Source organism: Cyprinodon tularosa, unplaced genomic scaffold (assembly GCF_016077235.1).
Source record: "Cyprinodon tularosa strain WSP-4 unplaced genomic scaffold, ASM1607723v1 ctg197, whole genome shotgun sequence".
NCBI classification, from domain to species: domain Eukaryota; kingdom Metazoa; phylum Chordata; class Actinopteri; order Cyprinodontiformes; family Cyprinodontidae; genus Cyprinodon; species Cyprinodon tularosa.
In genome coordinates this window covers 3,181,661-3,285,407 of record NW_024038720.1, presented here as the reverse complement: position 1 = coordinate 3,285,407, position 103,747 = coordinate 3,181,661, and the positions used below count along the sequence as shown (strand labels likewise).

The following is a 103,747-nucleotide window of genomic DNA, read 5'->3' as shown; positions in this document are numbered from 1 at the left end:
TTTTTTCTTGTTTAAAAAAAACGTCTTCTTTCTCAAAAGTCCGTGCGTAAAAACCGCATGCTGTGCAATTCAGGGGAACTCTTTATTTTTCTTTGTATAACTGAAGGATGACCTAAACGCATCCCCATTTCTTCGTGATAAAACTATGTGAAGATGAATACTTTATTTAAACATTTAACCAGTAATTATGAACACACGCTCAAGGAGAAATACATGATTTTCCTTTTTCTCCGTGATTAAACGAATTCATCGACTAATACACTCCCCACCTTGAAGCAATTAGACCATTCTTAAATGTATGTCTGCCTTTTGCCTTCAGGATTTTTATCTGTGAGCTCTGTCTACTTAATGGCCACTTCAGCCTGCAGTCCATTTATCTGGAAAAGACTTGTCGAAACTGGCAGGCATCCAATTAGGATGGGTCTGAAACATGCAGTGAGGTATAATGATACAATCTGACTTTTTAAAATCCTGCACACAGACACAGGCACATCGACTGGATGAAAAAAAGGAGCTATGTCCTGGAAAATGTCGTGTTTTCGCCATGGTAAACTGGTAAACGCGCAGCGCCCTCTTTTGACAAGGCAAACAGGGCGATTCAGCACCATGGACAGAGTGCAATGCGTACTACAGGTCAAGGTTGCTATTAATGACAAAGGTGATTAAAAAAGGAAATCGTTTGAGAAGACCGGCTAGAGATATAATTGCTATGATAGCATTATTATATTATTTTCTAAACTTATTTTGATGTTTGACATTTGTTTTATACAGAGTTAATAACTAAATAATATCGACTGGGTATTCACATTTAGATGAAAGATAACCTGCATGTGCAAAATACTTTTCCATGAATAAACAACCATCAACTAAACAGAAAAAAAATGTGAAATAGAAATTTCAAAATAATTCAAATACAGTGTTATCCTAATCAATATGAAGCTTTATTTTTCAAACCTTTGCGACCATTTCCAAAACCATCTGAATTCACCACCTACGTTTAAAATTATTATTTAATAGTCACAGTAGCAAAGGGGATTATGCTTGCTTCTATGGTAGCATATTTTAATCTTTTTCTTATGTTACATGCTTACAATTTTATAGATGTTTTTTATGCTTCAGTTACTGAATCAGAATGAAGTTAGAGTATATTTGACATCCAACGAATGAATCTGTAAAACATTGTTGCAAAAAAAAAAAAAAAAACCTGAACATCCAGTGAACAGCTGTAAAGTGTGCTAACTAAATGTTGGACAGATGTTTGGTGCAGAACCTTGAGACATTTCTAAATCAGTAAGTGAATCTTAAATCTGGCATCTGGTTCATTTGATAATAATAATCCCATATGTCATACAGTATATGCCTGATGCACTTAAAAAGCACATGCAATTAATATGACAATATTGTATTACAGCTTCAGATAAAACATTTCAAAATCTGTAACTTGATTACATTCAACCAAATGCTGTTCAGAGCCAAAGGACTTGTGGTTTAATGAGCAGCTGTTGCTGGCAGCTTACAAAATTTCTTCAAGAGAGACAGAATGAGAGGAAGAGAGACTAAAAGATCACGAGGTTCCGAACAGTATATGATATATAAACATCAAACCTGAACATTAACTACAAAGAGGCAAGACTTAGTTTCACAAATTTTATTGTTCAAAAATTAAAACACAGTTGCATTAAAGATTATGTATTTAAAGATGCAGTTTGAGCATTGGATGTAAGAATTTACCTCGCTTAAAATATAAAATGCAATTACACAGGGACTCTGTTGACCTACAGATACGAAGGGCTACAGGATACTGACTTAACCTCATACAGAAAATCTAAAATATTTTAGACACAGAAATATTACAAATTCACATGGTCTTTACTATCACTGTGAGCAGGATTGGGATAGTTTTGGTTAAAGCTTTAAAAAAGGCCTGCAGATGTATGTGATGAGAAACTAAGGTGCACCAGCTCTTCAAAACAAAAAACATCATGTGACTGTCAGAAATAAAAGTTTAAAGAACTAATTTAAATTAAAATACATTGTTATTCTTGCTTAACAACTATCACAGACCTTGTAACATCTGTTTTCTAAATATCTAAACAAACCCTTAAAAGTTTTCTCTGAGTGCTAAACTGCAAAAACATATTTTTATTTTATTTTTTTTTAGGTAGCAGCAATTTCACAGGTTATTTTCAAGATTTGGAATCACACACACTAATTTAGTCAAACCAAAGCATTTCTTTCCATATCAGAATTTGCAGAACAGTTCTTCAGAGGCTTAGCATAGAACAGGGGAAAACGCTTTGAAAATGACTGCAATAGAGAACATAGTTTCTATTCTGCATTTCTGAAATAATAAAAACGTTGTGCCACAATTCACCAACCTTTTAAAGGATAAACAGAGGACTGAAATAAAGACCAGCTTTTCAAATAAATGTAACCAGGCTTAATACTGTAAAATAAATTGTAAAAAATCCTTGTTTTCTGATCATTTTCCATAAAAAAGAGACTTAAAAACAGAAAAATTAACTTTTTTTTATAAAGCTGGGTTGAGATTACATGCCTTAATTGAAACAAAACAGACTGGTTTTATAGCTAGCTTTAGGTCAGACACACAACATGAAAAGATCAAAGACTTGAAAAAAAAATCTTTGTACAGGCTGTAATTTTATGCTTTGTACTTTGCCTTTGATTCATGGGCATACTGCGACTAAACCAGAAAGTAGCATTTTGAATGATTACATCTTGCTTGTTAGGAATAAAACAAGGCAAAAATATAATTAGCTGGAATTTAGCTTTATAAACCCACATTCTGACTTTTATCAGCAATTTTTACACACTAAATTCACATTTGTTTCTTTACTAACTTAATATCTGTAAAAGACAATTTGACCAAATTAGAGCTGTTTGCTTTATTCTAATGCAAGCATACTATCCTAAAATGGATCAGTTAGCAGTTAGCCTATCCTTTTATTTCAGTCAAATATTTTATCTATTGTCTGTTTCCTTTGTCTTCTAAATAAAATTTGCTTAAAAATAATTATTAAATAAGCCGCAGTCGTAAGGTGCCATACGACATCCACCTATGGAGATTAGCAAAAGGCAGCTGTTGGAAACACATTTAGCATTTTTTCCTCAGATTTTTATTTTAATTTTTATCCAGGTGTAACTCAGATTGAGAATAAAAATCACCTTCTCAAGGGAGTACTGGCCAAGAGGTAGGAGGTGAGTGGGAATTAGAAGGAACATGATTATAAATAATAAAACAAAATGCATTGTCAGACCGCTATGAGATAAAAAAACAAAAAACAAATAAACATTTGGCAATTGGTCTGTACATACACTTCAAAAAATGGAAAGTTGAAAAAGCTTGGATGTCACACCCAGAAGGTAAATATGTGACTGAATTAACAAAATAAAGCCATAGTAGTTTGAGTCACATAGTGTACCAAATATAGAGGGGACAGAATGGCTTTCAAGCATTACCCCTAATGTCCTTAATATTAAGCAATAATTACTGGAACAATAAAAAATGTCAACCCTCAAACTGTATAAGAAAAATCAAAAACATTTGCCAAATACCTTTTTGTGAATATCTCTTACCAGTTTAACTGAGGCCTTTACCATGAAGCAGGTTTACCAGTTTAACAAAGTAATTTCATGTTAAACCCTGACTTTACAGTACGCTGGAAACGGATTCATTATTAGCAGGGCATGTTACCATGGTAACTTACCCTGAACAGTCAGGCTAGCTTCCAGGATTGATCTGAATCCTATATAGCATATATTTTAGTAGAGAAGATATTGAGGTATTTCTGTACATTTAGGGATGAATGGTGTTTGAGGGCTTTCACTTTTTAAAAGAAGAGTAGATTTTCTGCCATTTGTTTCATCTGAGTTCTCACACAGCTCAAAAATCAGAATGACTTCACTCAGACTGATCACTCCTTGTATTAACATGATGCAACCGTGGCATCAGCTTCCAGCTTTATTGTAGCCCAAGCATTATTGAATTAAAAAGTCCAACTAACCAGATGACATAAAGTTTTATACTTTATCTTTTTCTGCTCCCAAGTCCTCTTCACTCCTGAGAGGTTACATCTGAGGGATGAGCCGCAATTAAAATGCAGTACAGTGATTGGGATGTCACTGATGTGTAATTTGCACATTTAAGCAGGTAGCAACCCTTTCCCACGTTATTTGGCGGCTCTTTGATATCGCCACCATGTTTGACTTTTCACTGAGACTTGTTTTTTTTATCTCACTTCTTATTTCTATACGATAGTTTTGTTCCTAAAAGGAGAAATACAGCGCTGTCCGTTCTGCACTCATGAATGTGATTGGTCTGCTACGTTGAACCTTTATATATGCGAGTTAACAAGTTTATAACCAGCTTCATGGTACCACTGATCCTGATTGCCATTGTTGTGGATTGGTTAAACTGGATAGACTGGAAGTCATCCAGATACCTCTAGCTCGCTTCGTGGTACGGGCCTCTGGTCAAAGACTCAACTAAATACAGTACGGTATGTGATCAGAAGCGGGATAAATTCTAATTAATGCTTTATTTTTAAAAAGTCAACCAATCTTTCACAAAACATCTGTGAATCCTGCTGTCGGGTCTGGTGGTCGCTCCTCACACGCTCACGTTCTCATTGTTTTGATTTGATCTAGAAAAAGGGAAAAAGGGTCATATGAATAATTGACAGATGTTGCTATGAATTCTCTGGATTGTCAGAAGGATGTAGGGTTTACACTTTGACTGAAAACTGTTACCAAGAATACACTAAACTTGCTTTCAATACCCTTCAGACACCGGTGTCACTTCATGGGTTTCATATTAAAACTATCAAACTATCGTATACAGTACACATAGGAATTCACACACTGGAAAACACTGAAAAGGTGGCATCATGTAAACTCACCTACTCACGAAACAAAAACATGGTTAAGGCTACAACTTCTAAGTCTTAAACAACTAAAGCTCAACAAAATCATCAACAGCATTTAAAAAAACAAGATAAGTACTCACTGCATAATTTGATCTATGGGAGAATATGAATGAAGGCAAAATAAAACATAGAAGAAAAAGAAACTGACATTCTTGGATAATTTAATAAATATTATTTACATGAATATGCCTTGTATATAAAAACATAAAGAAGTCGTTAATCTTAAAATACCGTTATATTAGGATTGCAGTAACAAGGTAAAAAAGGCCAAAAAAGACACAAATTCAACTTATAATAAACTGATAAACTTGAATTGGGTAAAAAGTACTTGAATTTTAAGTTTAAAACAACTTCTCAATGTTATATCTGTTCTTAACCCACAGCCATTCCAACCCCTTAATCTGCCACTTTAAACAGAGGTCTGGCTGAGCTGCAAGACATAAAATCCAAGTATTACAGCTCACTGGAAGAAGTAAAATGTCCATGTCATTTGGTCTACTTACACTGTTATGTTATTCCAACTTTAAAATTTGTATTTGTGGTATGAAACTAATCATTTAACTTTGCCTGGAATTAAAAATGAACTGAAACAATTAGTTGCCAAATAAATATCTGTAGTGAGGAAAATAAGTATTTGAACTACTGTTTTGCAAGTTCTCCCACTTAGAAATCATGAAGGGGTCAGAAATAGTCATTGCAGGAGCATGTTCACTGTGATATAAAAAAAAAAAATCTAGAAATCACAATATATAATTTCCCAGCTATTTATTTGTATGATACAGCAGGAGACATTGTAGTCATTCAGTGAAATGTCTCAGATAATATTTGCAGTTGATTTTAAGAACTCTGACGTATTTCAGGTTCTTTAGGTTGTTTCAAAACCAACAACAGGATACAACTACAAAGTTAATTTCAAAAACTAAAAGTCCAGCTCTAAGGTATAATGTTTATAAATCCTGTGTCTGTGGTCAATAAATATAGTCGGACCAAAGAAATACAATTTTAAATGTTTGTCACTATTTTGTTCCAAAGTAAATTTATACTTTTATGTAATTTTTTTTTGTGCCTGAATTTTTTTCCCAAATTAAAATATGAATTTATAAAAAAAAACTCGTTTTTGATCTGTTACGAGTTATAGTTTTAGTTTGTATAAATGCATTCTTTCTTTGTCTGAAGGTAACAAACATATTTCTAATTAATCAAAATGTATACTTTTCAGCCATCTCATGAATTAAATTTGAGAAAAAGTAATAAATGTAAGTGTAACAAATTGCAGCGATTTTTAAAAGTTGATTCAAAGTATCTTTTTTCAGAGCAGGTATGGAACTGATCTGAACAGCTGCTGTTACACCAGATAACACGCATGAACAGCAGCACTGGGTTAATTAGGTATAAGGACAGCTGCTTAGGGGATTTTAGCAGATTGGGGTATTAAGTATCCAAATAAATAAAAGCAACTTTCTAAATCCTTGTTGTCATGTTTGAAAATCAGCTTTGAGACAGAAATGCTTTACTTGACATTTAGAGACACATGAAAAAATGTTAACTATTATCTAAAGCACTGGAGCTTCTGTGCCATCTGATCAAACTCCTTTAAAACCCTCACCAACTTATTTCTCCCAAGGATATCATACAGGTGCTGGTCATAAAATTAGAATATCATGAAAAAGTAGATTGATTTCAGTAATTCCATTTAAAAAGTGAAACTTGTATATTATATTCATACATTACATACAAACTCATATATTTCAGATGTTTATTTTGTTTAATTTTGATGATTACAAATGACAACAAATGAAAATCTCAAATTCATCATATCAGAAAATTAGAATATTACTGAAGACCAATAAAAACAAAGGATTTATAGAAATGTTGGCCAACTGAAAAGTATGAACATGAAAAGTATGAGCATGTACAGCACTCAGTATTTAGTTGGGCCTCCTTTGGCCTGTATTACTGCAGCAATGCGGCGTGGCATGGAGTCGATCAGTCTGTGGCACTGCTCAGGTGTTATGATAGCCCAGGTTGCTCTAATAGTGGCTTTTAGCTCTTCTGAATTGTTGGGTCTGGTGTATTGCATCGTCTTCTTCACAATACCCCATAGATTTTCTATGGGGTTAAGGTCAGGAGAGTTTGCTGGCCAATTAAGAACAGGGATACCATGGTCCTTCAACCAGGTACTGGTAGCTTTGGCACTGTGTGCAGGTGCCAAGTCCTGTTGGAAAATGAAATCTGCATCTCCAAAAAGTTGGTTAGCTGCAGGAAGCATGAAGTGCTCTAAAACTTCCTGGTATGTGGCTGCGTTGACCCTGGACCTCAGAAAACACAATGGACCAACACCAGCAGATGACATGGCACCCCAAACCATCACTGACTGTGGAAACTTTACACTGGACTTCAAGCAACGTGGATGAAGTGCCTCTCTTCTTTTCCTCCAGACTCTGGGACCTTGATTTCCAAAGGAAATGCAAAATTTACTTTCATCAGAGAACATGACTTTGGACCACTCACCAGCAGTCCAGTCCTGTTTCTCTTTAGCCCAGGCAAGACGCTTCTGACGCTGTCTGTGGTTCAAGAGTGGCTTGACACAAGGAATGCGACAGCAGAAACCCATGTCTTTCATACGTCTGTGTGTGGTGGTTCTTGAAGCACTCACTCCAGCTGCAGTCCACTCTTTGTGAATCTCCCCCACATTTTTGAATGGGTTTTGTTTCACAATCCTCTCCAGGGTGCGGTTATCTCTCTTGCTTGTACACTTTTTTCGACCACATCTTTTCCTTCCCTTCACCTCTCTATTAATGTGCTTGGACACTGAGCTCTGTGAACAGCCAGCCTCTTTAGCGATGACCTTTTGTGTCTTGCCCTCCTTGTGCAAGGTGTCGATGGTCGTCTTTTGGACAACTGTCAAGTCAGCAGTCTTCCCCATGATTGTGTAGCCTATAGAACTAGACTGAAAGACCATTTAAAGGCTTTTGCAGGTGGTTTGAGTTAATTAGCTGATTAGAGTGTGGCACCAGGGGCCATCAATTTTGAACCTTTTCACAATATTCTAATTTTCTGATATGATGAATTTGAGATTTTCATTTGTTGTCATTTGTAATCATCAAAATTAAACAAAATAAACATCTGAAATATATGAGTTTGTATGTAATGTATGAATATAATATACAAGTTTCACTTTTTAAATGGAATTACTGAAATCAATCTACTTTTTCATGATATTCTAATTTTATGACCAGCACCTGTACATGATCATCACCTAAACCAGCTTTACCATTTTTAATCATCAACGAATCCATAGGGAATATTAGTGGAAACTTGGCCGATTGTCTACAGAATTAATGTTATTGCTTTACTAGCATTTAAAAGCTATAAATGGAGGTCATCAGAGCACAAGCTATATTGCAGTTCTCATGTTAATCTAGAGAAAAAGGACAAACAATCTGCGCTACAGTCTGCACACTTTCATTTGTGAATATCAAGTCCCATACCTTGTAACCAGTCGACTCCTTCTTGTAAACCTTCTCCTTTGATAGCATCAGTGGCACTGGAAAACATCAACAAATTTGTTCTGAAAATTACCCAGACAACTCAGCAAAATCACTCAGAAAAGCACTTAACAAACTATCCAAAGCAACATTATCAATATCTATGACATGCTTTCTCCAATGACTGGGATTTAATGCTTGCCTTATTAACCGTTTAAGGATTATGACATTTTGGATTGTTTAAATATGTTCATACCAGATATGCCAGGGTTTGTCTTTGATGTTCTCCAAACAGAGTAGCTGTGAGACCTTGACAGAAGACAGCGCATCTCTAACGTCCATCTTGTTAGCAAAGAAGAGGATGGGGATCCTCCTGTGTTTGATATCTGCGGCAAGACGGGGGAGCAGAGTTTAAACAAAAGAAATGTATTAATCTTGTTTACACCAATTGAGATGCCATACTGCTACACTTGTGAAAGTAAAATCTGTTGGGCTCTTTTTGGCATCAAGACAATTATTCTTATTGCCACATTGCCAGACAGGACACTGTAAAAAAAAAAAAAAAAATAATAATAATAATCTTGTTTACACCAATGCAATGTCTAATACGGGTTCTGAAGAGTGGTTTACAATGCAAACCTCATATAAACATACTTGTGCATTCTAGACTGACCACTGCACAAGAACCTCGGGAGGCACAACAAGTCAGAAACCAGATTTTACCTGGATGATTTAATAAATTATCCAATTCTTCTTTGGCCACAACCATTCTTAGCTTGTCTGCACTATCAATGACGAATATGATTGCTTGCCCTTCCCTGAAAGGAGAGTAACAGGGTTAAAATATAGATCACAGAAAATGGGGAAAGAAAAAGAAATGAATCTGTATGTGAGCACTCACTTGAAGTAATGCTCCCAAAGATTCCTGTATCTGCCTTGACCGGACATATCAAATACTGTAAATGAGAGACTGAAAAACAGAATGATTTTTCTTTTAATTACTTTTCATTAAAAGGCTGTGATTTGTTAAATAGAGTACATGCCATTTTATTTAGTAGCAGAAAATATCAATTTGGAATAAGTTTATAATATAATAAGTTTGAACTTTTATCAAGTGGCATTATGCATCTACCTGGACGTCTTGAACTTCTCTATATTGAAGCCAATTGTTGGAACAATGTCTTGTACCTGGGCCTAAAATAAAACATTTTTTTTATTTAGGAGAAGCTTTAGGAGAGGAAATGTATTTCAATGTCATTAAAGAGAACAGTTTTTTTTTCAGATAATTTTGGTGGAAATAATAAACAGGACTGCAAATTCAAAACCAGTGATGAACATGGACAACATACGTCACTAAATCATGCATATCAATGGGTCAACAAAGAAACTTACATTGGATGGCTTGAGCTTGTTGATGATGGTGGTTTTTCCACTGTTGTCCAGACCGAGGCACAGCACATTTACCTCCTTCTTTAACCTCAGCCATCCAACCAACTTGTCAAATAGTCCCATTGGCTAGCCAGCAAACATCAGATGTGTGCCTGATCTTCAAAGAAAAAAAAAAAAGGTTTGTAAATAGAAATAATAAATTAATTAAAAGAGGTAAAGTAGAGAAAACAAATCTAAAATAAGCAAATGTTGATCACACTTTCTCAGATCCGATGAATGGGGTTATTGGATTTGATAAAGCTGGATTTCTCTCACTCACTTTTTTACTTTTTTTGTTATGTGCCCTCCCTCTAGTCAGTGTCTGTGATACTAAAATTCAAAAAGATGTGAGCTGGTTAAGTCTATCTAACAGGCCAAATATATTAAGTACTAGAAGACAGTGGATAAAAGGCCAATGTACGTATTATAATAGCTTTCCAACTGGAATAATCACATGCAACAGGTTTATTCTAAATTAAAGTAAATTGACTGAATAAGTATAGTGCTTTACTGCTCATAGTGACCACTCAAAGCTCTTTATAGAGCCACATTTACTCAGCCATAAAACTAAATACACACACACACCAAAACCCAGCCCTGAGTCTGTAGGCAACAGGCTTAAAGGAATAGTACACCCAAAACATGATTAGCCTTCATTTTCTACTCACCCCCATGCTGAACAACACCCTGGAGTACTTTTTTGATATCTCAAATGCATCTGGAGATCTGGGAGGCTTCTTGCTGTCTGCTGACATTCAAATAATGGAGGTCTATGGTGACCGAGACAGAAAGGTCCATAAAAGTCCACAAAAAACGTGTCAATATTCCTCCATACTGCTCGTCCAATGTATTCCAAGTGTCCTGAGTGGGTAGCATCCAGAATTTACTCGAAACGAAGTCATTTAGAATGTTTTTAGAGCATAAACAGTAGTGTATAGGATTTCCTGAAAGCGCGCACATGCGCGCTCACGACGCTACAGAAGCCGGCAGACCAAACCAGATGAAAGTGCGCATTCAGCGTCTGCTCTGCCAATAATGCAAGCGTAGAAGAAGAAATGTGCTGTTTACCTGTGCAAAGAAAGAAACAACGAAAGAAAAATGTCTGAGGACTTCAGTGTTGAGGAAGAGCATGAGTTCTTTGCCGAGCTGAATGCGCTGGTTTGGTCTGCCGGCTTCCGTAGCGTCGTGAGCGCCCATGTGCGCGCTTTCAGGAAGTCCTATACACTACTGTTTATGCTCTAAAAACATTCTAAATGACTTTGTTTCGAGTAAATTCTGGATGCTACCCACTCAGGACACTTGGAATACATTGGACGAGCAGTATGGTGGAATATTGACACGTTTTTTGTGGACTTTTATGGACCTTTCTGTCTCGGTCACCATAGACCTCCATTATTTGAATGTCAGCAGACAGCAAGAAGCCTCCCAGATCTCCAGATGCATTTGAGATATCAAAAAAGTACTCCAGAGTGTTGTTCAGCATGGGGGTGAGTAGAAAATGAAGGCTAATCATGTTTTGGGTGTACTATTCCTTTAAGCTCCTTGTCCAATTTTTGGATTCCAACAAAACTACTCCCGTAAAACTGTCTTTTACAGTACATCAATAAGCATGTTATACAATGTTAATAACATAGCAAGTGATACTATATTACTAGGTAACAAGAAACACTTTATGGAGAATTTTGGTAAGTGTTGTGCTTCAAATTGTAAGCAAACAAGGTTAAGTCAAACTTCTTGGATGTCAAACCGTTATTAACAGGTTACTCAGTCATCTTTTCTTTCTTATTACCATGTTATTACATGGTTATTGATGTACTGTAAAAGAAAGCGTTACCACTATTCCCTCTTCTCTGTTAAAATGAATATGTAGTGAGATAAAGTGAGTTAAGTGCATCAGATTGTGAATCACAGTCATTATACAATATCAAACTGGCTAAAAAGTTTAGAGGAAAGACATTATTCCGCTGACTTTTATAAAGAATGGCCCAGTGTATTCTAAATCAGAGTATGATTTAGCAGCATTTTTTTACAGTTAGGATCTCTTCTAAGAAAAACAAATAGAAATTTATCTGTAACCTATATGTCTTTATGGTTTAAAAAAAAGACAAGAAAAAAAATCACAATTCCTTACTTCAAGAATTAGATTTTGATATTTTAAATATCGAACTGCTTACTGCTTGGACACCTCTTTATAAACAGCAGTGCAAAAATAGCTATTTTATACATACATAAAAATATTTTACATAAATAAATACAATACAACTGTCCAATGAACAATGTTTTAAATGGCAATTCGTGTCTCCAGTAAACTAATCATTTGTCTTAAATAGAAACCCTGTTTAAAGTTATTCTTGCACCAAATATAAACGTATAATTTCTCTTATAATCGTATTCAAAACTAATTAAAGTTGTGATTTTATCTCAAATAGGACATACGAGCGCATTAGGCATAGGTGATTGTTTGTTCTTAACAGATTTGAAAGCATTTATTACACGCTAGTAGCTATTTAATCTCTTGCTGCTGCGCTCGTCGCTAGCAAGCCAATGCTAACCTTTAGCTATGTTACAGTTAACTGCTCTAAATTGTTTTAAAGGAAAATACTAAAACACACCGATCTTCCGTTACCCCTTTCTCATCTGTATGCAATACAATTTTAAAAATAAACCACCAAAACGTATTTGTGCCGTTCTTGTTGTTAACAACGCAGTGGTTAGCCTAGCCACGATATCGCTAACGTTAGCGCGTATTATCCTATCGTAGACTGTTAAGTAGAGCTGTAATTTACCTGTAATTCTGTCGTGCCGTGTTGCTACGATGGTGCAACAAATGCAGTCTCAGTATATATATTAGGTAACCGGTATTAGACTTATGTTTCTGTTAACTCTTTTCATGCTCGTTTATCCTCCCAGGACAAGAGCAGTAACTAGGTATTTACACTGCGTTGCTGGGAGACCACTGTACTGCCTGTATATGTGCAGTCTGCCATTGGATCACCGGGGCAACCGAAGGGACGTTCACGTTCTCTCTGGAATGTCGGAAATTTGGGACATCCCGAGAGTAATCTACCGTGATTGGTTAATCTGTTGTTAGGCAAAGAGGGGTCTGCTCTGCTGCGATGGCTTAACATACAGGTGTGTTTGTAGCAGATGGCTCTGTATTGTGGTAGTGTGTTGGAAATTTTTAAAAGCTTCCATAAAAATGATAGATAGAAATAATAAGGTTTTATTTATTCATGAATCCTAACTCATACTACATGTATTTTGTAGAAAGTCTTATTAACCTTTGAAAACTCTGGAAATGTTGTTTTATGGACAGAGAAATTCATTTCAAAATAACATTTCTTTTATTTAATTTGTAAATGGCTTGTTTGTTTAAGGTGTAAATCATCACATCCTTACAAAGTTCTTGAATCTGACACCACCCCAGCATATTGCATCATATTTCTGGTTAAAAAGAAAGCAAAGCATTAAAGAAGATTAGTAAAATTATTGCACTCTATCAAACACAAACTTACTTTGTAGGTCTTCATGCCCAGGGAACCATTAAATGAGTAGTATGAGGATCTTGTTGAAGGTTTTTGAAACCTTTTGTTTATTGTTGAGCATTATTTTCAAAAAGGCTAAGACAAAACAGTTTTCCGTAAGGTTTGGAGAAAAAAAAAGAATTAAAATATAGTTGTTTATTAAGGAAGAAACATATAGAATAAAACATACAACTTTCACAAGACTTGTTGTACAAGACATACTGCATTATCATGAGGAGAGAACATACAGTTTCTAAAAAAAAAAAATCTCTTGACATTCAGTGGTCTTCAGTTTAGAAATCTTGTTTGGACTTGCTGTTTTAAATCAGTTGAAAATCTTAGAACCACACATTTTCTCATACGCCTCCAGATGGTATATGCTCTCCTCATCTTCTGTGGTCATGAGGTAACTGACTTGACACCTTTCAAAGTCAATAGAAACCATTGGATTGTCACTTGGAAAGATAAGAGGTATTGGTGAACACTTGAATATACACTAGAGACATGAAGTCCTAAATTCAAGTGATGCTAGTACTTGCTGAGATAATAAAAATATCCCATTTGCCCAATGCTAAAAGAGGTTGGCTGTTGTGGAAGCTGTCTGAAATATGATACTTAGGATGATGGATGGATATTATCTGGACAGCCGCTATTCTTCTATCAAGACCCCTCCCTTATGAGCAGCACATGGTACTGGCAACACCTAACAGTCCGGTGTTTGTGCAATTAGTCGAATTATGATGCAGAGCAGAGGCTGAGTGTGTAAAAACACATTCTGGCTTTACGGAATGGTCTCAAACTTGAAATCCACTCTGATGAATGTGGTGAAGTTGGAGACGGAGAGACTGTATGCTGCTTATGATTCTCCTCTGGTGGCCAATCAAACAGACTCCAATACGTTTGATGTCCCTGGAGATAAAAAGGAAAATTATACAATTTTAAAATCAGAGCAAAACTTATGGTTGGCAGTTTTTATAGCCAATAAAACTCAAAGAGGCTGTTGATCAAACATTTAAGCCCATTTTCTTTTGGTCCCCTAGTGACGAGGGCAAATCATTTTTCTGTCCCTGAATGTGGCAGGATCATTAAGCTGCACAATCCAAGTCTCTGGAATTACCCCATCAATGCTGCATCTGCATCTATAACAAAAGTCATTAATTTTACCTGCACTACATGATGGAAGTGAGGTGATTTAAACAAAATATGGAATGAACTGTTTATTTGCTTTTTCTTTATTCAAGGTCCACCGAAGCAAGTCACATAATTTGGTCATCAGACTTAGCAATGTTTTTATGCCAGATGCCCTTCCTGCAGCAATGAGGATGTGAACATGGGCCCTAGTACAGAAGTAAAATACTAAAACCACTACTCCATGGGCGGCTCCACAGATGGAATAAACAGCATATCCCCCCAAACAATGTTATCACAAAGGTCTTATTTCTAATTTTGTTTAAGGCACATTATGTTACACTATCTTTGCATATCAGCACTCTATATATTTATCTCCACTCACTCTATACTCATGGTGGCAATAGAATCCAGAGTAGTGTATCCTGCTGCCAGGAAGTTGCTCTTATATTGGCTCATTTTGATGGAGTCCAGCCAATCGCCGATAGAGATGAAAAGAGGGTAGTCTGGCATCTCCTCCGGGGAGTCTGGAAAGCTGTGATCACAAACAGCTGGTTAACTGATACAGGACGTTCTGCTAGCATGAAATTAAAGTGGATAACTGATTCTATTTGGCTAGTTAATAGTGAAAAATTTTTTTTCTAAAATTAAGCTGGACTTTGCTTGAAATAAGAGGCATGGAATGTTTATAAATGCCTTTGCATAAATCTAACAAATTTTTTTTATGATGACGGGATAAGAAGGTAAGATTATAGGAAAATAACTAACTATACTTTTGGAAAAAGATTGATTTTCATGTTTCTAAAATGTTGCCTTTTTTGTGGTTTAAACAGTCATGAACACATAAGGACTTGAGAAATACCTTAGAGCGTCATTGACCAGGGTCAACATACTACTGGGATTAATAATGAGTTTGTCAAGGAAAGATAGCACATCGGTAAAGCTTGGGCGTTGGCTTGACTCCTTCTGCCAGCAGTGCAGCATCAACTGGTGTAGGGTCACTGGGCAGCCAATTGGTGCTGGTAGGCGGTAGCCTTCTTCAATAGATAAGATAACCTTGGAGAAATGTAAGCAAACATAAACAGAAATTAAAAAAATTTTTTTTGAAGATCCTGAAATATTTATGGTTTTAATCAGGAATGTTAAGTATTGGAATTTTTCTACAGTCTAATCTGCTGATATTTTAAAACTCAACCGTAGACCTACATACAGTTACTATGCAGGTTTTGCTCTCTTTATCTGTGCAGTCATTGCAAATAGCAGTTTGGCTTTTCTGAAACTTTATAATTCCTCCACACCTCCAACATTTTAATTCAGCATCTCTTCTGTAGCCGAGTCGTGCATCAGATGGTTGAATGTGACCTGCTTGAACTGCAGGCATAATCCTCACTTTTTTGCCTTTTGTATTGGGGAGTTATATTGGTGCAACAGCTGATATCAGTAACATGCCAATATTGTTCATTCCTAGTTTTTAAGTAACCAAAAACTTACATCTTGGTTTGACATTTCCCAGTAGGGCCTTTCACCATATGACATCACTTCCCACATGACAATGGCATAGCTCCATATGTCACTAGATGAAGAGAACTTTCCATAAGCAATAGCCTCTGGTGCTGTCCAGCGTATTGGTATTTTTCCCCCCTAATGCAAATAAGTAGAAAAGAATGATGTTTTAACTTGTGCACACACTGTTGTTTGACAGTTATATTCTCTTGAAGCTGCCATATCCACACTCACAGTAGCTGTATAAGCTGACTCAGAGTCATCTTCAAGGACTCTGGACATGCCAAAGTCCGAAACTTTACACACCAAGTTTCCATCAACCAAAATGTTGCGAGCAGCCAAGTCCCTGTGAACGTAACCCATGTCTGAAAGGTACGTCATGCCCACTGCGATGCCTCGCAGCATGCCAACCAGCTGGAGCACAGTGAACTGACCCTCACGGGTCTGACGTTTAGATATGCAAAGAAAAGAGAAAAAAAAAAAACAAGATTGATTATGTTTGATTATGTATAAATAGATGTGTAAATAATTACAAAAAATAAACTGATTACCCGCAGGAATGCATCAAGTGCTCCATTTTCCATGTACTCTACCACTATCATTACTGGTCTACCTGTAAAAGAAATAAAAAAAATACCTGGTTTTAAAACATTAAATATGTATACTGGCCATACTGCACAAAACAAAACTGCAATAGATGGACAACAAAAAAAGATGGTCCAACTTTTTAAAATGTGTTAAATGTTAAAAGGGTATTACCAATAATTTTATCACAAGCGCTTTTCTTGACTTTGAAGAAAAATAATTTAAACCATAACAAAAGACACATAACTTAAAAACAGAGCTCACTTTTCGTGACGACTCCCTCCAGCCTGATTATGTTAGAGTTGTTGAACTGTCCAATGATGGAAGCCTCGCGTAGAAACTCACGCCTCTGGTCTTCCATGTAGCCACCTTTAAGGGTCTTAATTGCAACAGCAACATCCTTCCTTCCAGGTATACGCAGGTTCCCACTACACACCTCTCCAAACTCACCTGCAAAGACAAGTCAAAATATTTAAAATGATGTAAATCTTATAAAACCTTAAGGAAACAAAAAAGAGGAGTTGCATTGAACATTGTGTGTTTAACAGTTGAACTTTATCATTGCTTCATGGTCCTGAAAATGGGTAGTTGTGCTTCATCTCCACTAGATGGAGACTGTGTAAAAGGAAATTATCAAATGAACTGCTAGAGGTCATACTTGCTGCTTGAAATAACACTGTATACATCTCAATTTTGTGGTAAAAAGTATTTATTGGAAGCAACTAAGATTAGTCCTTTGAAAATATGGTTAAAAAAGTTTCTGTTACAGGAAATCACTAGTACTATAAAGTGCCAAAACCTAATAGATTTCCTGGAGCGGATGCAGAAACAGAATGTCATGAAAAATTCATCTTTGTCTGGTATTCTTAATAGCAGACATATTTTCAAGTAATATCAGCTTAGCAGCAGACATCTGGAATTATTCAGAAAAATATCTTCATTTTCTTTGTTGAGTCCTGTAAGGCTTTAGATTCAGTTAAGCAAACATTCATTTTCAAATGGTTAGAAAAGGTCAGTTTACAACTTAATTATTGTACTTTATATAATATGGTTACAAATGGTTACACTCTATTTGATTTGATCTATAAAAAAAATAGGTAGGATTGTCAGTTTATCTTAACCTCTTGCTTCTTGTTATACAGCCCGTTTTCCTTCATATTAAAACAACTGTCATAAAAAGTATACAAACTCTAGAGCATGAAATATTTACTAAATACAAGAGTGGTGTCAACTAGCGGATGACAATACACTTTTTTTCAAGGAGGCCTGTAAAGTTTAGGTGCGGTGTATAATACACACTTCCAAAGCATCTGGATTTTATTTGCACATCTTTATCTGATTACCTTGAACTGAACTGTATTAATTTTAAACTTTTTACTTCTTTGCATAAACAGTGTTGTTCAGTTGGCAGTTATAGCTTTTATTATCAAATCTACAAAACAATAAATTTCCTTAAAATCAGCAGCAATTAGATGTGATAAAAATGACAAGTTTATGGCATCAAGTATTCATTTTTAATGTCTTTCTTGACATAAAATGAGATCATGTCTCTTCCTCAAGTGGCCAGTAATAACTGAGACAGCTTAGGAAGATTTGTGGATTATCATTTAAAAAAAAGAATGATGATAGTAGCACAGTTTGAATATGTTCTCTAACTTCCAGGTGCTATAAAAAATATAGATTACAGTTACAAGTTATATAGCAATTTACTAATATGAATTAGTAATTATCTTACCAGCACCAATCACTCGGTCAATACATATGTAGGAGGGGTCGATTTCTTTGGCAAATTCTTCCACAGCCTGAGTAGGGTCTTCATATGTGTCTGGATCCACATAGGTCTTTATACCAGAAAACGGGACTGATGCGTAAGAGACATACAGAAACATAAAAGCATGTTTTTAGATATTTGGCATCATACTTTCTTTTTGTTAACACATTAAGTACTTTAGACTCTGCAAAATGATAGCACACCTTGAATGCAAAGTAAATGGATTATTATAATGCCTTGCACCTGATTTCAGAACTCTACAAACTATTTTGCTGGTACTCTACCAGACCTTTGAGATATGTTTCTTCTGTTAAACGCCCGAAGATAAGAAAAATAAATAAATAAAAAAAGCATGGACATCAAAAATTTATAACACTGAGAGCCTTGAGTTAACAATATGCCATAATTTTATATACTTTTTCCTACATTCCAGAACCAGTTTAATTTTCTACTAGATATTTGCATTGGCCTGGTTTCACATTTAAATGTATGCTTTAACAAACATGTATTCCTCAAATATATTTTCAATCAATCAATTTCTTTATTGTTGACTACAATTTACATTGTAATCAAAATTTCAGTTTCAGTACAAAGCGTTCATCAGGGGGAGCGATTTACTGAGGCCATTCGTGCCGCAGAACGCTGCCTTTGGCACGTTCTTATGGCTGCCAAGGGATCCACTGCGAGGCGGTTCCCTATAGCGCTGCCTTTTACATTTTAAATCTTCTTATTTTACGTAGTAAGTAGGTAGTTACGCTAGGTTTTCTTGTAATCACATTTTACACAGCATGTTAATCTCAAATCTTTAGATCTTTTCTGGAAAGCATTAAATATCTACTTAAGAATATTTCTCAAACACTAACCCACAACAACTTATAACTGCATTTGAGTATATTTTTCTGTGAAGGTTTTTCAAATATATAATATAGCTTACACTATATAACTGCACTTAGCCGAAACCTAGCTGAACTAAACCATACTTTACCTTAGAAATACTAAGATTTTCACAAGAAAATTCTAAGTCAACATTTGATGGAACACTTGGTTCTATTAGCTTTTAACTGTGATATACAGTATTTCTTTCATGAGATAAAAATGTGATGCAATTGTAAAATCTGAAGGTGAAAAAAATCCCAAAGCTACAACCCAAATACTGGAGGCAATCAGAGTGCAGTAACGTACTGCTTTGGTGAGCCTTGGGATGTTGCTATAGAGCCGCGGTTCTCAAAGTGTGTGGCGCGACCCACTGGTGGGGAATTGAGACGTGACAGGTGGGGCGCGCCAAGTTCCGGTGTGTGTGTGTTTGACTATAAATGTAGAACGTGTGAGAGCAAACTGTCCTTATAGCTGTATGTTGCCGCTTTTTAGACCAATCAAACCCACAAAGTAATCATTACTAGTCTACATGCAGTCTAATTAAAAGAACATTAGATATGAGAAAAATTTCACCTGGAACTGAAGTGCCAAAATAATGATTGACGTGACGTCGGCATATTATTTGTAACGGAATAAACTTTCGCGCCCCAGTGTTGCCAACTCAGCGACTTTGTCGCTATATTTCAGACCCCTCCAGCGACTCTTTATCAAAAAAGCGACTAGCGACAAATCGAGGGACTTTTGGAGACTCTTACGTGAAAGCACGTATCGTTCCTTTTCTTGTCCTCCAGCGGCAGGTGCTGCCGTGGGGCGCCTCCTCTGTCCCCACCCCGTTCTCCCCCGCTATCACAGAAGTCCCTCTCAGCGCTGCAGTCAGAGACACAGCATGCAGACTGCAAATAAAGCGCACATGCGCCGGGATTGACGGCGCAGGTTGATCATAAATAACTGAATTTGAAATATTTTATCTTATCCAATTTTTATCTTATTGGAGCCACCACAGTGATCCCATGTATTAAGCAGCACCTCTCTTCCCTGAGTGGATTGTTTCAAAAATAATTCCCAAACAACAGTGCTCAGTATGCCTGGTTTATTATGGATCCATTCAATGCAGCAGGTTGGTATTTTGACATTTTATTGAATATTATACTCATATATTATACATTAATTTATTTCTGTTGTATGCTACTAGCTGGAATGGATTGTTGTCAAACTGATTTCTTTGTGTTTATTATGCATTGAAAAATAAAGTAAGTCTATTTTTTTCTATTCTGTCTGCAGCACCTGCTGATTTTAGGTCTGCTGAGGAGGACCAGTTTATTGACATGATGTCTGACTCCACCCTGAGGCTCAGGTTTAATGCTCAGACTCATAGTGAATTCTGGTTTGGAGTGGAGAGGGAGTATCCACTCATCGGGCAGAGAGCTGTGTGCATTCTTCTTCCCTTTGCCACATCATATCTCTGTGAGATGGGCTTTTCAGCTGTTGCTTCACTGAAAACAAAATACAGATCTCAGCTGAACATTGAGCATGACCTGAGAGTGGTAGTATCAAGCCTGCAACTCCGTTTTGAGAAACTGTGCAATGCGAAACAGGCTAATTGCAGCCACTAATGCAGGGATAAATAGACCTGTCTTGCCAGATGGATTTCACTTCTTTTCTTTTTTTAACAGATTGCAGAGTGGCACTTTAATTTTTTCTATCTTTGAGCTTAATACAAATTTTGACACAGCTGCATTTTTGTTTTCTTTATTTTTGAGCTTGCTGTTATTTGATGTAGATAGTTTGTATTTAGATACTACTTGTTACTTCAATAAAATTGGAACATTTTAAGATTGTTGCATATTTCATAAGCATTGTGTTGGGGCGATGGGGACAGGCGGGGCTTGAAAATCCCCCCTTGTCCAAAGTGGGGAATGACAGAAAAAGTTTGAGAACCACTGCTATAGAGTGAGGGAAAAAAGTATTCAACCATGTTATCCAGTTACATAAAGGAGATCGATGGATAATCACTCAGTCGGTACTTTATTTTATCTTAGCAAAGATGCGATCGAGTCAATCATAACAGCCCTCAAAGCTTGATGTTCTGCCCTGTTCTGATCTAGAGAAGCTTTTTCCTACTGACTTAAACTCTGCAATAGAGCTGTGAATGTCTCCACATACAGTTAATCAAAACAAGTTACAGACAGTGGAAGAAAACAGTAAAAACCTTGAGGGGAAAGAGTTTGGCATCTTATAGGAACTATTGTTTTCTGTTCCAAACAATCACTAACAGTAGAAAAAAAACAACTCCCCTCCCACAGTCACTTTTTAGCCTGGCAAGTTTGTAAGGCCTGAGTGAAAACTTTTATAAAGTAAGTAAATGCAAAATCAGCACTCATAAATCAATATATGTTATGGGACTTAATATGAAATTAACAAGAAGGAGCCCATAGCACACCTCTAGCAGGAGAGTTTGGGACTAAATGTACTTTATGGGTTTGTCAGCTCGCATTGCAGATGGTTGAACGCTTTGTTTGAGACAGATCCAAGTCTGGAGTTAGAGTTGCACCTCTGTCTCTGGGGTGTCTGCAGAAGAACAAGTTGTTTCTTCTATTTTGTTAAGCCTGCTGGCACTACCTGCCTAACTGAGACTCCTTCAGCACACAACAGGAAAGAACAAGCACGATAAAGGCAGGAAAGACAAGAATTACAGTTATCAGAATGAGAGATTTTCACCAAACAAGTGGAAGACTCAATCTAGTTTTAAGCTGAATTTAGCTAAAACTAAAACAATAAAAAAAAATTTAAAACAATTTTTCTACTCATGTCCTACTCATGTATTATGAATTCATTTTGTTATCTTATGCCATAAAATAATCAAAATATATCTCTTCACTAAAATATTTTTTGTGCTAATTATGCTTTTATTAATTAGAGTTTTCATGTGCTACTTATATGTGTACCCTTAAATGTGTACCCTTCTGTAATCTAATAAAAGAAATTACTGCAATCATTCATCAATCTCCTATACAGCACTCCGTTTTGAATGACTGTAATGTCTGAAATTGATCCATTTTTAGTATTTCTGTTTAGGTTATAAACTACTTAGCTAGGGTAAGCTTTAAGTGAAGCGCTTACACTTGTAGGAGGAAATTATATGTAATTTTTTAACCATTTCTATTTTACCCTTTGAGAAAGAACATTGCCAAATGCAGCAAAACCTAATGCAAAATGCAAAAGAAAAACATGAGAATATTTCTATTAAATTGAAACATCTGAATATTGAACCACATTTTCTTTCAAAGTTAAAACCATACATGTTCAATGTTTATTAAAAGGCCTCCAGCCATCCTATACTTTCTCAGCACCATTAGGAATAATCTTAAGGAATAAAAGAAGGTTATAGATGTTATAAATATAATAGAAATGTAAGTTTTTACTTCTCCATTATTAAAGTTTTTCTACTCATACAAAAGTGTTATAAGTTCTAATGTTTTATTTAATCTTTCTCAGATATCAAAATAGTTGAAGCAGGACATACATTGGGATCCCTTCTATAGGGATAAGGATACAAACTTAAAGGTATAGCGGAGGATTTTCGTAAATTTATGAAAAGAAAAGACTCTCCACTTAAAAAAAAATGCACATCCATGACCCTCTACCCGCTGTCGAGGGAAGGCCTATCAAACACAAGCCTATTTCTCCTCGTGCACGCTCTATTTAAAAGTTACTGTTTGCATCACTAATTCAAGCTTATTTCCAAAAGGAGATTTGCAATTTCTCCATTGTCAGACTCACCACCTGTAAGTGAAAATGAAGACGAGCACATAGAACGGCCTAATTAGGAGGCCCACTTATTTTGATGATCCACCTTGGAAAAGAACATCCTCCACTATACCTTTAATATGATCTAAGGCTAGTGAAAAGGGAAAGACCCTGGACAGCCAGTAGTGAGTTTGATAAATGGAACCAATGCATTCTCATCCCTGACTCATCAAATATTGACGCTTGGTCAACCCCTTGTTGCATCCAATACTGAGCCCTCTTGTCATTTATGATGCGCAGGGTCCATGATAGGTTGTGACAGGAACTTGCAGTAACTAGCAGTAACCCCTCCCCCTAACCACTAAGCTTAATTAAAAACTGGTATACCTGTTACCGTACACTCCTAAAGCTACCAATAAAAACTTTGTCGGCTAAAAAGACAAAAAGAAATGTTGCTGTTGAAATGTTGGTCACATATGTGCAGCATGATACCATGTCCGCAACCTGTCATTTACCTTGGGTGTCAATATATGAAGAGTGGGATACCCCGTTGAATCAGTATGTGAAGCACTGAGACCTTTGACCAAAAGCGTCAATATCTGAAGAGTTGGGAATGTGAATATGTTGGTAGAGTGAAATGTCTGTAAGCTGGCTGAATGATTAACCACAGCACCCCTAGATTCCTCACTTGATAAATACACAATCTATCAAATAATAGCCATGAATTGGTGGATGTATTTCACTGCTCCAATAATCTCAGAGGCTATATTGAGATCATATAATCAAATCCTACCAAAGGTTAGAGAGGGCTGGGCTGAAGTTTAGCACAGAAGCCCTGATCATGGAAGCACAGGACCTTGAGTACCTTTACTGAGTACCAGAGCAATAAAGGCACAGATATTCTATACCAGTCAATATCCCAGGTGCAGACAATGCAAAGAGGCCCCAGAACAATCCATAATCTCACAGCAGGGTGTAAGACACTGGTAGGAAAGGAATGGATGGAACGTCATAACTAAGTGACAGGTATAGTGTACAGAAGGATCTGTGTAGAAGAAAAAATGTAGACCCTCACATCAAAATGTGAGCCACCTCCAGAGGTGGTGGAGAATTACAAAGTTAAGATGCAGAAGGAGAACCAGATACCAACAGACAAATGGTTGTGTCCAATCATCCAGATATTGTAATCATTGATAGGCAGCAGAGGGCAGCCTCTGATAAATGTGGCCATCCCAATGATGGAACCAGTAAAAAAGAACATGAGGAATTGTAATGAAATACTAAGGCCTCAGGGCAGAACTAGAGAGAGCCTGGAAGATGAAGGCAACTGTAGTGCCTGTGGTCAAAGGAGCACTCAGGGCAGTAACCAGTAGTAACTCGGCAGTAACTAAAAATTTGGCTCCACCAGATACCTAGAGAAGCATCAGAGATCTCAGTGCAGAAATTCAGTTCTAGGAAAAGCTAGGATACTGCAAATAATGCTAAAGCTCCAAGGCCTCTGGTAGAGGACCTGAGCATTGGATGAAGGAGACCACCCACCCCGTCCAGTAGAACGAGGGGTGGGTTACAGAGGAGTTTTTGTATATATGTATTCATACAGTCAATTATGCTTGGGCCCAAATTCTTTTAAACGGCCCTGCTCCATATATAAACGTACTGTTCCTAGAGCTCTTGAATTAGTAAAACATTTAACTTCCCTTTGGGATTAATAAAGTAATTTTAAATGTTATTGAATAGTAGCTGTGTCACTGTTTTCATATTTATCTACACAGTTCTCCTTCTTTGTTTTCAGGTCAGTCTTCAATTTCAACATGCCAAAACATGATATAGCAGCTTTTTCGAGAAAAGGAATTGAGCCTCTGATGGAATCAGATTAAAAATATATGGCGCAAACAGTTGAAAGGAGGATTGTTTAGCTCCCTGGGAAGAAAATGTTTTTTCTCCAGGGAAATCAATAACCCACAGTTACCTGTAATTCTAGCCCCATAATATGGCCAGTTTTTTTAATTCTCAATGGTAAGATGTTTGTTCAAATGTTTTCCCAAAATCTAATAAGAGGCAAAGAGTTTAATACAGTATGTTTGAAAAGTTAAGACGAGACAGGTGGACTCTATAGCTGATGTGACTGCCAAACAACAGTGTTAAACTTTCATATTGAAAAAAAAGAAAGCATAATTTTTTGGAAAAATATATATCTTTAATGGATGAAGCCAAAAGCCTATATACACTCAACAAAACAAAAACGCAACAATTTTAGTTTTGCTCAAATTTTCCATTTTTATGAGATGAACTCAAAGATCTAAAACTTATTCCACATATAAACACTTCCCTCAAATATTGCTCACAAACCAGTCTAAATCTGTGATAATGAGCACCTCACAGGTGTGCCATATCAAGATGCTGATTAGATACCATGATTAGTACACAGGTGTGCCTCAGTTTGTCCACAATAAAAGGCCACATACAGCTCCGTCCACTCAAAGCTTGTCCCCCTGATTATTGTAATGATGGAGCTCTGCATGTTTAATTTCAGGAACATAATTTTTGTGATCAATAAAGCTTTTACATTGAAAGGGAAAAAAAGGAACATAGCAAGGAGAAAAAAATTGAACACAGGGTTTTTTACACTGTTGGGAAGCACATGACTGCAAATGCACAGAAGTAATTGCCTTTCATCCGATCCTATCAGCATAAATAAATTCAAGCACCCACTACATTGCCTAGGTTATGTTCTCATGATCTGGGCCAATAGACCATGATAGATTGTGATTTGCTACATCATTGTCCTCTGCTCTTTTCATCTGACTGGGTATTGTAAAATGCCCCTTCCCTGAAGATTCATCTTATATCACTCTATTAATGAAATACTATATTCAAACATGCTATATCATTATATCAATTTGAAACTACATATGGTATTCATAAAATGATACAACAGTTCTTGTTTAGGTCAATTAGTCAATTAGTGCAGAGAAAACAAAATTTTGACTAAAAAAAGCAACATGGGCATGCATCACATTCCAGAGACTCTTGAAAAGGAGGTAGACCAGGTTGATCAGACTGCAAAATATATATGAATTCATCTAATTACAATTTTTCATTCTTAAAGTTTCTACTACTACTGTATCCTGTGCCACCAGCAGACCAGTTTTCAGGTTAGGGATATGTGGCATGCATTCCGAAAAGGGTCTTAGTGCCCCCAATTTACATTATGACTTTGTTGTCATAATAAATAGGGGTAAGAGTAGATTTGATGATATTAAAGTTAGTTGGTCTTGGGTGGGGCTCCCCTTCAAAAATAGGCCAAAAGACATGCATAAACACATGCATCAAAAAGCCCCTTTTGGAGCCAAACAAAGGCAGTATATATATTAGAATGCAGGTTATGCAGATGCAGGACGACTAAGAAAAAGTGAAAACAGAGTGATTTTTAAATGCAAAGTTTACCAGTTTAAAAAAACTCTGTAACTGTCATTAAGAGCATTGAATGTTTCTTCAAAACCAAAATTTCCACATTAGCAATCAAAGAAAATTCACTATTTTCTCAGAAAAATATGTTTTTTGCTGTTTTTCTCCTTTGGCTTTCTGCCAACTTATTCCTACTTTACTCTTGACTAGTCACATTTCCAATGACAGTGCATAGTTTTGAGAAAGAGAAGAACACATCCTGAGTACCAGATAGAAAAAAACAACAACTTTATAAACAGTACCATGTCCACTGTGGAAGCGACTTCTTTTGTCCTCTGACTTCATCCTGGCTTTGATATACCCCTGGCACCTGAATAGAAAAACAAAATTACTTCAAATTGAAATGCATGCTCTAAAGAACAGACTCTCACATCACATTTTTACCATCCATATCACATCCTGACTTATTTTATTTCTGGACCAAATGAAGTACCAGCTGAGAAAAAAAAAACAAAAGAAAAAAACTATCGGTATGTGAAATCTGTACTCAGAGCACATTCTGATAGTTATTTATCATTCTCTCTTTTTTATTGCACAAATGATACCTGAGTAGATGACAGGGTATCAGACTTTTTGTTCATTTTTATAGATGTGAACAGAAGTTACTAAGGTGAACTGTCTGGGCAATCCTGTGGAGGTTAATGGAATGGAGCAAACTGTTGGTACGTGTGTTACATGCTGGGTAATTAGGCAGAAAATGGGTGCAGTCATTTGGAAAATAAGAGGTGCAAAAAAAGAGTCCATTAACAGATTTCTGAAGCATTGCTTCATTGGAAGAGTTGGAGAAGGACTAGTGTTTTTGCAGTAGTCCATATGTGTGAACAGTCAGGGTAGAAGGGAATAGGAGAAGTCTCACCGTCCTGTGATGAGGAGGAAGAGGGTAAGGATGACCAAAAGGGAAAATCCGCCAACTGATGCTGTGACAACCACTAGAACCTGACCCTGATCAGCAATATCGGGATCTACAGAAAGTCAGAAAAAAGCTGAGATGAGAAGGGGGAAATGATCAGATAATAAACAAGCACAACTTTAACAAAAATGAATGTTGTGAAGCGGTTCAATATTTAGTCAATTATTAAGAAATAAAATCTGATATACAGATAAATTAATATTGTCAAAAAAGGTAGATAGAGTAAAAAAAAAAAAATTTGTTTTTTTCATTGCAATGCATCTAAGACATGGCCAGAGTCTTCTTTTGCATAAATTACAGTATTCATGTGATGTGGCATAGAGCTGATCAGCCTGCTGCACTGCTGAGGTTTAATGGAAGTCAAGGTTTCTTTGAAGGGAGTTTTTGGGTCATTTGTATTGTTGGGGCTGCTGTCTCTCATTTTCCTCTTAACAAAACCCCACAGATTTCTATGGGGTTCTGCTCTGGCCTGTTTAATGGTCAATCAAGCACACTAACACTACAGTCATTGAACCAGCATTTAGTATATTTAGCAGTGCAGACAGGTGCCAGGTCCTACTGGAAAGTTGAAGTAGTAGCTTGTAAGCAGATGGAATTTGATTGGATTAGTATTAGAATTCAACTTTATTGTCATTACACTGTCACAAGTACAAAGCAATGAAATGAACTCTCTGCATTTTGACCCATCCCCTTGGGGAGCAGTGGGCTGCCATCGTGTGGCGCTCGTGGAGCAGTGTGATAAGGGTCTTGCTCAGAAACCCAGAGTGGAGGCTGTGGGGATTGAACCAGGTACTTGCAACCTTTTCAGAGCACAACCACACTGCTATAACCACAAGGCCACCACTCCCCCATTTGCTCTTAATTTCCGGGTACATGGCTGCACTTACTGTGGATTTTAGAAAATAAACAATAAACCAATACCAGCAGATAAGATGGCACTCCAAATCAAAATTGACTAAACATATCACACTGGACTTAAGAAATGTGAAATAATAGTCTTTTAAGTACTTCTGCAAACTCTAGGAGCTTGAGTAACAAACAAAAGGCAAATTTTACTTAAGTCTGAAAATAGAACTTGGGAGTACTTCTTTCCCTTAGCCAAAGTAATGTGATTTTAAAGTTGAATCTGTTCAGAAGTAGCAGTTGTAGCCCATGTGTTGGATATATCTGTGCACAGTGGCTCTTAATACATTGACTCCAACCTAAGTCCATTCCCTGTAAAGCCTCTAACATTCCTTAATGGCTCTCATGACTGTAGTGATCTTTGTTACTGGTGATGATTTTGCCTACAACACTTTTTTCTTCCGCATAATTTTCTAACCACTGGCTAATTTTTACACTGTATTGTAATTTTCTAACATGAAAAATTGGGTTTTCATCATCTGTGAGCCATAGTCATTCAAAGTAAAAGGAAAAAAAGGCCTCTGAAATCCTCTGAAATTCATTTATATTTTTCAACTCTTTCACAATATTTTTATTTATTTCGTCTGTATTTGCACACAGTAAAATACATTAAATGTTACTTTTAAAATGTTTAAACTAGTCCATACCTGATCCTCGCTAATCTTTAATTCAGCATTGATCATTTAAGAGAAACCCCCAAGCAGCAGTTGTCAATTAGTCTTATCTGATTAGATTATACACATACAGTATACTCTAAGATGTGCCAAATTATAATTCTAGCTCAATGAAAAGCAGACTTACCAGTGTTTCAATTTTTTGTCATTCATATCAATTGCTTAAAGTATATATTTGTGCAAAAAATTAATTGAACTGATCTGTGACAAAGATAATATATTTCTCTAGGGATTTTACTGGATATAATAATTTGATCATGTAATGGGTTGCTGAAAACATAGTGAATATAATATGCCATTTTCCAACCCCAGACCAATCCACTATGGACACACACACCAACATTCACGCTCATACCCTCAGCTGCAGTTGCAAACTCAAAGTTGGGACTATAAGCTGTGAATCCGGCTGAAGTGCGAGCCCGCACATGGAAGACATAAACAGTTGAGGGTCTTAGGCCTGTAACTACCACACTGGTGGACCGAGTCCGTGTTGAGGAGTAGCTCAGTTGCTCTTGCTCCTAGATGGGTGTGAATAGATAATAAATACATGCTATACAACATTTTTGCAAATCAGATAAACACGCTTCTGTATTAGTCTGTTGTCAGAGAGCAAAGCACAGACTTTTTTTTATGGATTTTTAAGCAGATTGCTTAAATACAAAGAAGTTAAAGTGTCTTTGATATTTCATGTTACCTTCTCATAGTATTTGACTTCATAGTCTATAATGTCTGAAGGTGTCTGTTCCACTTCTGACCAGGAGAGGGCGATGCTGTTGTGGGTAGACCAGTCTTTCTTCACTATTCCCACGAAGGCAGGACCTAAGTCAAGCCAGAAAAAGAAGGGTATTTGTTATAAAAAAATATTATAGTAGAGAGAAGATAAGCAAAGAAATGTATTTTAGCTGTAATGTGCAAAAATACTTTTAGTTTGAGACTCAATAAATGTAAAAAAAATAAATTAATTAACTAAAAGGTTTCATTAGTCATCAAAAAAAAAGTTGCATTCACTGAACCAAAATTTTTATGAGGTAAAATAGCACACTAAGTAGCTGAAACAGTAATTCAGCAATTGTCAGATGCCACATTCATTCCAACTTTATAACTTGCATGTAAATGTGTGTTGTTGTTTTTTTTGTAACCATTCAACACATATATAAAGTGCAGATTCCAAGCAGATTTTCCACTATTTTCCCACACATATAGCTGCTGTTAAGCTTGTTGCCATCACCTGTGAATGTGGGTGAATGGTTTTTAAAGTGATGCCACAAACATGATAAAATCCCCCACCAGAAGTTCAAAACTGTACCATTAATTATTCTCAAAGCTGCAACTTAAACACTATATGATATAACAAGCTAATAAATCTCTGATGCTGAGCGTACTGATGGAAGACATCCGCTAGAATACTAATTCAGAGCCAGACATGTTTCCTAAAGCATTCTCATGCTTAGGGAAGCAGATAACCTGCTCCATACAGATGGCCGCCGAGTGGACGCATCTCTTAAAGACTGTGACGTGTCGCTACATTCATTCAGCTGTGCTTGATCGCAGATTCAACTTTTTCATCTTGTCAGGAGGGCCAGGCTTTTCTCGGCTCAGACAGAACTCTTCACAGTTCAGCAGCTCAAACACTTGCATTTAAAAAAAGGAGCAGAGGAGAAGTAGAGCAAGCAGGAAGCAGGAATTAAATGCTGACACTTGCAAAAGTATGTTATTCATATACAGTAAGCTTAAAAAATTCAGATTTTTAATATTAGCCTGGTTTTATAAAATTGAAACCAGATATATATTTACAATTCATATTATCCATACAAAGACACATAAACTTGTTTTTCTCACTGTCTGACATCTAAATGGACTAGGATCACTGACATGATTTTTATGGGTAAAATCTTAGATTAAAGTTTAAAAATATCTACAAAGACACATTTAAGGAGACGGCTTGAAATCCTGAGAAAATTTCTTAACTGTGAAAATGAAATTGGCAGCATTGGGTGCTTTTCTGCTTAAACTTAAAAAAAAGAAGAAAAAACGAATGGTGTGCTGACGAATGAACATAAGGTAGACATATTGAAGCCCCAGCTTTAGGTACTGACTAGGAAGTTAAAGTCTTGCCATATTAATATGCATTCCAAAAGGATATATGTCAAATATATATAAATATATATATATCATTAAGATATATTTAAAATTTGCACCACTTAAAATCATACAAATAAGAAACGTAACGTTGTTTTACTTTTGCATATTGAAAGTCTTAACTGGGCATACAAAGATATACCTTGAAACCAAAAAGGCAGAATATCCACATGAAGATTTAAGGAATTTCTTTTTTGTGACAGTTTGCCAGCCTTCATGGCGGAGAGGGATAATGCCTGGGCTCTATGGGTTTCAAGGATTTCTTACTTGGAAAAACAGGATTAATGCTCAGGATTTTGAGGACTGTTGAAAATTACTCAAACCAAAGAGTGCTCACACACCTTTGACACCAGCATTACAAAAATAGTTTGTCAGGTTTAAGAGGCACCTCCTGTAAGCCACAAACAAATATTGGTAAACTTGCAAAAGGATAAGAACCCTTAGATTTCTTAGCTTGCTTTGAAAGCTAACAGAACAATCCTTTTTCCTGTGCATCAAGGGAAAAAAAATGGTAATATTTGAACAACCCCCGGCATTCTTATGCAATAACCTATTTTAGTTTGGCACAAATCAATCGCCTCAGATACATCCATCTATGGATGACATACTTCAGGAAAACAAGTAGGATTTATTTACAGAACCCACAACCCGATGTTAAAGAAAATCTGAAAACCTGTAAAAATAGGTTAACCCTTAGCAGATGCTCAAAAAGATGAAGAAAGGAAGCAAGGGAAGCAGGCGAATGAGTGAACAGGGAGAGCTGCAAAAAATCCCATGAGGTTGCATCTCCCTAGCATCTGAGCATAAAAATAGAAGACATTTTTTTTTATTTTTTTCAGTGCAGGGAGGTGAAAACAGATGAGAATCAACTGTGGGGAAGAGAAAAAGAGCAAAGAGTAAGAATCCACATCTGAATTAGGACACCAAAGTTATTGGAAATGTTCAGAGGACCGGTTGTTCTACACATTAATAGATGATACTATTGCAGCAAAACATCTACAAGCCACAACAGTCTGGGAAGATTAAATCAGATGCATGTCACTTCATCATTTCTAGAATTGGCTGTTTCAGCATATAATAAAACTAAATGACTTTCCTGTGTCGATATTATGTGATTAACCTTAAGTATTCAATAAATGAGAGCAAATACCACACTGTTATTGTTTATAGGTCAATAATTAAATTACATTTGAAACGGAAATTTTCTATAGGAATGTATGTACTCACACATTTCCATACAGAACCATTCTTCTTTGCAATAAACATTTAACTGTTTGGGTGGATCAATTCTTAAGGCTTGAGTTTGTTAAAAAGTGGCCTGAAACATGAGACTAGAATACTTTGTAAAACCTATGGCTGCAAACAAGCCCAAATCATCATCCCTCCACCTCCTTGTTTAATGTCTGGTTTGATGTATCTAAACTGTTCTGTTTGTTTTTGGCACAGTTTGATGTTGTCACATCTGTCTCTTTGCATAGTTGTATAGTAATTCAGAGGGTACTTTCAACATGTAACCCAGGGTGAAAACTGCCCTTAGTCCCGCCTTACTGCCCCATTGGTTAGAGTGACAGTCAGTCACACAGTGCATGCAGCCAATTGATACACCTGAGGCAATTATTTAGGCTTGCTCCAGCTTTCCCCAGTCAGATGTGAGGGGGAGAGCTGGAGACAAAGGAGCTACAGGTTGGTGTTCCCAAACAATCAGTTCATCTCTTTGTTTGTAATGCACTGTTTAACCTCACAATATAAAAATCATGTAGATCCGAGAAATCCAGTGAGTTTGGAGCATTGGAGCTGCCATACTCTCGTCTATTATTGGAATTGGTGAGTAGAGAGCACAATGTTTGTTGTTTTAGCATGTTGGTGGCAGCAAATGCTAAGTGTGATCATCAATTGTTGTAATCCAACTGTAAGATAATGAGATAAATGTTCTTTATTTGGTCTGATAGATTAGATTTTGCATTTATTTCTGTGTGAAACTGGAAAAGTCTAGTTAACTAGCCGGCTGGAAATTTACTGGTCCTGTTTATTTTAATACAGGCCAGGCGATCCCTTTTTAGGGAAAAAGATGGTGAGCTTCTGAAAACTGGCTGGAGCCAGGAGAGCCTTAAGAATCACTCCACAGTGGACTGGTCTGTATCATTTCCCCCCTCCATCTCACCACTCAGGCATACACTCCATTATTCACCTCTTCATCTGAAACAACTTGCGCTGGGACATTCTTCAACTTAAATATCTGGATAATCCAACCATGGATTTCTGAATGTGTGTCGGTCAGACTCTGGACTGATCAGCGGGGAATTTAAGACCAGTTGTGCACAAACAAAAGGATTGCCACAGTACTGTGTATATAAATTTTTTGTATTTATTTTGGGTTCTATGTATGTTGTCTTGTATTGTTTACTTTAAATTTGTCTAATACATGGTATTGAAAGCAGTTATTTTGTGTCGTTTTATTGATTACTGACAACGGCTCCAGTAGACGAATTTTAGTCTTCTTATTTTCTTCCATCTAGTCCTTTTACAATTTAAATAGTGCTACAAACACTTCAGATGAGCTGTCACATTGTTTAGGGGGAACAAACATTTCTCCCCAAACACATTTTTCATTTTCAACTGTGAACTTAAACCTTTGCTGTGTAGACTGGGGCTTCAGAATCTGTAATTACGTACAGCTTAAGTACTTAATTAAGTAGGTATGCTCACCATTCCTATTTACTGTGTGATATCCATTTACTCTACTACCAGTTGACTGGTCCTCACAAAAACCTTTACGTTGGCCTTACTCTGTCCCCACAGTGTAAGAAAATTAGAGACACACACAGCTCCCTCCAGAAAAGTAAACTATAAAATTGTACAGAATTTTTAAGTCCTTAAGACACACAAACATCTGTCATTTGCACAATTGGCATCCTCTCAGCATTTTAAATCATATGGAAACTGCAATGGTGCACTAGTTTTTTGTTGTTGATTTGTTTTCTGTTTTTATTTTTTGCATCTCTGTTTTGGTTTACTTTAGTTTAAAATAATAACTGATATTTATTGCCTTTTTTTACTCTTATGGTTCAAAATAATTTAGCTATTCCAGATAAAAAAAAAGAATTAACTGCACCTTAATGTTTAATTCAAGATTTTCTACAGAGGTGTAGAGCTGTGGAAAAATCTTCATTTGAAACCCACCTTAAAGAACACGTGAATTGTTTTGCTTTTATGCAAAGTTTTCAGCCCACACAAAATGACAGTATGAACAACAGGTGATTTATGATAGAATAAATTAAGCTGAGCAATTGGTTTACCAGAGCACATCACACAGCACCTCAAAATGAAGAGAGAAAAGGTGCTGTTATGAGAAAATAACCAAATAAATGGTTATAGATAATGACACTAAGGCAGGGGTCTCTAACCCTGGTTTCTAACCCAGCTGTGCTGCAGATTGTAGATACATTCCAGCTCCAACACAAAGCCAACCAAAATCACTTTAAATGATCCATTCAAGGTGTCAGAAAGCAACCTAAAAAAATATTTTGAACATTTTATTCTTAACTTAGCTCATTTATTATCTGTGTCACAGATGATTATCACTCAAGAAAAATGGTACATGTATGTCATTTTCTAAATCATTATTGGATGCCAACGACAAAAGTGGTAAAGTGTTGTGTATGTAAAATGGGACTTTTTAACAAGTACACTCACTACATCACCGATTACATTAACTCCTGTGTGGACAACACTGTGCCTATCAGAAAGATTTGTCACTTCTCCAATAACAAACCATAGATCAACCCTGACATTAAGGGACCTCTGAAAGAAAATAGGAGAGCTTTTAGATCAGGGAGGAGCTGAGAGCAGTGCAGAAAGAACTGAGGAAGAAAAAATCAGGTGTTGGAAGAACAGCTACAAGAAGATAGATGATCAGCTACAGCAGAACAATATTAGAGGGATCTGGAAAAGCCTGAAGACAATCTCAGGCCAAAATCAGAACAACCAGGCTGTTGGAGACTTAATGTGGGTTAACAATCTGAACCAGTTTTTCAACAGGTTTGATCAGCCACTCACTCCTCCCACACCCCAGAATCGCCTGCTGTTACCTTCACCTACTTCAACGACTGACTACTCCATGCCTCCCAGCTCCAAACCACCACCAAACCCACCTCCTTCAACAAATTTCAACACAACCATCCCCTTCCCCCACATCTTGTCGTTCTCAACAAAACAGTTGAGGAATGAGCTGCAAAAGATCGAGGTGCAGGTCCAGATGGCATCTGCTCCAGGCTTCTAAGATGTTGTGCAGATTCCGTAAAAGTTTAAAAAACAATCCACTGGACTTGGTTTCTCAATTCAAATGCCAGACATTTGAATTCTTCCTGGACAGGTAGCGAAACGTCTTCAAATCTTGGAAACCAAGTCCAGTGGTTTGTTTTTTTAAACTTTTATGGAATGACTATGACCTGGATGACTGAGAATCTTCATCAGCATGTTGTGCAGATGAACTGTATGGCATCTTGTGCTACATGTTCAACTTAAGCCTGAGGCTGGGAGAAGTAGCACAGCTGTGGAAGATCTCTTGTGAGGTACTGGTGCCACAGATAAAAAATCCAAAGGACCCCATCAACTACAGGCCAGTAGCGCTGACTTCACGCCTGATGAAGATCCTCGAATGGTTGGTCTTACACCATCTACGCCCCCTGCTGAAGTCTTCATCACAGGTGGGGACAACTCAGAATACAGACAGTGGACCCAGAACTTTGTGGCCTTGTGCGAGCAGAACCACCCCTTGATTAATGCGGGGAAAACCAAGGAGCTAGTGGTGGATTTTTGTAGAAGCAGATCCATCCCACTGACAACGGTGAACATCCAGGGAACAGACATTGAGATAGTACACTCTAAGTACTAGGTGTTCATCTGAATAACAAACTGGACTGGACTGAAAGGTCAGAGTAGAATCTTCATGCTGAGGAGACTGAGGTCTTTTGGAGTGCAGGGTCGCCCCTAAAGACTTCTATGACTTCTATGTTGCAGGGTCAGCCATCTTCTATGGAGCTGTCTGTTGGCGCAGTGGCTTATTTGTAGCTGAGAGAAAGCAGCTGGATAAGCTGATCAAGAAGGCCAGCTCTGTGACTGGAGGACCTTTTGGACTCAGTGCAGGAGGTGGGAAACAAAAAGCTCCGAACTAAATTAAAATCTCTGTTGGAGAATGTCTCCCACCCCGTGCATTAATCTGTTGCAGAACTGAAGAGGTCCTTCAGTGACACACTGCTGCATCCTAAATGCACCAGGAAGTGTTATCAAAGATCCTTCCTCCCAGCAGCTGCAAGACTTTATAACCACCACTGTTCTCAACAACCTCAATAAGTTGTTACATTTATGCTGATTTTGTAAAGTTTCTGTCTTAGTCAGTTAAATGACTTACTGCTGTCATTTTGCACATCTCTGATGTTGCTGCTATTTTCAAATGTCCTTTACTGTAAAAATGTCCATAGTTGTATATTGGTTATTTATTCTCCAGGTGCACAGTATTTATATTGTTAAAACAATATACAGTATGTCAGGACTCTGCTGCCTCTGCCTTCTCCACAGGTGTTCCTGGTTGACTGATTGGTGCTCGCACACCAGCAGGTTGTTTCTGCAGCACCGGGGTGCTCTATAAGAACTGCGTTCAGACAGCGGAGGGACGCCTGAGTGTTACCGTAGTGGTGCCCCCTCGTGTTCTGATCCCTCTCACGGTGGACTCCTCTGAGTGGTTCCTCCGGTTCCTTCCGAGTCGGTTCCCCTCACTGGTCCCCCCACCCTCACGAATCTCCTTCAGGTTTCCCCCGCTGTTCTGGTTCCCTGGATCTCCCCGGTGCTGCTCGGACCCTCTCTGGCTTCAGCTCTCAGGTCACCTGGACGATCGCCTTCTCCTCCTCCTGGCCAGTTTAGAGTCCAACCCGCCATCTCCCTGGTTAGGCTTTCCCAGCTCTGAGACGTTCCTTGGTTCTGGCTCCCTGTGCTGAGCTTCGACCTGCGGTTGCAGAATCCCCTTTCGTTCTGTTTTTTCCAATAAAACCCTCAAAGATCTGCCTGTTTCCGAGTGTATGGATTGTAAATAGATTGTACCCTTTGGTACCCCTATTAAGCATGACACGATTATTGCGGAAACATTTGTCTAAGTTCTTGCCAATGAATGAACCATGTAAACCTTTTAGGTCCTGAAACCCTAATATGTGCAGAAACTGTTGGTTCCTATAGATTTAAAGTAAAACAGTTTGGGATTACAGCAGTTTTTCAATAAAGACCCTAAAAAATAAGCCATTTCTTTTACATGTTTATTTTTTTGTTTGCACTGCTTTTATGCTTATGCGTGACTGTACTTACAAAGCTCTTTAGTTTGCCTTGTGTGTGAATGCTGCCATACAATAAAAACTTGCCTTACATTAACCAAGGCAAACCCCCAAACCACCCCTCCCCCCCAACCCACAAAAAAACACATTCTTACTTGCTTGAAAGGCATCCAATTTGGCTTATAAAAAAATTCTGCACGGATGTGAGGGAAAAAACCCTCAGAGATATAAAAGACTTCTTACACATAATTCCTTCCACCAACTTCAGTCATCAAGGCAACCTTTGCTGCCAAAGGAGATACAACCAGTTATTAGGTTAAGGGCAATCTCACATAAGGCCAGGCTGGTTTGCACATTTCTTTTTTCTCAATGAATGACATAATAATTTTACAGTTTTTTGTATTACGCCTGGAAATGTTTCTCATATATTAAAATCTGAATGATGATCTGAAACATTTAAATGTTACAAAAACAAAGAAACAAAATAAAACTGTAAGGAAGCAAATATTTTTTCACAATCCTGTAAATTGTATATTTGATTATATGCGGGATGCAGAATAGGGACAAACACCATAATCACCACCTTTACTCCTGACAAGATATTTTGTTTGTTTTTCAATTAAATCACAACTATCAAGTTTTGTATGTCCACTCCAGAGGCTCTGTGACCTTTGCATCTCTGAGAGGCTTTTTTTGCATTATTACAGCTAAACAAAATTTGTTTAGAGTAACAAAAGCATAGGGCCTACTATAAGAATTGTGCTTATGTTTTTAAATTAAAGAAAACATAAATATGTTTTGATTTTAGGTTTAATAATTACCTTCGGTGGGAAAGTATTATAGACAAATTTACCACAGAATATATATATATATTTTTTTAGAAAAGGTGTATCATATAAGCTGCATGAAAACTCCAACAAAGAAACAAAGGTTTTTAATACATTTTATATTTTCTTACATAACCCATCAGCATCTTTGGGCAAAGTTATAAAAAGGCTACAAATCAGTGTCTAAAAAGCAACTTTTGACTCTGAAACCACAGGTTAGAGACTCAGTCCAGTCAAAGACTTGTATGGCTGTAGGTAAGAGTTGATCCTCCTCTTTTATTACGTTTATAGGCCAAGCTAACTGTTCCTCTGTCCAAACTAAGTCCTAATCTGCACAGCAAATGAATGTCAAAATGCATTTCTGCTAAACTTATTGTTTAAAATGTTATTTTGTAACATGTGGGTTGCCTTTTCATACAGTGTAAAGATTTGTCTTAAATGTATAATGGCTCAAATAAATCACTCAAAGCCAGTTCATGTCCACTGAAAATGTATGACATTAATAATTCATTCTAGTGACACAGTGCTTGGAGGTATGTTTTTTATACACTCCAAAGACTGTCACACCAACTTTACAACAGGAGAGTACATTTGGTGTAAGATTAAAGAATTCTACATTATAAATGCATGCAGTAACTTTAAGAGGTATTCATTGTCCAATGCTTCTATATTTCATTTTTTTTTTGTGATAAACCAACACATTGTAATGTAATGTTAAAATAACTATAAATAAAATATATGGTTTTGACACATTTTATAGCTATGGGTATTTACAGTAGTGTCCCTGGTGAATACTGTGTAGAGCATCTGTTTGCTGCAGTTTTGGCTGCCAGTAATTTGAACATTCAGGGTAAACTTTTAACCTCTTTTTCTTTGCAAAATACTTAAACTCAGTCACTGAATAGACTATGTCTGTAAACATCAACGTTCTAGTATTGCCACTACTTCTCAATGTAATCTAGGTCTGGAATATGACTGGGTTCTTTTAACACATGAACAAACTTTGACCTAAAATCTTCCACTGTGTCTCTGGCTCTAGGTTTAGCATTATTTTTTCAGCGTTATCATAGCCATTTTGATGTTTCATTCGTTAATCTTGTTAGAAGCTTTGGGCATATTTTTTTTTTTACTTTTGCGTGCTCTAGAGTTCTCCATATTATCCCTGTTATCCCTGATGATTCACCTGGTCTTAAAGGTGCTGTTTGATCTCAGATATCCTCTAACAAACCACTGAGAACTTCTTAGAACAGCTTTACTGCTTAATGTGCTGTATATAAATTATAAAAGTAAGTTACATTGTTTTTTTCCTTCTTCTTAAAGCCAGTAAGTAAAAAACACAAATTAACAAGCATACTTTTTCTGATTTTTTTGCTTTACACAGACTGAGTCTTTCTTGGAAGATTCCTGTTGGTCCTGCATATTTCTGATCTACATTGCAAAATCCTTGCACCTATTTTATCTCACTTCTCTGTGCTTCTTCAAAGAATGCTGCAGTGAAATAGAGGGTGGAATCTTCAGTGACAAATGCTCTGCTAAGCAACAACTAGCCCCCAGCATGTTCTGGGCAGAGTGAAGCTCAGTCTTCATAAATTGAGAGATCATCCAGCTCTCTCGGCTCTGCATCACTGCTTTGAGAGATGTTATGATGGCAGCTGACGATCATCAGCTAACCAGCATCTTGACATACTATTAAATAAGTAATGCAGCCAAGTATGCACCAGCAGCTTTTAACGTCCACTGAGAATTGATAGCTGAACACATATTACTTTGGACTTTCAAAACTACAAAATCCCAAAAAATACTGAATGTGTATTTGTTGGATAAAATACAGAAATGTTTTTAGATATAAGGGATGGCACTGCAAAAAGGATTAGTTGATATCTGTAGGTGGTAAGAGCAAGCAAATGTCCTATTTTTTTATAAATATGTTTGCCTGTTTGTTTATATGTGTGCCTTTTTGTGAATGCCTACAGTATCTCTACTGAGGAAAAGCAGTTTGACAACTTAATCCAGCCTAAACATCCTAATAGGAACATCCCCACAGGCTGAATCTTCTCCTCTGTGGAGATTACTTTGCATTCTGACATCCTCCCATCAGTCTAGCAGCTTGTGACAGAGGAACTGGAATGCAGTGACACACATACTGTACAGTGCAGCCAACATTTGGCTCCTACAAAAGGAAGACAGTTTTTCAGCATACCAATCAATTCCAAAAGTAAGACCCTTGCAAAATATTGTTTATTATATAATAGAGGGCAATTGAGGAAGTGACCTGGGGAACCTGTAAAGCCTTTAATGCCTCCCTAAACTCTTCCTCAAAAGAGATTTTGGATTCTGCATGCAAATCGATGATTAATCATAGACGTATGTCCCTTTATTTATTACAAACAAAAATGTTCATCACAATTTCCCCTTCTTTTTAAGCAATTAAACATAACCAATGCAACATTTGACATTTATTAGACTACTAATTTATTAGCAGTTTATTTGCATCTGTAGCAGTTACTGCTATCATTTCTGAAGTAATTTCTGAAGTAATGGATGATACACTGATGGCAGGTTTTTCACATGCTTCTCTCCTTTGGGTCTCAATCTCTACCCATAATTTTTTTCCTGAATCGATAAAGCGAAAAAAGGTTACAGATAATGAAACAGCAATGTCTCAATGTTTTAATAGAAAAAAAACAAGGAAAAAAACAAAAACAAACACAGCCCCTGCCAAAAATGATTGAATCATCAGTCATGGAAAATGTTCAGGTGTTTAATTTTGTCAAAAAAAAAAAAAAAAAAAAGCTGATTGAAAACAATACATAAAACTACAGATGTTCTGAGTGGCAGCTTTCTGTTTTTAAGAACAGATGTGATAAGTAACAAAGTACAAAAAACGTGTTACCTTACTTAAGTAGACATTTAAACTATCTATATTTTACTGAAGTAATTATAAACAACTTTTCATTTCTACTCCTTACATTTTTTTGCAATTATCACTATTTCTGCTCCTTAAATTTTAAAAATAGACTCATTAGTTTTGTTTTATTTAAGCTCATTTTCGTTATGGCCTGTTGGTATTTAGAAAAAAATAAAAACCATTTAAATAATTGGTTTCACCCAGACAACTCATTTATTTGTGGTCAGACTTACTTGCTAAACCAAGTCGTTTTTCAAGATGATCAAAAGTTAAATTTGACACTGTTGACATTAGTGATAAAACTAAGAAAAATAATCATTAGGATGTTATCATCCAGAATTGTAGAAAAATATTCCTTTAACCAGCAGCTGTCCTTAGCATTCTTCCTGCATTACCTTTAATTCTATACTTAAAGTAGTATTAAAAGTGGTAGCTTTACACTTTTACTTGAGTAAAAAGGTTAATTTGATACTCTTAGCTTCTACAAAAGTGTTTTTAAAGAACAGGATTTCTACTTCTAGTTAAGTAATAAACATTAATACTTTTGACACATCTGTTTAAGAAACACGAAAAAGAAATTACAGCACAAAAACAAAATAATATTGGTAGTAAGTAACAATCGCTTTTTTTAAACTCAAGTAGAAAAAACCCCAAAACAATTCAAAACTCAAAGCTGAGAAAGAAAAATGAAAATGTTCATTACTACAACTTGTTATGATCTGGAGATCTGCCACCTGTCGCCAGCAGAGAGCGCTGTGGGATTCCTGAGCTTGAGCTCTCTGCACACCTGGGAGTCATCAGCTCATCAGAAGACCACACTACTTAAGCAGCAGTCAGACCTTCCTTCAACGCCACAGTGTTGACCAAGTTTGGTTAGCGAACCTGAGCCTCTGATTATCTTTGTGATCACTAGTTGACTCTTGAGAGAGACTAGTCATCTAACCTGTTTTTGTCGTCTTTGCTTATAGAAAGAGCCGACTGAAGTCTGAAGCTCTGGAGGAGCTTAACCTGGAAGATTGCCTGCCTGCCCAAGTAAGCCAAACCTGAAGATCTCAGCCTGGACTCTAATCAGCTCTCTGGGAAGAGCTAGGAAACAACTCTGATCCGTCAATCCCTAGCTAGAAGCTAGACGCTGCTGCTGCTGAACTCTCATTTGGCCCCTCCGTCTCAGACTGGACCCAACCGGTTCCCCCTCTCAAGGATCTATCAGAACCTCTTCAAGGTATCAACATAATTCAACTCAACAGTTCAGCCATTTTAGTCCCTGGCTAACCAAACTCTCATCTCATTCAGAAACTGTGAGACCTGTCCCGGACCGGCACCTGAACCAGTATTATTTACTCTGTGTACACTTCTTCAAATAAACATTGTTAAACTTTTCCTACGTCTCCGTTAGTGTTCTGCATGTGGGTTTAACATAGTGAACCGATCATGACACAACTAACATCTGCATGTTAGTTTAAAAAAAGAGTCACCATACCTTGGATAATTGCTGCATTAATTAGACTGACCTGAATTATGGCACCAAAATGAGAAATGTCCAAAGGTAAGCCTTTAATAACACCTAGTAAATGAGCAAATTGTCAGTTATAATAATTTCACTAACAATTTATTACTTGTTTTTACCCTAGATTTGAATAACATATTAATTAACTATAACTTCAAGTTCTAGTTATTAATAGATTCATAATCTGCTGGTAAAATTAAACAGCAATATTTATTGAAAACAAAAATGCACAACAAAACAAATAACATTTGTAAAACAACCATTGGAAACCGCCGATTACAAGCTTCAGGAAATTGAATTTACATAAAGAAAAGCTAATAGTAAGCCATCATTAACACCTTAATAAAAAATAACAAAGTTACATTGGGGCACGTGAAAGCAGTTGTGGACTGTAGATAACTGGATGAATTGGATGATGTCATGTTTATTGATGAGTAGGGCATATGTATAGGGTAAGGTACTGGAACTTTTTTCAGTAGAATCCCAAAGAGATTTATAAAGGGAAATGCCTGAAGAAAATTTCCACAATCATGTCCATGCAGCCTTAGATAAAGACACATGTCAATGTCAGGCCTGCAAATAATCCAGATAGCAATCCAATTAGAAAATTATGGTTGAAGTTGAATAGCATGGTTCATGATAAGGCTCTAACCTGCAAGTTGGAGGCAAACATCCAGAGAAAGCTGGAGCCAGATTGATGAAGACTACTTCTTGTCACTTATTAAGACCATGCCTCAGAGACTGAAAGCTGTTATAAAAGCTACAGTGGGTGCAACAAAGTGCTAGTGGTTTGTTGAAGTGTTCACTTGTTTTTGTTTTCTTCATGATTCAGTAATATTTTCCTCAGAATAGATTGATTCCAAACTTTTTCCTCTGCTTGAGCTAAAAAGTTGTTTTCTTGATTGTCTTTCTTAAAGCCAGATAGTTGCCTCTTGACTGTAGTTTTGTGTCATGTGAAAAAAGAGTTTTGTTCCCAAGAAAATAAACAAACAGATGAACATCCTGTGAGACTGGTGATTCTATCAGTTTTGCCAGGGGTTGTAAAAGCCTGTCTCCAGATGATCATAAATCTAGCTAAGAAGTGTGGTTTGTTAAGTCACTTATTTAAGCCCTACTATCAACGTTTACTCTCTGCATGCACAGTAAAGCTGGGGGGTAGTCTGTAGCTTTCTTAAGCTACACCACTGTTTCATAACTGGTGTTTTATAACTACTGATTTATTGAAACTGTCAGTTTTGAACTAAATTGGATTATGGTTGTTTTGAAACATAGTACTGTATTATATAAGTATAGATTGGAATGAACAGGATTAAATTAAACTGATATAAACTCTTAGCATATATATTTTGTTTTGAAACCTGTCAAACCTGCAATTTATAGTTGAACTTTCTGAACAAGATGACTTGTTGCAGAATAATGTGAGAATTTTCTCTTAAGGCTTTTAGTTGTTGAAAAAAAAGCTGTCAAAGTTGTCAGAATCTAAAGTAACGTATCAGGACAGGAAAACTAATCATTTTGCTCTGTATAATGTAAATGTCTATGTGGAACTTGATTATATGTCTCCAGAAGGAAATTTTTTGAAAAGAAAGTTTGATGTGAAGCAGTAAAAACCTGACCAACACTAATCTCATACTGTCAAGTTACCAGAGAGTGTCTACAGAGAGAGGGCTGACTAGAAGAGCTAGCCTGTTGAGTAATACCAAGTTAATGTCGCAAGTTACTGTAGCATGATAGAAAACTTTGAATCAGTCTGACTGTATGATCTGGTTGAATTGCTTCTCAAGTGTCTTGAGATGACATTTATTGTGAATTGGCGCTATATAAATAAACTGAATTTAACTGAATGGTAGATATCAGAGGAATAAAAAAACAGCCTGTTATAAAAGGGTAACTAAAACAGAAACATTGAGCTAGTGCTTGGTTTTGTGTGCTGTAATGCTGTAATGATTGATATGAGAATTTATTAAACATGCATGAAAAAAAATTAAATTAGTATTTGTGGTAATTATATTTTAACGAAGAGTTATTTTTTATTGTAGGAACATAAAGAGGCCAGCTTGATATAAACTAATTACAATACTGTGCAGCAAGAACCATTAGGCATACATAAAGAGACACCCAATTGTGGTTTAAAGCATAAATGGATTAAATGTTGTGGACAAAAAAGATAGAAAAAAATATATATATATGTATATACACATCTATATATATATATATATATATAAATAAAAAGATCGACTTCAAGCAGGACCTGGAAGGACCTAAGAGACCAGCTGCATGATAAAAGCCTAGCTAATGGATCAATGTAAAAAAGGTAGATGTTCTTCAGGCATTTATTATTCATAGCAAGCTTCTCAGAGCATATGAGAGAGAATTACAGGGCATGGGTCTAAAAAATTATTTTGTCACACCAGAGGCTTGAAGTAATGTCTTCTTCACTGGAAAATAACCTATCTGGTAGTTGGTTTTCAATGCCTATCTTAGTTAATAAACACTTGCATCATTAACACTTATGAAGTTAGGAATATCAAATTAAGTCACAGATTAACACTTCAAACTAAATAAAAAATGTCTCTAGCAGCAATTGCAGTGCACAAGTTTATGCTATCAAACATGCATTTATTCCTTTTCATTTTAAAGTTTTTGATTATATCTGCTGTATTTTAAACAATGTCCAAAATACTGGACGTTTAAAATTTAATTCGATAACTTTAACAGTGTTGGGTTGGATTGCTACATAATAACACATACATTTTTCGAAAAAATGAATAAACTTTCATAATTGATCCTGTATTAAAAATATATGCATAAATACTCTGGAATAATGTATTAACTTACCTTTCTCTTGACCTTCTTAATCAGCTAAGCCTTCAATATTCCTACCCTTGAAATTCAAGTTAGAGATTGGACCTCAGGTGTTTTATTTTTACTCATTCAAGTCCAAGACAATGATCCCTTGTGAACCCCTGGAGCTGCAAACCTCAGGTCACCTGGGTTCTGCTAATTAGAATTAAGTTCATCGCAGAGATGCTCCCTCGGCTCGTCAAGGGTCACAAGAGTGTTTCACACATTGACTCATTAAGGTGGACTACAAGGCTGGTCAAAAGGGAAGCACGGGAGGCAGAAATGTGAATTAAGTAATGCAGCAGTTTAAGTTGGAAACAGCATTGTGCAAGAATGAATCAGCCAATGAAGCAGCTACATTATAATATTAACATTTATGAAGGTGATTTAAGGGCAATTTAATTCTACCTGAAAAAAGAGAAAGAAAAAAAGCAAACTTTAAGTAAAAAAGAGCAAGGAATTTAACTTTTACTAAAAACATTACATTACATTAAATTTTGAGAGCAAATCAGTGTAAATTGCTTAAAAACTGCCAAGTTTTTAATATCACTAACTCTCCTACAACCGATGTCCTAAATAAACCTTTTACATGTTCATTTGAAGGAACAAAAAGTTACATCTGTTGCGGTTGTGTTGGTGATAAGTGAACGAGCATGACATTCTACACCTAAAAACGAGGATTTTTGCCTATGTATTGATTCCACATCCATAACATGTAACTAAGTTCCTCTTGTTTCCTGTGATAAAAGTATTTTGATAAAACACATTCTGTATATGATGCTGGTGAAGATTCTCAGTCATCCAGGACTTGCTTAGGTAAAGAAAGGATTGATTAAAAAAAATATTCCGTTTTTTGGTTGAAAGCATTTAGTCCATCATCCAAAGGGTTTTCTAAATTTACAACAGCCTCAAACTGAATACAGTGCAACTTATATGTGAATGCCGCAATGAAACCAAATGATTGAAATAAATGGGGACACCACCAGCACCCACTGTGCAGTGCGGGTCTGATGACTAATTTCTGCCAGACATCGCAGCAGTCCTTTGTCTCTTTGGCTATGAAATACACAAGCCCAACAGGAAAAATCAGGCACCAGTTAATAAAGAGTTCAGGTAAATTTCAGAAAACAATCACCAACTTATGCTAACATGGCTTACTGTATGTAAACAAAACGCCAAAAACACAAGGAAACAGATGAGCCATTGGATGAGTAAAAAGAAATTAATACGCACCAAGTTTTGCCCGAAAGAGAGTGAACCCACGCAAAAATACTTTCTTACCATGTGGCTGTTTTTGCAGCCAGGGCTGTAGCCAGGCCCAGCTGGCCACAGCATTCAGTATGAGTTACTGCACTGCAGCCTCACTGTACCCACTCTGTAGTCAGTATGAGCCTGCATCAAAGCAAGTGAGGGATTATGGAGACTGACCTCTTCAACCAACAGGGCACTGGATCTTATCCCTTTTTAAAATAATAATTTGATTAATATAACAGATTCATGTCTCTGCCATACTCAGAACATAGATATAGTAAAACTGTCCGAATTTGTTGATTAAAATCTATCATAAAGGCTTTAATGAGAGCCTTATTTTCAGAATAAGGGAAATACAACAAAATATCTGAACTCACCAGCTTGATGCGTATTGACAGAGACATTTGCCAGTGATCGTGGAGCCACACCCAGTCCAGAAACGCCATTCACAGCCTCCACATGGAAGGTATAATTGGCATGAATTGCATAATCCAGTATGGCCACAGAGGTACCAGATATACCGAGCGGCCGTGGAATGAATCTTAGATCTGGTTCACATGGCTCACATGGGGTCACACTACCATCACCTCCATCACATCGTTGACACAGAACATTGTAGGTGATGTCGCTTCTTCCCCCTGTGTTGATGGGAGGCATCCATTGCAAGAAGAGAGCAGTGTCATTGATTAATGAAACAAGATTTCTCGGAGCAGAGGGAGGCCCTGAAGAGAAAGGAAAATAAGAAACAAAGACATTTAATAGAAGAGAAAGTATTTATTTATATTTTTTATACTAAATACTTTTCATTTGACAGGTTTGGGGGCCACTTGCAGAATCCTTTAACAAATAATGTGCAATTAAAATAAGTGAGTAGGTTGTTGAGAAAAAAATATCTTGCTGTATTTCAGTCCAGGTTTGTTTCTGGATAAAAATCCTGCCAGTCCTCATCTTTATTTTAGTTTTCAAAGCCGTCCATGGTATCATTTGGCAAAGAAATGTGAAGTGTCATGAGCGTGTCTTTAAATGTCTGTGTGAAGTTGTGTGGGCGGAAGCTTCTTGCTAAGTTTGAAATGTTTTGTTCCAGCATGAAAACTTCTCTCATGAAAATTCTCTCACACACACAAATATCTAAAATTGGTTTTGAGTCAAGGGTATTCCACTCAATATAACTCAATGTCTGTAAAATCATACAGACCTGTAATGAAAAGGATTTTCTCAACCTTATCAAAAACCTTTTTTTAAACTGAGAAACACAAATAGGGATGACTTAAACAATACATGTTTGTTAGTGTAAGCTTAGAAAGTTTAAGTATTTAAAATACAGTTTTTTTATTGGGAATTTTACTTTGGGTTTCAAAAGAAATCACTGATACTGTAGAAAGAATCATTTCAGGTCTAAATCCAACTGCATGAAATTCTCAGCTAGTCTGAAACAGAAAGTGGCAACACTCCCGTTGATTTCCTCAGAAGGAATGAAATGTGGAAGTCATGTGGGTCATGCAGCTGAAGATACAAGTTACAAATACCAGTATTAAAATGTCCCAGGTTTATTTTCTCTGATAAGTTGATAAAACTACACCTTTTTTTAATTATGAAGCGTTAGCCAACTGCTTCATATCAAAAATCAAGTGTGGTATTTAATATGAGTTTAACCGCTGAGTGAGTGGTGGACAGTGTTTCTTCCCATGAATACTAAATAACAAATTAGATCAGGAAAAAACACTTTTACAAATAAGTTTTTAAACACAAACCTATAAGCCCAGTAAAAATTCAGGAAAGGATAAATAATTTCCAATTACATTATCTAATGCTTACTGTATATTGACCTGATCACTATATAGCTATGGTGAATAGAGTAATTAGAAATTTTAATTAAGTAAATAAATGGGTGGCGCAGCGGGTAGCACTGCTGCCTTGCAGCAAGAAGGTTCTTGGTTCGATTCCCAGCCCGGGGTCTTTCTGCATGGAGTTTGCTTGTTTTCCCTGAGCATGTGTGGGTTCTTTCCGGGTACTCCGGCTTCCTCCCACAGTCCAAAAACATGACTATTAGGTTAATTGGCTTCTCTAGATTCTCCTTAGGTGTGAGTGTGTGCGTGAATGGTTGTATGTCCTGTTTGTCTCTGTGTTGCCCTGCGATTGACTAGCGACCTGTCCAGGGTGTACCCCGCCTCTTGCCCATTGACAGCTGGAGATAGGCACCAGCACCCCTCGCGACCCCAATTGGGACAAGCGTGTCAGATAATGGATTGATGGATTTCTTTTTGCTCAGTGACTCAAAAATGTTGCAGCAGTTTAAATTGATAAGTTTTATTTTTATTGTTGGTTTTAAGGATCATAAGAAATTCACTGGGTAGAGTAAGTTTGTTACAGAGAACACCAAACATGGTGTACTCTACAATGATGTTGCAAAAAATAAAATAAAATAAAAACCCAGACTCTTAAACTGTTTGACACAAACGTAATATGGTTTCGTATTTTCCCAAAAAATAATCCTTAGGTGTTTATGTAGTGTTAGGATTATAAAAACAATAAAAACAGAGCTTTTCTTTAAAGTAGGCAAAAATTGTTGTCCAATTAAGTACTGCAGTAACATATATTCTGATTAGACATGGAAACTGTAGCAAGTGGTTCATGGGATCTTTATGAACATTGATAGAAGAAAAATATTTTTAGAAATACAATGAAACATGCCCATTACTGCTGAATGAAAGGTCAATGTAAGCTCCAGATAGATTCAAGTTACTCAGCAGTACAAGATCATCCCACAACTCTAAGGTCCTCTCTGTGGCATATTACAGAGATTGTAGGAAAGCTAAAATCTCCTGCCTGAAAGAGAAATGTTTATCTCATTGTGAGATTTTTTCTTGAGTCCTACTTACTTGTGCAGGCCATAGAGGAGGGGTCTTGGATACCTCTGTAGAAGCCTTTGTCGCAGTGACAGATCGTAGCAGCCTGGTCGTGGCTGGAACTGTGCAGAGGGCATTTGGAGCATTTAGTGTTTCCAGCAAATGCCTTAAAGAAGCCAGGTTTACAAGCTGGAAGATAAAAAGACAAAAGAAGACTGTTGGGTAAAGGTAGGGTTACTAAGATAATTGCCTCACTAAGCGACCATCTTATTGCGTAATGTACAAAACTATGGACGACAGGAACCTAACTATTGTCTCACCAAAATAAAGACACAAAATCAAAAGATTAGAATTTGGAATATAAAACAAGTTAAAGATTCTGTGTCACTTATTTCTGAAAGTTAAACCCATTTATTCTATAGTGCTAGAGGGAAACATTTCAAGACTTAATTTCACATAGTTCATCCATCCATTACACTTATCCCAAGTGGGGTGGCGAGGGGTGCTGGTGTCCATTTCCAGCTGTCTACAGGCGAGAGGCGGGGTCCACCCTGGACAGGTCGCCAGTCCATCGCAGGGAAACACAGAGACAAACGGGACAAACAACCATTCATGCACACAATCACACCTAAGTAGAATTTAGAGAAGCCACCTAATGTAAAAGTCATCTTTTTGGATTGTGGGAGGAAGCTAGAGTACCCAGAGAGAACCCACACATGCTCAGGAAGAACATGCGAACTCCAAACAAACTGGGCCGGAAATCGCACTCGGAACCTTCTTGCTGAAATGCAGAAGTGCTACCAACTGCGCCACTGAGCAGCCAACATAGTTCAATTTTAATAAAATCATCACGTATAATAAACTGCCAAATTTTAATATATCAGGAAATTTGAATTTAGTGAAAATGTTAGACAAATATCTACAAATGTTTCCTAAGTTAATTCCATCTACTGTATTTGTGTAAAAACATTGTTACAAATCAGTGTGCCCCTGGGCAAGTTTCTTAACCTTAAGCAACCTATCAATCTGCATATTACTTTATTAATGCAGTGTTTCTTTTTTGACTTGTGTACTCTTTTGGGCATTTTGTCAAACCATTAGTACCCCTCTCACTCAAAAGTATTGATGATTGTCCAAAAATGGAAAGTACAATAAATGATAAAAAATAAAAAATATTTTACTAAATCTTTAATTTGCCAGGAAATTAGTAAGGAATCAAAATAAATACAAATGAAAATCGTATTATAAACCTGTATTTATAAAACAAGAGCTCCTCTGAGTAACTCCCTTATAATCATATTTAAACTTGATAATTAGGGAACAAAACACAGAAAAAAAATGATAGTCAGACTGACTTAATTAGTTTTTTTTTTACTTCGTTTTCATCAAAACACCTGAGCTGCTTTGATGAGCTCCAAGACCTCAGTGTCAAAAACAGCTGAAACCAGGCTGTGCTCTACATCCAGTCTGTTCCTCTGCTTGCTTAATATATAAAATTGATAATCAGAATTTTATTTTAAAACCTAATAAATAACTTATTTTCATGTTCCCCTTGCAATGCACTTGTGGACTACTAAGGGTACAAGTATTCCCAATTGGGAATCTCTGTATTAATGTATGCGTGGTTCACGGTGTGATTGGGTGAATGTTGCCATAATGTAAGGCACTTTAAAGAGTGAGTGTGCACAGAAAACAGAGTGTAAATTCACTGCATTTATACTTTACTAGTAGAAGCTTATTTGCAAAGTCTGTCTGTAGCTATTACTAATACAAAATGTTAAATACAGGGTCAGGGCAGCGCAGTACTTGACACAAACTGCTGACTCAATAGATGTCCAGAGGACAAAAAGTCTCTTACACACTCCAAAGGATGGTAGCCACAAAAAGTCCTTTCTAAATAAGCTGCTTTGCATAAAAAGAAAAATATGGAGAGTTAAAACAAAGGAACATGTGTGACAGAAAAAGGGCCCCGGCAACAGGCATGAAAACAGCCTTAAGAGGATTGTCAGACAAAATCCATTTGTAACTTGGGAAAACTTTACATATAGTAAAGTGAGGTTGCAGTTAGCTCACCAAGAGCCCACCTCACACAGATGAATCCTAGAGATGAGCTATAGATGTTGCATCTCTTGTTTCAAGCCACTCTTGGGCCAGAGTGAAAAGCTAAGGAGAAAAAAACTGGACTGTTGCTTCTCATATCAAAATAACAAAATGTATTATGATATAAATATTTTACAGAACTTAAAGTGCCATAAGTTAAGAAAAAACATTTCAGCAAAACGCAAATACACTGTGTGCAGAATTATTAGGCAAATGAGTACATTAACCACATCATAATTTTCATACATGTTGTCCCACTCCAAGCTGTATAGGCTTGAAAGCTACCAATTAAGTAAATCAGGTGGTGTGCATCTCTGTAATGAGAAGGGGTGTGGCCTAATGACATCAACACGCTTTATAAGGTGTTTTTAATTATAAGGAAACTTTCTTTCCATTGGCAAAATTGGTCAGAAAAGGGATTTGACAAACTCTGAAAAGTCAAAAATTGTCAGATGGCTTTCAGAGGGGTGCAGCAGTTTGGAAATTGCCAAGCTTTTGAAGCGGGATCATCGCACAATCAAGCGGTTCATGGCAAATAGCCAACAGGGACACAAGAAGCGTGTTGAAAAAAGAAGACGCAAAATACCTCAAAATAATAACTCAAAATAATGAACTGAGAAGAATCAAGCGTAAAGCTGCCAGGAAGTCATTAGCCACCAGTTGCACCATATTTCAGAGCTGCAACATGTCTGGAGTGCTGAGAAGCACAAGGTGCTCTATACTCAGGGACCTGGCCAAGGTAAGGAAAGCCGAAAAAAGGCCACCTTTGAAGAAGACACATAAGACAAAACATTAAGATTGGGCCAAGAAATATCTAAAGACTGATTTCTCCTAGGTGTTTTGTTCTGATGAAATGAGTGAGTCTTGGTGGGCCAGATGGATGGGCACCTGGCTGAATCAGTAAAGGGCAGCAAGTTTCTTATTGAATCGGACGCCAGCAAGGTGGAGGTGGGGTACTGGTATGGGCTGGGATCATCAAAGATGAGCTTTTGAGACCTTTTTGGGTTGATTTTGGAGTCAAGATCAACTCCCAGACCTACTGCCAGTTTCTGGAAGACACCTTCTTTAAACAGTGGTACAAGAAGAAGACGTCATCATTCAAGAAAAACTTAATTAATCAGGACAATGCTCCGTCACAAGCATCAAAATAGAAAAAGTCTAAAAGAAGAAAAAATAATGACATGGCCCCATTGCTCTGCTGATCTGAACCCCATTGAGAACCTGTGGTCCTTCATGAAATGTGAGATCTACAGGGAGGGAAAACAGTTCACCTCTCTGAATAGCATCTGTGAAGCTGTGGTGGCTGCTGCACACAATGTGGATCGCAACCATATAAAGATACTAACAGAATCTATGGATGGAAGGCTTTTGAGCATCATGGTGAAGAAAGGTGGCTATATTGGTCACTGATTTGTTTTTTGTTTTTTTTGTTTTTGAATGCTGCAAATTTTTATTTCTGAATTTTGAGTTGTTATGTTGGTTTACCTGGTGAAAATAAACAAGTAAGATGAGTATATATTTGTTTTTTATTACGTTGCCTAATAATTCTGCACAGTAATATTTACCTGCACACAAAGGTGTCCTCATAAATTCTTAAAAAAAACGCATCAACTTCCAAAAATATAAAACTTTGATATTAAGAAGTCTTTTGGGTTGATTGAGAACACAATTTTGGCCCCAAAATAAAAAATAATCCTGAAAAATACAACTTGCCTAAAACAGTGTAGAGAAAAATAGTAACAAACTTATATTTCTGAGAAAAGAGAGATCTTTCTCTTATTGCAAAATGTGCAGGTTAAAGTTATGAAGAAATCTTTTCATGCTCTGAATGATAGTTTGGAGGTTTAAAATAAGTAAAATTTTTCTGTTTAAACTTGGCACGCTTAGCCAAACATCTAAGCCTGGCCAAATATGCATATTGAGGGGGGGTAGGAAACAGTTAATTTATATACTGCCTTTTTGGCTCTGTGCAGGCTTTTATTTTTGGTGTTTGGCAATAGGCTGCGTGCTTGATGAACGCAAATTGCTATTTATGTAGATATGACTGGATGAAAGGCAGTTCCATCTTTGCGTTAGCAATTATAGCCTGTACCACAGTAAAAATGCAAAAAACTGAAGGAGAGTCACTTGCAACTGTAAGCCCTGCTCCAAGAAACCCATATGGCAGTATGTTTTGTGATGTTATTTGTTTCTTTTTTAATATTTTTCTATTTTATATTCCGCAGTTCAACAGGCTGGTAGCCAGCATGCTGTGCCTTATTAATTCAATGCAAAAGGAAGCCCAACCAATGAGTGCATGCATTAAGAAGCCAATAAGAACTGATTTTTTACTTTAATCATAATGTTCTGAGAAACAGAAATTTGGGTTTCAAAATTTGGTGGCCAAAAGGTCAGCTAAAAGGATAATGTAGCTTTCCACCATCAGATTGTGTGTGGATGTATGAATAAAAGAATGAAGGACTGCATTGCGTAGCGCTTTGGAGTTCTTAAACATTATAACATTTTCTAAAAGTATAGGCCATTTACTATCTTCCGTAATAAATCTATATAATCAATGAATTACACTCTCTGGAACAAGTGACAAAAAATATTGAACTTTTTAAGATATAAAAAATGTTGGAGCTATACTTATAATGTACTGTTCCAAATTAGAAAATACTTACCAACATATTTTAAAATAAAAATGAAAGTGAAGGCATTATGATCCCAAATATACCTATAACTTCTGTATTACATAACTGGTCTACGGGGGGAGGGGGAATTAAGCTATTAGTACAAAGGATTTTATTTATTTCATACACCCAAACTGTTGAATTGGTATGAATTAAAATCGAAAAAGCTTTTGTCTTTTGACTCAACCCTTTTTAAAGGTTGAGTCAAAGTAGATTCCTCATTATAGCCTATGAAGCCAAACCAAGCAAAAAGGCATTTAACAGTTTGAAAGGCTGTTTTAAATCAAAAGCTACATGCAGAATTTGAAAAGTATTAGTGATGGCTTTATGTAGGTAATTAATAAATTTTTATTCAATTCAGTTGCAATTCTGATTGGATCAATTTTTTGACTTTCAGGTTCATGGTAACTAGATTACAAGTTTTGACACTGGAATTATTCTAAAAACTAGACATAGAATGTTTAAATTTGGTTTAGCTAAATGAGTGTTGCTGACATAGGAATAAAGTGTAAAATATTAATGGTAGGCATTTTTGCTGTTACTTTATTAGGAGCAACAAGGCATTCTCAGTTTCCCACCCTTAAACAGCTCTGCCTTTGAAATTCGTGATTATAGTTCTACCATCCCATTTCTATTTTTCCATCAGTTTTCCTTATCTTTTCAATATTTCATACAGCTTAGCTCGTCCTCAATATTCACATTTTCTTGTTTTTCTGCTTTTTCTTAATACATTTCCTCCATCATTTGCCTTCCAGTTTGGTTCTCTGTTGCCTTTTTTTCTTAAGACTTATGATATGATGGAAAAAGCCATTACATATTTACTCTTATCTTACTTAACCTAACTTGGCAATGGAAAGTGAAGCAATAATAGAGGTTATTTAAATTTTTGGGAATTTATTTGGGGATAATTTGAAAGAAAAAAAAACAACAACCCTAAAAGCACATGGGAGTGATAATAATTACAAAATTAGCAAATAGAAATGGCAGCTACAGAAGAGGAAATGAAGTGATAAAGCAAAATATTTAACACCCAGAGAAATCGCTGTGGGTCCAATGTGTTATATTCTCACTCTGCCTCACACATATCCATCAATCCATTTGGAAACCTCTTTTATCGTTAATGTTATGCAAGCAGCCTCTTATTCCAATTTAGATGTTTTACTGTAAGTAAAAAATATCTAATAATAAACAAATCAATTTTCCCTTCCAGCCAATTAATGAGACATTTGTTAATTGGGATGATTGAAGTATTGAATTCAGTCCTACATTGATAAACATGGCAATACTTATTACAGTACAAACAAGCAGCGTAATGATAACCAGAATTTATGTATAATGAAAAAGAGAGATACTAGTGTTGAGGCCGCTTCATCCTATGTTGTTCTTGGACAAAATTACTAATTTTATGTCCTGGGCAAAGTGACATAGGTCTGACTAACTCTTTGTTGTGTAAAACCTTTTGAACAGATTATCCTGGAATAAATATTCAGAGTGGTGACCCCAAAGGCCTTTCCTAACTTGTGGAAATCTACAACTTCCTTGTCTTTCTAAAATCTTTTTAGTCAGATAAGTGTTGTTTAAAACATTATACGGATAAAAAAAAACAGCATTAAGGAACTCTTAAGACTATGTGGTACGAAATCCTAAACTTGTATTTACCCAAATTTGCTTTAACATTTTCATAGTACCTAAAGAAATGTTGTCAACTTGTGGAAAATAATAGTATCTCCTTCAAGTAAATATCCAAAGATCCAGTATAGAATAAAAATGTGTCCAAATGAAAGTAACAATTTAAAGTTTCCCAACTGAATAATATAAGGTAATGTCACATTTAGTAGACAGTACAGTATCTCCCATCACATCTAGATATGTAGGCTTCTGGGTTTAGTTTTTAGCACCTCCCCTTATATTCGCACCAAAAATATTTACTAAACCACTGACCACTTGAACACTGACTCCAATGTTACTTTAAATAAATGCATACAAATCATGGAAACGTTCTATTACTGTGAATACTTATTTGACACATATGACCAAAAGCATCATGTCACAGTCTGTGTATATTACATTTAATATGAATATTTACAGTATGTGAAATATCTAATCATTCATAAGTCAACTTGAAACAATTGTGATTTAACATGTAATATGATTACAAATATATTAGTATCACTCTACTTCTTAATACTGTAGGTCTAATGATGCATCATAGAGAAAAACAAATGTGTGAAATGAGGTCAGCTGCTAATTGAATGTGAAAGAACAAAAAAATTGACCTTTTTTTTTATAAACCATGCATACATTTCAAAGTGATGTTACATTAAAATTCAATTAACATAACATAACACAGTTAAAAAAGTTGAGGCCATTTATTGGCATGCGGAGGAGTTGAAAAGGACGATGGAGGTAGGTTCAAACACTTCTTTACTCTACTCCAACTGAGAGCAACGGTACAGAAAACATAAAATATATATATATATATATATATATATATATATATATATATATATATATATATATATATATATATATATATATATATATATATGTTTCAGCCCTATTACAGTAGGACTGAAACAATTACTCAGATTAATCACAATAGTCAATTATTGTAATAATCATCAAATTTAGTTATCAAAGTATTGTTAAATGGTGTTTAAAGAGCGCAACGTATGCCTTTTGGTGACAGATAAAGCAACCCTTAAGTAGCCATTATACCAAAATTGTAAAAGAAATATATAACAATTTTGCATTTAAGATAAAAATGCTTATTCGTCAGTGAATATGATATACCCAGAACTCCTCAAGAGGAATCGTGTTAGTTTCACCTGGTTTAATTTCATAAAAAAGTCTACTTTAAAGAACATTTTGCTATCCAATTATTAATCGAATAAGCAAAAAAAAAATCTTTAGTCTCAGCCCTAATATATATATAACAAACATATCCAAATGACAACATCCCCTTCAAAAAGTGAGAGTAGAGCCCCTTGTGGTCTGCTACAGGAGACACATTCATTGATTCAGCTGTTCAGTTTGGCTATAGAGTTTTTCTTTAAGGGTTCTTTGTGTTGTTTAATTTTGATGCTACGATAAAATTCAGATGATATAGTAGCCGTTTCTCCTTGAAAACACAGCAGCCTACATATTGAATTAGCTTTCTGTTTAATGCTAAACCTGGTGTTTTATATGCATTAAAATCTTCATTGGTCTCTACCAGTTTATTTTATAATGCATTTAGATATCCATACAATACACAGTAGTGTAAGTAATTAGTGTAACTCTAATTACAACAGTTCAGGGACAAAAAATACATTTAGTAGAGAAAATACCACCTTCTGGTAAACATAATCTACTGCCTTCTGGTAATTTATTATTTTCTAATGAAGCTTCAAGACAAATAAAAACAGGATAGTTTTGGAGCAACAATGAGTCATCTTTTTTTTCAGCTTTTGACCTCAACCTGAGTATTTCCTCTAAAGGTCTCAATGGTTACTCTACAAAGAGGATGGCCATCAAAGAGCATCACTTATGTATTTTCTCAGAGTGTATCGACGGTAATTTTGAGTTTACCTTCCAAGGTTATAAGATGTCTCTTGGCCTTACATTGTCAGAAACAGATGGTGCCAGAGAGTATGTTTACCCTGCCTGGTCTCTCAGCTTTGATATGCAGATAGGAAGTTCACAGAGAATGAGATATGTTCTAGTCTGCCTGTGCTGAGTTAGAGGCCCAAGTAAACACAGTCCTTAATGGACCTAAGAGGGGCACAGTAGCTCAAACACAACCAAGACCTTATCGATTCCATCATTTCCTATTCCACTTTACCTCAGGTTTAAGTTCAGGAGTTTGTAGTCAAGGAAGAAAGCTGTATACTCTTGATAATAAGAAAACATAGATATTGTATTATTTCACCCAAAACCCAAATACATTTCTGCCATTAAAAAACACTGACAGTATTCAAATCATAAATGGGTAAAAATTGCAATCAAGGTACAGAAATTCAGAACTGCTAAATGCATTTCACTTTAATCCCTAAATTTAATAATTTCTCTCCTTAATCTGCTTTCATTCGTGACTGATGCTTTTTTATTTTTGCAGATTATCTGCATTTATAGAATTAGAAATATAACTTAATACATTATATTAACTCTCTGCCACATTTCACTGCATCCCTATGAATTTAGTGCTGTAACGAAAGGATGTGGAACAAATAGAATCAGCTCTATGATGTTGCCTTATCTAGGTCATGATATAACCAGCTATCTCTGAGTAATCCTCTTGTGACTGACACTGAAGGAACTTAATAGAATAATAATAAAGTGCATGATTGAGATGTCAGAACAGTCTGGTAGAATGCTGTTGGGGTGGAAAGCCAGGTTTGATAAGCCCCAATGCCTTTGTTTAGGCAACTGGGAGAAAAGATGGACGTGTTAGTGCCGAGCTCTGCTTATATTTCGGAGCGTTGGGGTTTTCCCTATTCTCTCTCTGGCTCTCTCATCCTCTTGCTCCCTCTCTCCCTCTTTTGCTTTTTTCCCCATGCTGCCTCTCAGACAGCTTTGATCACAGCACCCTTTGAAGCAGTGTTCCAAAATGAAAACGAGGAGAAAGCAGAAGTCACCGAAAGTTCACGCCTAAACTTCCTGCAACTACTGTTGAAGTGCATATCTTTATAATGACATAAGCCCTGACAGCAATATTGAAATTATTCATAAAAAAATGTATATAAACTGTTAAACAGTAAATAATTGATTATAGGGCCTTGCTGTGTTGTTACTATACACTGATCCTTGCAACTGATTAGAATGAGTTGGTTACTGCCATTGCACATTCCACAACATATAAAAATATGATGAACTGATATAGAAATGTATACATTTATTCAGGTTTTTGTCATAAGAAATGTATGCTATTAAAAATTTGTGAAGGCTTTGTTGTGTTGTTGGAATTTATTTTGGCTTCCAATGCACAACTGCTTGCTACCCCTGGCCAAGTGGCTCTATCACAGTTAGACATGGCTAAGTGTTTTTCATACTTCTCATGTCTGTTAAGATGCAGCCTAACCCTGGCCCTTAGCTTCTCAATGCTTTGAATCCAACACATTTTAAACATATTTTTGGTTTAAGAGTTATACCACTTAATGTCCATAGCCTGTTGTGAACATGGATATGGTTTGAATATGAGTAAATTCAGTTGACTAAACTTTTCTCCAGATTGGAATGCAGATTCTAACTTGTATATCTAAATTGAGGCTGACTTAATTCAGCATGAAATAATCAAGTGGGAATGCTTATGCATTCCCACTTATTGTTTTTCACTTGTAATTTTTCTAACTCTAACTAGTCCTGCAGTTTTCAACTGATTTCAACAATTTTGGTATCAAAACGTTCAGCTTGTTCAGGAGAATTCTGCTATGTCTTTTGGTAAAGATATTTTTTGTAGTTTTCGCAATATTCAGCTTTTTCTGCGTTTTTTTTTGTCCCATTGAAATGCATGTAGAATTCTTAGATTTCAGCAAAATTCAGCTAAACCTTCATCATCTTTGACCTTTAACTACTTCAGCATACTTTCAGCTAGAAACACCATTCAACTTTTAAAATGTTTCCGTATCTTTCTGCTATTACTGTTTAACTCGGCTTTCTGCTAACTTTTACAGTTTTGCTTCAGTGAAGCTTCAAACTTTAAAAGAAAATTTTAAGATTTTCAGATTTATAATGGAAATCTATGGACGGAATTCTTCAACTGCTAGAGTGCGTGCTCTAGCTTTTGAGCTGTTCTGGTTTTTCCGAACAAATTCTTCTCAGTCCCTCATTTTTAACTCAATTGAAATAAATTATACATCAAAACGTAGGGATTTTTGTCAGGATTCAGGAAATATAACCCTCATTTGTGTGGCTTTTACGGTTTTCCGACAATTTGGCCCAGACCACGAAGAAGTCCACACTTCCCCAATAGAAATCCAATGAGAGGTCTCTGAAAATCCGAACTGAAAATTCAAAAAAACAGACTTTTTCGTATCGCTCCCATTCGGGAACCGTTTGACGTAGCAACATGAGCCTTGTGGAAGTTGTTCCTCAGACCTTCCTAGCACTCACATTGAAGGAGGTGTGTCGATATCTTTTATCGTTTAGCTAGGAAAAAGGTTTGTTCGGGGGTAACAAATCTGTCCGAACCCCAAAATCAAGATTTTGACAATTATACACTTTTTTACATCGTCACCACGCCTAGACGAAATATTGTAGAAATATGAAAGTTACACCAGTTGTAGTCCAAAGATGGCTGACGCTCACGGTGAAAGAATTTTTTGAATACCTTTTACGGTTTTGGCTCACCGCTCGTTTGTTCGCAGGGAAAGTTTTGCTTTTCAGACTTCTGCTCTACCATTGAGCTGCATGTTATTTAATGAGATCAGCAGGATTTACAAACCTTTATATATCTCCTTCCCATTAAGGTTGTTAATGAGCTACAGCCATGAAAGTCACCCCAATTGGAGAAAAAGGGTAGCTGTCACTTAGACTGAAAGAATTTTTTAGATACCAATTACGGTTTGTCTTCAGCACTCGTTTGTTCGGAGCTGATATTGCCATTCAAAAAAGCCTGAGAACAAAGGAACGAAAGTGAAGCGCGTTTCTCTCTGTCACTGACAGGCTCGTTAACGTCGTCAAGGTAACCGTGCTTCAAAGAGATTTTACCTCCACCACTTTAAACAGCACATTTTAATCTAATGGAGGGAGACAGCACTGATTTAACATTAGGAAGTGGATACAATATGACTACTGGCCATGACCCTTCCCTTCACACGCAACCCTGATAGACTTTCAAAATAAGACTCCGGGGACCCTTCAAAATAAAAGATGCTACATTAAACTCATATTTTTTTCCCAGCATATGGCTCAATATTATGACCCAAACTCAACCACTTTTTTAAAAATGAGACTCTAGGGGTTTTTCAAAACACACCCCACAGAAAATTTCAAAATAAAAGCTTCCCATTGCAACTTTATCTACTGCCCTAATAACAAGGGAAAAGAGTGATTTAACCATTAGAAAGTCATCAAGTATCACTGCTGGGTCTGACCCTTTTCTCTACACACAACCCTGCTAGACTTTCAAAATAAGACTCCAGTGACTCTTCAAAATAAAAGCCTCCGTATTGTACTCATGTATTAATTGATGCAAATGGCCCAGCATTATGACCCAAACTCTACCAGGTTGTTTCTATTAGACTCTAGGGACCTTTTCAAAACATACCCAGAGCGAATTTCACAATAAAAGTCTCCCATTTACGCTCTAATGCAGCACCTATTCACCCAATAACATGGAAAACCAGTGATTTCATATTTAGAAATGGATTCTATATCACTGCTGGGCATGACCCTTCCCTTGACACACATCCATGATAGACTTTCGAAATAAGACTAAAGGGACTCTACAAAATAAAAGCCTCTTTCTTACATACACTCATTCATTGTGCCGTATGGCTCGTAGCTATGACCCAAACTCAACCAATTTCTTCAAATTACACTACCAAGGCCCGTTGACCACACACCTCAGTGCATATTTCTTAATCAGGTTCTAAGATTTACACTGTAATAAAGCATCTGCTAACCTCGTAACTTGCAGCCTAAGCCAGCCAACGGTGCTTTCATCACCACAGCGGCTCGTAACATGTAGGTTAGTTTTTTTGATAAATTCAGCTCCTTAAGTGGTATTACCTCTCTTTCTATAAGCTTCTCTCTCTGTCTTTTCTCTGCTTCTAATGGTCAGTCTTGCATATAGGTTTGTAGATTTTCAATCCTCAAATGATGACACTGTTTACTTTATGCTGATCAACCGACACATTTTAAATATTTTCAAATTGTTTTGCCAAGTCTTGACATTTCCACATATGATTTCAAAATTTTGATACTTATTCAATACCATTTTCTTCTACATTTTATTTCCCATCCTTAAGCTACTACTTTTTTTCTTCAACCAGATAAGATTCAAGTTTTTCTTTGTAATTTCTTTTCTAATTCAGCTAATTTCATACTTTTCAGCCTATGTTGTGAACTTTGGCTTCATTCTGCTCTCTTTCTGGACAGGAATTAAGCTTTTCTGTTTGCTGCTAATTCATAACACGCCTGACATGTTTCTAGAAAGTAGGTGGACCCCTTCAAAATTTCTTTAGAAATTTGTCTAGAAACTTGGGAGACATTATATTAAAACTCTTCTAGTGCACGCATTAAATACATTTTTTGATATTATGTATGGTTTGGCTGTGCAGCTTTTAAGATGAGTTTGTTTCTGCCATTTTACTGCCAAATGATTCTACCCTAAAAAATCTTCAGATGATTCAATTGTTTTCTGTAGTTTGAAGTTTCTGATGACTTCCTTTCACATTTTCATATGTTCCTCAGCTAATTTGTGCTTCTTTTCCTTCTCACAGTTTCTTTCGCTAATTTTTATTATTTCATTCAGCAAAAAAAGCATTCCCACTTTGCTGTTTCTGCGAAACAGCTTTTTCTAGTAATAAATATATTTTTCCCTCTGAATAAAATTGCATCAAATAACACCTTTATAATTCTATGGAATAAAAAACATATCGCAGTGGGATAATGCATTCAGTATAACTGTAATAGCCCTGTATTTTTGACTATTAAGCTTGTAAAAAAATCTATTCACAAAATGCATTCAACATAGCAATTGCAGTATCTTATTCACCCCTTTCTTTTACTTGACTTTATATTCTGGCAAACGTTGGTAGACCACAGTCTGCAAGGTTACCATATTACATTTAAAAGTAAAAAACATAGTTGTTTTTAACACTTTTTATGCCTCTTTGTGTCATACAAAAGTGACAGTTATTTATTTTCAAGAACTGTTTTCATTCTGTTGATCATGTTGATATGTGTGGACCATATTTTTGCATAGTAAATTTTCCAAGGCATGGTGCAACAACTGCATAAAGGGACATGGATGCTAAAATGGATCAGGGATAAATCCACCTTAATTCATTTACAGTTAGGCATCTGTATCAGTGAGCAGGGCCTCAATTGATTTAGGTTTGTACAGTTCCTTGGGCCCTGCCTCTGACAAGTCTGGCTCTAGGGCCTTCTGTAGTGGTCTGTGTTGCAGCAGATCTGGACGAGCCTCTAAATGAACACACTGTTGTTAGTTGAAAGTCTTCTTAAGAGAATGCTTTCAGTGTTCTGTAATAATCTTCATTTTATGAAGAGTGCTTCTCTGTGAAATCCTCTCCAAAAGGTTCTGGAAGAGTTTCAAGAACATAGCCTATTGTCTTTATCAGCTTGCTGAGTTCAATTAGGTCATTTGCTCTGATGCTGTTACCCCAGCAGATGATGGCAGAATAGATGAAACCACTGACTAATGGAAAATTGCGGCAAAAAACTGAGGGACCTATGTTTTATTAAGAAGTACACTCTGCTAAGCCTCTTCATGTCCACCACCTTCTCTACTTCACCCATTGTGTTAATAATATACAGCTTGTTCAGGTTTCTTTTGATATATTCAGTTATCTACCTTGTTTTGTTTAAATTCAGGATCAGATAGCTGTTTCCACATTAATTCACAAAGTGGTTCATTAGCTTCCTGTACTCAGCTTCTGGTCCATTTCTAATGGATCCATGACTGTAGAGTTATCAGAGTATTTGTGCAAATGTCTTTGGACTCTTGTTCTGGAAAGTGGAGGGTTACAGAGTAAAAAGGAATGGTGATAGTACTATCTCCTGTGGTGCTCCTGTGTTGCTGACTACCTGATAAGATACCTGAACCTTTAATCTCCCAAACCGTGGTGTATTTACCAGCTAGCTTTTGTTTCAGGCGATTGTGTTCTGGTGTTTCTGACAAAGTTAAAATCAAGTTAAACGCACTGTAGAAATCCAAGGACTGTTTGTCATCCACTGTCATCTAAATGACAGTGGGTTTTTAACTCCAATTCCATGGTGATAAGGAAACTGCAGGGGGTTCTAACAACTGCTTGTTTACTTTCACATCAGATTTCCAGATGGAGAAGCACGATTCATCACTTTAGAGCAGATGTCTTCAACAGTGGGTCTGCGACCCCTAGGGGGTCCATGGAGGTGCTGCATGGGGGTCACGAAAGTTTTGGTTGATTAGACCTTTTTTTTTTTTTTTTATACTCCCCCCTGCAATTTTTTCCACTTATTGAAATGTCTTTAAATACACATTAACATGAATTCAACACATTGTAGTAGACAGATAAATGGAGGCAGAAGGTGTCTTTCAGTCATCAATGCACACAATCAGCGACACACAGGAGCTCCTTTAACCTGGGCACCGTTTCATTCACAACACCTGTCCCATCAACCCATCAACACCATCAGTTTGGGGGTCCCTGGCCTGGAAAACGTTGAAGCCCCCTGCTTTAGAGAATACGTCTGACATTTCGCATTGCAGTTGGTGATGTATGGCTTGGATTCAGCTACTCGACTGTGGAAACTCATTTCATTAAGCTCTCTGCTTGTTGTTGAGCTAATCTGAAGGCCACACAAAGTTTGGAAGATTGTTGTGATCCATTCTGCAGACACTTGGGGACCTCTGCACACTATGCCCTTCAGCTGGGTGGATTTTCTTTTTTTTTTTTTTTTTTGTAGATGATGCAATCATTTATTTTGTCGTTTGTATCCTCTTGAGTTAACCCTGAAGTTTTTACAGATTGCTCTCAACATCTTGTACGATAACTTACTCCAGCTGAAGATTGTCTGGAATTATTTGGAATGTTTCTAAGACAAATCTCATTATTTTTAGCAGCTATGGGATGAACTGTCAGGGTTTGGTTGTTGTAGAGGACCCAAATGCAGAGGCAGAGAGGCTGAGGAGATTTCTTGGGAGTTAAATGGGGGCAAAAACAGTAACAAAGGCAGGAATGCAAAAATCCAACTAATAATCAAAGCAAACCAGAACTATGGAGACATCTGGGGGAAACCAAACACGAGGAGCCAGGGAGAGACGAGGAACGTGGACAACAGCACGGGAGGACAGCAAAGACAAGGAACCAACAAAGAGTGAGAGCAGAGGGAGAGCATATATAGGAGAGAGAGACAAAGGGAGGGCTAACGAGCAGACAAGGAACAGGTGTGAGAGGAGACAACGAGGGAGCCAAGGGGAAAGGAACATACACACACAAGAGGGCAAAAGAGAACAACAGAAAAACTTGAGAACTAATATAAATCTAGAAATACAACAAAACTGGAATTAAACCAATAAATCTTTGAAAACAAGGAGCAAAGTAAAGAACAGCAGAACCAAGACCATGACATGAACATAGAGAGAGTAATTTCCTTTAAAAATCTAGGTATCTAAACAAAAACTCCCTGACTTTTAAAGTACATGTGCTCCAACTATAGAAAAATTTAACGGTATGGGGGGATGTTCTTTTTCTGGGTGGATCATCAAAATAAGTGGTCCTCCTAATTGTCAATCATTCTGGTGATATGTTTCTGAGCATGCATACTTTCTTGTGTATATGTGCGGTGAGCTACAGTTGATAACCAAACAGGCACTATATTTTAATCTTTTTTTTAAGTTTTAAAAAAATGGAGACAAAGTAAATGACAGAGTAATTGCCTGGGCAGTTCTTATAAAGAAGCTGTATTTTTATAACCTGACAACAGCCAGATGCATGTCTCGCTCCGCCCAGCTCCACTCACATACATCTGGGAACCCGCCATAGGAATTGCCTTTACTGAAGGCTGGGCCTTATCAAAACTCCTTGCATATGATTGGATAAGCTACTTGTCTGTCATCTTTATTGACGTGCTATTTCAACCACTCACACCGAAGCTAACCCGTGACGCTGTGAGAGGAGGAGCCATTTGGTAGATCAAGCTCTTGCCAAATCTGGTCGGGAGAAGGGCGAAAACATCGTTTCCACCAACAAAAGCCTTCAAAGCCGTTCTCTGATGTTCTTTTGATGAAACAATATCAGATAGATTGGACAACACAGAAGAAATAGCAGCATCAATGCTAACACTTGCTTCCTCAATGCGAGCCGCCATTGTTGTTGGAATCTCACGATCGCTTCTCCACTCCAGGACACACCCACCCTGCATATTGATTGGACAGACCATAAATTGGGTTGGGGAAATCACTTTCAATGAGCGGGTTCCCAGATGTATGTGAGTGGAGCTGGGCGGAGCGAGACATGCATCTGGCTGTTGTCAGGTTAGTATTTTTAGGGAATGTATATTTCATACTTTATATTTTTTCTATTTTATAGTAAGGACACCATTTTAATATAGGCAGCATCTGTTACAGCACTGTCTTTAAATCTATGAATGTCAGAGGTTGTGTTTATGTAATTAATTTGTGGCTGCTACTGTAGCTGACAGTACAAAAAATATTAATTCAATATTTTTGCTACAAATATCAGGCAATCGGGAAACATGAGGAAAACAGCACTCTTCTTCTCCTTCCCAAAACTCCATCTTTTGAGTAACCTGTTATCTTGGAGGTTATGAGAAACCGGGATCTTAAGTTCGAATAAAGGGCGCACAATACAGTTTATGCTTATAGCTAGAAGAAATAGCTCCAGCAGGAAGTAAAGACCCAGACAACCAATGGTTCTATACAGTATTGTGCATGAATGCGTTCAATGAATGCTGCTTACTGAAAGGTGAACGGATCAGTTTTAAATTAATGAACGTAAATGAGAGTGACGTTCACTCTAAGAAAATTGAGCATCACACACAACACACGATCATGTTCAATTTATAACGATACTTTTCATTGGATTACGTAAGTTTTACGGCAAACCGCACGACAGACCAGCATGTCTACTGCCAGTACTAGTCGGCACAATTCAGACTGGTCTACTGGTTTTTTCTGATGCCAGTTTTGCAGAGCTCTTGGTAGAGATTTATGAGCTAACAAGGGAAGAATCGGACAGAAAAAAAGCTCACATTTTCGTGCAACCTGCACCCACTGGGACTTAACAACAGATCCATACGTCAGCCACGTCCACTTCAAATTTAAAATGACACATTGAGTTAAAGCATCCAAGCTAGTTTTGGAAATATCTGCTAATGAATGAGGAACATAAGAAATCATTTTTGATACACATCTTTCCAGCAGAACCTGAATGTACCTGTATGTTCCTGTATTCCTTGACTGCATCAAGTATTCTCCATTTCTTTCTATACATTATGATTACAGATTTAAAGGGTGAAAATGAGGTTATGTTGTCTAGAATTGTGTTTTAATTTACCAAATTAACTTGAACTAGTTCATTTATAGGTTTGTGAAGTTAGTTAACTATGAACTATGAATGTGAGCTAGTTAATTTCATCTGTGTAAACTGAATTTTGAGCTTGTTCTTTTTAACCATGAACTGGCACAACAATGGTTCTATAGGAATTATGTGCCAGCACAATGTTTATCAAGTTAAAAATAACTTTGGCTTTATTACTTATGTGTCCACTGTCTCTATACAATATAGGGTGATGCCCCACAACTACTTGAAATCAAATTCCACTCTCTCCACACATTACCCCAAAATTAATGACAGTGTTTTACCGGATCTGCCTTGTTACTGTCCATGTGTATAAGATGTATGTCACAAACTTAAGGCAATCCTCATCGACCTGTACTATTCAAAAGTACCAATGGCATAGAAAATCTAATAAAAACAAATAACACTTGGAAGGCTGGCAGGGCTTCGTATGCATCCTTCCCCTGCACTGCTTTTCTTGCACATAATACAAAGATAAAGAGACAATTTGTATTCCTTATTGCTATACTAAATTCATTTTGATGAAGCAAGTAGTTTATTTATTTCCTACTGTAGGCTGGAACAACTGCTGGCACTGCATTTGGTGACAATCCACAGATCTGGTGCCTGCAGTGTATATTAAAGGAATTATCTCACCCTCATTAAGAGTCACTGGTTAGTTTACCCTTAAGACATATTTGTAAAATGTAGTTTAGTAAATCCATGTCGCCTGTGCTGCCAATGCCAATGTTGCACCGCATTATATCTTTGTTTTGACTTTGATCCTGGGGATTTTCAATTTTCACTTGTGTCTGTGATTTGACACAGGCAATTTCTTCTTTATTAATTTTTGATCAAATAGGTTGTGCCATATTTATTTAGTTACAGTGTGTTCATTATTGTTTTAAAGGTTTTGTTATAAAAGTTTGTTCCTTTAAGCTTAGATTCTTACTTATTTCTTGCGTTCTGTTCTCCGAGTATCTTAGTTCATCTTCTGAATAAGTGTTGGTTTTCCTATTTCCCTCTATGTCAATTATTCATCTTCTCTCAGTCTCCCTGTTGTGCTCCCTTCCACACTTTCTAAATCCTCATGATCAGCTCATCTATTTCCAATGTCATTCTTCGCCCTTCGTTGTGTTTATAAGCTCTCTGGTCTGACTTTTAATAACTGATTCTTCATAACTCCTTACTGAGCTATCTCTATAGTTATGCTGCTATAGGCTTAGACTTTTGGAGGACATAGGGACCCCCATTTCATCATTCTGCTTCATTCTCTCTCTGTTCTCCTATTCTGCAGAATCTGTTAGTTCAATCTCTAACCTTCTGCTCTCTCTGCTTTTCCTCAGAGTAGCTTTGCCTCGTCTGTTCCTGTTTGGCTGTGACGTCATCCTGGAAAAAAACATCAGCTGTGCTGCTTCTATCAACACCCTTGTTAATAGATGTTGGAGATCGGCCTGTTTTCCAGTGTGGTCCTGTTTCTCTGACCGTGACTGAGTGGATGTGCTCTCTTCGTCCTCTGGCATGGGAGCTGCCTTGGAGCTCGTCTGCCTGGCTGTGTGTTTCCTGGACGGGGCCGCCTTTTACAGCTGCTTTTTGTATCTCTGCTTCTGTCTCCTTGAACCCCAGTCGGCCTCGGCAGATGGCCGCTCACACTGAGCCTGGTTCTGCTGGAGGTTTCTTCCTGTTAAAAGGGAGTTTTTCCTCTCCACTGTCGCTACAAGCATGCTTAGTGTGGGGGATTGTATTTGAGTCAATGAGTCAATGCAATCAACTGGTTTTCCTTAGATAGAAAACTTTGTATCAATTTGACTGTATGATCTGGTTGAACTGTAAAGTGCCTTGAGATGACATGTGTTGTGAATTTGGCGCTATATAAATAAACTGAATTGAATTGAATTGAATAACTCGGCCTATGATCCAGGCCATGTTCTTGTTGTTTATTTTCTGTAACTTACCCATACTCTTTATCAAACCTCTATTATGATATTTTCAAAATCCTACCAGTACATTGATATTAAGCAGCAATAAGATCACTGAATCAAACTGCATTGTGAGAGATGTTTTTCCCTTTTGTAAAGTTTTTCCAAGTATCTGTTAAACCTGTTGACAGTGTATGGAAATATACCACCAAAGGTATTCATACTGAATACATGTCTTTTTAGAAAATGAGTCCATGTCTAAATGATGTGTTAAAACCTATTTATATTAATTATGTAGGCCGGTGTGGCTTTAATGATATATAAATATTTACTGTACTTTTCCATCCAAATGTAGCATGAAAGTTAATCGCTTTGCAAAATTACAATTTCCGCTTGCCTGAGGTATCTGTCAAATTGTTTTCACAGTGCTAAGTGGGTCACAATGGCAAAATTTACTAGCATGTAGTAGCTGCCAAGAAAGCCTAGGGTACAAGGCTGTGCTTCAAAACAATCAAGAGAAGCTGCCACTGTCAGCATAAGACTGCAAACAGGGAGAGTATAGATTTGGGACATATACATTAGACAGCTGCACCTAAGCTGCCATCTCAGTGGTAATCTCTCCTGACAGATTTCAGCGTTGTTTAACTTGGTATGATTGAGTGTAAAAGATTGTGAAAAGATAAATAAAAAGTAGATAAAAGACATGAAGATAAGAAAAATTACACCCGAGGAGCAAATAAAGAAGATATTACAGACTGTCCTACATATCAGCTGCTAATGAGTGTTTGAGCTGCAAGACCCTGAGCAACTACATCTCCACAGGGGTACTACATGAATTTCACCCTAGCCAGTCGAGACTGCTGTAAGTCTGCAGAAATGTTGTAAGAAACAGGGAGGGCATGGTAATTGTAATCGCACAGTGTGGCTCAATTTAGCTACTGCCTTAATTACAAGAGTCAGGCAGGAATGAAAGAGGGGGTTGGGGGAGTTTTAGAAAAGACTAGGTGCAAGCTAAATTATCTGTGAAACTAACAAATGAAGGCAATTAGCTGGCTAGCTCTTAGTTTGTCTACACAGTGGAAATGAGAAACCAGGCCAAAAGACTATCTGGAGCAAGCCAATGGTTTCTTTAACTTTTCATTAATATGTTCAGCTCACAATGCGCTAATTTTAGGCAACACTGAGATAATTTATTAGATAAAAAGCCCACTACAAGCCACTCACTGAAACACCTTGGTATTCATTCCAGCTATTTAACATTAACGTCTGTGTATACATCAAGTTTTAAAGGATGCCAGCTAAAGAAATGATAAATGTATGTTTGTATTTAACTCCTTAAGGAAAAGGAATCAGCTACGCGAGTATGACTTGTAAGAGAGTAACTGAAGGACAATTATGAAATTGGGGCAGGTAAGAAGTAAACAAAGAAATAAGGGGAAAATGGTTAAAGCAGATGGAGGTAAAAGGAGATGAACAGGAGTGAGGATCAAGGGACCAGGTAGGGATGCCAAATCTCAGATGATAAAGTACATTTTAAGTTCTATAAACTCGCATTTTTACCAATAACAGAAAGGGTTCTGGAGATCTGATAGTTGATGCAGAGCTTTATTTTTCCTTTTTATTTGTTACCCTCTGTGTATTTGCAGTAATAAAAACTGAGGGGTGAAGTGCCAAAAAATTAGCACAAACACACACATTAAAAAAATCCACCAGAGCACTAAATGTAGCTCCTCACCTCGGCACTGGTCATCAATCTCCTCATGGCCGATGCTACAGATGCAGCGGCCCAGTGGAACAAGCCAGTCACCATCAGCACCACAATAAAGTTTGGGTGTGTCCCTTTCCTCTGCGTTCTCCACGCATGCCCCCCTCACTTCCACAAGAGAAGATGAGTCCATGTGTGGCACTGTGTCAGGGAATGCTGCCAGGTTCCTTAAAGTTGATGGACAACGTTTGTAGAATACCTTAAGCAAAACAGGACAAATGGATATTTTGCTGGAGTTTTAAGAAGAATCATTTGAACAATTGAAGACACTAATTCATGCAAAGAAATGTTTCACAATCAGGTTTACAGACCTTAACAGAAACAAGGGCAATACAAGCTCCGACATCTTGAAACGCTAAGTAGAAACCCTTCTTTGTCACCGGTCCCACCTCCCTGACCTCCGTGTTGAGGCGAAGAACACGATCTCCAAGATCTGTTTGTGTGAAACTTTCATCTGCTGCAATAGTGTCCACCTTCAAACCAACAACAAACATTTTTTTCCCAAAGTTTTGGATATAACAGCAGTTTACAATGGAAATATAAGTTTCTCAAGTAACTGACCTTCGCATAGTCAGAAGGGCGAAACCGTGTTCTTACAGGAAGCGGTTCATCCGTCTGTAGGTAAAATAGGTTGAAGGTTTCCTTACAGGTGCCAGAGACCCATGGGATGGAGTTACAGTCTCTCAGGGTAAAACGTAGCTCTACGTATACCTGAGGCAAAATAAAGAAAAAAAACACAAAAACAATTTTGGTGATTTTTTGTAATTATTTTAGCTTAATAATCTTTTTTTGAATTAACATGTATCTATATCACCCAAAACTGATTTTGCCTCTCTGATTTTATTAACTTATTCTATATTAGTAAAACAAGTTGAGCAAGAATCAAAACATTTTAACTGTGAGAAAATACCGTAAAAGAAAACTTTTACAGTAATACCCAAATAAATCTATTTAAGAGGGATAAAAGGTGTAAACCAGTTTTACATGATGAGTAAATGAAATAGGAAACAATCAAAAGTTTAAAATAATATCCTTGCTCCTATTTTTCTAAATGAGATTCATTAAGTATTATCTTTATTTAGTATTATCTTCTCAACACATTGTCGCGTTGTGCAACATTAATGACTGAATCCCTATCAGCACTTAGTTTGAGCCCCACACCCAAGGACTGCCCCTTTGGGTCCCTTAGCAAGACCCGTAACCCCCCACACTGTTCCCCAGGCACTGTACAATGGCAGCCCACTACTTCAAAAGGGGATGGGTTAAATGCTGGAATTAAATTTGTTGCTCTTTTATTGTGACAGTGTAATGGCAATAAAAATTGCTGGAAAAAAATGTCGTCACTGTAAATTGCATAAATTTCATATATTTTTCATACCGTATATTACTTTTTTTCTACTCTGTCTTTGCTCTGATATTGGTAGCTTTTAATCTGATTGTTCTGCTTATAGTGACAGCATAGGCATTTTGATTCTGAAGCTTTAACAACCTGCTGGACTTGTTATGAACTAATGACCCATCTGAGGAGGCTCACCTAATGGCTCACCTAATGGCTAACCAAACCTACTTGGCCTTCAACAGAATTTTGCTGACAGAGAAAAAATGTGTCTCTAAATACTTGATTCATCACAATACAATTTATGTATCTTTTATCTGTATCATACTTAAATAGCAGAGATAATAATCAGAGTGAAGACAAGTGAGCTGACCACTTTTTGACACAGTGCTTACCACTTCTTCTCATCCAACACACCATTAGGGGAGTAAATGAAAAACAAACCCATGCTTCAAAGGTGAGACAGAAATTGATCTACCACAAAATACATCTTATTTCCATAACTCTGGACCCATATAGTAGGTTACTTCTTTTTCCATCCTAACATAAAAAATTAAATGTAAATAGAGTTTGCTTCAACAGCAGCAGGAGGAACCCACCTTATTATCATATATACCTTTTGTTATTGTTGTTTCTTTGTTAGTTTTTTACTAGGTCTAAAAAATCAGGAAAAAACACAGCCAAGTTTGAGAAAATTTGTTTAATTCTTTACATATACACTTGAACTTAATTATCATGTTTAGCTACATGACCCAGCTTAAAAAGTGATAAAATAATCTTTCTGTATTGTAACATCTTCAGTAGGATATCATCTAATAAAATAAATAATAGCTTGAATGAATAAAAGTAAAAGTATCCAGAAATTAGTTTCACAATTACACTTTAAGGAATGTTCAATAAGAGCTTGAGCAATATTGGCTTATCCTAGACTTATAAATATTGTTCTATCTTAAAAAAAAAAAAAATTCAGTTATTTTTTTCCACAAGAGTGGAATAAACAGCTGATTAATGTGCAACATACACATAAAATAAGGCGCATTTTGGCCCCTATTTAATGCAGTTTAATGATTACATTTATGAAGTTTAACAATGCATTTTTTACAAATAATTTTACAAATTTGCAGGGGACATTTAGCCTCCCTAATATTCAATGAGAAATCACCACTGCTTCATAGAGGGTGTTTAAATTAGTTTAATTTAGCCAACCACAAAAGATACATTTACAGTATAGTGCCTTTGCCAAAAAAAAAAAAAAACACTGCAAAGGGTCATAACAGCCTGTCAAAATGTGCTCTGTTGTCATTACAGAATATTTCCCCCATATCAATGGAGATGTTTTTTTAATGTGAGAGGAGTTTTATATTTTGCTTATTTACCTTTGCAGGCATTTTCACCTCTTACTGTGCCACAGCTTGAAATATAGCAGTCATGATAACGTGTAAGAATCTACTCATATAAAAGTGTGAAGGGTTACTAATATTACTTTACCATGTGACTGACTGATGTCAATTTGACTTAATTTCAAAATGTATTAGAAGAAAAGTATTTAAAGCTTAGCACGGCAACTCTATAAATCAAACAACAAATTGAACAACTGATGTACAGTGCTCTCAATTACAAATTATTGCATAACACTTTAACCTTGACTGGAGTGCTGCAAATGCAATTAATTAAGCTATGTAAATTATCTCTATGCGACACCCTTAGGCCAAATCAAAAATCAATCATAATCATTTACTCTTTCATTTGGTACTCTGGTCATCTTAAAATGCAGTATCTGCTCCTTACTAATGAAATGTAAACCTGGCAGAGAATATTCAGGTATATTATTTATGGTGTAAACTTCCAAATAGGAGTTAATGTCTGCTTTTACTCCAGCATGGTGCAGATAATATTCTTGGTATCTATATATTCTCTATAACGTGATAACTTAATTCAAAATGGATATCACAAAAAGAAAAATATCTAGCAAATAGATATGGCCCAGACCCTTTGAGCAGCTTGCCGCTGGATCCATCCAGACCTCAGCCAGTTGTTTTGGTTTGGCTCCATCACATGGCAAACCTGAAAGGTGTGAATAGGTCTGTTCTGTTCATCCATCTCTGTGATAGCATCCCACTGCAGACAAGCATCAGACAAAACACAGATACATCTCTCAGTAAGTAATGCCATTTCACATTTAATTTAGTACAATTAGCGTTCATACAATAAGTATGAGATATTACAAATCTTGCAAAACATAGTTTATTTTTTTAACGTAAACTACTTATCTTAACATCTAATTAATTATGCAAGTATTTAGTTTTTTATTTGAAAGGATAAAGAAATGTATGGCCATTATATAAAAAGTGTGAAGAAGAGCTGAAGATAAATTTTCTACAGAATAAATATGAGGCTACACATTCATTTCAACTTTTATGTATCAAGTAAAAACGTGTTTAAGATTACAGAAACATCGTATTTTAACATCAACAAAACGCACTCCCTGGTCTCCATGGAAAACTTTTTTGCAAAGCTTGCAAAAGCATTTTGAAAACAGTCATGTTTCCCCATTAGCTCTGCATTATGTGGTAAGTATTTAAGTATTTATATTAAAACAAGCTTTATAAAAGCGGAACTTAACTGTGGATTAAGTAATTGGCTGCATATCCTTTATACTAAAATATGCACATGCATTTGGTTTTAGTAACATTAATATAGATATACATTTTGAATCAACAAAGCATCAAAAACCATCTTTAAACAGTGTGAATGCGTCAGACTGAGATTAAGTTAAAGATATGCTTAATAAAACACAAAGCTGTTAAAAATACCAACAACAGCTACATCAGTGAATGTCATTAGGACTTTTTTACAGAAATCATGCAAGTTGTAAACGTTCTTGAGCTTTAAAAAAAAAACATAATTTCAAAAACATAACTTTTGACAGAGCTTAAATCAGTTTTGCTAACATTTTCAGGTAGTTGCATCTGACATTCCCACTCATTTGTCTGCTGCTCTTTAACACTCGGATGATCAGAGCTTCAACATACGAATACACGCAGGACTTCTCCAGCGGTGCTACACAAACAGATGAGATAATACCGACTGTATAGCTGGGCAACATGGCTCAGAAACATACACACAGGAGTTCCTATCCTTCTATGTTCTTCAGTGTCTGCTGAAAAGAAAACACAGCAATACACATTGCAATAGAAGTTCTTTATAAGGAATTATATTTCCTTTTACACCATGAAGAAAAAATATGTTTTTTTTTTCTTTTTAAACAGACAGTTGCATTTTTCATTTCTGTCGAATGGCTCCTTTTTTGTCTGTGTGCAGTTGGCATGTTTCTCCGGTGTGTTTCCACAGATCAACAAGCATGTTAAATTGGGATAATTAGTGACTAATTAGACCTCTGGAGGAAATAAGTGTTTCTCTGCTGGACTTGTTATGAACTAATGACCCATCTGAGGAGGCTCACCTAATGGCTAACCAAACCTACTTGGCCTTCAACAGAATTTTGCTGACAGAGAAAAAATGTGTCTCTAAATACTTGATTCATCACAATACAATTTATGTATCTTTTATCTGTATCATACTTAAATAGCAGAGATAATAATCAGAGTGAAGACAAGTGAGCTGACCACTTTTTGACACAGTGCTTACCACTTCTTCTCATCCAACACACCATTAGGGGAGTAAATGAAAAACAAACCCATGCTTCAAAGGTGAGACAGAAATTGATCTACCACAAAATACATCTTATTTCCATAACTCTGGACCCATATAGTAGGTTGCTTCTTTTTCCATCCTAACATAAAAAATAAAATGTAAATAGAGTTTGCTTCAACAGCAGCAGGAGGAACCCACCTTATTATCATATATACCTTTTGTTATGGTTGTTTCTTTGTTAGTTTTTTACTAGGTCTAAAAAATCAGGAAAAAACACAGCCAAGTTTGAGAAAAAATTTTTAATTCTTTACATATACACTTGAACTTAATTATCATGTTTAGCTACATGACCCAGCTTAAAAAGTGATAAAATAATCTTTCTGTATTGTAACATCTTCAGTAGGATATCATCTAATAAAATAAATAATAGCTTGAATGAATAAAAGTAAAAGTATCCAGAAATTAGTTTCACAATTACACTTTAAGGAATGTTCAATAAGAGCTTGAGCAATATTGGCTTATCCTAGACTTATAAATATTGTTCTATCTTAAAAAAAAAAAAAATTCAGTTATTTTTTTCCACAAGAGTGGAATAAACAGCTGATTAATGTGCAACATACACATAAAATAAGGCGCATTTTGGCCCCTATTTAATGCAGTTTAATGATTACATTTATGAAGTTTAACAATGCATTTTTTACAAATAATTTTACAAATTTGCAGGGGACATTTAGCCTCCCTAATATTCAATGAGAAATCGCCACTGCTTCATAGAGGGTGTTTAAATTAGTTTAATTTAGCCAACCACAAAAGATACATTTACAGTATAGTGCCTTTGCCAAAAAAAAAAAAAAACTGCAAAGGGTCATAACAGCCTGTCAAAATGTGCTCTGTTGTCATTACAGAATATTTCCCCCATATCAATGGAGATGTTTTTTTAATGTGAGAGGAGTTTTATATTTTGCTTATTTACCTTTGCAGGCATTTTCACCTCTTACTGTGCCACAGCTTGAAATATAGCAGTCATGATAACGTGTAAGAATCTACTCATATAAAAGTGTGAAGGGTTACTAATATTACTTTACCATGTGACTGACTGATGTCAATTTGACTTAATTTCAAAATGTATTAGAAGAAAAGTATTTAAAGCTTAGCACGGAAACTCTATAAATCAAACAACAAATTGAACAACTGATGTACAGTGCTCTCAATTACAAATTATTGCATAACACTTTAACCTTGACTGGAGTGCTGCAAATGCAATTAATTAAGCTATGTAAATTATCTCTATGCGACACCCTTAGGCCAAATCAAAAATCAATCATAATCATTTACTCTTTCATTTGGTACTCTGGTCATCTTAAAATGCAGTATCTGCTCCTTACTAATGAAATGTAAACCTGGCAGAGAATATTCAGGTATATTATTTATGGTGTAAACTTCAAAATAGGAGTTAATGTCTGCTTTTACTCCAGCATGGTGCAGATAATATTCTTGGTATCTATATATTCTCTATAAATATGCCATTAATTATTTCAAACCATTAAAATTACTTAAAATATGTTTCAATAAATCTTTTTTTTATCCTAAGGCACAATGTAAACCTCACATTATTGTTTCAGAAAGCTTTAGGGATTTCATTGGGTCATTTTAAACAGTTAAAGCTATAGCGTGTAATCATTTCAGGGATTTAATGACAGAAATGTCATTTTTTATACATAAGTATGTAATATTTTTATCATCTATAAAATGAAATACTCAGTCTGTATGTTTGGGTTGCCTTAGATATTGCTATTTATAATTACATAGGAGCAGGTTGAGTGTGTATGTAGGCAGACATCTTTCTACGGGAACGCAGAACTGATAAACTAGTGACTGTAGAGATCGCTGTTATGCTCGAATGGGAGCCTATATAAAACCTACATCCTACACAAATACTATTTATAAAATACTATTTATAAAATTATCAATGTAACCTTCTTTCTCCTGCTCTTCAGATTTAATAATACAATGTTAATGTACATGAGAAAACATTATTAAAGAACTTATTGATTTGTTGCTTGAATGGCTGATCATCAGATACTGATTTTTATGATCAATGCCCCAAATTCTGATCTGTGCATCTGTAATATAAACAAACCTTGCCATCACTTGACAAGAAAGGTGATGCAGACATTACGGAAGCCACTTTGTACCATAACAGCTTCTGCCGCTGGAGGGACAGAAGCGGTGAGGGAGATGTGGCTCATGTTGCTGTAGTCTGCGCATTAGATGTTGCTGAAATGACATATTGTAGCTTTTATCTAAAAAAACACGTGGTTTATTCGAGAGGTGCAAACGCACAGCAAATACACAAATGGTAAAAGTACTTTAAAAGACAAAAAATGAGACAAGCAATCTCAAAAAACATATGCAAAGGAAAAAGATACAAAACTGAAATGCAACCGTCACAGAAAATAGAATCAAGTCAAAATACATAAAGGTGCTGTAAAAAGAAAACAAATTGCAAACACATACATGATAAAAACACTCAAACAAAGAAAACACTGTAGGTGAAAAAAAGCTGCAAACAAGCTCCTACTAACAGAAGCTCTCCAGACAACTAGATGGAAGTTGACCATTCATTTCTACGGGACTCGATGGTCATACTTACAATATTTAGATCAGCATGGATATATTTGGACAAACAGTGGCAGAGGAGAGGCAGTTTCTAGTTTTATGACATTTGAGATGGTTATTAAGATATTTCGATTATAATAATTAAAGCAGTGAAAGAGTAGTAAATATATAAAAATGTATCAAAAAGATTCTGACTGATGTCTTTATCTACACTGGAAAAATGATCTAGAAATAAGTTAACATTTCTTAAATTAGGTATATTTACCCTTGATTTTAATAGGTAAATTAGATAGTTTGCCAGTGGAATGAGTATTTTTACTCTTAAAATAAGATAATTACATAATATCCACTTGAAATAAGACAATGCACTTGTGTTTTCTTATTTTAAAACGTTAAATTGTCTTGTTCTATTGGCAAAATGTCTCCTTTATCTCCTCAATTCAAGAACAAATGCACTTATTTTTAAGAAAAAATTACTTATCTAGATTTAAATTTTTTTCCAGTGTAGGGAATCACTATAACCAATTTATCATGTGGTAGATATCTTGTGAATCATCTCTACACTCTCTTTCTATCTGTACCTCTTTTTGTTGTTTTAAAATACATTTGTTATTATTTTGTATAACAGGAAACATTTTAGCAAAGGAAATGTAACTAAGTATAGAAAAACTGAACTGTATCTTGAAGCTCAACTTCCACATTTCATGTAAGACGAGCCTATTGCCTCTTTTCAATGCCCTCCTTAGAAGAACTTAAAAAGAAAATTGAGCATCTAAAAAGAATTGGTTGCATATGATCACTATTAAGTAATTAGAGCTCCATGATGCATACAAACAAGCAAAAATGGTGATTTGTCACCACATTTTCTCTAGTCTTTGAAAATATACCCCTGGGATGAAACATGGTTCAGAGCCGAAACAAATGTGCTGAATATGAAAGATGAGCTGCGGCTCACACTCTAAGAAGCAATCAGATATGAAAACACGCTTTGAATATTTGTAACAAGCTCAGCAGACAGTAAAATCAGATTTTAACTGTAAGATGTAGAACTAATTACTGTACAGAAAATCATAATAATAATGAAATAGGGGTGTTATATACAAGGTTTTATGATTTGCTGATAAAAATTCACACAAATGGCTTTGCATTTGCAATGTGATAGAACACTGAAACCTAATTTGTTATCACTGGACTTTTGTATTAGAGTTTTTTAATAAGAAACAAGGACAAACATATACTGAGACATTTATACCATGGTGAATAAGTACACTTTTGTATCCATATAAAGACTTGTCAATGCTTGCTCAGGAGACATACCTTAATGACCACATGAGACGTATGTTTGCACTAAAGCAGTTAATGGCTTTACTGGTTACAAGACCTTTTTGTGGAAATGGGGGAAAGAGAACAAGTGTTAGCCCAAGCACATAAGTGTGGATTTCTGAGAAGAACCTTAAAAAACTTTAAAATATGACACTTTTCATATTTAACATTACTTTTCAAGTAATGTTATGTATATTTGTTTTTCGTTTAAATCTTTCGACTTATGTACCTGATGTGCAACCTTGAGACAAAATTGCCTTAGAAGACAGTGTATTATTTTTCTTTGAGCATCTTATTGTTCTGAGGACTCTTTCATAGGTGTATATAAAGAAATACAGATTACATTATGTCTTGAACTAGTGCATAGTTTTTAAAAGAAAGAAATATATAATTTTATGCATATTTTTTAAAAATTTAAATAAAAAAACTCAACAAAACAGGCTTGAGTTGGAGGCAGCCAAATCAAGCCTATTTTGTGGTTGCCATGACTGAAAATGTGCAGAGGCATGTTACGCTATAATGACATGTGCTGATAGATAATAAACACAAATCCTGTGCTTTAGATAAAATTAACCTAATACAGAAGATCCAGAAGCACAGTACAAGCAGAATACTATGTACATATTTTGTACAGCAACTAATCCTAATATGAGCTACACTATATGAAACTTCGGTTACATGCAATGTTTTTCTATTCTCTCTTTTTTTTTTAGGCCATTGATTTAACACTCTCACAAGTTGTTAAAATTGAATCAAATTTTAGCCATTTAACCTACCTTTCATTCCACTTTAGAGGGATGTGTATAGAGTTTTTAATCAGTACAGAAATACTTTGCCTTGCCAGAAATTCTTAAATCGAAATACCATGTTGTGTTTGTTTGTTTCTGCGTTTTAAATATTTGTATTTTGGTTATCCGTACACACCATCAGTAAATCAAATATCTGTGGATAAAAGTAGGAGACAGATGCAATATTTCTAGGAATATTCCTTTAAGGGTCTGCATATTTCATATTAAAATATTTAGATGTTGAGTAAACAGAGGCACACATACACCAACCAACCAATATCGCAGACCTGCTGCGTTGTTTCTGGAACAAAGGTTGGGGCTCTCATCCCAATGCGGAGGTTTGAGGTTTTGATTAAAACAAAGCAATTTGTCTTTGTCAGACTAAAATAAAGAAAGAGAGTAGATGTTATGGAAATATCATTAAATCTCTGTAGTTTTGATGAATTATTGATTTGATATGAATCTGGTTGGCATCGCACCGTGATTTTCTTCAATCACTTAATGCTGCTGTTGGTCCCCATTGCAATAGTCTGTTTATTGAGAAACAAGGACAGAGTAGCTGTTTCCATAGAGGTGATTTGCCTTTAAAGCCTCTCTGTAATTATTTGTCTTGCTTAATTGATTTAATCAATTTTTAATACAAGAGAAGCACCACTATTTCACCAAACACAGACTCACATGCACACGCAACCTTGTGTAATATTATGGATGTTTTCATAAGACAACCTGCTGTTGCAGCTGTTTCTCAGTCCCAAATGAAATATTTGTAAAAATTGAATTCAAAGTTTTTCCCCTTTTGAGTTAATCTTATATGATACAATCAAATCAGTTTAATCTCTGTGTATTTTAATATCTCTTTCAGTTTCACTTCTATAATATATAATTGTTATGGTTTTTAGAGATACAAACAAACAAAAAAGAAAACTAGATAAATATATAAATACATATATAAATAGAGTTTTCAATTCATATTTTCAAAATGGTTTTACTTTAGTTTTTAAGATTAGTTCAGAATTTTTTTATTCACATTTATACTTAAGACTATATTGCACTTTGTTATTGGTCATTGGAAGAAATTTTAAACTTAACAGTCTAAGGCAGGGGTCACCAACGCTGTGCCCCCAACGACCACACGGGGTGCCCTCAATGTCTTCTAAAAAAACAGAACAACTCACAAGTGGGCTAACTTTGAAATTTTATTTGATTCTTTTTCTCTTCTTTTTTATTATTTATAGAGCATTTCATCATAGTAATCATATAGCACATTTTGGCATTTGATAGAGATTTGAAAATGACTATATTTAAAAGAAAATTAGAAATGAAAAGTTAACAATAAAAATGTGTCATCATGTTATCATGGATGAACTTTAGGAGATCGACCCCTCTTGTTCATGAACAGTATTGGTAGCCCTTCCAATGACTCAGTAGCCATGAAGTATTCCTCAGTCTTAAAATTGTTGGTGACCCCTGGTCGAAGGCTTCTAACCACGACTTGACTTCTATACTCATCTAGGCAGGAAAGAAGCTGTTGTGTGTCTTGTGGGAAATTTGTCCAGAAAAAAAAATCTCGATTGTCATACCATTAGAAAATGGATCCCATTGTTAAAAAAAATGTCTCCTTACAGCATCAATCAATCAATGTAACCCTTAAAAGCGATTTGTATCATATATGATGATATATATCATATATGATACATGAGTTTTTTTTTACCTCTGCATCCTTCGTGTGACATTTTTGTTCTCAAACATCCTGACTTACACAATCAGATGCATGTAGCAAACAGAAAACATATAAGATAATAAAGAAATGCCTAATCTATCAAAATTGATGCTACAAAGCATCTACCAATTGAGCTAGTGGCTGGCTAGCTCAAATGGTAGATGGTAAGACACCTTTCCTGCAAACAGGAAGCCTGGGTTTGTATTTCAGCCAGGAGGAATGAGCTGCCAGTGTGAGTCCTTAGGCAAACCTTTCACACTAATGCCTGCTTTGGGGAGTGACAGCCTATTGATTAGGGAATTACGCTTGGAATCCTGAAGTTCTGAGTTTGAGCCCCACTCCAACGGACTGCCACTCTGGGTCCATGAGCAGGACTTTTAACCCCACACTGCTCCCCAGGTGCTGCACATTGGCAGGCCACTGCTCCCCAAAGGCGATGGGTTAAATGTACTTTCCTTGCTGTGTACTTGTGAAAGTGTAATGACAAAAAATTCATAAAAATAAAATAAAGGATCTAATTCAATTTATAGATTTTTCATTCTATTTGTCTGAAAGTTCGAATACAACACTAATTTTAGAAATTTGGAATTTTCGTTCATTTAATGGTCCAGGCTTTAAAGGGGGAAAACTAGAAGCCTATACAAGACTACTAATAAAAGAAGTCAGTACACAAAATCATGGTTTTGGTGCATACTTTGGTTTTAATTCATGTTTAATTACGTATCTGGTTCGCTTCAATCGATAGGAACAAATTAAAAGGGGCCATTTAGAACGGACTAAATGTTTGATAAATAAAGATTAAAGCCAATGAATTCATGATATGAAACATAATATGTTGGACATAACAAACCTCTTGAAAATGCTCAATCTTGTTGTTTAGACTTTATTTTATAAGACTGCAGAAATTTGAAAATACCAAAAGTTTATATTACTTTGAATCATGCTGCTATTAAGACAATATAATCTACTAGATATACGTGATAGAGTCAATGTGGGGGTGGAGGTTGGTTGAGAACCCAAATGCAGAGATGAGGGAGGCAGGAATGAGTTCTTGAAGCTTTAATAAAATCACAAGGGCAACAGAAACAAAATCCAAAACAAAATACTAGAAACCAAAAAGCAGGGGAAAACACACTTGAGGAGGCAAGCCACGACAAGGGACCAGCAAACAGAGGAGGAAGAGTATAAATGGGAGACCGAACAAAGACCAGGCTAATCAGCAGATTGGGAGCAGGTGTAGACAGAAAAATCAAGATGGAAGCTAGGAGAAGGAGACTTACACAAGGGGGCAAAAGAGAACAACTCAAAAAATACAAGACTGTATAAATATAGCACAAAATGGAAAAGAAACACAGAATAACAAATCAAAATGAAACTGAAAACTTAAAAAGAAACTCAAACAGACGTCAAGAAGGGTAGAACCTAACAGATAGCGCCTTAAAATAGTATGTAGTATGTAACTCTTGGCTAATCACAATTTTTAACTGATGAAAAAAATGCAGATTTCCATTGCGGTTGTTTTAGAAATGTATTTCCAAACAGACTTTAGTAATATTTTGGAGTCCTCTCTGTTCTGTTTTGGTGTCACACTATAATGTTGTGCAACAAAAATGACAATGCTAGCTCTGCCTGATTCCAGGTGTACCGAACCAAACCAATAGTGCTGAACTGGACATTTTTGTTACTAATACTGTATGGTTACTGTTAACCTTCCTACTACTGTAAGATTTCTAATATTTGTGTGCTGGCATACCTTTAAGTGAATCATACTTTAGTTAAATGAGTTTTAAATAAAACTGCTTTCTCCTGATAAATTAGTGTGGTTAAAACCAAACACCTGGCTATGATAATAATTCCTAAACATAAAACCTTTCTTGTATTTTTTGGAAATATATATTTAGAAACACATGCTGTTCACACAAATACATAATGTGCTTTAACCACTAAATCTCATGCCACCTGCCTCTGCTTTGGGTTTATCAAACAATTCCCATGCCACCTTCAGGTAAAATGGGAAAGCAAAGTACAGCTCTTTAAGGAAACAACAACCAGCTGCTGGTGCAGATGCAAGATGACAGTAGGGTCAGACTCAACACCCTAAACTTCAGAAAGCACATAAACTTAGTGAACAGTAGCATCAACTTCAAAAGAGAAGATGTCAGGGAAAAATACTGCCTTTTGTGCTGTACTCAGCATGTTACGGACTTTCAGGCATACAGCAAAGTTTATGAGAACACACACACAACATCATCACCTACGCTTATACTCCCACTGTCCCGTAAAAATTTTAAAGTATGGTGGGGAAGTATGAAAACCCCAAAAGCCCAATGCTGAGATTGTCCCAACAAAGACACAAACAGAATAAAAGGAGCACATAGATTTTAATAAAGCACTTAATATCTGTGGAAGCCCCACATGGGACTTTCTCAAGTGAGCCAAGAAATAACACAACACCAACCCCATTTATAAAACTGAATCTGCAACACACTTCAGCTGAAAGCTATTGTGCAACTGCTGCCCTCCACTCCCACAGTTCACACTGAAATTCAAAAGTCCCACATCCATCCTAGATTCTGAGCCTGCCTTTCCTTAGGGGGAAATTAGTCCTGTTACTCCTCACTCCCCGCTCTCCTGTTCTTGGTACTCGCTTATGCTGAAAAGGTTAGAGCTCAGATACAAAACACCAGGATGGTGTATAGTCTACTTTCAAGTCATAAGCTACATTTCTCACTGAAAAGAACAGCTTCAAAGTTACACATGATGTACTATTTGCGCTGGGTGTACTTTTTTCTATAACTTTGTAATGCAGATATAATAATACAGAATACAGACACAATAATGCAGAATACAAAGTTTCTGATGTAATTTTACTCACCAATGATCGTTTTTACTAATGTATAACTTGAATATTAAAAAAAAGAAAGTTGAATGTTACAGCTTGTGTGCTGTCAGGACCACAGCTGTGTGGAGAGTGGCCATAGAGTATAAGCACAGAGAGAAAAGCATATATGTTGTTTTTTGGTATATCTTATAACACAATGTAATAAAGCATTTAAACAGTGATTAATACATAAAAAAATCAAATTCCTCTGTGGAAAAAGAGCACATTTATATTCATCAGTGCTACAGGTTTTAATACAGATTTTGATTTCAAAAGACAAGCTTGCTGCAAGCTACCTTTCCATTTGATCTGATGATTGTGATTAAAATACGCCACCTGTGAAATAATCCTGCGCTGCTGGACAGCACATTAGAGCTGCTACTCTAGGAGACTGCACTGAGGGTGAACAGGATCCATCCAGATGCAGAAAAATGCAGTGATTTAAGGATTCCCCCCCCCCCTAAAACTAGTATTGCTCTGCTGCGGTACTGTTTAAATTTCATTTAAACATTTTTTTTAAAGTCATGACAGGCACCAAATATTCTCTCTCTGCTGTTTTTAAAAAAAATATTCACACAAATGTTCACTCTTCTAAGGTCCAGATTTGTGTGACCATATTTTCTATATTTTTGCTGCTCTAACACTAGAATTTCCCCATTGTGGGACAATAAAGGGATTTTCTATTCTATTCTATTCATAATATTTTTAAAGAAAACTTTAAAAATATTTGTTTCAGTTACAGTAAATGAAAGTAAAATAAAATAAAAACAAGTTTTCAGTAAATGACAGAAGGTTTTAGGTAATTATATTATATATTTCCTGATGGTATCTATTTTCATTTTTGATAAACATTATTATTTTGGTGAAAAAAAAAAGACATCACCGTAAAACCCTGCTGGTGGGATATCACTCACCCCATTGACAGGAAAGGTTTTCCAGTCCAGTTCTCCCAGTACTGTTGTTGTGTCCAACAGAACCACTGCAGATAGAAAAGAAATGGAAGGAGAAAAATGTGACGTAAAATAGAGGTGACGTGTTGGTGGAGAAGAAAATGAAAAATATAACACACAAAAAAAAAAAAAACATCAAAAAATAAGTGCAGGCAAAGCAAAGTAGTAATTGCAGGAAGGGTTGTTCAATGAATTTCAGAAAGAGGAGAGGTGGAGGTGACAAAAGAGGAAGAGAGTGAACAGTAGTTATCAAGCTGTCAATGAGGAGATTACATAAGCTTCAAAGCTCTTATCAGATTCAGCCACCTATGAAATAACAGCTCTTAGGAAAGTCCGAGACAACCCTAACACAGAGCCACCTTCTTCCTGGCAGATGTTTGGTAAATTTGTACTTTCTTTTTTAGAGGTCAAGAATTTTCAGCAACATCACTTTAAAAACAAAAATAGAAAAATAATGGGGAAAGACAGAAATACTAGAGAAAAAAATACATATATTTTTTCACTTCCAACACAGAAAATGTAAACTTTGTTCTGTTTCTACATTTAGCAGCTCCTTTTTAACTAGAATGAACTTTACTCACGGTGGCAAAAGAAAGAAAGAAATTCCCCCCCAAGCTACCCAATATTTATATATATATATATATATATATATATATATATATATATATATATATATATATATATATATATATATATATATATATATATATATATATATATATATATATACATGCAATTCACTAGACTGTGCAGTCCTGCACAGTGCATCAAAGAGTTCATGGAGTAACTTTCACCAAATGTTCAGTTCAGAAGATTAATTGAAAAATTTAAAGAAAAATACAGTTCATCATCAAAACCAGATAAAGTGGATGGCAGGTCATTACATGTGGAAAGTGTTACGTTTGTCATTGTTCACAATATTTCAAGAAACAGATCTAAATTAAATGTAACATTTAAACAGTGTACATTTTGACATTTTAAACGACTACAGGTTAATACCTATTTAACGAAATTGTAAAAGATTGTACTGGAAAATTAGTCAAATTTTTTTGTCATAATTTAGTTTAGTTTTAGTTTAGAGATTTTTATCATAGTTTTAGTCCCATTAACTTTTCATTCTGATTTAGTCTGATTTTAGTCGACAAGAATCTAAAAATACCAAAAATTGCAGCAGCTTAAACAAAAGCTTCCCACCTACATCCTTTTCTTTCAGTAGTAACACCAGTGGTGAGATAGACACAGGGCAAAATCTTTAAAAATGGCAAACTCTCATAAATCCAACTGAGTGTATTTCAACAAGGCAACAAATAGATTCAGGCACTTGAAACCTGGAACAGATTTTCCTGTTCAAATAACCTTTGCATTAACAAAAAAAAAAGCTATGTAACAAAGTCAAGGGAAGGTCTGCCCGGCCTGACTTCACACCACAAAAAGACATTCAGGCTTGGGGAAAAGGCCTGTGGAACAATTAGAGGTCAACTGAGGTCCAGTATAGGTGCTTTAGTAAATCAACACTCTTCTACAGTAGAAGTGTTTAATATTCATCAAAGCGTCAGAGAAGACTATCATGAGTCATTATGATCCCTAAAGAAATATGGTGCTTTGCTTTCCTTAAAAGTGCTCCACAACCTTCTCTGTAAACAGGCATGCCATCTCTGACACACATGCATGAGTGTGAGGATACATTTAAGGCCTTGGGACAAAATTATTTCACAAAGAATACAAGACAAAATGTTTTCTATATATTTTGGAAATATCATTTATTTGCTCCGTAACTGTATATATATTTGCATGAGTAAAAAAAAATAATGATGTACGTATATCTTTTATTGCATTGAATTAATTCCATAATAGTTATCTTATATCTAGTTGCCATTTTGATCACATCATACATCATGGCCAAATTATGACACTGATTGTAATGAGTGATAATTAGTACCAATTTCTGTCAAATACTCTGCGCACAAGTGGAGGATTCAATAAAGAAGATACGCAGTTTGAACTTAGTCAGCTCTAAACCTGGTTCTGATAAGGGTAAGGTTGCTTCCAAATAATGCAAATCTGTAAGGAAACGTAAGCCAAACGGGAAGTGTGTCAGCAGCAACTATTATGTTGTCCAAATAGAGAGGCAAGTCTAGGAAGTAAGTAAGTAAGGAAGTAGGAAAAGGAAGTAAGATGCCTCCTATCCATAGTTCATAGGGACGTCCAGATATTCCTATCCATTGCATGTGAGCTACAGTATATGGTTGCCAACAATTCTTTGCATAGCAGGACATGTAGGCACAGCTCATCTCATGGAGTTGATATGAACTGTGTGTGACACATAAAAATGTGTCCAACTTAATAAGTTTTAGCTTTTATGAACTTGTGTGACTTGATTTTGTTGTCCCAATTCGAAAAGCATCTCCAAAGAGTCTGTCACATACTGTACTGACATCTGGAAGGCTAACAGCTGTCCAAGATCAGTATAGCAGTCCAAAGTTCCTTTCCTACTGTGGATTGTGGATTGGAACAGGAGACGGAGATGCAATTTGATGTTTTTAAAATAAGCCTAACTTTAGCTGCATCGGATTCAGACTGAGCCAGCTTTATGAAACCCAAATGACAACAAATGAAAATCAGGCCAGACTTGGCCAACTAAGCCTAGCTTATTCAACAGGAAGCCAATTTAGAAACATCTCTCTGGTTCCTGATTATTATGTTAATTTTGTTTTAGTTTTAGGTGTCTTTCCTTTGTCTTTCAGTGCCCCTATCTCAGCTGCGCCTCAATTCTCCTCAGCTGTTGTCTATTTCTCACCGAGCTGACAACCTTAGCTGGGCCCTGGGACAATATATTAGGATTGGTCCCTCCTACCATATGTATACATAAGATATTTATGGAAGCAGGAACCATATGTATGTAGCTAATTAAGTTACTAATTAAATTATTTATTCATTTAAGGTGAGTGCTGGCCTAGTGGTTAGGGCATTGCGCTTGGAAACCAGAGGTTCTGAGTTCAAGCTCCACTCTCACAGACTGCCACTCTGAGTCCCTGAGCAAAGATCCTTAACCCCTACAATGCTCCACTGGTGCCACACAATGGCAGCCCACTGCTCCCCAAGGAGATGGAGAGAGTTGATTTTGTTGCCTTATACTTGTGACAATGTAATGAAAATAAAAAAAAAGTATGAAAATAAAAAAGCAATTTATTAAATGCATAGATCATAAGAAGGACATTTTTTTATTTGCAATATATATCTTGCCACTTTTTAATTTATTGCATGTAGCCTTTCTGGCTTTCCATACCTGCTTTGGCCAAAATTGATGCCATTTATAGGCTTCTGCTTGTGTGACTTGTTTAGTTTTGGTCAAAATCTTTCTTAAACCGTTGAGACTGTCTATTTATTCACCACCACAGCAGCCTGATGCAGCTGTGGAAAGGTCTGGTAGCCATGTAAATCAAATTCAAAACATTGCAACCTTTTAACAATGCCTGTTGGTTTGGTCTTAATTGTAACTTCATCAAGCAAAGAAAGATACAAGAAAACTTTTCAGAAACCGCTGAGTTTATTTGCGCTATCAGAGTGCTTACAAGCTGTGACCGCCTGCACAGAGAGCAGATTTCCTGGAGGTTATAGGGATCCAAAGTTAAGCTGTTCCTGCGGCTTCAGTTTCTGTGTTAAAGTGATACAGCCGCTGCCTCACCCAGGATAGAGGCGACAATTTAGGTTATGTATTTCCCTATCTATAGCAGCAGGGGAGCAAGCCCTAATGTTTACCAGCTTGATAAACTTTAAGATGCTGCGCCAGTGGCATCATTATATACACCAAAAAAAATTATGCAAATGTTTTTGGCACTTACTTAATCTTATTTAGTAACACAATTGTTTCATGTTAGCAGGGTAGTACATAAAACAATTGTGTTACTAAATAAGATTAAGTAAATGCCAAATAAAACATGCATTATCACCTTATTTTTTTCAGTGTGTAAAGAATGGCAGGTGGTGGTACTGCCCCAATACAGCAGTGGATAATTGGAAGAAAAAAAAGGAAAATACTTTACTTTACTTGAATATAAAACTGTATTACTTTGCAAACATTAAAAAAGGAACAAAATAATTTTCTTGGCCATAGATGGAGGGGGATGGTTCAGAGCCCTTCCTCCGGCTTGAAAGATAATTTTCCACATGCTAAATATTTACATTTGCATATCCTCCACCCATAAATGTGCACAGTTTTGTCTTTAGAAGATCATCTGCACTTGAGCCTTCTTAGAAGATCCACTCTGGTAAAAACAAGTTTGCATGTGTTTTTACCTGCAGACAACATTTCAGAAGGTCAGGCCCCATGTAGGTATGTCAGTGTTTATTTTATGCTATATTCACAGTTGCCCCGGGTTGGTATCAGAAAAGACCACATCATTTTATCTTAGCTGTCGGAACTCCCGTTTTAACAAGGAATCTACCGTATTTTACCCCTCTTTCAACATTTGCACTCTCCCGTAAATTTTCCATATCATAGAATTATAATAAATAAACAAAATTCTGCCTCCTAAAACGGAACTGCTGCTAGCATTGCGAGTCAATTTGATCACCTTATTGTAGTTTGCAATTGGTTGACAAATGTTTATTTTTCTTGTGCATGTCATAAAATATAAGGGAAACTGAAGCTTGACTGGGGTAGTCAAATGGCTCGCAGCGGATGACATAAAATTGCCCTTATTTTCAAACGCAAAACTTGTCAGTCATGTTTGATCTTTATCAACTTATCTGTCTTTTGTGCCTTAAATGTTTTTTCAGTTGATTTCAATTTAGCTCCCTATTTATCTGTTATCATCAATGAGGAGTTGCATACGTCTTATGCAGCAAGCACCTTCCTACTACTGAGAATTGGAAGATAAGCTTGTGTGGATTGTTCAGGAAGTCATTGCATTTCATCCCAAACTAGATTATGTAATTTATCACACTTACACACCCTCATGCATATCTTGTGAAACTATCCTTGAGGGGACATTCTGTTTACTTCCATTCATTTTGCGTTCAATTATATGGCCTAACCCTGACCCTTACCCTAACACTAACTAGTACAAACACAAACCTAACCCTAAACTTAACCTAAACACAATTCACACCTTTGTCCTAAACCTAACCCTCACCCCAAGAAGATAACTTCTTCTTATGGAGATCAGTCTTTGATCCCTACAAGTATATTTAATTTTGCAAAATGTAGCATATTTCTGTGAAACTGTCCCCACAGAGTAAGATAAACATGACCACACACACATAACAATGACAATTACCCTAAACCTAATCATTACTGGTAGATACCAAACCTAAACCTAAATCACACCTTCATCCTAAGACCCAGCCAACAAATGAGGAGAAGTAAAAGGATCTCACTTTACATGAAAGTCCTCACTTTACTAGCAAGATGCACCAATACTGTCCAAACTTTCCAGCAAGTAAAAATGCACACAAACACCCCTGCTGAGAATCCAACATATCATTAGCTCATATCAGCAATCAGAAAGTAGAAACTAGAAGCTGCTGAGTATTTTGTACAGGGAATGCACTGCAGTTCTATGCACATATCTCTTCTAAGGGTGTTTTCTATTTTCTACAGGGTGCTTATATTTACCAGTGATTTATTCTAACAATGTTTTACACTTTCTACAAGTGTTTTAGAATATTTTTTGCATATTAGATGTGCCTTTCTAGGCCTGGAGTCTCTGCAAAATTGTGTTATGATTTTATAATGAAGGGGATGAAGCGAAAAAGAGTTTGCTCAGGGCGCCATTTATACATGAACAACTACTACATGTGTGGTGTTCCTCATTGGATCACATACACAGTATGGTTTATAGTGATGCAAAGGTCATGTGATAATTAATAAAAAACGTATTTGAGAGTTTTAAAATGAAGGAAGGAGTTCTATTATGATTAGATTGTTTTATGAGATGGAAGAGGTGGAAGAATTAATCAAAATATAACAAGGAGTAAAAGCAGGCGGATCCACTGCCAAAATCAAGTTATACTAGTGATTTTGATTAGAGAACAAGAAAAAAATGACATGTAATATGTAGAAATAAAACAGTTTATCTACATCCGACAATTTCAATGGGATTTTATGGATTACACATAACAGGACAGTTAGGTGTAGTGTGCAGGAGGGCTGGCTTTGTTTTACGTCCAACAAATCTGTGTAACAGCAATACCTGCCAGTTGGGAAAATTAATCCATTAAATCACACCTGTGGGTGCACCTTTACCTGCTGTGAGTGCATATTAAAGCCCCACAGCTACAGGTTTACCTTGTATCTTGCTTATATTCAGGAAGCTGTGATCACAAACACAAACATCAGTTAATCCTCTGGGGTGGCATGATTAACCACCGTACAGTCATGCCAATAATTCATGCCTCTCAAAGCTAATCTGACACCCTCGTCGTTTCAAAAGGCACAAACAAAGCAGAGTCTGATCTTAGCATTAATGCCTTCTAGTGTTTTCACATGAACATGCTAACAAGTGTTAGTTTGTCTAAATCCAAAATGGCATCGCGTTCAGACAAACATAACGCCTTTAGCTGTCTGCACTCTGGTCACGGCTCAGGCATAAGGAGAGCCATTATCAGACCCGTGCTATAAGCCCCCTGAGCCAATTTGATGTGATGAATGTGCAATTTCCTTTGTCTCCACACAGCCAGTTAATTACAATCTCTATCAATAAAGTATGTCCCACTTGAGTGGTCGACATTAGAGACCAAAGAGTCACATCTTCAGATGACCTGTCGCTCTAGAGCAACACAGACTAGACAAACTGGGATTCTTTAATGGGTGCCAGGCTGTTCTGAGAACCCCCTAGATAACCAGGAAAGATAAACACTTAGAGAGACTAAATTAACCACTTTAGTATTTGCAGAAACTTCACTTAGCCTCAATTCCCTGCTGGTAATTAAGGGGTGAATTATAATAAGGCTCACTTCCCTATGTTAAAAAGAAGACAAAAAAAGAATTAGGAGAGACAGAGACAGACCACGAGACACAATGATATTGATTTTTTGACAAAATTAGAACAATCTTTCATAATCAGGAGCAATGTTCCATGGCATGTTTGACAGCAGCATATCGTTCCTCTTATTGTACATCCTTTCTTCCCTAAATAGATAAACTACACTTAGACAACAATGTAGTCAGAAAATGACTTAATACAGAATATAACCTTGGAGCCAAGAAACAATGAACAAAGATTTAAGCAAAGAATATAATTCACAGACTTTTTTTTCTAAGTGCTCATAGACACAAAAATGCAGCAGCTACAGTTTCAAGAGGTCAAATCACATTAGTCTTGTCTGAGCATCTCCTCTGGAAGAATAATTTTCTGCTACTGTCTCTTCTAAGCTTTTTAACATAATTTTAGAATCCCAGGTCTCCCCAGATAATCCTTAAATCTTGAATATACGCATGGAAAGATTCAGATGTTTAATGTGAGGCAACCTTTGCGTTGTCATCCACCATCTGTTCCTGGTATTACAACTTGATTGCTATGAACAACAACCCATTGTAAGCTCAGAGCTGAAAATGGGAAATAATGGCAAAAATCTTATGCACTGAAAAAACTATTTTATATGTAGTTATATCTAAAATCTAAAAACAGGAAAACAATTAGTTTTTATCATGTAAGTATAAACAGTAAGTAGATACAGTTAGTCTTTATCTTTACACCTGTTTCTAATATTTAAAAGTAAAATATCTGATGTAAGACTGAAGTGAAATAAATTCTTCTGACTAAAACTGACCTTTTGTCAAGAACATTTGCATAAAATGCCTGGTTTGATGCAGGCTGATCATTTACAAGTCTGCCAGGTTAAAGATTTTTTTTTTCCTCACAGATGAAGAGAATCTTGGGATGCTACAATTCAAATGTTGGTTTTAGAGCCATAACAAACTAGTAGACAGGTCAGAAAGTTCAAAAGCCATCCAAAACAAAACAAAAACGAAACAAAAACTTTAATTGTACTAAAATTTTTACATTAAGTTTTCTATTCTGACACATTGTTACTGCTCCAGGTCTTCGATCAAAAACGATATACTGATATATGCTGAGTGCATCTATTAATCTAAGATAGCAATTATGATTTTTTTAATTCCTGTTACCTCTTTAAATTAAATAAAATCAGTTTTTAACATAGCTTTAACTTACAACACGTGCCATTTTAAAGCAATTTACAGTCCAGTCAGTCAGATTATATATACATAGAGATCTTTATGTAATTTCTGCCACTAAGCGTGAGATAAGATCCTTCAATGGAAACACCAGTAGGGATTCACATGGCAGTTATTTGTTTAAGGAGAATGTAAGAGAATGAGGAAAAGTGGCCATTATGTCCTCCAGCAGTCGTAGCCATTAGCAGCATGGAAACAAAAATAGGTCAGGATAAATAACTACAAGCTTCATCAGAAAGGAAAGGTTTAAGCCTTACTTTAAAGTGAGTCACTAGTAAACATGTAAAACTTGCAATATTCTTAGTTTAACACATTAGTAAATTTATAATCAACACATGCTACATAATATTATCCTGAACCAGCATCTTTCTATGAGTTTTGGATTTTTAAAACCATATGACCTGCATTTCTGCATGTTTAAATCTATGTTTGTATTTCAGGGCCTGGTGCACTTAGAATTTGTTACAATTACAAATATTCTCATATGATTTGTGTGACAGCACAATATTTGAATTGCTAAGGATGCCAAGATGTTAGCATCAGTGAGAAAACTAAAGTTCTGCCTCCAGTTTTTATTCGTAGAAAATCTAGGAATCACCAATTAATCGTGATCTGACAGCGAAGGGCACTGTTTGGAACATGTGGAACGATCAGATTTTAAATGAATAATGAAACCTATCAGTAAGAGCTTTATATGAGAGAAGGAATATTTCAAATTCTATTCTTGATTTAAATTTGTTGCAGCATTGGGATCTACTGAAGGCATTTAACTGCTTTTTGTGGACTTTCTTCTAGAAAAGATACTCTCCCAGGTAATATTAGCTGTCTAATCTTAAATATTTCTTTTATAAGACTGTCTGGATATTTAAATCTAAAATGCCATATAAAGACCCAAAAGTGTTTATTTGGCATTCTGCTAAAATATGATTCCAGTATGTTTAGCACCTGGTCCTAGGTCCTGCACAGAACAAGGTAAAACTGCTTTTTCCTAAATACGCTCTTTATGTATTCAATTATCTATTCTATCTAGCACTTTTGCTGTCTTTCTTTAGGTAATAACTGAATAAATTATAGCAGAAAGGGAAGCATAACATATTCTCTCTCCAAAAGATTTATTCCCTCCTAAAAAAGCTTATTCAAATAAGACTATTGTGAGCAGAAAGCCACTTTCATAATTGTCCCTGCAAAGAGCTGCTATTTAATTTTGTCTTTACAGTTACTTCATCAAGTCACTGTAAGTAAGTATGATTTTCCTTTGTATTAGATGGTAGCAGAAATGAACGTCAGCGTTTAATTCAGCATACTCTAAAGAAAAAGCAGGGTCCTTTTACTTCGAGCAGACTGGATCTGAATGTCTTTGTGTTCAGATACTAGACTTCAGACTCCTTGTTCTGAAATCCTGTCATGTTTTAATTACTGACACATTCCCCAAAAACAGTGATGAAGACAACAGCAAAGTTTGCAACAAGACACCTCCAACCATACAGTAAAGGAGAGGCCTATTAACAGTGATGGTTTTATTTATGAGATATTATAACTAAGGCATAAGAGCTGAACACTGAGCCACAGGCTAAGCTAGAGGGAAAAGTATACATTTAGAGTGTGTCACATTGTTATGACGAAACCAATGACATGGACACTATTTGACTCTTACACCAGATCTGCAGTTTTATTCGAGTGGACAGGGAACATCTTGCCTGTTTCCAGTTCATCTACATATCAAGGCTTTCAGAGTTCAACTTTATGTTCTGTCTTTCTATAAAACAATCTCAAATATATGTTATTGTTATTTGGTACAACATAGAGTAACATTTATTTTTCTGTTACAAAAAGATTTCAGAAAATTCTGGAGTAGCTAAATAGTTATCCATTTCTTTCTGACAGCCCTAAATATTCAGTCTAATTTATTTATTCTATCAGTCGCCTCATCAATAAATATAGTCAACCTGTCTAATGGAATTCAACACTGGAGAGCATGAAGTAAACCTAATGCATCAAAACCAAAAAACACAACAAACACACACAAAGATCTGGGTTAAAGGACTGAAACTTTGTAAGCACTTATTAATTTAACATCTGAAAATAGATTATGGCACAGTTATAAACCGACCACTACACGGTTGTCCACGTAAACTAACAGGTTGGGCTAGAAGAGCTTTGCTCCAAGAAGTTTCCCAAAGACCCAAAGGTTGTTCATAAATCTTCCCTTCATAAAAGCAAGAAGTAAACTACCGTTTCAAAGAACCCAAGACATCAACCACTGCCACAAGCAGTGAAGGTGAAAGCCCAAAATCAGAAAGAAGGTTCCATGGTCAGATGAAAATAAGGTCAACTTCTTGCTAACTGTCATGTGGCTTAAAAAACACTGCATATCTGCTTAAAAACATCCAACCCACTCTGTGAATCATGGTGGTGGCAGGTTGTTACAGGGTTCAGAAACTTCCGTTTGGTGCCCCTGAAAGCAACTGGCAATTCTGCAATGTTGCAAAATTTTTGTCTCCTGCAGTGGTTTGGAATCTGATAGTTGACAACTTTGGGCAGAGAAGACTGAGAAATGATGGAGCTATTTGTAAAGAAAGGGCCACATTCACGCTCTAGATTCAACATATCCTCATTATCAGTGCGTATGAAATCGTACGAAAAGTTATGCACACTATTTCGTACGTTTTGGACGTTTTTCCTCAAAAAACTACATCAGTGCGCATGCGCTGGCAGACAGAAAAAAAAGCAGATCCGCGGACGGACGTAAAACTGGGAAAAACAGTGCAAAAATCACTTATTCATGTCTCTAACTACATTGCTTGCTGTTTTATATCTTAGGGTTAGGGCTAATTGTAATTTATATTCTATATTCGTGAATGGTGCATCAGATGCGCATGCGCATATGACGAAAAAAACGTCCAAAATGTACGAAATTACGGTGCATAACTTTTCGTATGATTTCATACGCACTCATAATGAGAATAGGTTGCTAGATTGCATCCTACACCAGAGAACCAAAAATATCTCTGATCCGTTAAGATTCATATCTGTATTGTTGGCTAGCCAACAACAAGCTCTGGTGTTTAACGGGGGCACAGACTGTCATAAAGGGGCACTAGGGTCAAATGACTAATTCAGTAACTGATTCGACAATCCCAAATTACACAGATTAGTTTTTGAGAAGGGCAACCAGCAAAGCATCTTAAATTAAGCTAAAACATAAAACTGCAGCAATACCTGAATACCTTAGATCACAACATTATCCACCTAGAGCAGGGGTCTCAAACCAGTTCCAGAAAGGGTCGTGTGGCTGCAGGTTTTCTTTCCAACCAAGCAAAGGCACACCAGACTCCATTCATCTCATCAAGTCATCATGTTCAGATTGCAATCAGTTGATGAGGACCGGTTGGCGACCCCTGACCTAAAAGCATTTAAAGCCATTACACATGCATGTTTTCTGCTTCAAAAAATCAAACAATTAAAAATGGAACATATCAATAAAATTCTTACTTTTGAACACACAAGATGGCGATTATTATCTTCTAAAAGTAAATTAGAGATGATTGCAAGATGGTTAAACAGAGATAAAACAGGATGGCAGTATTAAACTAAACACTTAATAAGTAGATAAGCATATTACCTAGAATACATTGTATACATTAATGCTAAAAAGTTGTATTCTCACTATATACTGTAGACTTTTTAATTTCACTCCGCTTGTTGTTTGCATATCAATTCCACCATGTGTGCAGTTCTGTAGAGGGAAAAAGGACCTCAGGTCAACATTTATAAGTGGCGATGAGGTCTACCAATATTTAAAGCCAGTACCTTAGGCTTTTAGGCAACGTCGCTTAAACACAAAGACACTCCAAACCATTCCCTTTGACAAAATGCTTTTTAGGAGTCCATTTTCAGAATGATGCAAAAACACGCTCATAAGCCCTTAGTACAGGTAGATGACTTATGCACACCACTATGTAAATGCTTAATGGATCTGTTACATAACTATCAAATTGCTTTTCTGTGTTATAAAGCTACATCTATTTTATTAGTGTAAAGGCTGTTTTTAGCTACAACATCCAGCTTCACAGCTCCTTCTCTAAACCTCAAAATTTGTAATATTGAGAAGCGAAATGATGTATGACCTATTTATACTGGTTTTATGTAATAACAAAAGCTCAAGGAATGTGTGCTTTCAAACATCCCAACTTGACCTTGGAGTAGACATAGTTACAATGACAGGTTCAGTTTCAGTTTTTATTTATTCAAGGCAAACAACCTAAAATTACTCTGACCTCTAAAACTTAATTCTTCTATAAATAACATGTTATATAAAGACAAAATATTCTCTCCCCCCAATTCCGTGAAGCATGAGAAATAAATCATATTCATTACACAACTAACTGCCATGTATTGGCTCTTTCTAGGTGTATTTTAAACATCTCACGTTGTCTTTTTTTTTTTTTTTAGTTCCCCTGAGTGTACCTCCTTTTCTTCAAACCTGTCACCATCACAGGCAGACAGGTGTCCTAGTGGGAAAACACACACACACACACACACACACACACACAGAAAAATGAAGAAAAGGATACTTTGACATTTGGCTGCAGTGGGAAGAATCCTGTCGTCTTTGAAAATGTGTATCTTAAACATTAAGCATTCAGAGGTGGAATATTAAACTCGCCCTTGCAAATGTGCAAAGTGGAAGATGTGCAGAACAGATTACATTACAGTAACTTTTTTCTCATGTGACACAGTGCAGCTGCAGAGAGATTACATTATTATATCTTATGCTACTCATGTATATGCAGCTGCACAAACTATATCCCTGTGACAACAGGGGAGGTCTGGAGAGTGAGAGATGGTTTAAGTTTTGTTTTTTTGGGTTTTTTTTTTCAAAAAGTAGACAAATATAATAATAATAATAATAATAAAAAAAAACGTAGATGGTGTGTGTTAATACACAAGCAATCATCTTCAGGCAGGGAGAACCCTAAGATATTTTTATACACTATAGAAACTCATCAGGAAAAAGACAGATGCACCTCCACAGCAGCTGACAGTTTGCCAGAGGCTTACATTTACTGTAAGATTCGGTGGCCCATCTAGCCATGGTGATGTTTACTGCTTTCATAATGCAGAGGTGAAGGACATAATTTGATATATTCTACTTATTTCAGTATCTTTACATAAATTACACTGCAAAAACTTTCTGAAAATGAGAAAAAAATCTTAAAATAAGTGTATGTAACCTTCACTTGAGTAGGAAAATAAGATGATCTACAAATGGAATGACCATTTTTACCCTTGAAATAAAAACATTAAATAATATATTTAAATTTAAATTGTCTTATTCAATTAGTGTCTCACTAACCTGCTCAATGCATTTTTTGCAGTGTAGGTCAAATTATTTTTTTTTTTATATACTAAATCTTAAGCTGTAATTTTTTAAATTGACAAAATTGACACTTTTTGTTGGACAAAAATAAGATGGAACTAGAATTGTGTCTGTGGTCCAAATATTAGTATGTCTGCAACATCTCATGCTGTATTAACAAACTGTGGTCTGCATCTTATTAGGCATATAGGTGTATATGTCGGATGTTTTTTTTAACTACTTTTAATTGTTAGATCTAGTGAGATCTTTCCCCTAGTGTGCTGTTATTGCACAGCAGAACTCACCTTGGTTGGAGGTTCCTGAGTCCGACAGGACACTTTTAAGCAGGAGCAGGAACACACAGTATTTCCCAGCGGAGCGCATCGCTGAATTAAACACCAGCGCGCTTTTCACTGAACCGCCGCAGTCTCCCGAATAGATCCGACAAATGTAAACTTGATGGGGTTTCATAAAAGAAGGTGAAAAAAATCTTTCCAATATCCAGACTCGGTGAATCACTGCTACCCCACAGGAGTTGTCTTCATCAGTCGTTCATCCCGGATTCCTCTGACAGGATACAGACAGGCAGGTGATTTAAAATAAAGGATGAGAAAAAGACTTTGAAGTGAGTTAGAAAATGGAGAGTAGATGTTTTAAACTAGAAATCACACTCAAGGTAAAAAAAAAGTCACTTTAGTTGTTCATGTTTTAATTGAAAATATGAATAGCGCAGCGTGGAAGAGCTGGAGGATAAAAAACAGGAATTTCCAGCTCACTTTCTGCCAGTGCATCCCTTGTCCTTCTGTGTCAGTGCTTGCATCCTCTTTCTCTCTCTTCTCAGGATGGGAGAAATGCTCCTGCGCAGGCTAACTCGTTTTTTTCTCCCCGCACTAAACAATCACGGATTTTGAATCAAGACCTGCAAAAAGAACTTGTCTTTAAAAATATTTGGCATCATCTCTCACTGCTGTTCATTGAAAACGCACCGTTTCCATCAGACGCAAAGTCTGCTGGGTTATTGATTTCACTTGGGTATTTGGGCTGCAGAGATGATGGGGGAAATATGAAGCTGTTATTACACTGCCATGTCAAGTCTGAGCTCGGTTTTACCTGCATTGAATTATGTTGTGGGAACAGTAATGTGCACTTTCTATTTGTGGTGAGAAAGGAGGAAGGGAGGCAGACTGGGTAGATGGTTTGTAACTACTTTGATGGTGGGTTCAGGGTGCACACAGAACAATGTGGGGAAAAAAATAAATTATTTCTAAAACAAAGGCTTTATTTTTTCAATCTTCCCTTCAAAGGGTCAAAACTTCAGTTTCACAGTAGTGGAGGTGACTCTAGAAAAGTCAACTGAGATACCCAGTCAGGGAGAAGATATAGTGACCTTTTGGACTCAAAAGTAAGAGCTTAAATGATAAGATGGTGTCTGGTCTAAAGGGTCACATTAGTCGTCCTCATCCTGTTTGGTAGGAAAGGTGAATGCCCTGAAATTGGGTAAAGCTCAACCCAAAAAAAATCTAATCGGAGGAACAAAAGTAACATTCTTAGTAAGGATTTTCTAACTTGTTGTGGACTCAGTGAATCCAGTTATTGTTGAGGTCAAGCTGCTGTGTTCATATCTCTACAAAAAGTTAGTTTTAGAAAGGAGATAAATGTTAAATCTCAGCTGGAGTTTTGGTAAATAAAGGTCAAAGTCATAAAAAGAGAATTAAAATTGATTTAATTTTTTTTTTTTTTGTTAGGCTTTGTTTGACCTTTACTGTAGAGATTTGTCCATTTTTAGATGAGTGCAAGCATTTTAATCACAAATTAATTCTAATTATTTGTGAAGTAAGATTTTAATAGAAATCAATATCTTACTTTCTTTGACTGAATTTGAACTTTGACTTATTTACAATAAAGGGGACATATGAAATTCAAATATAAATGTCCCCCTTTTATGTGGTTAAACAGACTGAAACACAGTGGGAAAATTTGACCTCTACATTTAAGTCAACTTTTAAATCGGCAATAAATCAGAACACACTCATCATCATCATCACAGTTTTAGTGTGAACAGAGTTATGATGTCAAAATACTTCTTGGATAGAACATTTGGTAGGATGAACTATCTCATTCGTACTTATCAAAAAAACTGTCTGCAGTTGGTAGCCTTTAGCCAAAAAGATCCTAGGTTTGATTCCTGGCCCAGGGTTTTTCTTGCATGGAGTTTTCATGTTGTCTCTGTGCATGTGTGGGTTCTCTCTGGGTACTCCAACATCCTCCCACAGGCTAAATTACTGCTAGGTCTGTGTGTATGTTTGCGTGATTGTGTTGCCTTGCAAAGGACTTGCAACCTGTCCAGGGTGTACCCTGCCTTAATAGAAAGGAAACTGCTGGAGATAGGCACCTCTCATGATATAACAGACAAGAGGTAGAAGATGGATTGATGGCACTGAGTTATTCAGTCTTTAGAATTCACTCCTTCTGCATGTACTCACTGGTATTGTGTTGTAGACTTTGCTGAAATCCTTTATATCGAACAGACATCTTTAGATTATTTGAATACAGTGATCTATTTAAAGCATTTATTTCTGTCCATTTTGGCTTAAAGATAATGAAAGCCCACAATTCAATTTCATAGAAATTTGGATTTTTACATAAGACCAATCAAAAAGTTGGTTTTAAAATATTTTGGCAGACAACTGCTGTGGCCAGAAAATAGCAGCAGATGACATGGCTCCCCAAATCATCCCTGACTCTGGGAACTTCACGCTGGACTTCAGACAACGGCATCTCTGGATCTTTTTGTTGTAATTCTTCAATCACAAACACATGTTTTAAAGACTCAAAGCAAAATGCTATTGATTCCTATGCTCAATACTGGTCTATTTTCTGCAGATCAAAAAGTGCAACTTCTATTTATGATACTGTTTCAGTGATTCTATTTGTCCCAGACACACTTTTGTGAAGCATAACTCCCTTGAAAGGAATAGGAAGAACAGGTTTGTTCTGGTATATTTTTCTAGCTGTTTAGTAAAGATGCCCAATGAGTGTGGATTTAGGGTAAAACAGTCAATGTAGTTTTTAAGTTTATTTCTGCAAGGAAAAGTCAGTCGTTGGAATGAAATGAAATTCATAACTGACCAAAACCTCACTTTACCTTTAGTTTTTGGATTCAGCAAACTGGAGAAAACTGGATGTAGAATGCTAAGTTGGTTTCAAGCTGCTTTTTTAATCGTATTATTAATCACACAGACGGAACAGGAAACAAACCGTGTTACCCATGGTGAATTTTTCGGTTAGCAACATAGGTAGGCAGCAGAGATGGGAAGTAACGAAGTACAAATACTTTGTTACTGTACTCAAGTAGATTTTTCTGATATTTTTACTTTACTTTACTACTTATTTTTATGGCGACTTTTTACTTCTACTCCTTACATTTTTACACAAATATCTGTACTTTCTACTCCTTACATTTTAAAAAATTGTCTCGTTACTTTAGTTTTGAATCATTTCAATGGAGTTACCGTTATTATTTTTCACGTCATCAATACCAAATTCAATCTAATTGGATGGGAATCTACGTTGCATTTGTCGCACCACTACAAGATGAATCGACAGATTCGGCGGTATTCATTGGCGGCAAATCATTGCAGC

At 36.2% G+C, this 103,747-nt stretch overlaps 2 protein-coding genes across 6 annotated transcripts; both read right to left on the bottom strand.

Moving 5' to 3' along the window:
* Positions 1–3,591: 3,591 nt before the first annotated feature.
* Positions 3,592–12,841, bottom strand: arl6 (ADP-ribosylation factor-like 6). Of its 5 annotated transcripts, none has more exons than XM_038283781.1 (9): positions 12,649–12,841; positions 9,827–9,980; positions 9,567–9,628; positions 9,336–9,404; positions 9,158–9,252; positions 8,691–8,820; positions 8,438–8,493; positions 5,027–5,039; positions 3,592–4,664 (listed from the first exon to the last, which is right to left on the bottom strand). In XM_038283781.1, exons 2-9 carry the CDS (start codon positions 9,944–9,946, stop codon positions 4,631–4,633), a joined length of 579 nt encoding a protein of 192 aa, XP_038139709.1. In that variant the 5' UTR covers positions 9,947–9,980; positions 12,649–12,841; the 3' UTR covers positions 3,592–4,630. The 5 variants fall into 5 exon arrangements, with proteins under 5 accessions (XP_038139709.1, XP_038139710.1, XP_038139711.1 ...); XM_038283782.1 differs by having other exon boundaries at positions 9,827–9,975; XM_038283783.1 differs by lacking the exon at positions 5,027–5,039.
* Positions 12,842–13,527: 686 nt separating this feature from the next.
* Positions 13,528–101,077, bottom strand: LOC119782699 (ephrin type-A receptor 6-like). Its single transcript, XM_038283780.1, has 20 exons — positions 100,411–101,077; positions 86,511–86,575; positions 74,601–74,729; positions 71,837–71,986; positions 71,587–71,748; positions 71,246–71,474; positions 49,627–49,782; positions 47,125–47,469; positions 29,646–29,770; positions 29,307–29,469; positions 27,321–27,426; positions 26,707–26,774; positions 18,338–18,463; positions 16,867–17,052; positions 16,569–16,630; positions 16,252–16,461; positions 16,006–16,155; positions 15,377–15,570; positions 14,900–15,049; positions 13,528–14,295 (listed from the first exon to the last, which is right to left on the bottom strand). Exons 1-20 carry the CDS (start codon positions 100,574–100,576, stop codon positions 14,181–14,183), a joined length of 3,057 nt encoding a protein of 1,018 aa, XP_038139708.1. The 5' UTR covers positions 100,577–101,077; the 3' UTR covers positions 13,528–14,180.
* Positions 101,078–103,747: the final 2,670 nt, after the last annotated feature.

What these genes read in the sequence shown, in the direction of transcription:
- LOC119782699 (XM_038283780.1), bottom strand. Translation starts at nt 100,576, where the DNA reads ATGAAACCCCATCAAGTTTACATTTGTCGGATCTATTCGGGAGACTGC. An exon ending in GGGAAATGTCAAACCAAGAT is followed by an intron (nt 15,571 to 16,005) that starts GTAAGTTTTTGG and finishes CATTTCTCCAAG; the next exon opens with GTTATCTTATCTATTGAAGA. An exon ending in ATTGCCACCATGAGTATAGA is followed by an intron (nt 14,296 to 14,899) that starts GTGAGTGGAGAT and finishes TTTTATCTCCAG; the next exon opens with GGACATCAAACGTATTGGAG.
- arl6 (XM_038283781.1), bottom strand. Translation starts at nt 9,946, where the DNA reads ATGGGACTATTTGACAAGTTGGTTGGATGGCTGAGGTTAAAGAAGGAG. An exon ending in ACAAGCTCAAGCCATCCAAT is followed by an intron (nt 9,629 to 9,826) that starts GTAAGTTTCTTT and finishes GTTTTATTTTAG; the next exon opens with GCCCAGGTACAAGACATTGT. An exon ending in CTTTGGGAGCATTACTTCAA is followed by an intron (nt 9,253 to 9,335) that starts GTGAGTGCTCAC and finishes CTCTCCTTTCAG; the next exon opens with GGAAGGGCAAGCAATCATAT.